The sequence below is a fragment of the Kogia breviceps genome, chromosome X (genome assembly GCF_026419965.1).
Source record: "Kogia breviceps isolate mKogBre1 chromosome X, mKogBre1 haplotype 1, whole genome shotgun sequence".
Lineage (NCBI taxonomy): Eukaryota > Metazoa > Chordata > Mammalia > Artiodactyla > Physeteridae > Kogia > Kogia breviceps.
The window spans coordinates 131,863,477-132,007,655 of NC_081330.1; positions in this window are offsets into that span (position 1 = coordinate 131,863,477).

The following is a 144,179-nucleotide window of genomic DNA, read 5'->3' on the forward strand; positions in this document are numbered from 1 at the left end:
TGGTCCATGGGTCATAGAAAAAAGTACAAGAAGTATTAAAAACCCAACCTCTTTAAAATGTGGGATGCACTCCTGGGCATATATCAAGACAAAACTCGAATTCAAAAAGATACATGCACCGCAGTATTCATAGCAGCACTACTCATAATAGCTAAGACATGGAAACAACCCAAGTGTCCATCGACAGAGGACTGGATAAAGAAGATGTGGTACATATATATACAATGGAATACTACTCAGCCATGAAAAAGCATGAAATCATGCCATGTGCAGCAACATGGATGGACCTAGAGATTATCATAGTAAGTGTAGTAAGTCAGACAGAGAAAGATAAATACCATATGATATCACTTATATGTGGAATCTAAAATGTGACACAAATGAACCTTATCTATGAAACGGAAACAGACTTGTGGTTGCCAAGGGGGGGAGGGGGTTGGGGGAGGGGTGGATTGGGAGTTTGGGATTAGTAAATGCAAACTATTATATATAGGATGGATAAACAACAAAGTCCTCCTGTAGAGCACAGGGAATTATATTCAGTATCCTATGATAAACCATAGCGGAAAAGAATATGAAAAAGTGTCTATGTATGTATAACTGAATCACTTTGCTGTACAGCAGAAACTAACACTACACTGTAAGTAAACTGTACTTCAGTGAAATAAATTTTAAATAAAGAACCTACGTAGAGGTACTACCATCTATGTAGTGTGTTCTGAAAGTGAAGCTTTTTAAGAATCTCATTTAGCACTGTGTAATCCTGGAAATATAGGTATTTCAAAAAGTCCCGTCTTTAGAGATGTCCCTCAATGTTCCTTTAAGAAATACGCATCTTCAACGTTAACAATAAGCGCTTGTGTTAAATGAGCTAATGGTTCTTCTCATTTTACTTCCTCTTAAAGACAAAACGTACCACAGGTAATGGTCTGGTCTGTTATCTGCTTTCTTGTGTATAATTGCTGAACCACTTATGATTCCAAGGGACTGGATAACCTGAGGTTGGCCCTCCTAGAGTAATCGCTAATACCTGTGCTCCAGAATTCCCATGGATTCTCACAGTTCTTTCTTGATTTCCTCAAGATCCTGGAGAAGTGCTGTGAGATGTGGCAATCTTTTTTTTTTTCCAGCAGTGCTGACCTGTACTTTGATTTACTGTGATAGCAAACCATGCAGGGGCAATCCAGTGGGTGTAGCTGTGTGTGGCAACTGTAAAAAGTGCCCACAGATCCTTTGCCATCCACCGTATCGAATACGAGGGTTCCAGGTCCCCTCCCCTTGACTCGGGGATGGCTGTGTCTTCCTGGATCCATCATGTAGGGCAGAAGTCACGCCGTGTAGCCGTAGAAGACCCTGCAGCTTCCACCTGGCTGTGAGGACCACACGTTGGTGGGATGCTGCGTCTTTGGTAGCCAGCCTCCGCTCCGTGAGAAGCCCGAGGCACATGGCAAAGCACGTCTTGGTGTTCTGGTCAACCCTCTTGACCCAGTGCTGGCTGACTTAACCCAGTCCAGGTGCCAGGCATCTGAGTACATAGACTCACATCTTGTACGTAGACGCTCCAACCTCTGCTGTTCTATCCTTGACCTGCTTATGTAGCCGTCGCAGAGACAAGCCACCTGACTGCATCTTTTCCAAATTTCTCCCCCAGCAGAATCCATGATCACAGTTAAGTGAGGCTTGTGTCAGCCCAGGTGTGGGAACTCCTGATTAGGGTAAAATGACCAGCAGCCCAAAGGTCACACGTCACAAAGCTAGGAGCTGTCACAGCCGGTGATGACAGAGGGGCGGTCACAGCCGAAGCCCAGAGGGTGAACCTGAGCGGCTTCAGGGCCGTGCGGGAGGCCCCCGGCCACGGACGCGACCCGGGGCATCTGCCATGGCAGCCACGCTCAGGGGTCTGTAACAGCCCGGTTCATGAACAGGAAATGAGGTGTGGATTACATCGTGAGACGTGAGCCTTCAGACACAGAAAGAACAAGATGTTTACATTTGTAAATGAAACCGATGTCTTCATGTATGACTCTGTGTGTGTGTGTGTGTGTGTGGATAGAGCACGAACACTTGCTTTCCTGTGACCAGTAAAACAAAGCACCTAATGCATTTATGTGATAAAATTGCTAGCATCTATGAAAAGACCTTTTATTTACTTTTCTCAGTTGCTTTTGCCTAAAGACGATTTTTATATCCTTTCGCTTTCATAAACTCTACTTGACTACGACACAGTAATGCCAAATAGAATAGAATTGAAATGAAACAACGATTTTCTTTTTATGACCATGATTTCAGTTAGAAAAAAATCACATTCCTTTAAGTATAATGAGGTCCTAAACCATGTGTCAGGAGCATAGATGAAATTAAATAGTTAATGTGTGTGACCATTAAGTATTAGTATTTCTTAGGCAAATATTTGCTGTTTCAGAACAGAGCGCTTTTATACATATTTGTTGTGCTGAATAAATGACTCTGTCAATATCATGTGATGAGACGTGTTTATAGAAAACTTGAGGAAAATGGTTATCTATTATCTTTAATCTCTTATAATATTGTAGGGGAGGGGGAGATTTCCCCTTCTACCCCTTTGAGTCCTTGTGGCTGGACTAATAATAAAATTAACACAAGACAGATGAACAGGAGAAGAAGAAACGCATTTTAATTGGTGTGCACAGAGGTCTCCTAGAAATAGGACCTAAGAAGTGGCCAAAGCAGGCGGCTTTTATATTTTTTAGACAAAGAAACAATACATTTGTGAGGAATTAACAGGACAAAGGAACACTGGCGTTTAGTTAGTGAAGAGTCTAAACAGAGTTCGGGCTTGAGGTAGTTAGTGAAAGAAATAACAGGCTTCTCAGCCCGCATTTCCTGTCTCTGGCCGTAAGGATGTCCTTCTGTGTACAGATGCAGGGAGGGAACCTTTCCCAGGGGGGATGTATTTCCTGCTTCAGGGGGACAGAGAGGAGGGTCAGAGTGTCCCTCCTGCATCGGCTGTTTCTTAAGTAACTTTAATTCAAAATAACCAGTATGCCAGGGAGGCACATTTTGGGGTGGCCTGCCTGCACCCCAGCAATATCTGTTCCTGTTGTGGTTACTCTGCAGGACAGTACAATCCATGTATAACAATAGCATTCTTGGGCTTCCCTGGTGGCGCAGTGGTTAAGAATCCACCTGCCAGTGCATGGGGCGTGGGTTCAAACCCTGGTCCGGGAAGACCCCACAAGCCGCGGAGCAACTAAGCCCATGTGCCACAACTACTGAGACTGTGCTCTAGAGCCCGCGAGCAACAACTACTGAACCCATGCGCCACAACTACTGAGCCTGCAGTCTAGAACCCACGAGCCACAACTACTGAGCCTGTGCTCTAGAACCTGCGAGCCACAACTACTGAGCCTGCGCTCTAGAACCCAAGAGCCAAAAATACAGAGCCTGTGCTCTAGAGCCCGTGAGCCACAACTAGTGAGCCCATGCGCCACAACTACTGAGCCTGCGCTCTAGAACCCATGAGCCACTATGACTGAGCCTGTGCTCTAGAACCCACCAGCCACAACTACTGAAGCCCATGTGCTTAGAGCCTGTGCTCTGCAACAAGAGAAGCCATCGCAATGAGAAGCCTACGCACCACAACAAAGAGTAGCCCCTGCTCGCCGCAACTAGAGAAAGCCTGCATGCAGCAACGAAGACCCAAGGCAACCAAAAAAAAAAATAAAAAGAATAGCATTTTTCACTACTCAAGCATGAAAAAGAATGAAATAATGCCATTTTCAGAATCATGGATGGACCTAGAGGTTATCATACTAAGTGAAGTCAGAGAAAGACAAATATCATATGATATCATTTATATGTGGAATATGAAATACGACACAAATGAACTTATCTACAAAACAGAAAGAGACTCACAGACATAGAGAACAGACTTGTGTTTGCCGTCGGGGAGGGGGGTGGGGGAGGGATGGATTGGGAGTTTGAGATTAAACTATACACACTAATATATGTAAAATAGATAATCAACAAGGACCTACTGTATAGCCCAAGGGATTATATTTAATATCCTGTGATAAACCATATGGAAGAGAATACAGAAAAACTATGTATATATGTGTATAACTGAATCACTTTGCTGTAGAGCATAAATTAACATTGTAAATCAACTATACTTCAATTAAAAAAAGAACAGCATCCTTCAAATAAAGGATATTATTACATATTTGTACACACACACACACACACACCTTTCTTCCATGTAATATTATAATTAGATTAATAAAGGCATCCGCAGACGTTCTACGTCTGGGTCTCGTTCATACGTGCATGATTCTAATGAAGCCTAACTCACTGCGTGTAGAACAGTGTCTCTTTACAGCCACTTTTTAAAGCATCTGAACATGGAAATGAACATATTTCCATGTTCACATGAACCTGGAAAGCCTGGAATAAGGAGAGCTTCTATTTTTAATTATAAAGAATTCTCTGTAAAGGAGGGTCATTACTGACCTTTTTTTTTTGCGGTACGCGGGCCTCTCACCGCTGTGGCCTCTCCCGTTGCGGAGCACAGGCTCCGGACGCGCAGGCTCAGCGGCCGTGGCTCACGGGCCCAGCCGCTCCGCGGCACGTGGGATCCTCCTGAACCAGGGTACGAACCCGTGTCCCCTGCATCGGCAGGTGGACCCTCAACCACTGTGCTACCAGGGAAGCCCTACTGACCTATTTTTAATACCGAGCAGCCAGAAGAGGCAGGTTACTAATTTGAAAGAATCACCACACTTTATCTAAAGGGAAAAGCATTACCATCTAGTGGGAAACCAACAGAAAGCTTGGACTGTGTAGCAAATATTTAAAGTAATACCTGGCATTATATTATTTTATTCTATTTGCACTATCTGCTATCCATGTTTCTCCTAAATCTTCAGAAGCACTTTAACAATGTCTTTCTTATTACTGTTCTTATTTAAAATGTAACCACTGAATATAATATGAACTTTCATGGAACACAGATACCCTGATTTAGTTGTGGCTCTGGGATCTGGGTTTCCAGAGCATTACTGGCACCAAGATAAATGTTTTGGTTTGCTTTAAAGCACATATAATGTGGAAATTCACTGTAGTTTTTTTTTTTTTAAGTGCCAATGCAATAAAATATTTGGTGTCAGGGTGACAGTTTGCGTTTCTTATTTTCCACCCATATTTATATCTTGAAATATGGTGTGTTCTCTTTAGGAAGCTAGTGATTAAGTAAAGTAAAAACAGAAACAGAAGGCAATGTAGAATGTATCATTTCTGTTTATCTGCAGGAAATTATGTAATAGGCAAAATAATAGAAGTAAGCATAATATCAAATAGCTTTAATTCTGTATCAAGGAATTTTTCTTTTTCCCTCAACATCATTTATTTCATTCTTCACCACTACCTGTTGTAAAACTGTGTGGTGTGTCATTTAAATAATATATATTTTATTGAAGTATAGTTAGTTTTCAATGTCATGTTAATTTCAGGCACACAGCACAGTGATTCAGTGATATATATATATATATATATATATATATATATATATATATATATATATATATATATATATATATATACATACCTTTTTTGGATTCTTTTCCCCTGTAGGTTATCACAGTATATTGAGTGGAGTTCCCTGTGCACTACGGTAGGTCCTTGTTAGTGGTCTATTTTACATATAGTCGCTGTGTCTGTGTCAATCCCAACCTCCTAATACATGTTTATACTTTGAATAGAACTGCTCATTTGTTTAGATTTTACTTTTCTGCCCAGTTCTAAGACTGAAAGCACAGCTGGGACACAGCCTCAGCGTTGTCAAATCTGGGCTAGAAATGGACCTGGGAATGGCTGTCAGTGACACCTGTGTTGCTGGACATGCCTTGGGAATTAGAAAGAAAGGATTGGGATGAGGGGACCCGGGGGGGACACTGGGGACCCCAGCTCAGCATTGCCGACCGCACTTTCTAGTTCCTCTTTCGTAACCTCCCGTCTCTCGTCAGCTGTACCGTCATCTCACACCTATGCCTCTTGCACGCGAACGGGCTCCTGCATCTCGGAATCGCGTCTTCCGACTCCACGAGGCTGCTGTCAGGAGCTCCGATACATTCCCTTCTTCTCAAAGGTGTGGTCAGGGCCCCTAGGAGTAAATTCTCCTTGACAGCGGCACGACCAGAAAAAATCATAAGATAAAAATCCCCCCAAATAGCATGAAGCACCGCAGACCCAGAGAATTATCTCTCCTCCCGAATCATTTCATTAACCAATTAAATGAATGTCCTACCTTACATGTGAGAATTGTCTCCATTAAAAAAATGTGTATCAATACTCATAGAAATAGTCAAGGTACTTTATACTTCTTTTGTTGTTGTTCTCTGATGCCAAACGTATTTATTTTTTGTTCAATTGCATGTTTACAGTAAAACGCAAGTAATTATAGATATTGACTTTGGTTTAGTAGGCAGGGGCCCTTGGGGGAAGGAATCAGGGGAAAGAGAGAGAGAGAGAGAGATACACCTTGGAGATTCGTTGCTGAGAGAAAAGAAACCAAAACAAAGAAAAAAGCAAGTAGTGAAAATCATAAGTCCTGCAAAATCAAGACTGTCTCGGAACTGGCGCCCTCCCTGTAAAGCAAAACAAGCAGAAACCAAACCAAATCTATACAAGTTATTTTTTTAGGATTCGTGATTAAGGATCCTCTGAAACCTCCATGCGATGCCGGGCAATAGCTCTAAATGGCCCCAAGGCAAAGGTAGAATCCGGTCGAATTGTTGCTTTTGTAAGTTGACTGTGAGTCTAACTAGTCGAGTATGCCTTTGTTCCTGGTCTTTTTAGATCTTCCCTTTTGCTATTTTATCTCAGTTTCATGAGTCTATCTACTGCTTTTTGGGGTTTCCTTTCCATTTTCGTGGGTTCATGTTTTTCTCCAGTTCTGGAAAATCCTTAGCCATTAAATCTTTGAGTATTGCCTATTTCCTAATTTGCGTATTCTCTTCTATTGTGACTGATTAGATGTGTGTCAGATCTTGACATTCTCTACGTCCTATTTATTTTTCTCATATTATATCCCTGAACTGCATTTTTCAGTACTTTTTGAGTTTCATATTCGTTCCCTTAAGCTATAGATACATTGATTGTTATCCATCTTTTGGATGTTTAAATTCAAAGCTTTTCTAAAATGTCAGCCTTGTTCTTTTTCACATTACACCGATTGCTTTCAAAAGTGATACTCACACCCTCAGATTTTTCTTTATCCTCTGAATGCTTTTAAACATTCCAGACCTGATTTTTATATTCTTTGTGTGATAATCCCAATTATAGTATGGCTTTGCGTTCCCGAATCCTCTGCTTTTGTCACTCAAAGAGTCTTCTCCTCTTGGATTTTGGTTATTTATTTTGTGATCTCATCTTTGATTCAGCATAATTGCAGCATCTGTGCCCTCAGTGGGAATTGCTTTCTTCCAGAGATATTTGCTTTGGCTTCTGCCGGAAGCCAAGATAAATATTGACCTAGAACCAGTTTAGCCTCTGCCAAGATTGCTGCCTGCTAGAGGGCTCCCGGGTTCTGCTCTTGTTTGATGGGCCCCGGCCTGACTCGCCAGGTTCCTTCCACAGGGTTCGTATTTAATCCCAAACACACACACACACACTAAACAAACAAACAAAAAACCTGACCTTGCCCACAGCCTACGTTTTGGTTTCAACTCATCGGATTTTCTTTTTCATTGCTTGTTGTTTTGGCTTTGCATCGTTTGGGGTTCTTGGGATTTGCTTTCTTTTTTAAAAACTCTTATTGGGGCAAGAACACTTCACGTGAGGTCTGTCCTCTTAACAAAAATTTAAGTGGACAGTATTGTTGACTCGAGGTACGCTGTTGGAAAGCAGAGCTAGCACTCACCTTGCTTACCTGAAACTCTGTGCCCTTTGATTCCAAACTCCCCATTTCCACCTCCTCCCAGCCCCAGGCAGCTCAGTCCAGTCTGAGCCCGTGGATTTGACTGTCTTAGATTCCACACATAAGTGGGATCGTGCAGTGTTTGTGTTTCTCTGACTCCTTTTGTTTCTCTTGGCATGGTGTCCTCAAGGTTCACGCACGTCCCATATTGCAGAATCGCCTTGCTTTTAAAGGCTGAATGGTACTCCATTGTATGGATCTAGCAGATTCTCCTTTTCTCTTCATCTCTCGGTGGACACTTAGGTTGTTTCCACAGCTTGGCTCTTGTGAATAAGGCTGCACTGAACATGGTTATCCAATTGCTTTTGTCATCCAAGCTTATACCTTGGGATTTTCTTTCACTTGTTAGGAGATCTACCAATTCCTATAGATCTACCAATTCTTACAGGCTTATAGAAATGTATGCAGGGTCCAGGCTGTACCATATTACAAGTCTCTTCAGGAAATCCACTGCTGCACACTCCAGAGTTTCCCAGCACCTTAGTGAAAAGGTTTTGAGGGTCATCTCAGGAAAAACAGACCTTAATCTTAAGACGCGTATTATTCCCTGATTCTACTCCGCTTATAGAATACAAGTCAAACTCCTTGCCGTTACATCCGAGGGGCTCTGTGATTTTTCCCTTTCGTGTATTTCGTAGTCTTGTCATCCTCTGTGTCTACACGTGTGTTAGGCCCCAGTCATGTTTGGCTACTTAGAAAGCTTGTGATGCAGATTTCACATCAGTCTCTCTCCAGCTTTGGTGGAGAAGCACCACACCCATTCTTTCTACCTTCTAGACACACGGAGAAATCACATCTGTCATCCTGTCTTACAGTTCGGGATGGCACGTGATTGGGTTCTATCCAATGACCCATGCTCACAAAACTAACCAATAATAGCACTGACATCATCCCACATTGTCTTTCTCTTTCCTGACCTGTGAGTTGAAACCATGATCATTAAGTTCTGGATTCTGGAGGCTGGATCATAGGCATCAGGAAAAAAAAAATGCTTTGTGTTTGAGACTGGATTTCCCTAAGATCCATCCTCTGTACTGTGTTCTGGGTCCAATAATTCTGGTGGGTTTTATCTGCTAGTCAGTGAAGCCATCATAATTCAAAAGTATCCCTCTGAGCTCCATGTGGAGAGGATGAAGAGAGGACATTTGGAGAGAACAAACTCCTAAGTATTGAGATTTGATACTTAGCAAGTAGTGAGGAAGGATATCTTCTATATGAGAAACAGTAGATGTGAATTACGTTCAGTTCAGTCGAAAACCAGTGTGTCCCTTCAGGTAACAAGAAGTCAGTGTAAAAGTCTGTGGACATCCCTGGAGAAGCTATAGTTTGTGTTTTCCATTAAATGTCAATCATTAAAAGATATCAGGGTACTTTCTCTGGAGAGTTTCTTTATGTAAGGGCTGTGTACTATATCCACCATAATGACTGACAGATTTCTGGGCTTCACAGAATTGCAGATTCATAATCTGTAGAAGGAAAGCCCATGATTTGCTTCTTTAAAAGCTTGGGCAATTCTTGCATGTTCTCAAGTTGGAAAACTACGGACCTTACGAAATACCTGACAGCTATATAGTCATAAACACCCTCAACACCACCTTCATAATCATTATATCTCCTCATCACCATATCATCATATACTACACATCATCAGCCAAAAGAGAACTGAGTGAAAGAGTTCACTTATAAAAGAGGGGCAAATCTTACTTAACTTCACAGTTCTGCTATGCAACTTGACGTGATTTTTTAAAATTTATTTAATTGAAGTATAGTTGATTTACAGTGTGGTGTTAATTTTTGCTGTCCAGCAAAGTGATTCAGATACACACACACACAGACACACACACAGACACACACACTCTTTTTCATATTCTTTTCCATGATGGTTTATCACAGGATATTGAATATAGCTCCCTGTGCTCTACAGTAGGACCTTGTTGTTTATCCATTCTCTGTATACCAGTTTGCATCTGCTAATCCCAAACTCCCAATATACCCCTCCCCCAGCCCTTTCCGCTTGCACAGCCACAGGTCTGTTCTCTGTGTCTGTGAGGCTGTTTCTGTTTCATAGATATGTTCATTTCTGTTGTATTGTACTTATGAGTGATATCATATGATATTTGTCTGACTTATTTTACTTAGTATGATAATCTCTAGTTGCATGCATGGTGCTGCAAATGACATGATTTCATTCTTTTTTATGGCTGAGTAATATTCCATTGCATATATGTACCACATCTTTATCCATTCATCTGTCAATGGACATTTAATTTGTTTCCATTGGCATGATATTTTGAAATGTCCCTTCAGTTCTAGTTTTTTCACCTGTGAGACAGGTACCTCTGTCTATTGTGATGGGCCAGGAGGGAACTTAAAGTCATAAAACTGCAGAACAGTAAGCAACCTTAAAATTAGTCCAGTTTTATCCCATTCAACACTTACGGAAAACTAAATGAGTAGAGAAGTTGAAATGATTCACCCTATATCATCCAGATGTAAAGGGGAGAATGTAGTGCTTAATTCCATGTCTTTGGATGCCTTTCCATTGCTTTGCCTACCAAATCATATTCAGTGAGTTACATTTAAATTACAGTCACATACCATAGACTAATCATCCAATGTAGATTGTATAAAAACTTATCTTTCAAATACACCGCTCAGAGAATTCTCCGGAAAATTGGGTTCGTCAGCTTGGGAAACCTCTCTGACTTGCTTCCCTTCGTGCGGAGCTGCTCCCGAGCTCCCAGTCCCGACATTAGTGATCGCTCCTCTCTCTGCAGTGCAAGCTGATTAAAAAAATGAGCTCTTTTGTCACCGACTTCTGTCTCAGAACAGTCGAATGTTCCATCAGCAGTGATCAAACGCCGGGAGTTAGTATGACTCGCAGACACAGTTTTTTATGTGCAAACTTCCGTCTTATTAGAGCTTAACACAAAAGTGCTTTTTGATGTTAGAATCTATTAAAATCAGCAGAGTGGACCTCTTCTCCAAGTCAGATGGCACGTGCTTTTACTAAGGCAACTGTTTCTTCTGTGCAGGTGACCCTGTCAAACACGGGGTCAACATTCTGGGCTGTGACATTCTGGGGTCACAGACCGTTTCCCAAGAGCTGTTTTCTTGCGAATGTTCACTTAAATTATTTCCAGATTAAAGTGATGTCATATGGGATAATGGTACAAAAATGGTACAAAACAAGGGGCCAGCTTTGAAAACAGTGTCACCATTCCCAGAAATAAAGTTCTGTTTTCTTTACATAGAAAGAGTATTTGATGAACACGGTTTGATATTTGGGGCGTACTGTATGAGTTTGCTCTGGCCACCATAACAAAACACCACAGACTGGGCGCCTAAAAAAACAAATTTATTTCTCCCAGTCCCGGAGGCTGGAAGTCTGAGATCAAGTGTGGGCAGGGCTGGTCCCTCCCGAGGCCTCTCTCCTGGGCCTGTAGACAGCCGTGGCCTCCCTGTGTCCTCCCGGGGTCGTCTGTCTGGGTGTGTCTGTGTCCTGATCTCCTCTTCTGATGAGGACACCAGTCCTACAGGATTGGGACCCACCCTCATGACCTCATTGTACCTTCATTCCCTCTTGAAAGACCCCACCTGCAAGCACAGTCACATTCTGAGGTCCTGGAGGTTAAGATTTCAACATACGAGTTTGGGGGCAGATACCCTTCAGCCCCAAGCAAGCACCTACCTGTATTGGTTGGTGTGTGCTAAGTCAGTTTAGAGGCTGGTGATAAGGAAGTGAAGGCAAACCCAAGACTAGACGCCACCTTATGACTTTTACATTCCGGGGCGGGGGATGGAAAACTAACGAACCATGAGCGGAGCAGAGGAAGGACAGACGGAGCAGAGGAAGGACAGACGGCGCTGCGAAGGGGTAAAGCAGGCGTGTCTGATAAGTGTGATTGGGGAGGTGGTTCACAGAATGCCTCAGGTGGCCAGCGAGGTTCCAAGGTCGGGCAATGAGATGTCTGTGCTGAGCCCAAAGGAAGAGTTGGGCCAGCCGTGCAAAGTCCTAGTATGGAGTGTAACAGGCAAAGAAAACAGATTTGAAAAATGGGGTTGCTGGGGGAGGGGGGGCTTCGAGGTAGGGTCCACGGTAACTTCAAGCAATGAAAATCCAGGAGAGCAGACCACATGCGATAAGGGAGAGGATCCTAGAAGTACACCGTCACCCCCATTTCAGAGTTAATAAGGCCAGATGAGGGGCTGGAGTTGTAAAGTGTAATGAGAAGACATTCTGAGTTTGAAATAGGGGGATATCTGCTAAGATTTATATTTTAAAACGTGCTTTCTGGCAACTGTGGAAATTAGAATGATTGGCACATCCCAGATGTGGTGGTATATGAGTAATGTAGGGACAGATTCGGTTACTTGTTATCCATCAACTGGATGATAGTTTTCACTAAAGCAGGAAAACCTAGTGACAAGGACACTTTGTGGAAAGGTGAGGAAAAGAATCAAGACGTCTGCTTTGAAAGATGATTTTCAGTTGATGAGATCACATATAAAGTTTAGTGTGCAGCAGTGAATTAGATATAATTTCGTAATGTATCGAGATGCTCAGAGTTCAGCTTTGTTGCATTATCTGCTATGCAGGGATCACACGATTGGACTACGTCAGTTATTCTCAGAAACAGGACTTCAGTCAATGTTTCATTTCTAACCAAGGTGAACTGCATTAAAAGCCAAAAGAATATAATTGTTCCCAACACTGGAAGAAATGGTAATTATGTAACATGATAGCGGTATTAGCTATCACTACAATGGAGATCATCTTGCAATATAAGTGTATCAGATCAATATGTTACACAGCTTAGACTTACACAGTGTATGTCAAATTTATGTCATTTGTATGTATATTTGTACATTTGTATGTCAAATATATCTCAAAAAAAACCCTGCAACTATTTCCTAAGGGAGGAGAGAGGAATATATATATACACATACATATAATATTTTTATTTATGTTATGTATTTATATGTTATAAATTAGTATTATATTTTTATTTTATTATATATGTATATAAATCTCTGGAGATATATATGAAAATAATAAAATTCAAATTTAAGACAATTATAAAGAAACTACAAATGGAAGCCAAAATTGGAATTGAACTGCCACTTGTTTAGCCACTGGGTTACTTTAACACTTACTATGTTCTTACCCTGCCTTGCGTGGAATTACACATTTTCCTGTAATACTTTTTTCTAGTTCCTGGTGTTGAAAAAGACATGAGCAGTTCATGTAATTAATGATAACAGATGTTCTCGGGATGTTTAATTCTTACAATGTTTTCAACATGTGGCTCGGCAAAAATGTCCTTTACCCGATTTCCTTAGAAGGATGAGATGCACAGTTGGGAATTGAACACATCCACCAGGAGTTCATTCATTCATTGATCCATTCAGGTATTTAGCAGATATTTATTGAGAACCAACTATATTTGTAGGTGACTATCATTATAATTAACAACAATAATATCGTCTTAGTCATTGCAAGAACTCTAAAAATCCCCAGGCATGGGATTTTTTTTTTTTTCTATTTTCTTAACCTCTGCACAATCTTGTTTTAATCAATAAGATTGTAGGATTGTAAGGTTAAAACATGCATTTGCCTCGCCTATTACACTATCCAGTGCATTGCAGATACTAAGCAGTGTGTTAGGAATTGAGTGATTCTTGTAATGCTCAGTCATTTGGGAATTTACTTAATTATTCCCTTCTCTTGGACTTGCTTAAGCTACTTCGTCATAACATAAACTCTACCCAGTAGATTTCATTTTTTAAAAAAATGTTCTTTTTTTAAAAGTTGTCCACTTAAATAATCTTTATTATGCATTGGGTTCCAATCATCGTTTCACTGAATGAATGTTAACAAAACAACCATCTGCCAATTCTTTTCAACACACGTATCATTTTTAAAAAAATGTTTATAGCACATAAATGTAAGAAATAGGTTTTTTTCCCCTAAATAGGCCAGCAAGAATGGAACCTTGAAAGTAAACATTCTTTTATTGTTTTCCAACTGATTCTGAGAAGGATAAATAAGTTGTCCTCGATTTTTACACTCATGCTCAAAAAGGGGAAAAAAGTCTTAAAGTCTTTTATTTAAAGAAGCCTCATGTCTAAAGTAGTATACAGAATATTTGGACTCCGGGGAGGCTGACTTAATGACCTTGGGCAAGTCCTTTTTCTTTTAAATGCCTCATTTTCCTAGAAAATAAAATGATCTCAGTGGCTGCTTTCAGTACAATGCAGCTACAGTGCTTCATCCGGAAGGTGAACAAACCTAATGGATCCCGTGAGAGTATTTATTTCAGGAGCTAAAAGCAGCTGAGCGTGAAAGTAATGTCCCAGACTTAACATTTTATTATCTGCACACACCAGGTTGCTTCCGGTGCCTGTCAGTTACAGAAATCGGGAAGTGAATGAAACAATCCCTGGGCAGAGCTCGTAGTCCTTTAGCTGAACTACGACATTAACACATTCATGTGAGAAATAGTTCACCCACGTTGTTTACTAGATCATCCTTGCAACGCAGGTGGTTGTTTTTATTTTATTTTTATTTTCTGTTTTCATCTTTAGCAACTCACTTGATAGCGTGTCATTGTATTGGCAAAGGAGCCTCCACTGGTTGAATGCCTAGGTATCGGGTTGGCCGAAAAGGTCGTTCGGGTTTTTCCATAAGATGTTACGGAAAAACCAGAGTGACATTTCCGGCCAAGCCAATAATAAGGAGTGTTACCATAAAGTAGATGTCAGGCTTCTTTTTTGGCAGAACTTGGCCAAGGGTCAAATCACCCATGGACTTTTGAATAAAAATCTTTATAAAAATAAATCTTAAATTCTTATCTCAAATAGGAAAGTCTCTATTTAGAACATACGCATGGATTTCTTAAGGTCCCTTAATTTATCTGTGTGTCAGATGGTCACGTTCTCCCCAGCTGAGTGGCTGTTTACCTAATGAGTGCTGGTGGTCACATAAGCCATTGTGGAAGCTCAGCCTCGTGGCTTTTAAGGGTACATCCGTATAGCCACCCATTCATATACTAAAGTACATGGGAAGAAAATGCATGGCATTACTCCAAGGACATGTCACAGTCCTCAAAACGTTACAGTTTATTGACGAAGAATTAAATATGCACACCGATAAATACGTTTAGCTAGATTACCCCTCCACATATTTTTAGTAAGCTTGGAGTCATGTTTCCTACATGAGAAATTTTCAGTAAAGGTCTCCTGGTTACAACTGTTTTAATATTTGAATTCAGCTCTCCTTTCTACATCCAAACGTTACAGTTATTCAATAGGGACATTAATTTTTTTCCTGTTTTGAATTTTTCCAGATAGTGCTGCTTCCTCTATTTTCCAAACTTGCTACCCTCTCAGACACACTAGTGAGTAAATTCAAAGATGTCCTGCCATCTTCCTGCACAAATTAATGCTCCATGGGTGCATGGGGGCTTATGAGTACGCCTGGTGTTCACGGGTTTTAACCTTGAGTGTTCTTTCTGAATGGGTAAGCGGTTCTGTTTCATCTCCCACTGTTTCCATCGTATGATTTTTATCAAACAGTTGAAGTTGTTTAGTTACGTTTATACCTACAGTGAGGCAGGAAGCCAGGCAATATCCCTGCAGCTTCCTCTCTCTTAGCTTTCAACTTTCACTAGGAAGAGTACGCAGGCGGGCACTTTCGTACCGTCTCCATAGTGACGTCCTATGCTATATGCACTGTCTATATTTTATTAAAGTAGAGGGTGAGCAGTTTGAACTGACTTATCCAATACAGCTTAAGTGAAAATGTATAGTGTTTGTAGGGTGGTCTGGCTAAACCAGCAGACTTTAACTCCAAATTGTCAATCTTCTTAAGATGCTTTCCCTCCCTCACCTGGTTAATATCTAACCAATGTGTTTTATCTCAAATTTGATGGACCTTTCTGGGGAGAGCCTTACCAAGTCTGTTTAAGATTTTCCTTCTCTTATCTACAGTATATTTTTTTGGATATTAGTAAAATATTTATTGAGCATCTGCCACATGCCAGGCATTATGGGTTTTTTTTAAACTTTTTTAAAATTGAAGTATCATTGATTTATAATGTTGTGTTAGTTTCAGGGGTACAGCAAAGTAACTCCTTTATACATACATATGTATCTATTTTTTTTCATATTCTTTCCCCATATAGGTTATGACAAAATATTGAGTAGAGTTCCCTGTGCTACACAGGGTCCTTGTTGGTTATCTATTTTATATATAGTAGTGTGTATATGTTACTCCCAAATTCCTAATTTATACACGCCGCCTTCCCCTTTGGTAACCATAAGTTTGTTTTCTATGTCTGTGAGTCTGTTTCTGTTTCATAGATAAGTTCATTTGTGTCGTATTTTAGATCCCACATATAAGTGATGTCATATGGTGTTTGTCTTTCTCTGTCTGACTGACTTCACTTAGTATGATCATCTCTAGGTGCGTCCATGCTGCTGCAAATGGCATTATTTCGTTCCTTATTATGGCTAATATTCCATTATATACACGTACCACATCTTCTTTACCCATTCATCTGTTGATGGACACTTAGGTTGCTTCCATGTCTTCTTGGCTACTGTAAATAGTGCTGCTGTGAACTTTGGGGTGCATGTAGCTTTTCGAATTATGGTTTTCTGCAGATAATGGGTTGGCCAAAAGGTTCATTCGGGTTTTTCTATGAGATGTTACAGAAAAACCTGAAGGAGCCTCTTTGCCAACCCAATATATGCCCAGGAGTGGGATTTCTGGATTATATGGTAGCTCTATTTTTAGTTTTTTGAGGAACCTCCATATTGTTCTCCATAGTGGCTGCACCAGTTTACATTCCCACCAGCAGTTCAGGAGGGCTCCCTTTTCTCCACGCCCTCTCCAGCATTTATTTGTTTGTCGACTTTTTGAGGATGGCCATTCTTGCTTTGTATATACCCTCTCGTTTTGTATATAACCCACTAGAACAGTGGTTGTCAGGCTTTAGTGTAGATACGAATGCTATGGAAAGCTTGTTAACACACAGATGCTTGCAAAAGCTTCTGCTTCAAAAGGTCCAGGGTGGGGTCCGTACAGTTCAACTTCTAAACTTCCCCGGGTCCATTCATCTGCTGAACCGCAGAGCCCTCTTGGATTAACACAGAGCTGCTACAGGGAGAGGACTGGGGCATCATTCCCTACTGAAGATGTTATCCCTAGATATTATTATGGCGAAGGAAACACATATTAACTTACTCAGCCACGTGAATACATCAACTAGTTCCATATATGGACACAGAGGAAACGTTCTCCTAGTCGGCCAACTAGTTGGTGTCCTCCACTCACACCGTTATTTCCACGTTTCGCTCATGATAGAAGGGAAGCACTTACAATAAATTTGGGAAGATGAAGAGAGAAAAGGAAAAAAAAAAAAGACGAAATGAGTAAATAGGACCAAAAAAATACAATATGTTTGTATTCCATCACATCCTTTTTCACTACAGCTTTCAAGTTATCACTAAAAAAACAAGGTGGGAAGCTTATGAGTTTGCTACTACAGTGGTGATGCTATAGGGCAAAGGAAGTCAATCTGCATATCCTTAGACATTCTGTATGAAAAATCATTTTCTCAACCTTTTCCTGAAGCTAAGAATTGTGACATGACGTGTATTTAGACGTGGAGCGTGACATTAAAAAAAAAAAAAAAAAAGTCAGGTTATTCTCCCATTTGGAAGCGTTCAAAGGCTGTTTTTTTATAACCTAGAGTTTCTGATAATCTTTTATTAATATTAACTCTTCTCCACTAAGAATAGAAACAGTTTTTGAAATCTGGAGTTTCAGGATTTGAATCATGGAAAAGAAATTAACGTTCTGATGATCTGAGTTGAGAGTGTTAAATTTGGGTTGGCCAAAATGTTCCACAGGGAGAGGGCTGGGTCATGCATTCCCTACTGAAAATGTTATCCCTAGTTATTATGATGGCATAAGATGTTATGGAAAAACCCAAACGAACGTCTTGGCCAACCCAGTAAACAACAGTGGTCTCGTCTCTCTGACTCAGTACTTGGCCAGGTTCACAAGTTCTGTGTGGTTTGGCCTGTAGGAGGAGAACTGATGTACAGCCATGGAAATCTCCTAGGTGTGCCCCGAAGAAGTAAAAATTGTCCATGTGACTTTCGCACACATAACACAAACACACACCCGTCCCTGAGCTACCGTCGTCTCATGGTTTATCTGTTGATCAGTGCTTGTGCTAAGTTAATTAAATCCAAAGAAAGAAAGTGTGGGTCACCTGAATGCTTGAAATAAATCCACAGAGCTAAGCAGACGTGGGAGGGTGGGCGAAGCGTGTTCCTCAGAGCTTTTGTGAATGTGGCTCTGTTGTCTTTGTGTGTTTTCCTTCCGTACATTTCACTAAACTGATGTCGTAGGCAGCCATCAGTGGTAGACCAATGTCTGTCAAAGCTTGGTAATAAAATAATAATGGAAGTTAGAAACCGGCTGCATGAGTTTGCCCAGATGCCGAAACAAAGTGCCCCAGACTTGGGGGCACTTAAACAACAAACATCTGTCTCCCCCAGTCCCGGAGGCTGGAGTCTGAGATCCAGGTGTGGGCAGGGCTGGTTCTTCCTGAGGCCTCTCTCCTGGGTGTGTAGACGGCCGTCTCCTCCCTGTGTCCTCCGAGGGTCATCTCTGTGTGTGTGTGTGTGTGTGTGTGTCCTTACCTCCTCTTCTTACAAGGACACCTACCCATCCTATGGGATCAAGACGCAGCCTAATGACCTCATTTTACCTTCATCCCCTCTTTTAAAAAGACCCCATGTCCAAATCCAGCCACATGTGAGGTCCTGGGGCTTAGGACTTAAATGCCTGACTTTTGGGGGGATATAGTTCAAGCCCATTCCCTGGTTTTTGTATGTGGAGGTGATCTAATGCAGACCCGTTGAAACAAGGTAGACATTTCTGTCAAACCATTTGCAGTAGATACGCCGCTGGCTAAGATGTACGCTCTGCGTTGTGGTCTCATAATGTTCTCCATTTTAATCACTAAATACGGTTTAACAGCCATTTTTGTTGATTTTTATGATTTTGGCAATAATTCCTCCTCCGTCTCATGTGTTTCCACGATTTCCCGCACATCATACCCACTTTCGGCGTGTATTACCTGAAGAACGGAATTTGAACATAAACCTTCCCAACAAGTATGAAAAGCCCAGTCCGTCCTGCAGCCTTTCAGTCCTCTCCGATTATCCTCCAAGAGCCCCAGTTCTGAACTTCAATTGCTGAGTGTCAAACGCTTTCATAAAGGTGGCATGGGTTATGCTCATATATACATCTTTCCACCATTTCCTTTTTACCTTCAATTCTACAGCACACCCCTTGAAAACTATGTTATTAAAGAGAAAACATTTGGCAGTATTTCAGTTTCCAGGTATAGCTCAAGTTCAGCAAGGTCAAGCCAGATCGTAGAGATGGGAATTATTTTTGGCGGGGGAGGGGTGGGTAAGGGGTGGGAACTACCTTCTAATTCTAAGTAATGGGTTATAAAGGGAGACCTTGGAGGAAAAATATGTTTGTTCCTTTAAATATCACAATGGAAAAATTAAACTCAGTATCACGTGATGTTTGACATCATTTTCCATGAACTACAATGAGAAGTAAGGAATACATATATTAATACTATTTACCATATTGATAAACATGCACATACTCTTTGTTTATTTAGTTGCTACAGAAAAGCCGATGATGTGGATTCTGACTGCATACCTCATGGCCTCCTGAAACTGTGCTGTTTCTAAAATTCACCATCACTCTCATCTTTCACTTGGAAACTTGAGAGAATAAAAGACATCGCCATGGACCCTTTGGTCTTCACCGTTAAGTATCTTTATTCAAATTTTCTCTTTCCCTGGAATATAGAAGCAAACATGGGGAAGTCTCCAAACTCTTAGTGAGGTTCGAGGGAGTGCGTCCGTCTGCTGTTTGCACACCTCAGCATGAGAGGGCATAGAAGCAGCATCACTGCATCTTTAGTCATTTAACCAGAGTTGATATCATAAATTTTCCCACAGGTTCCTAAATAGCTAGTCTAGCAATTCCTTTCAGATCTGTAAAACCCAAAATGTGCAGGCGATCTATTTGTAGGTGATAGTTTGAGTATGTGTAAGAAAATATCCACCAAAAAAGACATCTGTACTGATTTAGACAGATACTTTTATAACTTGCTTACAGCACAGGTGGGAACTGACTGCTTTAGGAAAAAAACTCGGAGTCAGTAAGGTGAGCTGAGCAGGGTAGTGTTGAGGAGAAAGAGGAAGAAATATGGAAACAGAAAGTTCCTTTGGAAATAAACGAGGACATCAGGCATGCTTTAGAAAGAATCGCATGGGCAGGTGCAATCTGCAGTCTCAATTCCATCGCCCCACGAAATTTTCAGCACGTGTTTCCTTTTTTACCAAAGTGTCTGGTATCTGGCTCTGTTGTAAGGAAGCCGAAAAGTTCTGAGTCTCGGAGGGTTGAGAGCAGGAGAGAGGGGTGTCCGCGTGCAAGTTGCTCTGTGGACACTGTGTGCATTTGTCCATCTTCTGGGGGAGGGGTCCCTGGTTGCAGGGATGTGCAGGATATTCAGCAGCTCTGCCAGCCTCAGAACCGGAGGGCCACAGAGGGCAGACGCCCGCAGCTTTGGTCACTGAATCGCAGACCGTTTCTGTAGCTGCACATCCTTCTGGAGGTGGTGGGCTTTGCCATTTCTCATTGCTTTTCAAAATCCATATACCTAAAAGTAAGCACAGGAAAAATGAACCATTTTATACTTCCATTTGGAAAAATAATCTTTTGGTACCTTAATGACCTGGGACCCATGCTGATAAGATTTCAGTGCCTTTCACGTATTCTGTACTTTCCTCTTATCCATAGTTCCCATACGTTATAAAATCTGTAGTATTGCTTAATTGTTTTAGAACCTGCTGCTGTGGTGTCAGACCCACTTGAGTGGAACAGCAGTCTTCTTGGGTCCTATGACGGCCAAACACTGACACGCCAAGTGTCTGGTGAGTTAAAGGGCCAGCAGCAGACACCGTGCAGAGACTCAGCACAGCATATGTGGGAGCACAGCTCCCAGCGTCGCCTCATTCCACATCTGGGACACGTGTCTTCATAAAGGACCATGCTGAGCAGGGAAAGGCAGCCTCGATTCGGGGCAGGAACCACCCGTTATATGTCAACATGGACATGGAGTCTTCTCAGGTGCTGAGCGATCGCCTGCAGTTGTAGGCTCAGCCCATGCAGACAGCCACCCAGCACTTGATCTCGTCAAGAGGTCCGTGCCCCGTGGTCCTCAGCTGGATGCTTATTTATCCTGGATTCATCCTACATAAACACCCAACGATTCCTGTCTTTAAGGATGCAAAGAATGTTGCCAGAGGGTCACATCTCCAGGCTTCCATGAAGTGACCGGAAAAGGTACAGAATCACGTGCTAATAAACACTGTCCTCCTCCACACGGAGGAGGACAAGAGGACAGAGGAGGTAGGGGAGGGTGAAGAGGGGAGAAGAAGCTTCTCCATGCTTCTTGAAGGATGATGAAGAATGACAGTGATGCTACCTTCACTTGGTCTTTCAAGAAGACACTGATTTGAAGGCGTAGGTATGTCACACTAGCATATGGATTTTAGACGTAATTATCAAACCAGCCAGGCACTGTGCAAAGCCTTGGAAACATAACGATGTGTAAGAGAAACTCTCTAACTTCAGAAAGCCGTCACCACTCCCTCAAATGGGAATCTGGCTCTTTCTGTCTTACACACACACACTTCCCTGGTAAGCGGGCTGAGAATATTCCAGAATTGTGTCTTGGAGAAGCTTTACCTTCCATGTGGGAGAATCAACGCAGGAGCTCTAGGATGAATACTTCCAAATATCGTTGTATTAAAGCGTTGTCAAGACTAAGGTAATTCCATAGAGGATATCACAGAACAAAATGCAAGTGAGGCTGTCTGTAGTAAATTAGAAAGCTTAATATCCTTTTTCAATAACAAAATCAACTTGATATGTCCCCTGATATATAAAGCATTAACTGGCTTGTGTATAAAATTATGTCTCATGAAATAAAACTGGATGAAAGTGTGTAAACAAAACAGAAAGTTAATTAAAATGTATCCGAGTTGTGAAGTAACCAGCAAGCTGTCACAATGCATTTCCTAGTAAAAGACAAAGAGGATTGTGGATATTAAAAAAGTCACAGGATAAAAATTCCATTAAAAAATAAAAAATAATTTAAAAGTAGCAAGAAATTGTGCAACATATAACTTGAAAGAATCCTATGTACAATAATAAAGTAACATAAACACATTAAATTACAAAGTAATTTTCACATTTTAACGATAGAAATTGGCGGTTTCCTATAATTCTATAAACATACATACCCTAAGACCAATCAGCCCTACTCCTAAATATTTGCATAAGAAAAGATGAAAATATATCCACCAAATATTTGTCCCAGAATGCTCATAGCGGGTTCATTCACAATAGCCCAACATTCCAGGTGTTCACAGATAGGGAGATGAGTGGAAAAGAAGAAAAAGGTGGTATATTTATATGATGGACTACTACTTAGTAATAAAACGATATGGACTGCCAATACACAAAATAACGTGGGTGAATCTTAAAAAAAAAAAAAAAAAAAGATACCGAAAGGAAGAAGCAACACACCAAAAACCAAACTCTATTTTACCATTTATATGAACTTTGAGAAAAAGCAAAATAACCCTGTGGTTTAAAAAAATCAGAATGCTGTTGTCCATCTGGGTGGGGATGTGAATTGATTCCGTGAAGGAACTGAGGGAGGGTGAATTCTGCATCTTGACGGAAGTTTAATTATACAGGCGTACACCTTTGTGCCTGACCCATAGACAGGTGCACTCAGAATTGTGTACCCATAAACAAATGTTGATAATATAATAACTGATTTTTAAAATCATTGATATATTTCTAAATACATATTTAGAAATATATATAAAGAACAGAAAGGCGTGAATTCATTGATAGCGATGTCATAAATGTACTAAAGAAAAATGTCCATCTCTGCAGATGTTAAATGTGCCTTCTCTGTACTGTTCTTCCAACTTTCCTGTGTGTTTGAGAATTTTAATATTCCACACTGGAAAAAAAATAATGCAATAACAGAACCATATCTTAGAAAAAGCTAAAGCGTTGTACTTCAGTAGAGGCAAGAAAATAGCAAAGACTGCCTAAGTTCCCTAGAACACCAGTGTTGTAAAGGAACTTGGAGGTGGTAATTGTTCTTTTTAAGGCATCTCCAAGTGAGGCATGTTGATGAGTTTGCTTTACGTGACTTTCGCCACAGTTATTTTACTGGAGGAAATATTTTTGACTTCTTCATAACCACAAACAAGATGTAATCTGCATTTAATTGAGCGTGATGGTACAAGGAAGATTCGTGTTTCTTTGTTAAACACAAATATATAGATATTACATGAATTTATAAACTGGAACCCTACTGTGAGTTGGATCATAAACTCATTCTTACAGCTGTTTGTACATGCATATAAAAATATTACTACCGTGAGTTCCCACGACCGTTCGTTTCCCTCTCAGACATTCTTTAGAGGTTGTTGTACTAGAGATATATTACGGAAGCAATCTCCACAATTAAATTAATTCAAATCATATTACGTGCTGTGTAATAAATGCACAGCATCAAATCTAAAAAGCACTTGAATCATGTCTTCTTAATATATTAATAATAAATGACTGATATGGTAATTAGTAGTTTAGCTAATCTTTTTGCAAGAAATGACCACAGAAAAGAACCAATGACCACAGAAAAGAACCAACGACTCGAGAACCTGTTATTTGAATGTACTTTTAAATTTAGATTTTTTTTTTTTTTTCTGTTGAGTATGGGAACCCTTTTCAGGAAATGTAAGCAACTTTAAATCTTTGTGCCAAGATCCTTTCTTTGGAGGTGATGAAGGGTATGGATCTTAGATTGATTCCTAATATTATAATTTCTGTTTCAACATGAAGGTATATTTACTAGATTCTTAAATCAACCATACCCTGATCAGCTGTTGTATTTATTAGTATCATTCAAGGCAGGTAAAAATTCCGAGTTTGGCATGGAAGTCCTCAGAAATGTGAACTCTTTTCTTTCTGACTTTCTGTGATATTCGTCCAAGGCACAGTGCTTTTGGGCTGTACAATCCTTTTACGTCGACCATTTTTCCCCCCCTGCTAGCTTTGATAATCTTGTCTCTGTCCTCAAAATGAATCATGATATATTGCTATGAGTTTATTTACTGTGCTGAGAATTTAAAACTTTTTTTTTTTTTCCGGACAGACTTTCGTTTCTGGAAAAGGCATGATTTCTTAACTCACACCATGCTTGGAAATTTTTTGTCGTATTTGATCTGATGTTATAGACAATATCCTTTGCCCATGTGGTTTAATGCCTTTACTGATTCCTTCACTGTAATTTTAGCTTTTTTGGACTTTTGGTTGTGAATATAATCTGCCATATTTAACCAGAAATTCTCCTCTTCTATTTTGTTGGTCTGATTCAGTTACTATTCGTTCCATAACCCCCCCACCCACTTTGCCAATTTGTAAGTTCTCCCATTATGCTCTATCCCATGATAATAAGACTGTTCCCCTCTGCAAGTACATTTTCAAATACAGTTTACAAAAATCATCCATTTATTTATTACATGTAGTTGGAATTTCTGTAACATTATCAGCCCCTACTCTCTTTTCCATCAATCAAATTACTTTTATAATTATTAACTTCCTTTCTAAATGTTCTGCTAATTCCTAAATGTTCACTGAGTCAGTTTGGGGCACTCAGGTCTGTCCATTATTATAATTTCTCTTGAGGTATATAGTTCTTGCTTTCTAGAATTCTCTTTTGGCAGTTGGAAAACTGATTCAAAGATTGTAGCCTTATGCATTGAGTGAGATGTATCATTCTCCACTTTTTCATTCTCTCTTTATTTATTGAGATACGTTCGTGTTTGATGGTCCAGTCCAATAAATCAGGTGTCATCAATGGAATTCCTTTCAATTAATTCAGTGATGTTTAAAATCAGAATATTTTAAATTATAGTAGTTTAAATTAGCTCAGAAAATAACTTTAGGGCTGAAACGCCTTAAATGCTGTTGTTGTTAATTATATATATTTTTTCTTGCGGTATAGGATAATCCTTGCATTCAGTCCCCCAGAAGTTTTTAGTTTGCTGTGATGTCCATTTTGCTATTCACTTACCTCTAGGGATACTTTTTATTTACAGTATTGTGTTTAAAAATAACATTCGCTAAACACAACCCCCTACACGTTTTGAATCATGTCTTTAAAGCATCAATCTGTGTGTTCTTTTTACTCTATCTCAGTGGAAAGCAGTTGGTCTCTTCTTCCAACCAGAACTTTCTGGTACACAGCTTCATCTTCCTTTGCTTCTTCATTAAGCCATGGGGTGCAGACTCGATTCAGTACATCCTTTGTTTAAATTCTTGGTTTCGTTGTGGCTCTGTAGATTCTGCCTCAGAATCCATGGGCAGCCTCAGGAGTGAATTAGGAGAAAGACAGGGGTTTTGGTTCTATCTTTATTTTTAGCAAATGCATATTTTATATGTAAAATTCATTCAACATTGATCATTCGTTGGTTAGGCTGTGAAAAAACTGTGCAGGAAACATGCTGAGCACTGAGTTTCAGTGTAACTCACATATCCTTTGGGGAAGCCGTTGAATATAAATTCAGAGACTCACAGATTCATGTTCTTAAAGATAGAATGAAATAGTTGAGGTTTGTAATTTTCCTTCCTAAAATCATACAGAGAACTTTATATCTTGAAACATGCAAAATAGAAAACGAGCATAGTCTTCTCCTAAATCAATCTGGAAAGAAACCAAATTTATTCTAATCGATTATGTCACTGTCCGTAGAGCTAATAGGAAAACCATCACTTCTCAGCAGAGATATTAATTCACATTCAGATTACATTTTTAATAGGTGGAATCCACAGGTTTTTTGGTGATTGTTATTTGTATTGAAATACTGCAATTTCTGACCTAAGACTACCGTTTTGGTGTAATTTTTAAGATGCACTAAAAAGGGTTCCCCTTGTGTGTGAAATACCAAAGAATGTGTTGAATCCACCAAACTCAGAATACCAGATTTATAGCTGACAGTGAATATGCTAGAGCTTGTACATAATCACTGCTTGAGGAATAAATGAATAAAGCTAAAAAAAATTACTTTTCAACAGTGCAGAGGCTGCTGGTATTTATCTACAGATCAAAGAAATAATGCATAGTTCCAGAGTAAGGAATCAGACCAGACAGTGGACAGAAATACTTCAAGTGCTTTGCTTTCCTCATGACTCTTACATAGAGACATCTTCCTCTGAGAGGGTTGACGGATAAGTTTATGTGGGTTTTTTGTTGTTGTTGTTTTTATCAAAGAGGGCCAGATCACCTTGCAACATTCAATGTGCCAATGCCTTTGGCAATTGGATTATTTCCAAGACTATCATAATATTCAAATCTTCCAGCCTGAATTTTTGCAAAATGTGTGAATATTTTTAATGCACTCTTCAGCGTCTTTGATGGAAAAAGAGAAAATTCTCTGTTTCTATTGGAGAAACAACCTAGGAGACCATTTACAGGATAGGGAAGAATGCGTCCTCTGGCAATTGCTGGGAAGAACACCATGCAATCTTCAGTGTGACCGTGAAGATGACAGTTAATATTGACAAAGTCTGAAACGGGAATGCATCATGGCTCCTGGTAGGGTTTTTATCCGAAGAGAGGAATCCAAATGCAGCAAACCAACAGCAGCAGAAACAAGAAGGAGCACGACACAAATAGGTGGGAATTTGGAAATGATTGAGGAACTTAGGCTGTTCGAGATGTTACGGCTGAAACTTGGTTTGAAGACGGCATCGTCGAAAGAGAACGCTCTACCGTGGAATTGTTTAAACCTGTATTGAAAACCAGCCTTAAAACCTTCTAGGTGTGTATAATGGGATAAGTTCTGGGATCTTTTGGTCTTTTAGTCTTCCTGTCAGCATATCAGAGATCGTAGCACTTGCTCCAAAAATGGCTTTGGAAATCAATTTAGATCAATTGTGTAGAAATATTCAATGAAGAGCCTGACATACAATATGCATTTAATAAAGGGAGATTCCAAGTGGAATGTTGACATTCAGTTTTCACAGTCAGCAATGTTATGAATTAACTTGAATATCAGAATTACTTTATATCCCAGGAGGCAGTTGCGGAGAATTTGAGTAATAAAGGTACATGTCCGTAATCCTTCATATGGCTCTCATTTTACTGGATGTCTCTATGGAATTAATAATAGAGTGAACCTGTGTGTCCTGAAAAAGGGAAAATATCCAGTCTGGTGCTGTTACCAACCCACAGCCCTCATCCTTGACTGAAGAATGCTCCTTGTGGCTGGAACCTCAGACGTTGACTGGGGACACTTTTTAGAAATCATCTTCTGAAACCCTAGTTATAGCCTTGTCTTCTATCGGCATTACAGATGTGAACTTAAAGATGTTTTCAGGCAGCCTTAAAATTTATCATTCATCAAAAATTCGAAGGTGTTAAAGAAAACTGTTAAGTCCTGTTTTCCACCTGTAATTTTTATATTGACGTTTCAAGGTCTGTTGACGGATGCCATTCCTAGCAAGTAGTATACAAAGAAAAGAAAGAAGAAACAGGATTTGGTTCATTAAATTCATTACTAATCGATTCCAGTGTGTTTTGAAGAGTCTAGACTATTAAGAATGCCTCAATTTCTGTTATGTTTATTTTCCCTGTGTAAAGATTGAGTTGTTCAACACTACCACCTTGAGTCATTTCATTCTTTCCTTAGAGAGGGCAGTTCGGGGGGGGGATTGTCTTCAGCCATCAAGGACACTTTATGAGCTCTAACGAGCTTACTTGACTTCTGGGTTTTGGATGCGGCATTCGGCAAAACTGGCTGAAATTCTGGCTCCGCCGCTCGTTGGTGATTGTCACAAAGCGAGTCGATTAATTCATCTGGATCAAACTCACTCTTGGTTAAATGGATATAACCAACTGCAGAATTGTGCTGTGAAATTTTAAAGTGGACAAAGAAATCTCAAACATCACCTTAGTTTTAGGAACTGCTCAAAAACCTGTACTTGAAAAATGTGAGAGATTAGCATCACATCAAATGATTGCCTACAATTGTGAAATTCAGTCAATACTGAGATGCCTCTTCATGTACCTACCGTTAATTTTGGGGTCACCAGCTCCTATAATCCTCAAAGATATGTCTTAACCTAGCACCAAATAAGAGCAAACACATATTTGTTTCATTTTATTTTTCACTGTTCTTCCTGACTGCATTTCTCCTGATTCTATATCCACGACTCAAACATGGAATGTTGGCATTTGATAAAGAGCATAGTGTGGGTTTATTGTATCACAGATTCAATAAATATGTCTCTCTGTTTTGTAAATTCTTATAACATACACCATGGTGATTATTTAAAGAGTATAAAGTACAATAAGTCACTGCGGAAATGTGTCTAATTATATAACTCACACCTTCAGCACACACACTCACCCAACACACATTTGTGCATATGTATGTTTACTTATTTCTATCTCTATTACAGAATAAGTTTGTCGTACAATAGTATCCTTAAGACTGAAGGCATTTAAAAGATTTTAAATGACGTGAGACGTCATATTCCACTCCTGGGCACATATCGAGAGGAAACTCGACTTTGAGAAGATCCATGCCCCCTAATGCTCATGGGCCACACTATTTACAATAGCCAAGACATGGAAGCAACCTAAGTGTCCATCGACAGATGAATGGGTGAGGAAGATGTGGTCCATATATGCAGTGGAACATTAGCCATAAAAAAGAACAAAATAATGCCATTTGCAGCACATGGATGGACCTAGAGATGATCGTACTAAGTGAAGTAAGTCAGAAAGAGAAAGACAAATACCATGATATAGCTTATATATGGAATCTAAAAGAATGATACAAACGAACTTATTTACAAAACAGAAATAGACCCACAGTCATAGAAAACAAACTTAATGGTTACCAAAGGGGAAAGGGGAGGGGAGGGGTAAATTAGGAGTTTGAGATTAAGAGATATACACTATTACATATAAAATAGATGAACAACAAGGACCTACTGTATAGCACAGGGAACTCTACTCAATATTTTGTAATAACCTACAAGGGAAAAGAATCTGAAAAAGAATATATATATATTACATATTTGCATATATACTATATATATATATATATATATATATATATATGATCACTGAATCACTTTGCTGTAGACCTGGAACTAACACAACCTTGTTAATCAACTATACTTCAATTTTTTAAAAAGTGGGATGATGAAATCTGTACATCAATTAACATTCTCTATGAGAGTGTAATTATTTTAATGAAGAATGAATTATCTCAGTCACTAGTAATCTAAAAGCACAAATTAATATTTGTTAATAGCCAACTTAATATCAAATGATTGCTCTTTACTAGAACAATGGGACTGTTGTAACTGCCGTATAAGCCACTCAGTTCTTCACGTTTTTCTCTAATAGACGGAGCTAGGCTATTCATAAAGAAAGTGATTTCATTGAACATTTTGTTCTCTAACTATTGCTTTGGCAATCTTCATAAGCCATAAAAGGGTAGTGTAACTGCCTTAAAACTGCCTCGATATCATATTTCATAGGCATGCCCTTCAAAATGATCCCATTACGATGATCTGTATCCTTTGTATTTTATGTGTGTGATGATTAAACCCCTGTGATGTGAAGATCTCTGCATCCAGCAGGAATGCAAAAAGGGAGCACACTCTATTTCCGAAGTTTTCTTTGTGTGCTTTCTTTTTAATTTTTTTCTAAAGCTTAATTTCTTCTTTTTGTATTATGCTTAAAAAAAAACCCAATAAATACACCATCCTAGCCATTTTTAAGTGTACAGTTCATTGGGTTAAGTACAGTCATATTGTTGTTCAGCAGATCTCTGGGACTTTCTCGTCTTGCAACACTGAACCTCTGTAGCCATTCAGTCCCAACTTCCCGTGCTCCATCCTCCCAGCCCTTGGTGTACACCTTTCTACTTTCTGTGTCTATGAGTTTAACTATTTAGATACTTCATGTGAGTGGAGGAGTCCTACAGTGTGTGTCCTTTTGTGCCTGGCTTATTTTGTTTAGCATGGTGTCCTCGAAGTTCATTCTCGTTTTAGCAGCTGACAGGGTTTCCTTCCTTTTTAAGGCCGCATAATTTCTTGGATAGGACACCAAAAGCAAAGGCAACAAAAGGAAAAATAGACAGGTGGGACTTCAACAAAACATTAGCACATCACAAGAAACAGTCAAGAATGAAAAGGCCGCCTGTGAAATGGGAGAATCATTGCAAATCATATATCTGATAAGGGGTGATTATTAAGAATATATTTTTTAAAGATATTTTAAAATTTAAAAAAAATAAAATTTTTAAAAAATTAAAAAATAATGTATAAGGAACTTCTACAGCTGAACAACAATAAAACAAATAAATTGATTAAAAACAGGCAAAAGGGCTTAAATAGACATTTCACCCCAAAAGATAGTTACCAATAAGCATGAGAAAAGATGCTTACTGTCACTAATGATTAGAGAAATGTGAATCTCTAATGAGATATCACACAATGAGATATCACCTGACACGGGTCAGGGTGCCTACTATAAACACGACATAAACAAAAACAAAAGAAGCAGAAGATAGCAAATGTTGTCAGGGATGCAAAATTGGAATACTTGTGCACTGTTGGTGCGAATGTAAAATGGTGCAGTTGCTATGGAAAACTGTATGGAATTTCCTCGAAAAATTAAAAATTGTGTTACCGTATGACCCAGCAATCCCACTTATGGGTGTATATGCAAAAGAATTCAAGCAAGATCTTGAAGATGTATTTGCACACCTGTGTTCCCTGCACCATTATTTACAATCTCCAAGAGCTGGAAGCAACCCCAAAGGTCCATTGAGAGGTGAATGGATAAAGAAAAGGTGTTATGTCAAAGCTTAATTTCTTCTTAGGTTTCTTTTCAAGGTTTAGGCCCAGCTGTTTAAGTAAAGTGAATATTTTAAAAGCTGGGTGCAAAGTTTTGAACCATGACCAGACCTCTGAGGCTGACATAATTTTTGTAGAGTAAAAGGCACGAACAAAAAACTGGCTCAGGCGGTGCAGAGAAAGTTCAAGTGAAACCTCTAGTCTGAAAGTAAGATAAGGAAATTGGCAAGGTAAAAAGAAAACTTATCATATACAACAAGATTTCAACAGTGACTTTCCTCTTAACTTCCTCTGTGCCCAAATTAATTCATGCAGAGGAACCTTTGTCGTAGACTTTTTTATTGAAGTACAATTGATTTACAATGTTGTGGTAATTTCTGCTGTACATAAAGTGACTCAGTTTTATTTATATATATAGACATACACACATATTCTTTTTTACTATTATTTTCCATTATGTTTTACCACTATTATTTTCCATTATGTTTTACCACACACACACATATTCTTTTTTACTATTATTTTCCATTATGTTTTACCACACATATACATATTCTTTTTTACTATTATTTTCCATTATGTTTTACCACACACACACACACACACACATATTCTTTTTTACTATTATTTTCCACTATGTTTTACCACTATTATTTTCCATTATGTTTTACCACACACACACATATTCTTTTTTACTATTATTTTCCATTATGTTTTACCAGACACACACATATTCTTTTTTACTATTATTTTCCATTATGTTTTACCACTATTATTTTCCATTATGTTTTACCACACACACACACATTCTTTTTTACTATTATTTTCCATTGTGTTTCACCACGTTATGTTTTAGCACTTTATTGAATATAGTTCTCGGTGCTCTACAGTAGGCTCTTGTTTATGCATTCTGTATATAAAAGCAAAAGTTTTCCTTGAGAGGTAAGTATATAACCTTTATACCTACACCTTTCTTTTCTGTGAATCATGCACATCTTCTACTACATCTATCTATATCTATATTTCCTAAAGTGAAAATTAAATATTACTTGTGAAAAGAGAGTTTATCTCAATTTAATAGTTATGTATGCATATTTATATCTTCAGTGAGTTAGTCTGTTTTTTTAAATAGGTCGTATTGGTAATCTGTACTGTGTGCATGTGTTTGTGTGTGGGAATCCAATTACATGGTCTGTGTGAAAATATCTGAAACCTGTAAATCCACAAACCAGCTTGCATCCTCTCGGGTGAAGAATGTGAGGCTCACATATATACAGGAAGTGTCTCACGAGAGTCGTGAATAAGACCCAGGTCGTCTTTCAAGGTGTAATTTCTGTCTGTTTCGAAGTAATTACGAAGCAGTTGTTCTCAGCACGTCCTTTTGGTGTTGTATTTCTATCCTGCTAGTGCACCTGGCGGGTACAACATACGGTACTTCATCTCATAGCAGTGGTTACTGATGCAAAAATGATTCAACCAGTGGTGACTGGTTAATGACCAACAGTCATGGTCCACGCTGTAGATAACAGACGCGCGCATTTCCGTGTATGAACGGAAGCAGCTCACCAGGTGTCCAGCTGCTTGTGTTCTGCTTGGGAATACAAAACCACCCATTTCAACGACTTTCATAAGTTCTTACCATCACTTCATAACCGTTATTAAAATGGTCATGAGTACCGAATTTAATAACAGTTTGATAAAGTAAACTATTAGCCTAGAAGAAGCATTTGCTTTCCATAATGCAAATAAGCTCTATACTACTCTAAATATCCATCGTTAATTATTTTTAATTGTCTAATCAATATGAAACTTTGAATCACTCATTTGCAATTAGAGGTAACACAAATTTACCACAATAACAGAACTAATTTCAAACTATAGCATCTAATCCAATAATGGTTACATGCAGTATCAAATTTAATATAAGTTGACAGTCAGAGAAAAGGGTTAAGATACCATTTTATTAGCATTGCACTGTGTACATCTGATGTCCCCCAGTTCTGGAGGACTACCTAATTTATAGTTAATCCCATTTAACATATTCCACTGAGTAAATTAGGCTCTAAGGGAGCTGTGTAAATCAGGTTTGCAAGGATAAACAGAATGGGACAGTTCCGGCAGAGAACGGCTGTACTGCGTCTGTCCACGTGTCATAACTGTGCTCACGTACACAATCCGTATGGACTCAATTCCTAGAAACAGTGGAAATCGTAATACTTCACTCCAGCAGTTTAATATGCTTGCATGATTTATTATGCTTTACTGACCAAAAGGAGATTATGCTATTGTAGGCGAAGGTGTTATTATTTTAGACTTGAGAAAACTGAGGTGTCCAGGCATGAGAAGCATATTTATGGGTGGAGGAAAAGGTGCTTGTTCTGAGAAGGAACAGGAAGGAGGAATTTGGGGGAAGCAGCATCACTCGCTCGCTAAGAAGTTCATCCCGTGGTAGGTGAGGGACAGGAACAGCGTCGCAGAGGAGGAGCAAAGAGCCCGAGACCTTCGTCCTTGATCTCCTGCTGCCCCCGTGACCACGAGCAAGCAGTTCACATCTTCAGTCTTTACTTTGCTTGGCTCCTGTTGAGGTTGGGATGTGTCCCAACAGTCCCCTTTTGGCTCTAAAATCATACACCGCTACGATCACTTCCAAGTAAAGTTATACGTGGACATAAACCCTTATGTCCTGTTATGTAGGTAGAATATCCCAGCATTGACGGAAATGCTGACTGTTCTAGGCCTCCACGACAAAAATTCCTATCCTGCTTATGTTCTGATGCTACCTGTGTCTACCTTTTCATTTTTGGTGCATTCATTGGATAGAGACAAACCATGACATAGTTCTGTTTTTCAGTAGCTCCTGACAGATCAAACAAGGTCCAAAGGGCTGTACAATAATTAGGGCATAACAACACCTTCAGCTGCTCCCTAAATTCTGAACACATAGATCATTTCATCCTATGACGGCCCTGAATCTTAACTAGAGGAACATTGGGCTGCCAGTGTTACTGAACCATACTTGGGTCCACGTGGGTCCAGAGGTGCGGTAAAGCCAACCTACTGACCCCGGGAAGTGGCGAAAGAAAGTACAGCGTTTATTGCAGGTGCCAAGCAAGGCGAATGGGCAGCTCACGCTCAAAGGACCTGAGCGCCCCGCTGGCTTTCAGGGAAGGGTTTTTGAAGACAGTGCTGGGGAGAGGGTCCTAGGATGCGTGATCAGCTGCTGGACCTTCTTCTGATTGGTTGATGGTGAGGTAACAGGGTGGTGTTTTGGGGAATCTCAGTCACCAGCCTCCTGGTTCCAACCAGCCTGGGGTCTAGTGCTTGTGGTCAGCACGTGGTCCCCGTCCTCCACGGGGCGGGGGTCTTGGTTTCTGCAGAACAACTCAGAGATATGGGTCAGATCGTTATCTCCATCCTTTCAGGAGGGACTAGGAGAGCTGTGACGCTATAATTCTAAGCGTTAACTGCTCGAGTCTGCTCCTTGGAACGTGGGGAAGGCCTAGGACACGAAAGCCTTTTTCTACAAACGTGAGATGGGACACATAGGAGATACTGTACCCGGGGGGGCCCCCAAGGAGTCCTGCTCATTTTCAGTGCCTCCTTTTCTCTGATATTCCTCACACCTTAGGGGAAATGGACAGGACAAGGCAGGCAATAAAGTTTTGGATGGAGAGGTTAATCTTAAACTCGGCAGGGGCACTCACTACCGGGCGACTTGGTTTCGCCAGGAGTCATCACCTCGTAGTTCCTGATTGACATTGGCAAGGGGAAATGGAAAGGTTGAGAATGGGAAGTTTAGGACAGGAATGGAAGAAAGAGCTTACGTAAAAGCAGTAACCAGTAACCCAGAGCAGTGGTGACCAGGGATAACAGACATTCTGTTATCGAGTCCATTGCCCCTGAGATCAGGAAGCCATCACTCTAAATCAGTGGAATCTGTCTAAGGGAAACTTGCAGGAAGCGTACACGTTGAATGCTCATTTTCCAGAAACTGCGTACCTACATCCCCAGTCACGGAGCCCTCATCTTTATTTCTCTTGCCCTTCACTCTTGATCTACCGGCAAATCCCGTGGGCTCCGTGGGTGTCAGATGTCTCAAGTCTGAGTCTCGCTGTCTCCATTTCAACTGCGCTCACTCACTGATGCCCCGAGATGGGTCTCCCTGTTTCCAGTTGTGTGTTACAGACTCCACTGTGTCCCCCTCAAGTGCATACGTTGAAGCCCTAACCCCCAACGAGACTGTATTTGGAGATGGGGCTTTTAGGGAAGTAGTGATGGTTAAATGAGATCATGAGGGCAGAGCCTTGATCCCATAGAACTCCTGTCCTTATAAGAGGAGGGGAACACACCAGAGCTCGCTCGCTCGCGCTCGCGCTCTCTCTCTCTCTCTCTCTCTCTCTCTCTCTCTCTCTCTCTCTCTCCCTCCCTCCCTCCCTCCCTCCCTCCCTCCCTCCCTCCCTCCCTCCCTCCCCTCCCCTCCCCTCCCCTCCCCTCCCCTCCCCTCCCCTCCACGGGAGGACACAGCAAGAAGGCAGCCACCTATGGGACCGTGAGAAAATACATTTCTGTGTTGAAGCCGCCCATTCTGTGGTCCTCTATTATGACAGCCCTAGCAAACTAACGCAGTGTCTCTCTTTGTCCACCGCTCTCATAAAAGCCAGAGTATGTTATAAAAATACAAATGAAAATAGGTCATTCGTACGTGTTCTGCTGTATAGGTAGAATATCCCCAGATATAATATTGCAGGTCGAATATAATCTAAGTCTTCAGCACAGCCTCCAAGGTTTTACATGACCCGCTTCCCAATCTCCTCTCCAACTTCACCTTCTGCGTGTCTTCTGTGTTCACATAAGCATCCTCCTGTCACCGGAATTCTTCCACATTTGTCCCAGAGCCCCACGGCACTCTCAGTCACTTGATCACAGACACAGTGGTGACAAAACAGGTCTAATGGACTTTTCCTGAGCATATCAGCAAAACAGTCTTATCTGTCTTCTTCTGTGTTTATATCACCCAACCGTTTGCAGTACATAGGGCTGTACTGGGTCTTTCCTCATCCTTGTTTTAGTTCAAGATTTCAAGCAAGAAGAGCCCAAGACAAGGATCAAAGTGCTGACACATTAGGGGCAAAGCCCTAGGGCGAATGGTCAGCAAGAAGCACACAGGACCTGGGAAGAAGGGCGCCCAGGAAATGCAAAGCTGCACGTTGCCTCTTTGCTCGTTGCTTCGCCAAGAGCCTTGAGGCGACATAGCACATGGCTCCGCAGATGAGCTGACCCTGTAAAACTGAGGAGAAAACCTGCATCCGTGCCCTCTTTCAGCTGTAACCAGTGACCGCGTGGACAGCGCACACCCAGAGGGCCAGGAAGCCCCAGAGAAGAGCTCTAAGCATCAGGATGCAGGTACCCATCGTCCCCCTTGCTGGGGAGTCTGCCTACCTCTCATCTCTTCCTCACTGAGAGGAAAGCCTTCTTACCGTTTCTGACACGTGTCTCCCACTCCCCACTAAAATGCCTGTAGAGGGTTTCCCCGGTGGCGCAGTGGTTGAGCATCCGCCTGCCGATGCGGGGGACGCGGGTTCGTGTCCCGGTCCGGGAGGATCCCACGTGCCGCGGAGCGGCTGGGCCCGTGAGCCGTGGCCGCTGAGCCTGCGCGTCCGGAGCCTGTGCTCCGCAACGGGAGAGGCCACAACAGTGAGAGGCCCGCGTACCAAAAAAAAAAAAAATAAATAAAATAAAATAAAATAAAATGCCTATAGAGATGAAGGCAAATCACCCTCCATCCAAAACAACAACGAGCACAGAATCAGCGTGACTTCTCAAACCAAGACTGACGGTCACTGCAGCAGCTGTACCTGGAGGCTGTCTGATGACTCCCGGGTTACACAACGTGGTAGGGACGCATGGTCAGGGGCTGCCCACCCTCCCGGATGAGACTGCGGGTTCCAGGAGAGCAGACACTCGTCTGGAGGCCTCAGTTGACAAACTGACTCATGCGGCTTCCTTCATTCAGCACCTGTAGATGGGCCCCGTGTCAGTCTCCCATGGCTGCTGTTACAGATCACCCCACACGTAGTTGCTTAAGACAATGCAGACTTAGTACCTTACGGCTCTGGAGGTCAGACTCCACGATGTATGTCACCAGGCCAGAATGAAGGTGTCAGAAGGGCCGCGTCCCTCCTTAAGATCCTAGAGGAGCATGTGTCTCAGTTTGATGTTCCTTCTTGGGCAGGCTGCCCAGATTCCTTGGCTTGGTGCCCTCTTCCAGGCAGCAGATGCATCCCTCCAGTCTCTGCACCCCCCTTTCCCTTATAAATCCCTTGGGGTTCCATTGGACCCCCCCTCTAGAATCTGAGATAATCTCCCCACCTCAGAATCCTTAATCCATCTGTCATGTATGGTAACGCATGCATGTGGTTCCAGGGATTAGGACATGGCCATCTCTGGAAGAAGACAGGTATTTCCAGCCACCCCCAAATCCCTATCCCGTCAAGTCTCCAGGAAGGAGAAAGGAGGGCATACCCACCTGCCCAGGTGGGTCCTGTCCCCGTCTGCCATTGCCCAAGTTTCCCCTCTGCACTTCAGATCTGGCGCCTCTTGCTCCTTGGGAAGCCGGAAGCTTGCATGGTGACTGGACCTCCTCCATGTTCAGAGCTGGAAGGCACTTTTCCAGGAATAGGGTCTCCTGACATACACTAGCCCCACCGGAGCCCTAGGTTGCAGCTTAGATTCTGGAGAGCTTGAAAGCATCAGAAGAGGAGATGTGCCTTTGGGTAGGTGTTCCTGTTGGAAAGAGGGAATCAGAAGAAAGAAGAAGAAAAAGGCAGCAGTTTTCAACCCACTGGCGTCTTGTCTCAGTTACTGTATTTTGGTTGGTAGTGATTTTGGTAATTTTCCCCCTGTGTGCTTTTGGTTCCGGTGTAAACATTTTCAAATCTCCAGATCCCTAGTAAAAGGCATGTGATTTTCTGGGTCTCAGACTCAGATGCAGCGAGAACAGTGAACATGCTTAAAATAATAACACTTTGGATGGAACCCGTTCACAAACGGATGCTTGGAAATCAGGGCGAATGCATGATGGTAACATCAGGTCTGCAATATATCTTTGAGCTCCAGTTTCATTTGGAATTACTTTCATAAAGATTTCATGAAAAACAGGATAATTTATGCAAAAGTTTTTCCATTAACATCGTTTTCTGAAATATTGTAAACATAAGGATCATTTGGAATTTTCATGAAACACTGGAAGTGTCTGTGAATCTGTATGTAAAAATGAATGTTTCGTATGACATTTCATGCATACAAATAAAAACATGAAGTATATGTAAGTGTGCACTGTAAAAACAAATTAAACATATGACATTAAGGGGGTCTGTGGAGAATCAGTGCTTTAACAAAAACCACAGTGTGATTTCAATGAAAAGGTAATTCTGGTCAACAGGTGGGATGATTTACTTCAAAATTTATTGGTGTACTTTTGATATTTAAATATTCTGGCAGCTAATTTATTAATGTAAATATCTGCCATATACAATTTCACTTATTAGATATATATTGAAGTAACATATACATTACTTTTTAAAACATATGCAGCTTATCCTGTGTCTTTTCTCACCTCATATAAAAATGGCCAGAATAATGTTTGGGATGATAACATGTAAAATACACCAATGTCTTGTGTAAGAAATTCACTCACAAATCCTCAGCTACACCCTTTTGAGACACCTGGTTCTCTGTGCAAATAAAGTAGAAGGTTTGTAAAATATGCCTGAATTCCAAAGCAGCAGAACCAGCTCTCTGGACGGCCAAGGAGGTGTATTCGGATGTGAGAAGTGGGTGAGGGACCACAGAGAGATGCAGCCCTGCTCAGCGATTACGGGAAACACACGACAGCAATCCCTGAAGTGGGTATTCTTGTTTATACTAACCTGTAAAGACAGGGCACACCCAGTGGTGTTTGCCTTTTGAGTGAAAGACCATCACCGCATATGCATAGAATACAAGTAAAAGAGGGATAAAGAGCAGAGCTCTGTTTTGTTCCAACCCCCAACTTGCTGTGCATAGAGACTGGAACCCGTTGATGCGTTCAGGGTCTGGAATGTCACTGTGCTTTCACCCTGATATAGAAAGGTGAGCCATTCCGCATGGTGGGGGACGTTGGGACAAATTCCTCAGAGTTCAGAGTTGCTGAGGATCTTACCGTCTTAGTCTGTCAGAGCTGCCATAACAAGGTCCCACATACTGGGCACCTTAAACAATGGACATTTATCTCTTACAGTCCTGGAGGCTAGACATCCAAGGTCAAGGAACCAGCAGACTGCGCGTCTGTTGAGGGCTCGCTTCCTGGTTCTTGCTGTATCCTTACATATGGAAGGGGTGAGGGAGCTCTTTGGGATCTCTATTCTAAGGGCACTAACTCCATTCATGGGGGCTCCACCCTTGTGACCTCATCACCTCCCCCAAACCCCATCTCCCAGTACCATCTCCTTGGGGTTGGGTTTCAATACATGAATTTTCGGGGGGGGGGAACATTCAGACCATAGTGACATCAATATCTGGAATCCAGATATTGACAAAAGAACAACACAATCAACTAAGGGTATTGAGAGTAAAAATACCCCATTCCACTAGGTGCAGGCACGGGAATTTAATATCTGTTACCAGCATGTGTCAGATTTCCTTGAACCCTACCTGCCTTCCAGTAGCAGCCCTGCTAAAGGCTGCCAGCTGGACAGAGCCCACTAGTAACAGCAGATACTCCACTTGGCCATGCAGATTTAAGGAAGAGGTACCTTTCACGTGGGAAGCCCTGCAGCACCACGGTTATGGGTTATGCATGGGTGCTTCTGAGAGAAGAACAGCAAAGCAGCCGCTTCTCAAAACTGAACAGCATTGCCATTCTGAAATAATTACCTCCATTCCCACATTGTCCTTTGTATTGCTGTTGAGTAGATTCCGGAACATTCCTGATGCTTGTATCACCTGGGATATAAATCTATCCAAAAGGTAAAAAGCCCGTGATATGCACTGCTGGTTGCTCGTGGGTACAGCTGCAGGGTGATCTTCTCTGCTGTGTCAGGATCGTGATGATTATTACCTGTGTTTACATGTCTAACGAGACAAACTTCAAATCAGTGCAACTTAACCTGCAGCAGCAAAGCCCTAGGATAACGTCAGAGATACAGTGTATGATCTAAAGCCTTCCTAGTCTTTCTGAATTTCATTGAAGTGGGTGGCCCTGTTCTGTGTTCGACTCAGTTAACAACGCCAGTTGGTCTAAGGCGGTGCCCAACGATTTGCATTGCAAACGAGTGTCCAGGGGATATCCTGACATTGTTGGCCCAGAGACCGTATTTTGAGAACCGCTGGTTGAGGAAAGGGAAATCGAAATTTCGAATAATTTTTAAAGTAAAAAGGATGACATAGGCTCCCATGAATGTATTAATGTATCCCAAGGATTATTAGATAAAAACTTGCTGCCTAAGCTCGTTAATTTCTTTTTAAATTTATTTTATTTTACTTACTTATTTCTTAAGCTGGGTAACTTCTTAATGACCGCTAAATGAAAACAGCATCCTCATGCATGGAAATCGCTTTGCCTCAGGAAACATGGTTACTAAACACCGCAATACATTAAATAATATCAGTGGAGTAACAAGCACTCTGAAATGTAATTGAAATATTAATTTGTGTTGTGTCTTATTTAAAGGAGACTGCTCAAAAATGCACTTCGTGACTGTATGTATCTATTCTTATACTGTCAAGCAGCAGTAAGCTACTAATGAAAAATTGTGACAAAAAGCATTATTTAGCATCATTATAAAGGGAAGTTTTTGGAAACCAAACAAATCCAAGCAATCAAAGCATCTTAGCTAAGTAAATAAATGGCCATACGTTTGTGGCAGAACAATTAAACTAGTATTTAACACTAATTAGAAAAGAGACATGCACCCCTATGTTCATAGCAGCACTGTTTACCATAGCCAGGACATGGAAGCAACCTAAGTGCCTATCAACAGGTGATTGCTTTAAGAGGATCTGGTATATACACAGTGGAATGCTACTTGGCCGTAAAAAAAGAACAAAATTTTGCCATTTACAGCAACATGGATGGACCTGGAGGGCATTATGCTAAATAATGCTAAATAAAATAAGAAAAAGATATATACTGTATATCACTCATATGTGGAATCTAAAATATACGGCAAAACTAGTGAATGTAACAAAAAAGAAGCCAAGTCGCAGATACAGAAAACAAACTAGTGGTTACCAGTGGGAACGTGGGAGGGGCAAGTCAGGGGTAGGGGATGAGAGGTACAAGCTATTATGTATAAAATAAGCTATAAGGATATATTGTACAACGTGGGGAATATAGCCAATATTTTATAACAACTATAAATGCAGTATAACTTGTAAAAAACACTGAATCAGTGTATTGTATACCTGTAACTTATATAATGTTCTGTAGCAACTATACTTCGATTAAAAAGAAATGGCTTGGGCTTCCCTGGTGGCGCAGTGGTTGAGAGTCCGCCTGCCGATGCAGGGGACGCGGGTTCGTGCCCCGGTCCGGGAGGATCCCACGTGCCGCGGAGCGGCCGGGCCCGTGAGCCGTGGCCGCTGAGCCTGCGCGTCCGGAGCCTGTGCTCCGCAACGGGAGAGGCCACGGCACTGAGAGGCCCGCGTACCACCGCAAAAAAAAAAAAAAAAAGAAATGGCTTTAGGTGTAAGAACAAAACAAAACAAAAAAAACTAGTAGTATAAATGCACAGCGAAACTGGTGTGAATGACACAGAACTTCTACATCAGTGTGGGTGCTCCCATAAGATGTATTTTGGAACATTTTAGTGTTATTCTAAGTGTCGTGGGGAAGCTTGCTTTCCTAAATACATTCCCAGAAGTTTATTTCATGATAAAATTAATTCCTCTATCACATCTGACTTTAAAATTTACCTCATTTTTGCATTATGTTTTTTTAAATGCAGAGAAGTTAAAATAGTTTTCTGAAATGCAGCATATGTACACACCTTACCAGTTCGAAAAAAATCACCTTCTGTTTAATATTCAAATTTTGCTTTACATCAAAAGCTGATCTCTGATTTTCATCTTCCTCTTTAAAGCCAAGTGCCTGTACTTTTGCTCTGTAGTCTAGGGAAACCTGGGTCGTTCTGAAGAGGCTGACGTGTCATCTGTAAATAACATTTCTCAAATATTTGTGGCTAAACTATTCTATTTTGATGTTTTAATGACAATATCATATGTATGCATTTATCAATGTAAAAAAATCTATCTATCTATCTATATCAGGACTTGACAAATGCAAACAACCAGGCCACACATGTTATTTTTTTCCCAGAACTCTGTCCTCTTAATACAAAACTAAAAATGTGTTAAGGAAAATTCTGTAAGAAGTTGTTTGTAGCCCTGAGAAAACACTGCCATCCTCCCATGATTGGGTAACTTATTTCCTCATGAATATTTTTGTGCTGACATTGCAAGTATCTACTTGTTCATGTATTTCTGTTTTAAAAGTAGGATTATTTTACTGAATGTGTCTCCCCAAAGGTAGAAACCAGTATTTCCCATTTTAGCAACTAAAATGTTGATGAATCATAAAGAATGTAAAACAGTATTTTTGCTGCTTATGTGAATGAGTCATATAGTTTTATATATTCCATAAAATCCTAAATATTGTGGGATATATCATTATTCCTACAAAGCATGCTTAAATGAAAGCGAGGTATTAGTTTTTGCTAATACAAATATAAAAAAGCAACCGTCTTTTGAAAAGGTCTTATTTTGCTTGTCCCAGAAAACTATCCTGAGTCCAGGCATCAGTTTTACAAGTACTTTGGTAGATCACCCCAGAAAACACCATTTGGAGGACCAGTGAAGCCAATAATGGCCAGTTTTTCACGTCCTTTACCACTTGGGGGAAATGGAGAACTCCTCTCTCTGTGGAAATCTTGTATCCAGTGTAGGTTAAGCTCAGAATGACCCCAGCCTGCGAACCAGGAGGTGAGGTGTGTGTTACCAACTTCCAGTCTGTCAGTGATGGACAGCTGTTTCCAGACACTGACTGGCTTGTCTACTAATAACTTGCCCACCTTGTGGGTAACCCATACCCCCTTGGCCAGGGGAAAACAAACAAACAGACAAGAACAATAAATCAGAACAAAAACACCAGGGCTTCCCTGGTGGCGCAGTGGTTGAGAGTCCACCAGCCGATGCGGGGGACGCGGGTTCGTGCCCCGGTCCGGGAAGATCCCACGTGCCGCGGAGCGGCTGGGCCTGTGAGCCGTGGCCGCTGTGCCTGCGCGTCCGGACCCTGTGCTCCGCAAGGGGAGGGGCCACAACAGTGAGAGGCCCGCGTACCGCAAAAAATTAAAAAAAAAAAAATAAGGAAGGCTAAGAAAGCAGTGCTACCATTTTGGAGCTGTTGGGCCATGTTTACTGATGCTCAACAAACATATGCAGACTCAGAAATTCCACGAGGTATACATTCAACACAATGAATGTAGGGTCCACCGGAAGATATGCCCACAGTACACCCTGGGCAGATACGGTTGTTAATTGCTCTTCTGTTCTGTCCAGTGCATGGTTCTTTCACTCTTCATCCTAATTGGTTTGGTTTCCTCTGAAAATGTGGAATCTACTCCGGATTCTTACAGTCCTGCCTGCCCAGGCGGGAGGCTCTGCATCTCTTCTCGGAGTCTGAATCTTAGGGGTCTTCTTCTCTTCACGTTCACATTTTCCCTTGGCAAGTAGGGAATGTGCAACCTGAAATATGTCAGAGTTCCGGCTCTTCCTTTAACCTCCTCCGCTTTCTCTCTTCACCACCAAAATATCCCCTGTGACCCTTTTCATTGTGCTGCAGCCATAGTTAAATTTGGGCATCTATTAAATCACTTCTGTCTTAGGGTAGGCTTTTTGAAAATGCTGCTTTCTGTACCATGCCCTAACAAAAGCTCCCTCATTTTCCGGGTGGTTAATTCCTTACTGGAATTTCTGTTTTGTAAATTGCATTGTAATTTTAACAATTTAGTCATTCACCTTAGAACTGTTTACGGAGCATGAGTGTGTCACCCCCTCTCTTAGCCACGGGGGTCACAGAGATAAATAGTACGAGTTCCCTTCATTCTTGGAGATGGTATTTCAGTGGGAGAGGTCAGAAAATAAGCCAACAAGTACATTAAGTAAAAATTTTCCATTTTAAAAGATGTGTTATCTTGCATCTTAAATGTTTTCTAACCTACTGCAGTCTGGTTCACATCCCTTTAACTTGACTCATAGCTTTCAGTAAACTAATGTGTGATAGTTCCCTGTTGTTGAATGTGATGGCTTTATCTTAATTGAAATTCCGACATTATTTTAGGCTGTCGACTGCACATATTTCTAATGACAGGTTCTGTATCTTAAAAACAATCATTAAATGGAAACAGAAAAAAAAAAGAGAACTTTATAGCTGAAACTGTGTTGAAAAGCCTATGTTAATTTCCCATCAGAATTAAATGGATCGAATTTAACATATCATGAAATGTTAGTGATACTGTTATTTTCCAGGTCCAGTAAATAATGCTGTTTACTTTTTGGAGTCAGAAATCAAATACTGCTTTGGCTAGGATTGTTTCAGTGTATACTGTGAAGGTATTTAAATTGATGAAAATAATGCATTTCCCATTTAAGTTGGGGGTGATAAATGGAAATGTCTATTTAAATTGAGTTCTTTTTAGATAATTAGAAGGACAAATTGTTTGAATTTTGTGATCTGACGTACCTTCTGAATAATAAAAAAGAATAAATAGGAATCACATTAACTTAATAATACACAATGCAGAAAAACAGAGCGACAATGAAAGTGCCAGTTACAGGGCTATCAATATTCCAGTAAAGAAGCACAAAGTTTAAAGTAGTATTTTTTAGATAAAAACCAAGGACACATAGATAATTGTATTGTGAATTTGTATAATATCTAACTTCTTGTCCCACAGTGTAGGGCAGGGGAACAGGGTCTAATTGCTGTCACAATATATACTGCTGATAACACTTGATAGTGTAAGAGCCAGTTATGCATTCTGATGTCTGCTGATTATTAGTAGAAATATTCAAACTCATGATTGTCAGCCTAAATCCTTTGATATTTAGATTATTCTCTTTTTACTTTCTTATCTGGATTAAAGATATAAAAACGTTCAGTTCTTAAAGCTTTAGCCAGAGGCTGACATGGTGACATGTGTCTCTTTTTCTGTCGAAATAATTTTTTCTACTTCATACTGAAAAGAAAAAAGAAAAAAGTTCTCTAATTTAGAATAATTAACTCAAGTGTATTTTCTGAATTCATTTATTGCTTTGAGAATTGAGCCTTTTGTCTGTATAACAATAAAGTATCCTTTTTTGTTTAAGAGGGGAAAAGTAAAGAAGGAACAAATTTTTTTTTTTTTTTTTTAATCAGTGAAGAATTCCTAAAGAGACAACTGATTCCTAGAAGATATTTCTGGGAAAGTTAGACAACGATAGCTTATCCCAGGGAGGAAGAAATCGGCATTAATTTGGGGTGTTGTCAGTGTGAAGGTATCTAATGTAATTTTAGATAATTTGTGGGCTATGCATTTTTATTTCAGTGGTGGTAGACATACACAGAAAGTGCATTAATAGTAAATAGGCACATAAAAATTCGTAGGAGTGATTGAAAATTCAGAAGTAGCCATTCTTCCATGGTCACTTTTTACGAATGTAAGTGAAATTAGCTCAGTGAAATCATATCTTAGGCTCACTGATGGATTAATCGTTAGAATTTTACACCATCCTGCTGAGCACTGGTCCATGACATCTATTTAAATAAATGACCAGCACTGTCTTTACTTCCTAATTATGTGTGTATAGCTCTATTTTATTATTATAGTGTATATATGTTTATTACTTTCTTCATTGAACCTAGTTAACTTATTACTCTGTTCACTGAACTCTGTGGTTCTTTAGATTCCATTAGTTACAGTTTCCTGTCACCCGTGCATTGCATTTGCTTCTGTGTTTCAACATCAGTCATCTCCTGGCTTTATGTCTGAGAAGAGGCTGTATAAATTATGTAGAATTGAATCCAGAGGAAATAGTGTATCTCACATAGGTTTAAATCCAGGCTCTTTCTATGAAATCTTTTGGCTCAAGCCTTTGTTTACTTTACCTGTAAAATATGACATGTGAGAACTGCCATCGTAATATCTTATTAGAAGAAAATGACGGAATAAAGCAAGCAACTCAATGCATGCTTTGCTATCATAAATAATAAATTATTATCATAAAGTCGAGAAATGGAAACGGCACATATCATTATTAGTGCGTTGTAGGTTATAATTGAGATGAGCCAGGACATCACAAATGAAATGATCCAAAACCAGAGATGTACTCATTAGGAAATGACAAGGACTAAATTTTAAACCAAGACTGCTCTCCGGTTTTTTGTTTTTTGTTTTGTTTTGTTTTTTTCTCAGATTACGCGTTGACAGGGTGGAGTAGAATTTCTTCTGTAGCAAAATAGCTTGTAGTGAGGTTTTTCTCACTTGAACTGCTGGAAAGATAGTCCTCTCATCGAATGGCACAGATTGTCACACTTGAAATGTTTAAGTTATCGGGGTCTCCTTCCAAGAATCACTGTCAGTCACTGTGCCTTGGTTTCCAGACTGTATCTGCTAACTGATGGTACTAAACTCAGAATATCATCTCCAGCTAGTCTCTGCCCGTGAACGTTGCACCCCCAGTTCTGACGATTTTGCGTGATGTGGTTAGATTACTGCATCACCTCTTTTCTTCTGTCAGGATATAGGGAAACCAATTGCTGTCCTCAGAGGTGTGTAATGAGAGATCCATAACAATATAGATAAATTACTTAGGCATGGCAAACCTAACAAGTGTTTGATAAATATTATAGTAATGAGTAGCACTTTACAACTTTGTACTGTAGATGTGTACTAGGTTATGTACAGAGAGATCTCCATTTTTCATTAAAATGGATATTCAGAAAGCTAAAAGATATAGAAGGCTAAGAAACATCGTGTACGATGTAATGAAAGTCTTGGCAGTAGAGAAGTAGTTGCTCCCATAGCCCAGCTGGATGAACGAGAACATGAGAAGATTCCACGTTGTGGCTAAGATGATAAAAACCCATGCACGGCAGAGATCCAGACATCAAAATACTCAAGAGTGCTACCTGCAGCCAGTAAATCTCACCAGCCATTGTGGATGAGAAAATGGACGTGTGGAATTTCCTTTCCACGTGAGGAGATGGATGCTTTAATTAGCTCGACCGTGGTGGTCATTTCCTGTGCACACGTCTATGAAAACATCCACTTGTGCCCCGTAAAATATACGCAGTTTTTCTTCGTCCTTCATACATACCTCAGTAAAGCTGGGGAAAAGAAGGAAATGCATCTTTGTATCTTGTCTTTCCGTCTCAAATGTTTCCATCTCATTATTGACCAGAGACGTATTAATGTGTCCTTTGTTTCCCGAACGTTACGTATCGATACGTTTTCAGAGAGGCATACAATGAACATCACCGTGCGAAGTTGCTAGAGCTTGCCGTTGATCAAGCGTTCATTCTACAATGTATGAGGGTGATGCAAGAGGGAAGAGATATGGGAACATATGTATATGTATAACTGATTCAGTTTGTTGTAAAGGAAAAACTAACACTATTGTAAAACAATTATACTCCAATAAAGATGTTAAAAAAAATAAAAATAAAAAAAAAATGTATGATTTTCGTTGTCATTCGCCTTCTGCTCCGTTAGGTTTTTGTTCCAACCTTGTGTCTCTCATAAACGTACAATTTTCAGAACCGACGCCTCGCGAAATTCTGAGTGAAGAAGAATCCTTCGGTGACTTTTAGGTAGATACTTTGTCTGATGGCCCGAGTGCCATATATACTAGTGTCTCAGAAGATGATCGCGCTTCAGAATATAGTTCTGATTCAGACGATGTGAATATTAGACCAAAAAAACCCCAAAAAACAAAAAACAACCACAGAAGACCTCAGTGATTGATTCTGATAGGGAAAGTGAAAATGCAGCTCGCGGGTCTGGAGAATGCTCCTTTGCTTCTGCAGAAGGGGGGACTAGAGACAATGTTTCACGAAAATGAGAAGACTTCACAGGTGTGTCAGGTGTGACTGTTGAATGTAATAACACGCGATGTGTTAGTGAGATAACAGTAGGACTTTTTGGCCGTCCAAAATAAAAACCATTAGGTTCTGCCCAAGTCCCCCTGGCGGTCAGTAATGAGAAAGGAAGTTACCAGGCATCTCTCCTCCGCTCTGTATGTGTGCTGCCTTGCGTGCAGTTTCTTAGCCCAAAGCTTGGGACTTGTTAATCAAGGCACTTAGAGAACAGAACTGCCCCTTCTGTCTGTAAGTGGTCATTAACCCCTCGTTCTCTCCAGGGCTTGTTCCAGTTGTTTTAAATGGCCTTACTTGGGTTTCTTAGCCCACTACCCCCAGGAAACAATTTCAGCCTCCATGAGATCTCTTTCTTAGGAATGCTGCGCCTAAGCCACATTGACTGCGGATTATCGGCTTAGGCTTTGAACTCTTTGAGCTTAATGCCTGTCTGTCGACCTGGCAAACCGGAACGTGGTCAAGGTCACCATTTACACTTCATCATTTTAGACATAAAATAAGCTGTGTTCGCTTTGATAGCTTTACGTTTGAACGTTAATAAACTTTTCAGTATTCTACTGCGGCATGAATGCCTCACTTTATCTAAAAACATCCTAAGATCCCTGTCACTTAGTTTGTTGCAGGGATGTCCTAAAGTTATTACCAGGTACTGTCAGGGTAGAAGAAATTTCCCTCTACCCTTCCAGGCTCCTCTGGCTGGTCTCAGAATGAAATGGCCACGAGACAGATGAACAGGAGAAAAATCACACGACGTTGAATCACACGTACACACGGGAGAGACCCGGGAAAACTGAGTCACTCACCAAAATGACTGAACCCCTCCCCTTAAATACCATCTTCAGTTAAGACAAAAGACCCTGTTGGGATAGTGATTTGGGAACCTCAGGGGAGAGGGAGGCCGTTCCCCTGGAGACGGAGAAGCAAGTGTTTGTAAGCAAGTGTTTGTTGGGCCTGCAGAGACAGGGGGACACGGAGAGGGATTGTAACAGGCAGACTTTGCTGGCTTCCTCCCCACCTACACACCCAGTTCCCGGGGGCCTTGATTATTTTCAGTTCACAATAATCCACATGCCAGGGAGACATTTGGGGGTGGTAATTTTTGCTCCCCTAGAGTACAGTAAAAAATACATATTAAAAACATTCTGAGTACACCTGAATCTAACACAGCATTCATTGTAAATCAACTATACTCCAATAAAAATTAAAAAAAAATTTTAAACTCTTAATAATGAATCACAATGTACTTGATACTCAATTTATATTTTATATTAAATATATTTAAATTTATATATGTATACAATTTGTGTAAGTACTGTATATAGTATATAATTTATATGTACGTATAAATTACATATGTCTTTATACCATTTTACAACTGAACGTATATATATACATTTGTATATGTACTTGTACAAATTGTGTAAATATATATAAATTATATATATGTTTTATATAGATTTATAAAATGATATATATTGGAAAATATGTGAAAAGAATGCAAAGTAGGATTTCCTGATTTGATTTTTTTTTTTTTGGAGTGTTAGGTTTCAGGTTTATTACAAAGTCAAAGCAAATATGTAATTTAGCTGTGGTATAGTAATTAATATATTATTTTTCAACCATATTATTTTTAGGACTCAACACTTATAGCACTCTTTATTTTGAATTTTTGAATATTATTTTATTTATTTTTTTTATACAGCAGGTTCTTATTAGTTATTCATGTTTCTTCAGTTGTTCTTCTAGGCATTTCAGATTCATAGAATTAAATCCCAGGTGTTAAGGAAAGGTGACACAATTTACACAAGAAAATATTCATTTGCCAGCTGCGCTAAGAGAAAATTCTTTCTTCTATAAATAGCAAAATAACGTATACATCCATTCAAATCCAAGCTGCCCTGGTAAGAGTATTCTTTACTCTTGCAGGTTGCTTCAGTTAAGGCCATCAGAAATATGACCTGTTCCAGAAAAAAATATATCTTTTAATGTATATTTTTGGTTGATTGGAAGTAGTAAAAGGAAGTTATACATTTAGAAAAAAAGAAGCTTCTTAAAAAAATGTGATCTCATGAACAATACACTAAGATGGATAATTCTTTAAAAAGGCCCCACTGGAGATTCTGCCTTGAAAACATAGTATTAACTTGGCACCAATGAAATGCCATACTTAATATGGTAAATCTTTAAATAGAGTTAGTTGGTTAGTGATATTTGGAAATGCTTGACTAGAAAACCAATGAGCATTATCACTTGGATGTTTCCCACGTAGGAAATCAATGTAGCTGGCATAGACAGTCGCCACTTTTTACCAAAGAATTATAATCCACTTGTCATTAGAAACAACTTACAACTCAAGGCTGTATGAGGCTGAATTTCATTGTTAGAAAGAGGAAAGATGGTTGGAAGAAAAGTTCCTTTAAAAATATTTTATCGATTTGTCAGCCCCAAATAATAAATGCTCAGTGTAGAAAACTTGAGAAACGTAGGAACGTATAACATAAGCAAAAAGGTCACAAATAACACAGGACAGAGTTTAGCCATCGCTAATGTTGCATTGGATTTTCTTTCATACTTTCCTGTGAATGTGTACATGGACAAATGACACTGCAGATGGAGTGTCCTGTATTTTATCTGCTTATCACTTGTCTATGTCATCAATCTATCATCTCATCTATTTATGTATCTAGCTAGCTATTATCTATCTATCTATTATCGATCTATCTATCTATCATCTATCTAATTCTCAGTGGACTAGCTCAAGTACAGCTTTCTCTCTGAAGCTTCTGTTAATTGTAACAGTGGAGTGTAAGGAAAAAAAAAAGTGACGGTCCTAATGTTCAGTGCACACCAGTGTTTTTCACTCTATTCTCTGCAAATACACATCTTGCTATTCATCTTTTCTTTGAGCACTTCTTTTTTTCCATTTACATTGTAGGTAAGGCTAACGTAAAATTCTGAAATCACCTCACAATTTTGCTCATAGGGCTTCCCCGGTGGCGTAGTGGTTGAGAGTCCGCCTGCCGATGCAGGGCACGCGGGTTCGTGCCCCGGTCCGGGAGGATCCCACGTGCCGCGGAGCGGCTGGGCCCTCGAGCCGTGGCCGCTGAGCCTGCGCGTCCGGAGCCTGTGCTCCGCAACGGGAGAGGCCACAACGGTGAGAGGCCCGTGTACCGCAAAAAAAAAAAAAAAAAATTTGCTCATAAATGAAGTCATCATCTAAAATAAGCTACTCTCCTTGTTTATTTTCATGTTCCTACTAATTCATGAATAAAATTAGAAAAATTTAAGCTTGTTAATATTTTTCTACAATCTGCTAATCAGAATTTTTTATCATGTCTTTCAAATCTGTCTTTTTGTTCTTATATTTACTCAAATCTAGACAGTAAGATCTTATCTGTTCTATCACAGCAAACCTCTTTCTCGCCTCTTATATTTCCACACGCTATTATTGTTACTTTTATATCCCTAAATTTTCTTTTATCACATCATAGTCTCTTGGTCAAAATCATTCAGTGTTTTTCTGTTATTCCAAAACAAAATTTATTCTTAGTTGGATCCTGATTATTTTTCCTATCTTGTGATTAGCTAATTAAGTGTACACAATTATTCGGTGTAGGATTTCTAATAGCTGTCCTGTTCATGGAACACAGCTTCCGAAACACTGTTTGTTGCATATTAGGGATCGTTTATCCTCTTTGTTATTGGTTATTTATCGTTTTCACCTGTGTAACGACACGTCAGGGTATGGAGTAGCCATTGCCTCCAGCTCATAAGCTTCTGGATATCAACAAGCTCATACATTTGGAGAAATAGCATTCTTGGCTATAATGTGCCAAGATGAGGGGGAGGGGCAATTTTGAGAAGCACTGACTTAGGAACAGGTTTTGCTGATGGAATAATCACCAGGAGCACAATAAGTTGAGTAAGATAAGAGGACTTTTATTCATTAACAAGGTTTCCCCACTGATGCAGGAGATCCATGGTGCTGGAACCCAGGCTCCTTCTGTATTGTGGCTCTGCCTGCCCCTGAGCTTTGATTGGACCTTCATGCTCCCTACCTTCCTTTATTCCTGCCAGAAAGGAGTTGGCCCATACATGGCACACTCATCCATTCAGTGGCATCCCTGGAGCTTCTGGCATCCCTCCCCCATCCCTCTTACCATCCAGACACTACCCACACAGCGGCAAGGGAAGCTGGAAGAGACTCTTTTCCTCGTGCTCACATCCAGCTTGAGACACAGGAGGATTTTCCTTTTGTTTCGTTTTCTTTTATTTCCCTAAAATAAAAAATAAAGAAGACCATTATTAGCTCTACCCTAACTACCAACGCCCCATAAAGGAAGCTGTTAGACTGCAGATTTCTTAACGGAATAGACCAAGGATTTAAGGTGTTGGAATGAGAAAAATCTTGGTTTGAGTTTACAATAATAAAAATAAGACTATAAGTGTTTTAATATTTTTATGAGACAGTAGAACTACCTGTTGTTTTTTTTTTTAATAAGAAAATTGACATCTGTAGAAACAGTGAAGCATTAAAAAGCAAAGTTACAGGTTCTGTGTCTCCATATATAATCTCTGGCAGATACTGTGAAGCCAGCAATAGGTATTAGCACGGAAGGTAGATTTCTAGAATTCTTCTGAGTCTATTTCTGTCAAACTAATTTGGCTTGGATAATGGCACATATGCATGCACAGGTAGCGTGGCATATCACAGGGAATGGTAATAGGGTGGTTTGGCGTATGTTCAATGCAGACTTCCAACACTGCAGTAGAATACAGATATAAAATTTAAGAACAGATTGAAGGTCCAGGAAATATTCCATGCCACAAAGAGAGGCCAGTGGAGCTGTACAGCAGGGTTAATATTTCCCTGTGACTTTTTTATAACATAGAAATAGAGTGAAATATAACCATGTTTCACGGTGGGAGATTCTAATGCTAACATTCTCTTATAGAAGATTGATCATAATGACTTGTTTTGATTTAATGAGTCAAAGGTTATAGAGTACCTGAAAAATATTAGGGCCTTGCTCTTAGTAAGTCTTTAAAGTCATTTTTTGTTTGTTTGTTTCTTTTCCTTTTCAGAAATTTTTATTGAAATATAGTTGATTTACAATGTTGTGTTAGTTTCAGGTGTACAGCAAATTGACTCAGTTATACATATATGTATATTCTTTTTTTACATTTTCTTCTATTATAGGTTATTACAAGATATTAAGTAGAGTTCCCTGTGCTATACAATAGGTCCTTATTAGTTATCTATTTTATATACAGTAGTGTGTATCTGTTAATTCCAAACTCCTAATTTATTCTTCTCCCCTTCCCCTTTGCTAACCATAAGTTTGTTTTCTATGTCTGTGAGTCTGTTTGTGTTTTGTAAATAAGCTCATTTGCATCGTTTTGGTACATTCCACGTATAAGCGGTATCATATAATATTCGTCTTTTACTGTCTGACTTACTTCACTTAGTATGATAATTTCTAAGTCATCCGTGTTGCTGCAAATGGCATTATTTCATTCTTTTTTATGGCTGAGTAATATTCCACTGTATATATGTACCACATCTTCTTTATCCATTCATCTGTCAATGGACATTTAGGTTGCTTCCATGTCTTGGCTACTGTAAATAGTGCTGCTGTGAACATTGGAGTGCATGTATCTTTTCAAAGTCCTATTAGGTTTTGATGTTTTACTGGTAAAACTGTTTTAAAATTAAGCCAATTCAGTATTCCCTGCTGCTGGATCCCCTTCCATAAAGCAGAATTTGTAATTTGTGATAGACAACTAAATATTCATATTTATGGTGGAGGGTAAAAAAATCTCCAGATTTTCTCTCTACAGAAAAATACTCTTGAACATAAGGACCTTTTCCATATACTTTAAAGGGACTAACTGACAAATCCACACAAAGACATCTACCATAAAAGCAGACAGAATTGGGTGTAAATTCTATGGTAACATTTTCTAAGCTCCAACAAGCTCATATGCAATAGGGGACCACCATTACCCCTCCTAGTATCATAAAGGAGACTAAATAAAATTACAAAATAAAATTACCTACAATTATTTAAACATTATTTTTAAAATTCTTCTTTACCTCATTCATGTTTTCGTTGCAAGAACGTAATCCGTTATTCACATTCAATGACCTTGTCTCTCTCTCTCTCTCAAACTATACCGCAATTTCATTAAACTCTAGTGTTTGGTTATGAAGGATGAATATTTATTTTAGCTCTGTTACATAAATTCCCTGCTATCTCCAACTCCAGGTATCCAGGTGATGAGACATTAAGTAATGTTGAATCAGGTGAGGATAGATAAATTATCAAACTACTTCCAGCAGGTAAATTTTGTCACATTTTTTTTTTTTCATGTAAAAAATAATTGTAATGGGAGAAAGTCAACCTGAAAAGGCTAGATACGCTATGAATCCAATTCTGTGACATCCTGGAAAAGGGAAGACTGTGGAAACAGTAAAATGACCAGTGGTTAGCGGGGAGGGAGGGATGGAGGAGGGGGAATTTTCGGGCAGTTAAACTCCCCTCTATGACACCATAATGATGGATACATTGTCCGAACCCATGGAAAGTACAACACCAAGAGTGAACCCTAATGTCGACTGTGGACTTTGGGTGGTGACAATGTGTCCATGGAGGTTTATTTGCTCATAAAGAAAGTACCATCTGGAGGGGGATGTGGATAATAGGGGAGGCTGTGCGTGTGTGCTGCCCAGGGGAGATACATGGGAGCTCTCTACCTTTTCCTCAAATTTGCTGTGACCCTAAAACTACTCTAAAAATATCCAGTCTTTAAAAATAAAATGGTGGTAGCATAGAGACCTAGCATGTCAGGACATCTGAGCAGGTGTCCATGTGTTCCGCTTATGAAAGAGTTAACTGTCAGTGGGGTCAGCCCATCTTAAGTACTGACAGGGGGAGAGCGAGAATTCAGGATGTACTATGTCTTATCGTATTACCATGTGTATCTTGTATGTTGTGAGGTCTCTCCCAGAACTCTTCACGGTCCATCTCTTCAAAAGCCGTTTATGTGTTTTGTTTCATTGGTGTCTGTGAGTGTGTGTTTCATCGAAATCGTTTCGTGTCTCCGATGCGTAGGCCTAGCCTCTTACAGTCCCTGTGGAGCCATTACGCAGGGGGTCTGTCCCCTCTTAGAAGGGAAGCCTAGTTACCAAAGTGAACATACTGATCCTGTGTTAAGTGTTTCCTATACGCCTGCGTACCTCTGAGCACTTCATGTGTCTTCTCTCAGTGGATTGTACATTTGCAGCTTTCGAGATTGGTTTTAATATTCACTACGCATGTGTTTTGAAGCTGTGTCAGTGGGTGCAAATACGGGATGACTTTTATTTCCCATTACATACCAGCTTGCGGCTATGGATTTAATGGTCTATCTTTCTACCCTCTTGTTTTCAAACTTCCTCTGTCCTCTTGTTTTAGTCAATATCATACATGATGTATAACTTGTAATCAGTATAATATATTTGTTGTTACTGTTGTGACTGTTTGTTGTTCTTTTTAATCCAAGTTGACAAGCTTGTTGTGTTATCTGGAGTTGTTACTTTCATTTACATTTTATGTAAATGCTAATAAGTTTTTTTCCTCTACAATAATACAAATATATATATATATTTTTTCTCCCCTATTTGTCCCATCTATTGCATGTTGTTTTATTTCCCCTTTCTTAACATATTTGAGAACGATTGACACTTTTTTTATTATTTTATTTATTCCTTCTTTTAACATTTTATAGATTTTAATGGTCTATAATGACTGCAAAGAAGGTAACACACAACTGAGACTTATAACACTCTAATATAAAATGTTACAGTATTACTAATTCCCCAATGCGGCTAAAACGTTAGAAGCTACAAACGTATTTACCCACATACCCTCTTTCTTTGGGTTACTACTTCCCTCCATTTTTTGGTTTAAATAAAATTTGAAGTCCAGGGACAACCAGGGTTATTGTTTTGTGATTGATATTTATTGACGTATATGAACATAATAGCCCTGTGCTGGTTCTTTATATCCTGCTGCTTTCCCGTGTCCATTATAATTATTAAGAAGAATCCTTCTTACTATTCTGCTTGTGAGAAATTCCATCAGCCTTTATAGGAGAGCTGCTTTGTGTCACGTTCATTTTTTGAAACATATGTTTACTGGTTCCAGAAAATATAACTTTCTTCACCTCGAAAATGTCATTCCATTGCATTCTTCTGTTCATGATGAATCCAGATGTCATATTTAGGACCCAGCTATACACATGCATGAGAAACTTCTGGTCATGTGTACCAGGAGAGTAACACAAAAATGTTTTTAGCAGCCTTGCAAAGTGGTACAAAACCCAGAAAGGCGCACTGGAAAAAATATAGATATAAAGAGTATATTATACTCACATCATGGAATATTATAGAGCCTTGAACATAAATCATCTTAACTACTTGCCTGCTTGCAAACGTGAATGCCCATGAATAAGCACGTATATCGATTAAAAAATTTTCCTAAGAGAAAACAGAGTATGATGCTCTTATAACAAATTCATAAATCTGTAAACAGCAGGATACACCCACATTTACATATGTGTAGGTGTCCAGACACATATACACACATGCATACACACATGTATACACATACATATACATATGTATCTATGCATACATATGTGTATATACGCTTGTACATACACAGTTCTAAAAGTTTAAACGTTTTATCCTGTCAGAGATGAACATTTGTGTTCAGTGAGTTCTGACTCTAGACATGCATTGCTTTTAAAGATCTGAACTTGAAGAACTGCGGGTACCAAAAGATTTAAGAAGTAGATGCTAGAGAATGAACACAGATGAGTTCAGAGATTGAAATGAGGCAACTAGAGATTAATTGCCTACCAGGAAAGGGAAAATGTGAACTCTACCCTGAAACATCCAATAACTGAAATACAAACAAAGAGTATGTTTTTTAGGAAAGCTTTTCTAGTTTCTTTCTTTCTTCCTTTTTTTTTTTTTTTTCTATTTAGGAAGCCTCTTTGAACAAAATGACTTTCATTGAAGTGATGTCTAAATGACATTGTCGATATCACTATAAAATTATACCATTAAATTTGCTTTCGGAGGAGTTCCTGCAATTTACCTACCACATAATCTGCTTCCTAAATTATATGCCTCTCCTCTCTTTCCTGAGATTCATCACAAAATGACCACACATAAAGTACAATTTTAAGCCAGTCAACATAGCTCATCATTTTTTGAGTTACGTTACATATAGTATATTCTGCTTCTTCCCAAATGAAGAGATCAGTAAAATGGAATAGGGTTGTTTTTAGAGCAGCTGCCAAGGTAAATTAGGAAAAATTGGTCATAGGTGTTATTTTCTGTGAAAAACACAAATATTATATGTTCATCACATAGCCTAAAGTATGGGGAATAAATTTCCTACCATTTATCAACTAACAGGTAGAAATTTGTATCCTGATTTTACAGATGAAGAAACATGGACCTGATGTGATTAAATATTTGTTGAAGGAATACATAGGTGAGAAATGGGGAGACCAGATTTTGAAGCCAGATCTGCTCACTCTAACCATTGCACATACTGCCTTGAAAGTAGAACTTTCCAACAGTTGAACCTGCTTAGTAGTATAAGATTCTGCCTCAGGATGTAGTAATTCCTGTATTCCAGATTCACTAGAAACAGAAAACAAAACAAAACAAAATAGAATAAACAAACAAACAGAAAAATGTTCCTATCATTCCTTCATTTTATAGCTGCAGAATTAAATGGCTTATTAAGGGTGAAGCAGCTAGCTAATGTCAGGGCCAGACATGAAACTGGAATTGTTGGCCCTCAGATGCTAATTTTCCATGAACTAGGTATTTAGATTTTAAATGTTATGTATGTGAATTAGTGTTTGCTATGGAAGAGTGTATTTATAAATTCAGAAATCCCATCAATCTAACTTCTGCAATTTGTTTTTTGAATTTTGACAATTACAGACAATCTTAACATTTGCAATCCACATCAATATTATAATTCATATTACATTGACTCTACTTTTATGTAATTATACTAAAACAACCTTCATAATATATTCGTGGAATACACGATGGACGGGGTAAGCTAGGGATCCTTTAATCATTAGAAAATGATGATATAATGTAGAGAATAATATTAGAATGCAGGTACTTAATTAAAAACCCCCTAAACTAGGATAAGCCTTAGGAAATCAACATAGCAAACTCGTTTTCAAGGTACAAATGGTCAAACAGTTGTACCATATAATAAAAGTATATATTTACTTGTCCACACACTTGTATTTCAAGATACAGGGTGAAGTGCCCCCGGGAGCCAATGATGTCTTATTAGCAACAATTGCATACAATTAACTATAAAATAAGCCAGGGTCTTCTGGAAACTACAGAGGATGTGTTACCCTTAAATTCAAAATAAGCAGCAATCCCTAGAATGCAGATCTGAGAAGATGTTCAGGCAACTGAGCTGAACCATGGGAAAGAGAAGCATGTTTGTGATAGGTCATAAGAAAATGTATTGCTTGTAACAGGTTCGCTATCAGATGTAGGGTACAAAAAATGAGTAATTTGAGTAAAACTCTGTACACCAGTAAAGATAGACCATCTTAACATAGCTGTTAATATTTTGAGAAATTACAAAGATACCTTATTTTATGTATATAATATATATATACACACACACATAGTGAATATCTATAATATGTATATAATATGTATAATGTGTATATACATATATGCACAGTGTATATACATATGTGTATATATATACTAAATATATAATATGTATAATCAGTGTACTTACTGTATATACATATATATAATCTGTTTACATATAAAATCTGTATAATCTATATAAAATCTTTATAGTATATACAGTGTATTTATAAGCATGTGTGTATATATATATACCTATATATAATGTATAATCAGGTTGTGTTTATAGAGAAGCATAATAAATCTCTTTCAGAAACATAATAATCCAAAATGTTGGGCCACAGAAAGAATGAGTGGAGTTTTTGTGTCCAAAGCCAGACATAGAATCACTTGGACATCCCTCCCAGATGCAAGTTATAGGACGATCTCACCTGGGCTTTTTAGGTTGTCACATAATTATGAGCCATAAAAGCTATCCAAAGAAAGTCTTTGGGATTCACAGTGACATTAAATTAATGGATGAGTAATTGATTTTGTTCTTATAACGAGATTCTTTTCTCTTTGATTGGTTTAAAAGAAATTCCATTAAGAGGATTTCTGTATCCAATAATTATACTGTCAATTTTATTTTTAAAAGATTAAGGCAAATGGACTATTTTATGATTTCCGCCAAATGTGCTAATGTGGCCATTTTAGAAGTGTTCATTGCAGCTAAACTTTGTTGCCATTTTTGACAGGAACTGCAGATGTAAAATTATGTTCTTGGAAACACACTTTTATTTACATATTGAGGCGTATGGGAGATTGGCTCTGATCGGACACCTGAAAGGTCATGTTCATCTGTAGAATGAGTAGGGAAGGTAGAAAAATGGCGTTATGTATTTTTCATCTTTTGTTTGTTAACCTCATATTTTTTGTAAGTCGATGGTCATTCTCCAACTTATATCTCCACAGTCTGCCTAGGGTTTGTACCTAAGTGGATTGAGGCCATAATAGACTAAGTACCGACTGCTGACATGGAAACACCTGTTCTTATCTAATATTCTAAAGTATTTCTACCTGGTCTTCAGGATCAGAGTGGAAAACGCCATTTCTTTAAACTCATTCTTGCAGCATAAACAAAGATCGTTTGCCAAGTACATGTGATTCCCCCTTAAGGATGGTGAGTGTTCAGAAGAAGGCCAGCTCTTGGAAATAGTAGTCATACGGACTAGTTATTTCTGAATTAGCCTTGAACTGGGGGTCTCGGCACATTCACAGCTCAGGAAAGTTAATTTGATTGTTGGAGTTGGATCCATGTTTGTTAATGCTGTCCTCAAAGAGGAGACCACATTCTTTTATCCCTAGGTACTCAAATTTATGGTCTTAGGTAAAAGAATAATAATAATTTCTTTCGTGCCGTGCCCCTAAAGGACTTGAGAAGGCATTGTGTCTTCATGGATGTTTTCTTTGCTCTTTCCACATCGTGGTTGCTAAATGACAGTCACTTCCAGTCTCCATGCATCACCTTGAGGTGATGGGATAGGTACAGCACTCCTCTCCAGGATGGTTCCAGACCCCCACAGACCACCAGCTTTGGAGATCCCAGCCAGCCACTGAGTGTGGTGGGAGTGGACACACGACATCTGTTTTCATTTGGGGGCGGGATGGCTTATCTCCTGTGTCAAGTTGACTGGGCCATGGGGTTGCCCAAGTGTTGGTTTACACATTCTTTTGGGGTATATTGGTGAGAGTGTTTCTGGAAGAGATTCACATTTGAGTCAAACACATGATTACCCTGCTTAATGGGGCTGGGCATGACCCAGTTCACAGAGGGCCTGAACGGAACACAAAGAGCAAAAGGGTGGATTCGTCCTCTCTGCCTGACCGCCTTTGACCTGGTTGCCAGTCCTTTCCTCCCTTTGCACTTGAACGTGGACTGCAAATACACCATCAGGTCTCCTGGGTCTGTAGCTGGCTAACGACAGATTTTGGGGCTTGTCAGCCTCCAAAATCATGAGTCAACTCCATAGAATATGTAGAGACAGAGACAGATGTAGATAGATAGATACATAGATAGATACATGTGTACACAAATGAATAGATAAATGGATAGATACATAGATATATAGACAGATACATACATACATACATAGATAAATGGATAGGTACATACATATATACATATATACATACATACATAAATGAATAGATAAATGGATAGATAGATACACAGATACATAGATAGATACATATATACATAAATGAATAGATACATAAATGGATAGATACATAGATAGATACATAGATATATAGACAGATACATACATACATAGATAAATGGATAGATAGATACATACATAAATGAATAGATAGATAAATGGATAGATAGATACATAGATATATAGACAGATACATATTTACGTACATACGTAGATAAATGGATAGATACATATATACATAGATACATATATAAATGAATAGATAAATGGATAGATACATAGATATATAGACATACATACATAGATACATATATACATACATACATACATACATAAATGAATAGATAAATGGATAAATACATAGATACATAGATATATAGACAGATACATATATACGTACATACGTAGATAAATGGATAGATACATATATACATAGGTACATACAAAAATGAATAGATAATGGATAGATACATAGATACATATATAGACAGATACATACATACATACATACATGAATAGATAAATGGATAAATACATAGATATATAGACAGATACATACATACATACATACATAGATAAATGGATAGATAGATACATAGATCCGTAGACAGACATAGATACACAGTTTTCTCCTCCTGATTCTCTTTCTCTGTGGAACCCTGACTCATCTGACTAACACAAGGGGGGACTTTAGGGTCAAGATTTCTTAAACTAAACAATGAGATATCACGTATAATCATTTAACAGTTGGAAACCTTCAGGGTCCGTTGTGGTTGGCCCAGGGATTGTGACGTCTGCTCTGATATTTTAGTGGTCAGGGCCTAGGCATGCTAGCCGTTTTGAGGATACAGGAGAGTTCTGTTCAAAGAACTGTCCCTTTTCCCTCATGACTTTCAGATATCCTCCCAGACATACATGTAAGTGGGGGAAAAAAAAAGAAGAGATTTTGTATATGTACAGATTACATAGAGAGAGTGTATATACTGATTATACATATATATATATATATATACACTGTTTATACATACATATTATACCTATACACACACTGTGTATACACACATATATATATACACAATGTGTGTATATATGTATATATACATTCTATGTATAGTGTGTGTGTACAGATATATATACATTGTGTATATATATACACACACACACATATATATATACACAATGTGTGTATATATGTATATATACATTCTATGTATAGTGTGTGTGTACAGATATATATACATTGTGTATATACACACACACACACATATATCTATATACACACATGCAGTGTGTATATATTGCTCTCTCTGAGTCCAGAAACTAATTAAACCCCATTTTACATATGAATACAAATAATGTTTCAAATTGTTCTTATACACATTGAATTTCCAAGGAAGACATTTAACTGTGTAAATTCAGGGAAAATGATGTTTTGTTTTCTTTTAAAGGCTTTTCCTTGGAAAACCTTTCTTTCAAGACAAAGCACGAGCAAATTCTACCCAGGTTGCAAATATAAATTCTATTGGAAGTAACAGTTCTTTCTCTACCACTAAGATGCTAAGGGAGGGCTTCCCTGGTGGCGCGGTGGTTGAGAGTCCGCCTGCCGATGCAGGGGACGCAGATTTGTGCCCCGGTCCGGGAGGATCCCACGTGCCGCGGAGCGGCTGGGCCCGTGAGCCGTGGCCGCTGAGCCCGCGCGTCCGGAGCCTGTGCTCCGCGACGGGAGAGGCCACAGCGGTGAGAGGCCCGCGTACCGCAAAAAAAAAAACAAACAACAACAACAAAAAAACAAGATGCTAAGGGAACGAATGCTGAGTTTCCTGATAACCATTCAGAGCTAATTTGAATCCTGGTACCTGTTCCACATTTTAAATGCAATCCTGCTTGGTAGATAAAGGTGAACGTTTGACTGGGATTATGTGTCACCCATTTTATTTTCCCTTAGCATATGGAGAAAAACAAGCAAGGAGATTGTTTGTTCCTTCACTGAAAATAATTTAGGAAAAGAGAGAAGCTTATTGATAACAAGATGATTTTTCCCTTCATTTTTGTTTTACTTCTGCTCTGCTACCTGGAAACACGAAATGTTTCCATTCTCTGTTGTTTCTATTAAGTTTTTCTATTTTGGAAATTCAAATACTCTATATAATTGTTGACAATTATACACCGTTCCCTCCCAGAGAAAAGGATGATAGTGCAACTCAGGATACTTAAACTTCCACAGTCCGTCCCTTGCCTAAAACTTCCCTGGCTTGAGTCAGGACTGGAATCAGACAAGTTTTGCAGACATGGCAGGGACTTGACCCCATAGATGAATATCCTATATTCCCTCATGCAACTTCAGGAAGGCTGCTGTCTGGAGGAGTGGCCTTAAAGCAACCCGTGAATCATGAATTGCTGCAAATGCATCTTTCAAAAAACAAACAAACAAAAAAAGATGGAACGTCCTTTTAAAACCGTTGTCCCGGCCAGTCTCGGTGAGGGTCAAAACAGTTCCAGGCCCTTAGTCTCCGGATGTACCCGTCTTGAATAAATTGCTGGAAAATGGCGCTGAAAGCAGAATTGCCGTAAAATAGTCAGAGTCTTCCTGTGAAAGGTGAACAGGTGAAAAGCAAATGACAGAGATACGGGAGAATGAGTGTATACCTGGAAAGATGGAGGGAAATGAGACCAGTTGAGCAGCACACAGAATAGCTTCCGGTCCTGTATATTTCCAAGGCCCATCATCTTATTAATGCAATCACAGGATGCAGAGGTGATTTCCACAGAACGTGCCCAAAGAACTACAATTCTAGGCTCTAGAATGCCTCAAGAACCTTTCTGCATGGGTCCTATTTCTAATAATCGGGCGAACACCCACCTCTGAACTGCCTGGGAGATCTCTCCCATTTAACAGGATACGACCCGCGTTGTCACAGATCCCAGGCTGTCGAGCTGATCTGCTTTCCTTTGGACCTTGGGGAAGTTTCTGTGGGTGCCAGAGGGCTTCAGAGAAACCAAGAAAGAGCTCATCTGGTTAAAGGAAAGTCAGAACAGTGCTGTGGCCTGAACCGCCCAGTACGGTTGGGGAGGAAAACGTCGGATGGCAGAGCAGGACGTCGGCAGTGTGTGCTCCTGCGGACAGAAAATCTCCTCCACCCTATGGTATTATTTATTATTACCTATTAACGTCATGTCTGCGTTACTTCCGTTTTTAAAATTCTGATAAAAAACAATGCCGGTGTAAGAGGAAAATACATTTAAAGTACTTGGAAATCAGAAGATGATTTGTCAGGCACATGAATTTTAACAACAGAAAGAGAGTAAATTAAATCCTCTGTTTCTTGTACTTTGGATTAACAAGTTTTCCAGGTTGGGAATCATCAATAAAACTTCGCCAGCAATATTGCCAAGCCGACAGACATACTGCTGTTTTCTTCCTTATTTAGTGATTGAGGGAAGAGTAATATTCATAAAATGTGGGCGATTTAGAACTAAACCCACCCACTCATCCAATACCAATTAGGTATTGACTTCCTACTCGGTGCTGGGCAACGTTCGAAACCTTGTGGATTTCGTGGGAAAAAAAACCAGCGTGGAGCGAACGTTAGCTTTACTGATTCGGAGCCAGCTGCGAGGCGTAGACGTCAAAGGAAAAGTCAGGAGTTTGGTCTTTTTTTTTTTTTTTTTTTGTGGTACGCGGGCCTCTCACTGTTGTGGCCTCTCCCGTTGTGGAGCGCAGGCTCCGGACGCGCAGGCTCAGCGGCCACGGCTCACGGGCCCAGCCGCTCCGCGGCACGTGGGATCCTCCCGGACCGGGGCACGAACCCGTGTCTCCTGCATCGGCAGGCGGACTCTCATCCACTGCGCCACCAGGGAAGCCCAGGAGTTTGGTCTTAAACATACCATTTCACTGATTTGCGAAAAGTTGAATCTACCCCTGCTGTGCAAGTTCTGCATTGAGGACAAGAGCATAATTTTGGACAGTGAGAATATTGACAGCATGAAAAAAGCCTGCCCCTCTTTCATGTTGGAATCCCATTGGGAACGCCTTCTGCATTTTAAAAATTAAATATCATCCAGTGTTCAGTCGCCATATCCACTTGGAGACCTTTTCATTTTCGCATATGGATCTATCTAGCTATCTACCTACCTATCTGTCTACCTACCCATCCATCCATCATATCTGTCTGTCTATCCATCCATCATATCTATCTATCTACACAAATATATATGTATATATACACACAAATATATACGTTTTAATTGTGACATCATACACATAGTATCAATTTTACCATGTTAACCATTTGAAAGAGTACAAGGCCGTGGCATTTAGTGCATTCACCATATTGTGCAGACATCACCTCCGTCTAGTCCTAGAACTTCTTCATTACCCCAAAGTGAGACCCTGTGCCTATTAGCGCTAGACCCCCTACCCTCCTTCCCCACCCCTGGAGCCACTACTCAGCTTTCAGCCTCTAAGAATTTACCTGTTGTGGACATCTTCTGTAAGTGGAATCATACACTCTGTGACCTTTTTTGCATCTAGCATCACGTTTTCAAGGTCCATCTATGTTTTAGCATGTAGCAGAACTCTGTTCTTTTATGTGGCAATATAATTTTGACACAAACATATAGATAAGGCCGAAGGAGTAACACTTGGGGTATCCAACCATTCTCAAAGGAATCCGAGTCCTGGGAAACCCAAAGCTGGGTGTCTGCATCCTCTTGTCAAACCTTCCGAAGAAATTCCAGCCAACCTCCCCTGACTCATCTCCGTGTCCCGTTTGCTTTCTGCATGGGGATCTTGTTTCAGACTTATTAAAGGGAGAAGATTAAGTCTCAGTTAATGGAACTCTTCTCTTTGGTTCACCCCAGCTTCCTAGAGAATTTCCTCTACCGTCAAGTGTAGCTGGCTCACCAGATATTACTTTAAGCAGAAAATACAGAGCTGCCATCTCTGGTGGAATCAGCATTCTAATTAGCAAGCCCTCCACGGAGAACCGACAATGCATTTTCCTCACTTAGGGAGACAGTGGATGAATAACCCTCCTAGAAACATCCCCAAGCCAGATGGGCATACTCAGAGTGTTTAGGAAATATCTTAAGGCTCCTCTTTTTTTTTTGCGGTACGCGGGCCTCTCACCGCTGTGGCCTCTCCCGTTGCGGAGCACAGGCTCCGGACGCGCAGGCTCAGCGGCCACGGCTCACGGGCCCAGCCGCTCCGCGGCACGTGGGATCTTCCCGGACCGGGGCACGAACCCGTGTCCCCTGCATCGGCAGGCAGACTCTCAAGCACTGTGCCACCAGGGAAGCCCTTGAGGCTCCTTTTTAATTAGCTTCTGAAACCCCACAAACAAGGTCACAGTAGTTGCATTTCACTTACTTTGTAAGGAGGACGGGTCTGTTTAAAATGCAAAAACAGTGCGTGTTTCAGGACAGGACAGCAGCTTAACAGAAGCTCCTCAATGTGTATCTTCAAACAGATAACATCACTCGTCTTGTTTTCTCCTATCAGACGCAGCCCCTCTCTGTGGTCCAGCTGCATAATATTTTTACTCTTTCTCTGAATGCTGGACTGATTATTCCAATCAGTACAGTACAAGTCATTGCTACAGTGAGAACTGGCAGGGCAGGGTGGTGGGGCAAGATTCAATTTTCAAACTTGATGCTTGGACACAATGTCCCTGATTTGTGGCGATTGCTTGAAAATATAAATACGCTTATAAATAAATATCCAGGGAATATTGGCATCTTGTTTTTTTCTCTTTAAACACAATGGCAGCCGCATATATTTAATTGAAAGCATAACAGTTTAAAGGTGTAAAATCATGTCTTAGAGATTATTTTATTTAACTATGCTTTAAAGATGAGAAAACTGATCCCCACCGATATCTAGAAATGTGTCCAAGGTCTTATGACAAGAAGTTTTTCATTGCCATGTGGAACTCAAAACACGGACTTTCAATTCAGAACTTTTATCACTCCTATTTGGAAAAACAGAAAAAAAGAGAGGGGGGAGGTGGGGTAATTAGGTATGAATCTTTCTGCAGGAGGGTAAGGGATGCAAGAAAATGATTGGGAAGTTCTCGTTGCCAATCTGTGCTTTACAGTCCAGAATTAATGTTCACATCCATCCCCAGTGCTTCTATGATCTTTGTGTTTCTGAGTCTCAATCTGGAGGTGAACATAATGTGGAAACATTTACACTCTGGGTTACAGAAAGAAGTGAAACCGAGTCCCCGGAACACTCGGTAAGTCCCCTTACCGAGTTTATGATTAACCTCTCTATCCAATACTCTGTCCCCTTTCTTGACCTCCCCTTGTTCCACTCGGGATTGAGAACTGTCGAAGAACAGGGGGGGTTGAAACCAAGCAGGACCCTGCGGGGAACCTCCCTTGTACAGAAACCCCCTCCGTGTTCTCTGTTTTCTTGTTTATAGAAAAAACAAAAAGGCTTTCGTGTCCTAGGCCTTCCTTGAGTCCCAAAAAGCAGACTCAAGCAGTTAATGACTAGAATGACAGTCACAGCTCTCCGAGTTCCCCCTCAAGGGTTAGAGATAATAATCTGATGCATATCTCTGAGTAGTTCTGCAGAAGCTAAGACCCCTACCCCGTGGAGGAAGGTGACCACGTGCTGACCTGACCGCGAGCATGTAGACCCCAGGCTGGTTGGAACCAGAAAGTTGATAATCGATTAAGATTCCGAAAACATCACCCTGTTACCTCACCACCAGCCAGTCGAAAGAAAGTCATGCCCCCTGAAACCCTCACCCCAAATGTTGCCTTTCAAAACCCTTCCCTGAAAGCCTCAAGGAGTTACGGGTCTTTTGAGCGTTATTTGACAGCCTGCAAATAAACCCTTACTTTGCTGTAAACCCCTGCTGTCAGAGTTTGGTGTTCTGCACTGTGGGCACACAAGTCCTGGCTTGGTAACACAATCGATTGTTATTTTCTCTTTTAAGTGAATTTTTACTGTGAAATATAACATAGGCTCCAAAAGTGCATAAAACACAAATGTGGACCTCAGCGGTATCTTACAGAGAGGACACCTAAGTAAAGGAATAAGACCTTAACGGCACCCCTGGCATCCAGCTGGACTGCTTCAAACATCAACTCTTCCATTCCCTCCAAAAATAACAGTATCCTGAGTGTTATGGCCAATGCTAGCCACGGCGCTGGACCAGGTTGCGGATATGAAAAATAAGAAACGTGCAATGGCTATAGTGTAGAAATCATTCCCGCGTTTCAACTGGGTCTACACCCACGGATGGAGTCTCTGGTACATAGATATGTGAGATAATGCACGATTGTATTTTGAAGTTGGGTACCAGTTGACTTTTCACCATCAGTCTCTGGAAGTTTCTTTTTCCCCCATGTCGTCGACAGCACTCGGTATTGTCAAACTTTCTCCTTTAGCCGGCGGGTATTTTGATGTACCTCGTGGGCGTTACAACACGTATTTCCTTGGGCACAGTGAACTGGCTACCATTTTGTATGTGTGTTGGTTATTCGAATACGGTGCTCTTGTTTGTGAGGCTCTTGATGAGGTCTTTGACATTTTTCCTATTCCTGTGTCTTTTCCTTCTTGGTTCCGAGGTGGTATTTACAAGCTCTTGGTGGTTGCATATGTTGCAGCGTCCTTACCTGATGGCTGTTTTTCCTGCCCTTTGTGGCTACACTGGGTGCGGGGCAGTTTGGAAACATAAAGTCCTTGATTTGCCAACACTTTTCTCATATTTAGGCCTTGTGTATCTTGCTTTAAAATCTCACTTTACGGTGAGCTCCTAAAAATGTTCCGTGATATTATTTTGTAGGTCAGCGCTGCCCACTTCCACTTCCTGAGGTGATGGAAACGTTCCGATCGTTGCCGGCTGGTGCTGGCTGTGAGCACACAGATGGGGCGAGTCTCACTGAGAAACGGAGTTTAAACTTTTATTTGGTTAGTTACATTTGAATTGGCACCCGTGGCTACTGGGTGTCTTACTGAATAGTGAAGTTCTAGATGCGTTATGGTGTTACGTTTCTCATTCGTAGCGTTTCCGTTGTCGAGCAACCATTTATTTGTATAAAGCGCGTCTGTCTCTGACCTCCCCATTCCCTTCCCTTGCTTGATTTTCTGATTTTTGCATACTGTTTTAATGACAGTTTAATATCTCTTTGTGTCCAATAAGACAGCTAACACTCTTGCAGGGAGCTCCTAAAACCCTTGGAATTTCCTGAGGGATAAGAGCTTCCTTGTAATTCATGGCACGCCCCTTCCCAGGACACCTGTGTTTATGCTAATGAGTTATGCTAATGAGTGATGGCTAGAGGGGCCCAGGATGAGGGCTGGTTGCCATAAAGGCCACCGGGGAGATGTGAGGGTTGGAACTTTGAGCTTCGCCTTCTGACTTCCACAGAGGAGAGGCCTGAGATTGACTTCGATGACCAACGACTATGTGATCAGTTATACCTAGGTAATGCAACCTCCATAAAGTCCCCTAAATGATAGGATTTGGAGAGCTTGGAGTGGGTGAACCCAAGGAAATGCTGGGAGGGTGGTGTGCCTGAGTAGGGGTTGTGGACACCCTCAAATTTATACCTAGTTGATCCAAAGTACAGGTGGCCCCAGAGACTTACACCTGGTGTCTGAAACGGGGGCATTGCTGTGAGACTGAGCCCGTCGCCTGCGGGGTGTGTGTTACAGCTGGGGGTTACCTTTGGATTCAGAGAATTTGTTCTTGGTGTAGAAAACACCACCGTACTCCCGGAGTTCTCCTCTTCAAGACAAAGTCTTGCTAGTCTTTGTTAATTGCAGTTAAATATAGATTGTAGGTTTAGTTGACTAGATTTCCTAATAACCTGTTGGATGTTGGGCCATGGGGATAGATCGGTTGGTGGGAAATTCAAACCTGTACCATATTGATTCTTTTTTTTTTTTTTTTTTTTTGCGGTACGCGGGCCTCTCACTGCTGTGGCCTCTCCCGTCGCGGAGCACAGGCCCCGGACGCACAGGCTCAGCGGCCATGGCTCACGGGCCCAGCCGCTCCGCGGCATGTGGGATCTTCCCGGACCAGGGCACGAACCCGTGTCCCCTGCATCGGCAGGCGGATTCTCAACCACTGCGCCGCCAGGGAAGCCCTGATTCTTTTAACCAATAAAAAGTTTAGGAAGCTTCATTCATGTAGGCCTTTCTTATTTTCTCTTATGATTGTTTTAATTTGCTTTTGTGAGGACTTCTTCCAGTGTATTCTGTTTACATTTGTTATAGGTAATTATTACAGTCATGCTGTGGTAAATGGTATTTTCTTTCAATTTTTTTCCCTTTTGTTTCTCTTACGTAAAAATTCAGTAAATTGTGTGTGTGTTGACTTTGAGCCTAACACTGCTGCTAAACTCACGTATTAATTATATTCCTATATCCCTAGCTGCTTTTGGAGTTCTAGTTTATGTCACATATTTTTTCCTTGCTTAAATCACCCAGGAAATAATCTCTAGAACAATGCTGAATAGAATATATTTTTTGCATATGCCTATCTTGTTCCTTATTCAAAGAGAAAGTTTCCAATATTTCCCGAATAATTAGGAGCTATGTTATAGGTATTTTAAAAATATGTTCTACTTATCAATTCATAAAAAGCAGACTAGAAATATAATAGCATTATTTCTCAGGGATTGATACAGAATTTTAAATTATTATTTTTTTACCTCTATTAAACTAAAGTGGTGAATTATTTTGATTGATAATGAATGATAACCTAAATTAGAATTCCATATTATGGTATATTTTCTAGAAAATGTTTTGCATAGAATTTTATCAATTATGGTATTGGAAAATTATGGCCTGTAATTTTCCTTTTTAATGCTGTCCTTTGATGGGTTTGGTATCAAAATTAAGCTGGATAATGAAAAAGTGTTAGGAATTCTATTCTTTTGCTGTTACCTGACAGCATGTGCTCAAACAGGTTATTCTACCCTGATATTTCATTATGAAAATTTTAAAACATGCAGCAAATTGAAATATTTCTACAGTAAATACCTATACACTCCACCTGGTTTAAACCACTAACATTTTTACTTTGTTTTTCCAAGTCACGTCTGTCTGTCTTTTTATCTATCTGTCATTTGTCTATCTATATACTAACATCTATCTGTGTATCTATCTGTGAATCTTTGTATCTGTCATCTGTGTATCCATCCAGGTACCTGTCTTCTATCTAGCTATATCTGTATCTATTTATCTGTATATCATCTATCTACCAATGTATCCATGTATATATCTATCATCTGTCAGTATATCTATTTCATATCTAACTATATTCTAATCTCTCTAAGCAATCTTGAGCTGTACATACAATATATAATGTATTTAATGCATATATAATTTATACCATATAATATTTAGAGTCTAATTCATAGCATATGGCATACAGCATAGTATGTAAATTTATCCCAGGCTCTCTGGGGACCACCTACTCATTTTCTTTATGATGACTTTTGATGATCAGATTTCTTTTTTTAAGTTTGATGAAGTCTAAATTGTTCACCTTTTTCTTATATGGTTATTTGTTTTCTGTGACCTATGACATATGCTTTTGCCCAATGCATGTAGGTAATCTCCTTTGCTTTATCTTTTATGTTCAGGTCTATAATACACCTCAAATTAATTTTTAAAAACTTTTGTTTGCAGTGTGAGGCAGGGGTTAAGGTTCATTAATTCCATAAAGATAACTAGTTATTCCAGTATCATTCGTGGAACAAAACCCACCCTGCCTTCAGTGGATTACTTTGGTACCTTAGACAAAAGCCAAATGGGTATAGAGCTCGATTTCTGAGTTCTGTAATCTGTTCTATTGATCTAGTGACTGGTTGGTCTTTAATGCTGATACCACATTGCTTGATAACTGCTGGTCTGTAGTAGTTCTGGAGGTCATTGGGTGTAAGTTCTGCATTTGTTTTTTTTTCTTTCAAGCGTCTTTTGATATTCTAGGTCCTTTGACTTTACAAATAAAATTTAAAATCAGCTTGCCGGCTTCTGCCCATAAACTGCTGATTTTTTGTTGGGGTTACATTGAATCTTTAGGTTATTAAGAGAAACTATCACACTGATCCTCTGCATGCTCTGGTTGGCCAAGACAAGACATGTGACCATGTCAGGCATTCATGGGATGAGAGAGTATACACCTCAGCAGCAAGTCTTTTTAACATTGATATTTTAAAATTATTTATTTTTTTATTATTTTATAAAATTTTTAAAATTTAAGTATAGTTGATTTACAAGGTTGTGTTAATTTCTGCTGTACAGCAAAGTGATTCCATAACACATATATATGTACATTCGTTTTCCATGATGGTTTATCCTCGGATGTTGGATACAGCTCCCTGGGCTCTACAGTAGGACCTTGTTGTTTATCCATTCTCTATAGAGTAGTTTGCATCTGCCAACCCCAAACTCCCAATCCATCCCCGTCCTCCCTGACTCCTTGGCAACCACAAGTCTAATCTCTATGTCCAGCAGCAGGTTTTATTTTGAGCTTCCATGAAGGTTAATTATATGTGTCCACTTGCAGGGTGTCTTGGGTTGAGATTGACATCTATATTGATGGACTTTAAGAAAAGCAGATTGCCCTACATAATGTGGGTGGGCCCTGTGTAATCAGCCCAAGGCCTGCATAGAACAAAAAGATGGGCCTCCCCAAGCAGGAGGGGATTGTCCAGCAGATGGCCTTTGGACGTCATCTGCACCATTGGCCTTTGGGTGTCAAGCCCACTGGACCCACCCTACAGATTTTGCCATCCTACACCATCAGATGAGCCAATGGCTCATAATAAATCTATCTATCTATCTACCTATCCACCTATCTATATATCCACATACACACATATTATTGGTTCTGTTTCTCTGGAAAACTGACTAGTACAGGTGGGAAGGCATGACTGTTTGCTTATCAGTAATTTAAGTGGCCACAATTACTATATGTACCACTATCATATCAATCACTTTGATACATGGTCACTATGATAAACCCTTAACAATCTTCCTTTTTAAAAAAATATGGAAAAGAATGTTTATAATGGGACGTCTAAATTCAACTTTATGTCTTCTCAATCTTTTTATTTAATTCTCTTTCGTTCGCCTCCATGAACTTTCGCAATTTGATCACACATTTATGGTCTTTGAGCAATTTCCTATTGCCATTCACAGGACCCATGTTATGCCTGAATTCTGCCACTGTTTTATTAGTTAGCAAACGTGACCTACACAAAGGTCTGGCACTGCTGTTATGACATGTGTCAACATCCTGTGTGCCACCGGGATGTGAATTAATGATCCTGAAACTCATACCCTCATGGATTATTTCCTATCGCCACTAAAAGGAATCTTCTGAGTGTATGTGGCATCCCAGAGGGGAAATTTTTTTTTTTTTTTTTTTTTTTGCTTTAGTACGGGCATGAATGATTAAACATGCCAACAGCAGGATATATTTAAAATTCTTTCTACTGGTTTTGAAAAATTTCATCAATTAAGGAATAAGCTATATTGAGCAGGTAAAGTATTTAAAATAAATTATTGCTTCAGTTGAATAATATTGATCCAGTGTCAAGATCTTAAGCATTGCATTGCTATGGAGCCATTAAGTTTAACATAATATTCAGTATAAGTCAAGGCTATTTTTCATGTAGGTATGAAAAACTAAACTCAAACTAGTGAAGAAAAAAATTTTTTAAATGGGAGAAAGTTAGAAAATTCAAGAACAATGCTGGTTATACATTTAAATGGACAAGAATCTTTCAAGTTGCCACTCTCTGCTTTCATTTGTATCATCTTTATGAATCATCGAATACTTTCCTTGGGAGTGGAGACAAATTGTGCAGAAGGAGCTCACAGAGAAGCACATCCAGTGGGTGTAGATTTTCTTTCTCCATTTTCTCAGTAAAATGCTTAGGATTCGCTCTTGGATTAATTTGGACCACCTTCACCTCTAAACTTGTTAGTGATGGGATGGAATGTAGTGGTGCTTCCATGGGATGTGGACAGCCCCCAAGATCTCTTAAGTAGGATCAGCTCTACAAAAAAGGTCAGATACTGAGACTGAACCCCCATGTTCACAGCAGCACTGTGCACAATAGCCAAGACAGGGAAGCAACCTAAATGTCCATCGACAGATGAATGGTTAGGAAGATGTGGTACACATAATACAGTGGAATACTACGCAGCCATGAAAGAGAATGAAACAATGCCACTTGCAGCAACATGGATGGACCATACTAAGTAAAGTAAGTCAGACAGAGAAAGACAAATACCATATGACGTCTCTTATTTGTGGAATCTAAAAAACAGTACAAATGAATCTATGTACAAAACAAATAGACTCACAGACATAGAAAACAATCTGATGGTTACCAGAGGGGAAGGAGGGGGAGGGATAAATTAGGAGTTTGGGATTAACAGATACACACGACTATATATAAAATAGATAACGAACAAGGACGTACTGTATAGCACAGGGAACTGTACTCAACATCTTATAATAACCTATAATGGAAAAGAATCTGAAAAAAATACTTATATATATACCTATATATACATGGAAGATGTGTAATCATTTCGCTGTACACCAGAAACTAACACAACATTGTAAAGCAACCGTACTTCCATTACAAAAAAAAAAGATGGAGCATGTATCAAAAGGAAACTCAAGTAGTTTTGCTGGAAGTCGAGATGCTGAATAAGTGAAGGCAGTAGCCATCTAATTGTAAGTGACAAAATCCATGTGATGACCACCAAACATTTTTGAAGTATTCATACATGTAAAATTATATATGACATATATAACGTGCATAAAAACTAGTAAAAATTAACCATGTTATATCTAAAATCAAAACGGAGCCTCAGACTCTGATCAGTATTTGTAGGGCACCTCCCTCCAGAAACATATCTCTTTGTTGCCTATTAAGGGGGTGGATTTTTGCTGATTGTCTCTTTGCTCTCGGGTATATGTATATATCCTTAAACACTATATTCTTAGGTTTGCTGTGGGTTTGTATTTTGTATACATTCACCTTAACTGTGTAGAAACTTATGCTAACTGCGTTTCTTACTCAATGTTATGCTTACGAATGCAGTTTCACGTAATAGCGATTAAGTGAACTTCACCAACATATAACGTTCCAAAATAGGAACAGAACAAGCTTTTTCTGTTCTCTTGTGTTTGAACATCGTCCTAGTTTTATTTCCCTAAAAAAATATTTTTTAAATGAGTGCTGATTTGAGGATTCTTTTCCAGACCTCCTACTGAATTTTTAAAGAATCTGGTCCTGGGTATTATGCTTCGGAGTGGAAGTGCGGGGTCCCAGTAAATACACTTTATAACCGGTATATCCTGAAGGTGTTTTGTCCTCACAAACACCTGTTTTCATGGGGCAGTTTGATTTCTTTCCAGTCTGTTGGTGGAAACATATGTCTTATTGTAGTTTTTATTTTCTATTCCTCATGTTAAAGATAGCAAATTTTTCATATATTGTTTGGCCATTTTTTTTTCTACAAAATGTCTGAACTGATTCTAAAACACCCCCAACTTTCTAGAATTTCCATGAACATTTCTAGATACTTCAGCAGTAAGTTTTAAACCTTACAGATGTTGCTAACAATGGTATTTTGGGGTACAGAAATATGTCATTATTATTATTATTATTTTTTGACCCACACCACTGCCATGGTAACAAGCCCAGGCTCGCCTGCTACAGAGCAATGTAAGCTCCCATCTTGGCCAGTCCTAGACCACCTGGCCCCCAGCTGTCCCACCAGCTGGCCATAGACCCATGAGGGAGCCTACCCAAGACTAGCCAAGCCTATTCCAGGTCAGCAGAACCTCCCTGTCAATCTATAAATTCATAAGCAATAACAAATGATTATTGGTTTAAGCTATGAAAATTTGGGGGTTTTTGTTATACAGCAATAGCTAACTGATGGATGTGGGGAAATGCCAGAAGGGACTTGACTGTATAGTGGAAGTAAAGCATCTAAAAATACACAATTCAATCACGGTACCCTCAAATCTCTGCGTTTCATGTACTCAGTCATTACTGCTGATGGTGGAATGTTTTCAACCTATGTGGCCCATAATATTCATTCAAAAGACTGATGTGTGACTTGGAGTCCTTTCTACAATGATTAGAGCAATAAAGAGATAGATAAATCAAATAGCTAAAAAAAAAAAAAAGAAGCACCTTGCCTTGCTGTGCTGTTCTAGACACAGCTGCCCTAATAGAGAAATGTGCAGTTTTTACTTTCCTTGCAGTTTTTCAGTTCAGAATTACTTTAAAATAAATCCCAATGAAAGCAGTAATCCATTATGTCAAGAAGAAAACAAAGTTTGATCTGAAAATACTAACGGAATCTAACATTTTAGAAATAAATTACTGTGTCATGTCCTATGGCAACACTGCATCAAATTGCTTAAAGATAAATTGTACAGTCAATTCCTGGGTATCTGCATGTGGATTATCCTTTTGGTAGACTACAAAGGGAAAACATTTAATTCTAGATTTTTATCCCTCTTCTCTTCAGTGTATTTCTCTACCACCTTTCTAACTACTTAGTCATGGTATGCTAAGGGGACAGAAACTGAGTGTAATACAGTAATAATTCACTTATATTGCATCATATAAAGATAAGGCATTCAATATTAAGTAAATTTCCAAGATGACATAAAAGCACACTTGCTTCAAAAAAAAAAAAAAACAACCTGACCATTCTGATATACATTTTTCTAAAATGTATTTTACATTTTCCCTCCTTAGGAAACAGAATGTGCTTTACTCCTTAAAGAAAACTTTATTGTACAAGGTACTTTAGCAGTTGTTAAAAGGATTCAAAGATGAATCAAAACAGGATTCTAGACTCCAGTGGCTTACAACTGAGGGAGGTAGATGGGTAATAGGACATGTACATAGATTATTCTAGCAGTAAGTTCATTAGAATATAAAGAAAATTTTGAATCCATTTAGTGACATGAGAGAAGGCTGTGTGGAGTTGGATCTCAAGGACAAGAGAGTGAAGCAAGAGAGGCACTTGCCCCAGGTGCAGAATTTAAGGGGGTATCAAAAAACTCAGTAATCAGTAGGGAAGGGATGGATTGGAAACTTGAGGTTAGCAGACACAAGCTATTATATATAGGATGGATAAACAACAAGGTCCTACTGTATAGCACAGGGTGTATATTCAGTATCCCGTGATAAACCATAATGGAAAAGAATATAAGAAAGAACGTATGTATATGAATAACTAAATCACTTTGCGGTACAACAGAAATGAACACAACATTGTACATCAAGTATATTTCAATGAAAGAAAAAGAATAAAATATTGTTTTAACCAAAAGAAAACCTCAGTAATCAAGATATGTAATATTTTAATGTATAATTTTTAAAGATCAAAAATTAATGCAAAAATATGATGAACAAAATATCAACATTTTAAATAAAGACTGGACCAGTAACAGTACCATGTAGAGCCCTATTGGAGTCTGAGGCAAAAGGAAAAACCCATAAAAGGCCATTTGAGTTGGGGACTAAAGAACCCACTGACTAGGAAGTTACACCATTTTCTTAAAATTATAGTCTGTTGTAAAAAAAAATAGTGGTCTACTGCAAGGAATGATCATGTTTGTGATCACTTACAGCTTTCTACAATTTGGGGTGCCACACACTGAGTGGAATATTGAGGTGGAGATTGCACGTGTGTTGACGACATGCCAACAGTGATGCCGAAAGCTTGGCCTCTCTGCACCAGCGTGAATCGAATCTCAGTGACAGAGTTTTGGGTGAAGTAGAAAAGAATAGCTGTATTGCTTTGCCAGGCAAAGGGGGGGGACACAGCAGGCTCCTGCCTCTAAAGAAAACTATGTGTCCCCCATTATTATTTTTTATTAAAAGTTTTACCGATTAGCGTATCTACCCTGCCACCTCCTCCAAAATACACACACCGTCACTCTTTCCACCACCACCAGTAACAAATATTAAAAGCACGTTATGTACACAAGTATTGGCCAAATTTTCCCCAAGACACAATGCATTCTCAGATTATCAGATCCCTTGTTGCATTAAAACAAAGTAGAATATGACACAAAGTACAGTTAAATCGCATTTGCTTGTATTGTAAACATTTAAAACGAACATGCCGGGAGACATTTGCTTTTGCAGGAAACAACTAAGCCATTGTCCGGGCATAATGAAGAGACGCGTGAGGGAGTTTATCGATACGGGATTGGACAGATCCATTTGAGGCGATAGATGGCTTTTCATTATATTGTTGTATCCCGTTTAGCAGAACAAGGAGAGATTGCACGGCAGCGTGTCCATCTTGTGAAATTCCCCTCCCACAGCAGGGAAAAGGGTGGTTTATCCTGTATCAGGTCCTTTCTCTGTGTGATACAATTTATTCCGTAAGATTGAATTTGTCTGGTCTGAACACGACAAGGCAGAATGCTTATCTTTTCTGTGTCCAGATTCTCACCATTAGGACACGATCTCACAAGGCGATTTTAAGGAATAGAGGAAATTGTATCAAGTATCTTGTTTTCTCTTTTTAGAATTGCATTTTTCAGTCCACGTATAACGTGTTCTCTATCCATTTCCTTCAAGCTTCTTATTTTATTTTGTGGCGGCCCTGCACGGCTTGCGGGATCTCCGTTCCCCAACCAGGGGTTGAACCCAAGCCGCGGCAGTGAAAGCGCCAAGTCCTGATCACTGGACCGCCAGGGAGCTCCCTTCCAGCTTCTGAAATGATCGGTTTTTCTTCTCCTCTCGAACTCTCCTTTTAAATGTTTCTCACAAAACGAGTCCACGTGGTAACCCATGGGTCTCAAGCACGGTTTCCCCATCTCAGCACTGTTCACGTTTTGGACTATATAACCCTGATGTGGGGCTGTCCTGGGCATTGTAGGGTGTGGAGCGTCACCGCTGGTCTTCTCCCATGACAGCACTCCCAGCCGAGTTGTGAGGACCCGGAGTCTCTCTCTACTCTTGACAAATCTCCCTACGGGCAAAATCACCCCCCAACTGGCTTCCATTTGTCAAGACTGCACCAAAGAGTTGGAAGTAGATATAATCACTTCCTGCTAGTTTCACCTTCAGACTCTATCCCTCCAGCTCCAAGACCACCACCATTACCTAGGTGATGGATCGGCAAAGTACAACTCAGAATATCCATATCCAGACAGCTGCGTGTATTTGTAAATCGTTCTCTAGGCACAGAGCCATGACCATCCGGGTCTGTATTGTCCACGCGTCTCCGGTAGCTTTCACACGGCAGCTCTAGAGTTGAGAATTGTTGATGGAAACCATATGGCCCGCAAAACCTAAAACAGTTACTTTTTATTTGGTTTTCTGGAAGAGAAAATACTGCAGATTTCTGGTCTGTGCCATCTCCAGGGGTCTGCTACTTTCTCGCGGGATGTGTGTTGTGTGTCTGGTGTTTTCACAGTTCCTCCTGATTTTTCTTTTACAAAATGGAGATATTATTAACATATTATATTAGTGTATGCGCAACACAGTGATGGGATATTTGTGCATATTGTGACATGATCAGCACGGTAAGTCTAGTTATACATTTCTTTATTCTGGGGATGAGAAAGTTTAAGATCTACTCTCAGGAGCTTTGAAATATAAAAAACACAGTGTTAGGGACGTCCCTGGCGGCCCAGTGGTTAAGACTCCACACTCCCTCTGCAGGGGGCCTGGGTTCGATCCCTGGTCAGGGAACCTAGATCCCGCATGCCCGCTGCAAGTAAGACCCAGCGTAGCCAAATAAAATAAATAAATAAATAAGTATTTAAAAACACATTGTTATTAACTATAGCCACTATGCTATGCATTCCATTCCCGGGACTTATTTGTTTCATAACTGGAAGTTTGTGTCTTTCTATTCACCTATTTTGCCCACCGCCCCACCTTGCCTCAAGATGAATGGATGAAGAAAGTGTGATTATATATATAAAGTGCATGCATATATATGTGATATACAGATGTATATATGTGGGATATATATATACACACACACACACACACACACACACGTAACGCACAGACACGCATATACGTGCACACACTGGAATATTAGTCAGGCATAAAAACAAGAAGGCTCTCTTGCCATTTGTGACAACATGGGTGGACTTTGAGGGCACTGTGCTGAGTGAGACAAGTCAGACAGAGGAGGACAAATACTGTATGACCTCACTTCTATGTGGAACCTAAACAAACAAAACCCAGACTCACAGATACAGAGAATGGACTGGTGGTTGTCTCATCTGTGTTTTACAGAACAACTTGAGCAGTATATTTCTTCTAAAAGTGTCTATGTGATTATTTTGCTCTACTCTGTAGAACTGTGTGAACTCAGGACTAAATCCGATCACCTCCGCTTATCTCTTCCTTCCCCAGCTACTCAGGTCTCCCCATCCTCCAAGTCCTTACCCGCCGTGTCCTGTTTGCTTCCTCACGTATGGGTGGCTTCAGGCTTTGCCTGAACCCCTCTTGTTCATCCTTCAAGTCTTAAACTAAACATTATTTCTTTAAAGTTATTTTTTTTTTAATGACAACCCCCCCCCACATCAGTTATGTGCTCTTCCCCCACGAATCATTGCTCAGTTGCAGACAGTCATATCCACGTCAGCTCACGTCAGCAGCATGGACCAGCCCGGAGTGTTCGTTTGATTGTAGAAGCACAGCCCACACTGCAGGATTCTCTGATAAGGCAGTGGCTGCCCACAGGGGCGCCCCTGTCACACCAGGAAGCGGTCGGTTCTGTCACCAGCCTCAACACCTGGCAGTTCTGCTGCCATCCCTGGGATGGCGGTAGCTTCTGCTGCGTAGTTGGAGTTTATTTTCAGTAATGAGTCATACTGTCGGTCTGCCTGCCCACAGAGTGACAGAAACTTGACCTTGTTTCTGTGGATTTCACCACAGGAAGGAATAATTCACATTGTAGGGCAAGAAGCAATAAGGAAAAAAATCAGTAAGTAAGGAATGATGTATGATACGAAGAAGGAGATTTCTTGCAGGGTAACAGAAAGGCAGGGGAGAATGAGTGTCATTTTCTACAGTTGACTCTTCTCTCCGGAAGAAGGATGGGAAGACACAGAATTGCTCTCACCCCTCTGTCAATGGACACCTTTTGCCTTCTGCATCAACAACAGTGGTGTTTCTCAACCTTACACTTGTAGGATCGTTAATACTCATACTTTCCTACCTTTTGCCAGAAGTACTCCTCACTGTATGATTGTTCTCTTTCGCCAACGGAAGAATAAATGCCGGGACTATTTAAATACATCCTATATATTTACACCTTATGTAGCATAAGGATTTGCTGTAAAATGAGGAAACGAATGGTATCTCTTTGTATAGGGCAACCATTATGCCTCTTGTATTAAGTACCAGCCAGTGCCCTGCTGTAGTAGCAGATTCGGAGTTCTGTCAAAATATCATGAAAAGAGCACTTCAGAGTCCTTGGGATTCTTTTACAAAGTCAGAGACAAGTCAGTGGCGAGATGAGTTCCAGTGGTTTCAAGCACGGCAACTGAAAGTGAGAAAAATTGGACACAGACTCAAAAAACACTATTAAACTTTGGGTGTTATTAGGATTATTTTAATTTTAGTTAATCATCAGAGACAGGGTGAAACAAGTTCAGGGATAAAATGAAGACAAAAGAGGTGTTTGATGCTGAATTTAAAAGAAAAGATGTGTTATAAAGATGGAAAAACATCCATTTCATAATGTCATGCTCCTTTTGATCTCAGAGAGTTTTGAGGCCAATCGGCATTTTTCCAAGGTCGCAAAAAAATGTTTCAAGCAGACCAATAAAACGTGCATAACCTCAGAGGCATCTGAATTATCTACCTGACCCTGTCGCTTTTCTTCCTAAAATACATCGGTAGCTATTTGCCGTCTCTAACGAGAAGCTGAATGCCTACACAGGTGCGAGACTCTTCAAGATCAAAGCCCCTACTTACCTCTGCTAATAGCCTCCTGGTCCCTGAGCCCACAGCGCCAGCCTATTGCCTTTCCACTTCCCACAAGGGTTCATACGGCTGTACTTAAAGTGTATACTTACGCTCTGTGGCTTTGCTGAGGCGAATCCCACTCCATATGAAAGCACACCCTGTTCGCCCTCTTCGCCTAGAAGAACCTCATAAATAAGTTAAGACACAGCTCACCTGTTCCTCTTCTGACCATCTCCTAATCCTGCCGGGCAAACTAGGCTTGCATATTTCCTCAGAGCATAGCTTGATCACTCTGTATAATTCTTACTCTGTCTTGAGTATCTTGTTACATGTTTGTCTCCCATCCAGGGTGAGGGATCAGGTCCATATTTACTTAACATCTAAGCATCCAGGGCCCAGCTCAGTGGCTGCTTAGAAGAAAAATAATTACTTCTGGAATGATTAAATCAAGGAATGCATGGATACCGCCTTGTGTTATTACCTGGGCTATCTTTTTTATTCTTATTCTAGAATTTATTTTATTCTAGAATTCAAATGCCTTTGGTGCAGAAGAGTGAATGCTCAATGACTTTTAAGAAGTGAGTGAATGATCTCATCCTATGTATAAATTGTTTTCACCAAGAATCTCTGAGGCTCCAGATGATCTATTAATTAGAGGTGCTAAGTTCGACATAAGAGGCTGTTGGATACTTACCAAATTCAGAAAAATGTATAACCTCAATATATGTCTGATAAGTGTTGGTATATCAACACCTGATAGACAGCCAGTCATGAAGCAAGCTTGTTGTAAGCTAGAACTCCATGCCTCTAGTTGATGCAATTCAAACGGATGATAAGGTTTATATGTCTTCATAATGATTTACATGATTCCTTCATCACCACCACCAACAAAGTATTAATCAGTCTATCCAGCTGTGTGTACTTTGGCCTGACATCTGTTTTAGACCAGATACATTGTTGGAGATATAGGCATAGGGAGATAAAAAAGACAGACTTGGTTTCCACCCTGATGAAGAAGACACCGTAATTGGTGAAAAATAAGCAGTATATCTAGAGATTGTTGTAAGAACACACTGTGAAGTTGATGATGGTGGTGATGGTGATTTTAACGATGTTGATGGTGGGGTGGTGGAGATGATGATGGTGATGATGATGGTGGTGGTGACGATGATGATGGTGCTGCTGCTGCTGAAGGTGGTGATGGTGATGATTGTGATGATGGTGATGCCGTGGTGCTGCTGCTGTTGATGGTGGTGGTGATGATGATGGTGATGGTGGTGATGATGGTGATGATGGAGATGATGGTGATGGTGATAATGATGATGATGGTGATGGTGGTGATGATGGTGGTGATGATGATGGTGGTGGTGATGATGGTGATGGTGATGATGGTGGTGGTGATGATGATGATGGTGATGATGGTGATGGTGATGATGGTGGTGATGATAGTGGTGATGATGGTGATGATGGTGATGGTGATGATGGTGGTGATGATAGTGGTGATGATGGTGATGATGGTGATAATGATGATGATGGTGATGATGGTGATAATGATGATGATGGTGATGGTGGTGATGATGGTGATAGTGATGATGGTGGTGATGATAGTGGTGATGATGGTGATAATGATGATGATGGTGATGATGGTGATAATGATGATGGTGATGGTGGTGATGATGGTGATGGTGATGATGGTGGTGATGATAGTGGTGATGATGGTGATAATGATGATGATGGTGATGATGGTGATAATGATGATGATGGTGATGGTGGTGATGATGGTGATGATGGTGATAATGATGGTGATGGTGATGATGGTGATGATGGTGATGATGATGGTGATGATGGTGATGGTGATGATGGTGGTGATGATAGTGGTGATGATGGTGATGATGGTGATGGTGATGATGGTGATAATGATGGTGATGGTGATGATGGTGGTGGTGATGATGATGATGGTGATGATGGTGATGGTGATGATGGTGGTGATGATAGTGGTGATGATGGTGATGATGGTGATGGTGATGATGGTGATAATGATGATGATGGTGATGGTGGTGATGATGGTGATGGTGATGGTGATGATGGTGGTGATGATAGTGGTGATGATGGTGATAATGGTGATGATGGTGATGGTGGTGATGATGATGGTGATGGTGTTACTGATGGTGATGATGACGATGGTGATGATGATGATGGTGATGGTGATGATGACGATGGTGATGATGCTGGTGCTGATGTTGATGATGGTGACGACGAGGGTGATGGAGATGATGATTCCATGATGATGATTATGTTGAGGGTGATGGTGATGATAATGATAGACAGTTTTTAATGGTCATTTAATTTTTGCCTAGGCAGAAATCACTGCCTGATTCAGCTTAGTTCATAGATAGACATCCTGAACAGCCAGACTCACTCCCAAAGTAAAGCGTAATTTTTCAATAAATGTGTGATAGTACAGTCCACTTTTGCTTTCTTTCGTGTTCTGAGAGATGAAAAACAGGAATGGGCCCTCAGCCTCTCCTTCCCTCAGATATCATATTAGCTACTTAACCATAAAACTGTTTTAGCAGAAGTTCCTTTTCGTAGTTGGTAACACGCCAGCAAGCTGTTCTATCCTTTTTCACACAAGTGCACAAGAATGTTACTCAAAATTAGTTTATCAGCACATATTAATTGAACTACCAGATGGTTCCCCAATCTATAAAATAATTTTAAAAACTAAAAATTCCCCATGTAACGTATATGCTGATTATTACTGGCAGATGGCGCTCAGTGGATAGAAAGTTTCAGTTATAAATTCTAGCGATCTGTTCTACAGCACCGTTACCTATAGATGACATGGTATATGGACTTAAAAAATTGTTAACAGGGTAGATCTCACATTGTGTTCTTACTAACATGTTCACACACAGACACACACACACATACACACACACACACACACACACAGAGGAACACAAAGAAACTTTAGGAGGTGCTGGATATGTTTACTTCCTTGATGGTAGTGACGGTATCACAGTGTATGCATACGTCCACACTCACAAAATTTTATGTATTAAGCTCCTGCAGGTTTTATTGTATTTCAGTTGTGTCTCAATAAAGCTGCTAAAACTAAAGAAAGAAACATTAGAGTTATTTTTTTTGACTGTTAAAAAGAGATAACGATATTCAGGTTAAGTAGAACCTCTTGAATTTTATGTCAAATTAGAAGAACCTGGAAAACTCCAATTCAGGCTGCACACTGCCAACTCTTTTTCTTGAAATACTGGAATATTAAAAACGTACATGCAGATCAATTAAATTGGTACCTATTTAGAGTAGTATAGTTCTCAAAATTTGTCCAAATTCCTTTCTGCTGGGATTCTTAAAAAGGCAAAAAGAAAACTTGTTCATGAAAACATGATTATATAGTGACTACACATTCTGAAACAGATGTAAATATATTCTGCACAAAGCACTCTAATTTATTCTTGCTTGTTTTAATTCCCCTGTCAAATTTTCACTCCTCAAACGATGTATCTAAAATATCCTTGGGAATTCCCTGGCGGTCCAGTGGTTAGGACTCCATGTTTCCACCGCGGGGGGCACGGGTTCGATCCCTGGTGAGGGAACTAAGATCCCGCAAGCTGCATGGTGTGGCCAAAACAAATAAAAATAAAAATAAATCCTTAAGTAAACTTCCTTGTGGCTTTCCATTAAGAAAGCTCCTCATTTATATTACCTATAAGACTTTCTCTCTCTCTGGATCATAATATTGTATATGACACTTTGAAAATATCAGTGTACACATATGACTTTCCTTCTAGACTTGAGGTCTTTCAAGATGGCAAATACCTCTGATTCATCTGGGTGTATTCAGATGTGAACCCACTGCCAAGATTCACAGTGGACCCTGCCAATGTTTAATGTATTAATGAAATGTGAGAATTCACGGATAGGAGATGTTCACAGTGAGATAATTTCTCAACGCCCCCTCTTTTTTGAGTCAGGCGCTGCATTTATGTGTCGTCAGAGAGCATTTAACAGCTAATCAGTTCTCTTCTGACAAATACACTCAGCGACTGTGTAAAAATAAGATGAAATTGCTAAGCAAAGTAAATATTTAATTAAGAAACAGCTAATCAGATTCCCCTTTGCTTTTTTCTGTTTATAGTTAAGCGACTCCATTTAATAGAAGACCATTTCCATTAATATTTTAAAATCCCTTCAGCATTTTTTCATGTCAATTTTCTGCTGCATTATATTTTACTGACTTCATCCCCAAATTGATTTTGACTGTATTACTTCAGGGGAGATATATGTATATAAGTCTTTTCAATTCACTTAGAATTTGAAATCATATCATCATTAACTTAGAATTGATCACCTTATTTAAAACAAACCTCCATGCACAGGCAGAATTAGAATGAAACTGCCCTCAGACGATAGTTATTGTGGTTTCTCACAAACTTTCATTAAAACTTCAGATACCCATAGTCAGGCTCTTAAAAGACTAAATGCAATGCATTCCTGCTAATTGAAGAGGAACAATTATTCTTAAAATAAGAAAAAAAAAATCTCAATTTCTCTGTTTTCAAAATTATAAAATGTAGCCAAACTTTAATTTCATGCCTAAGCCATTTTCCAAAATTATAAAATGTAACCAAACTTTAATTTCATGCCTAAGATTGCCACATTTTTTTTCAAATAGGATTGCCTTGATTTATGAAAAAGGACAGCCCATTTTACCTTTGTCGTCTGTACCTTTAAAGATTTAAAGAAAATCAGTCACACATTCTGGATAGTAGCTTAAAGCCAGTTTTCAAATGCAATACCATAGTATGATGTTAAAAGGCCACCAGATAACATAACTGAAGGTAGTCTTTATTTTTTAGAGATCTCCAAATTTTGTTTTGAAATAAATAAATCCAGCTTATCCTGGATAGAATTAAGCATGAGAGAGATGTACCTAAAATTCAGAATGGAGATTATCTCTGGAGAGTAATAGAAAGGAAATGGGGGGGAGTGGCTGAGGATGGCTCTGTTTCTGATCAATATCCATTGATCATATATATGTAGATTTATATATAAATATATAACCATCTGAATCATAATGTCAGATTTTTGACATGTAGTATATTTAGATGGTTATGTACATTAGTGGGTCCTATATTATTTTCGGTCCTTTCCAGTGGAAGCTCTAAAGAAGACATATTTACTGTAGGAGCAAAAAAAAAAAGCCAGGAATCATGTTTTGCTTTTTGTGTGTGTGTTAAGAAATACCTTTTTAAGAAGAAAGAATAAAACAAATATCTGTACATGGTGGGTGAGACATCCCTGAAAACTGAGACACTCAAAGGATGGGAATTTCTCTCAGGAAAAAAAAAAACCATTCTCCTTATGGAAGTGACATAAAAATCATGTGAATTTTAAAGTAAAAAAAACAAGCTATTTTAACATTAAAATCAAGTTGGATCAAGAAGCTTGATCATCTGTGAATAGTATAGAACGATGACAGAGCTTGTGATGGAGTCAAAAACATATCTTAAGGGATTTTGGAACCCAAATGGATTCAGCTAGAGATGATTATGCAGATGCTCCCCAAATATTTTGAAAATTATGAAACAAACACAGAGGCAAAAGCATGTAGATGCGTCATGAAAAAATAAATTCCCATGAAGCACGTTGCAGCACAAAATCCTAATTGATTTTGTCAGGACTTGGTTGCCGTTAAGAGCTCAGTTACAGAACATGAGCTCCTGGGACTTTCCTGGTGGCACAGCAGTTAGGAATCCGCCTGCCCAGGGAGACCAGCTCGGTGCTTTGTGACCACCTAGAGGGGTGAGATAGGGATGGTGGGAGGGAGGGAGACACAAGAGGGAAGAGATATGGGAACATATGTATATGTATAACTGGTTCACTTTGTTATAAAGCAGAAACTAACACACCACTGTAAAGCAATTATACTCCAATAAAGATGTTAAAAAAGAAAAAATCCGCCTGCCAATGCAGGGGACACGGGTTCGAGCCCTGGTCCGGGAAGATCCCACGTACCGCGGAATAACTAAGCCCATCAGTCACAACTACTGAGCCCGTGCACTCCAGAGCCCACGGGCCACAACTGCTGAGCCCATGGGCCTAGAGCCCGTGCTCTGCAGCAAGAGAAGCCACCACCATGAGAAGCCCGCGCACCGCAACAAAGAGTAGCCCCCGCTCGCCGCAACTAGAGAAAGGTCATGATTGGTCATGGCTGGTTCCAAAGTCATAAACGGTTCCAAGAGGGGCAGAGTGCAATTGTCGAGGCCATATAAAGTATCCACCCAGAGCGCTCACAGCTGCCCAGAGCCACAACTAGAGAAAGCCCGCGTTCAGCAGCAAAGACCCAACGCACCCAAAAATAAAATTAAAAAAAAAAAAAAAAAAAAAAAAAAAGAACATGAGCTCCTAGTAACACATATCTGTCTTTCAGGCTGACCTAGTGAGATTAGAGGTTGCTTTTTCCAGCTTCCTCTTAGGAATTCTTAGCCTTCTACCTGATACTGCTTAGTTTTCCTGTCTGGTTATTCTTGAGTGTGGCAAATCCCAGCGTTGGTGTCTGCAGGTAGACTGGTTAAAACTCCACTTACAGGTGTTGATGGTGGCCATGCCCGAGGCTTCCATTTTTAAACTCATATGTAAAAAAGTCTTATTTTTACATAAGAGTTTAAAAATGGAAGTTGAGTGGGGGGGAGGAAGAAAGGACAGAGGGAAGGGAAGAACAGAAACGTTTGGAAAAGAGAGGAGAGGGGAAAAAAATGACAAAAAGAGAAGGGATTTTATAAAGGCGGAGAGGAACCAGAAAGAGACCTTTAACAAAAAAATGAGCAGATTTCTACAAAACAGTTTTCCAGTATTGAAAAGGATGATTCTTCGATCACTGCCGTCCAAGTTAAAGGGAATCGAGGCGGTGCCCCTTACCTCTCACTGCATTGCAGACTGTCCTCAAGCTGCAGTGTCCTAGTACCCTGATGTTTTCCCGTATCTCATGAGAATGCATGTTCCTTGCTGGCTTCTCTACTGATCTCGGCTGGTCTCACTCACAAGCTCACATTCAGAGAGATGTTCAGCCCTGGCTGGCCTCCCGTGAGGGGCTGGCGTAGCAGAACCTGCCTCTTCGGGGCTGTTTCACCCTTAAATCCTGGAGCGTGAACCTCCCCACAAGGTCACGATTGCGTTCCAAGAGGGGCAAAGTACAGATGTCAAGGCCACGTATAGCATCCCCCCCCAGAGTACTCACAGCAGCCCAAAGCCACATTCCTTGGCTCAAAGACAGCCCCAGGGGCAGCCGTGATTCAAGGTAGGAGCAACAGGGGGGTGCCCGGACCTCGCGGCTACTCGGCACTTGGAAGGGGAAGCTGTGCTTCAGCTGTCTCTGAACCCCAAGATACAAAGTCACTTGGATCGTGGCTAAGTATCTCTGGGTATAGTAGTTCCCCAGGGCTGCTCTTAACAAAATGCTGCAAGTCCTGTGATCTAAAACAACAGAAACGTGTCTCCCAGTTCTGAAACCTAGAAGTCCAAAAACCAAGGTGTCAGCAGGCCTTGCTCCTTCTAGAGACTCCAGGGGAGGGTCCTTCCCGCCTCTTCTGGCTTCTGGTGGCCCCTGGATACCCCTGGGCTTGTGGCCCCATCCCTCCAGTTCCTGCCGCTGTCTTCACATGGCTTCTGCTCTGTGACTGTATCTCCACATGTCTTTCTCCTATCTTATAAGAAGAACAAGGACACTGGATTAGGGGTCCACCCTCCTCCAGGGTGACCTCATCTTGTCTATGTAATAACATCTTCGAAGGCCGTATTTCCAAATCAGCTCAGACTGCGCAGGACGGGGAGTTGGGACTTCAGTGTATCTTCTGGGGGGACACAGTTCAACCCACTTGCTTTTGTAAGCCACCTATTCTAGTACTGTCATTCCACTTTCTATGTTTTACCCATCTTCTTTGACCTTAGTCTCTTTTTTAAAATTCAATTTTATTTTTTTAAACATCTTTCTTGGAGTATAATTGCTTTACGATGGTGGGTTAGTTTCTGCCGTATAACAAAGTGAATCAGCTATACATAGACATATGTCTCAATATACTTTTCTTCAGGGTTTCGTTCTCCCCGAAGAACCTCATTCCATAAAGATACTTTAAGAAAAACACTGTTGCTGGCAATCAAGATACAAATATTGGGGACATTACAGAATGAAAGCCTTTTGAGACTTTGGTTTCCTGCACTTGAGGTTGACCAGATCTCTGAGTTGATGTGATTGTAAACAGGTAAAATATGCATCAGAATTGTCTTAGAAACATCCAGGAACTGACAAGAAAGTTGGGAATGCTCAGAAAAAAAAAAAAAAAAAAAGACCAGGAAGGACAGAAGGGGCACAGACGCTGACTTCGGTTTTGAGATAATTTGTTGACCTGGTGAACATGACCGCCGATATTCTACTGTGTCCGTGTATTAAGGCTTTAAAGAGAAAGACCAAGGACAGGTCAAAATAATTGTTTTCATAGGAAAACACCCCTAATTCTGGTGCACCAAGATATTAGCATAGCATAAAGTGGAAGTTTCCTGGCAAGTGCCAAAATAAATAAGCACAGTAGATAAGAAAGGATGAGCTTTAGAAATGGTTAATTATCTCTTTTGGAATGAATAAACACTGAACAAGATAGGGAGACATGCCCAATGGATAGTAAAAAAAAAAAAAAAAAATTATTGTAAAGCTATACTCATTAGCACAGCATCCCATTGTTGCAAAATAGGTCCAAGATACCATAAGGTACATGAGTATATTGATGCTGGTTATATGGCAGAGATGGGGTTGCCACTAATTGTGGAAAGGAGGCATTTTCACTCTTTTGCATGCATACTCTATATCACAATAAAAACTGCAAGGAAACAAACAGTATTTATTATAAACTCTGAGTATGTTATGGCAAGGAGGGTTATAAGATGTCCAACAAGAATTCTGCCTCTTGGGACTTCCCTGCTGGTCCAGTGGTTGAGAATCCATCTTGCAATGCAGGGGGACGATGCCGGTTCGATCTCTGGTCAGGGAACTAAGATCTCACATGCCATGGGCCAACTAAGCCTGCGTGCCACAGCTAGAGAGCCCACGCGCTCTGGAGCCCGTGCGCCACAGCTAGAGAGAAGCCCGTGCACCTCAACGAAAATAAATGATAAATAAACATTAAAAAAAAAAAAGAATCGTGCCTCATGGTGGTACACACCCTGTATGATTCAATCCCCTTGAGTTAGTGGGACTGTGGATAGGATGGGATATATTTCCTATGATTAGCCTACTAACTAGTTGGCTTTGAGTTAATCCAAAGAGGAATTAGTGTGGGTGGGCCTGGCCTAATCAGGAGATGAAAGCATGTGCACTCCTGCAGGGCTCAGGGAAGACAGGAAACACCTGTGATGTACACTTAGAAGAGGTGGCTTTTAGATGCTGAGCCTCCCTCAGCCAGCAACTGACAAATGACAGGACCTCAGTCCTACAACCACAAGGAATTAAATACCCAAAACCTCTAGATGAGAATGCAGCCAGGCCAACACCTGGATTTCATACGTGTGAGCAGTGGACCCAGCTCAGCCCTGGGATTCCTATCCCACGGACACTGTGAGATAATAAATGTGAGTTTAGGCTGCTACCTGTGGAGTTCATTATGCAGCAAGAGCAAAGGAATACAGACGTCCATTAGGTTATAAAGATGATAGTTCGGGTGACATTTTAACTTCGGAATGATAAAATACCTTGTGAGTGATTCAGAGCAATCGAAAGAGGAAAATCAGCCTAGCAGGTTGGGAAGTGGAGTAAAAACTTAGAAAACCCCCTAAGTTGCACAGAATGCAGGTCTACTCATTTTATCCAAGAGCCTCTATCTCTCAATAGACAGGACCAAGTGGATAAGATGTTTTGCCGTTTGAAGGTGTGTTAGCACAGTTTTCAGAAGGACATTTTTATATCCCGCTCAGGCAAAAATAAATAATAAACAAACGTTAAAGACTCACCTTGAAGGTGCCGTGTTCAGCTATGTGGCGTGGCTTCAACGTACTCATCCAATTTCCAGGTCTCAGGTGTGAGCCTCACCTCCAGAAGATTTCCCGTGCCCTTTGTAAGAGTCTGCCTTTCTTTCTGAGCTAGATGGTGTCAGTCCTCGCCGGAAGTACAGTTCTGCAAAACAAACATTATTCGTAATACTTAAGGGCTCAGTCAACTAATGAGTTGGCATTGGTATTGGTGGGGGGGGAGGGAAGGATTGCAAATTGGAAAATGAAATCCACTTGATGTGGAGTTTTATGCTGAGTGTCTTTACTGAAAAAGTCTGCACCAGACACTGACATTTCATAGAAATGTCAAAAAAATGGACAGTTGATGTAATAATCCTTTCTTTAGAATAATCGGGCATCATTTGACAAACTTCTCTCCCTCTTGCTGCTTTCCCCTGGTGTGTCCTGCTGCTACAAGCCTGTTCTCTCTTCCGCAGGGGTCTCCTTAGACCACTGACAGTGGACAGATCTCTGCACTGCACCAAGGATGGAACTCGGCTCCCAGCCATCTGACATCCAAACCCTCCTCGCAGCCTTCACGGGTGAGTTTATTGTAGATGAAAGAGACCTCACCTACGGGAAAGCACTCTGGGACCACATTTCTATCCAAAAAAAAACATTGCAACAAGAGAATGTAGAATATTGTGGTGCTTTGTTTCTCCACAGCTTCTGTGGAAGAAAATCGTTAGCTGTAGAACCAATTCTGTGTGATTAATACATAACCGGGTGGGGAGTATTCAATTCTGAGACATCATCCTCGGAATATAAAAGCTGAGGGAAGTCTGTCTAGCAGGATCGTATATTTGGTCGCTGGTAAGACCCGTCTGAATTTCTTATGAAAAGCGTATCACAAGGATGGGTTTCAACAAAGCACCATCAGTGAATTTTGTTCATGGCATATACCACTGGGGTCACCACCACCGTATTTTTCACTAATTCTCGTTGTTTGCCTCGTATGTGTAAAGAGCAAAGGTGTGTGTCTAGTGAGAGGATGTCTTGGTATTAACACAAGTGGCAAGGAAATGTGGAGTTTGCTTTCTAAGGCATCAGTTAAAGCCAAGTTTATGATCATCAGTATCTGAATCATGCTGGAAAGGAATTGATGCTTCGTAGGATCTTCTTTCGTAATCATCTTTTATAATGGTCTGCTTTCAGTGCTTGTTTAATGTACGTGTTATAGATATAAATTTTAGTAATCTACCACTTTATCTGTCTTCCAAAAACTTACAACTTAAGTACATTCCAGTGAACTATATACAGGGATTCTGCCCACAAAGCTTTTTGTTTGAAGAATGGCTTATTTATTTCATATATGTTCTAATTGACATGGGTGTTTATTTTGCAGTCATACTTGTGGTTTTTTTTTTTTTTTTTTTTTTTTTAACTCCACTGCGTTGTTGAAAAAGTGTGGTCTCTCGGATACAGAGCTGAAGTGGTTTGTTAAAGGCAAATGTCTAAAATACTTACAGTTATTGAAAAAAAGAATGGGATCTTTGGGCAAATGATAGAAAGTCATAAGGAACTTACATGTAGTTGGGCAAGTGGATGTTTTTACACATTGCAGCAAGGGAAAATGCAAACCCATGGAGGCCGTGGGCTGTCTCAGTAAGAAGGTGTTACAATTAGCTGTCATATAGGACTTGTCCGCTGGTGCGTGATTTGGGGACCATCTAAAGAATCGGAGGTTTATCTGGATTGGACATTGTTGGAAGGTGGAGATATTTCTACGATAGAGTATTTCAATAATTCTTATCTCCGAGGAGGACAGAAAAGGCTTCCTCTGTCATTGGTAAAGAAGCAGCCACCGAGTCAGTCACAAGAGGGGGCAGGTTTGCACTTTGCGATCTGGATCATGTTCCTGGCGTGTCTGTGTGCTGAAGTGATCTTGGGGGGGGGGAGGGCTTTGTCTGAATCTGTCGTAATCAAAGAGCCACATCCTCACTTACTCTTTGAGATATACGTATACCTAATTCCGTCCGTCCTTTAGTTTCTCTACTTTCTCTGTTTCAAAACGTGCAAACGTAAACCCTCCTCTTTCCCCTAATCTTTTCATATTTGAATAAGAGGTGTGTTCATGAGACTGGGTCACAGCCATGAAATAATCTGGGCACCTCAAGGTTACCTGTGTCATAGAACATAACTCGACCATGGGAGTGACAATCGCATCCTAGTCAAGAGCTTTACTTTATGTGGAGGGAGTGGACTCTGTCCTCCGGTCTCGGGCTTGTCCTTTGGATCCAGCGTGCGGACGGGGAAGGCCTCAGGGATGGGTGAGACCGTCAACTTCCGGCAGCCCAGGTGAGACTGAGGCCTCTCCTCTCCTCTCCGACCTCAACGTGAGGCGAGGAAGGTGTAAACCTTTGTGCTGTCCACGCTCTGAGCTTTGCAGGTCATCCGGTTCTGTGCTAATCTTGCTCACAGGAAGCTGGAGGATGATACAGGTCCTAAAGAGTGAGAATCTGCCTGTGAGGACCTCGGGCTTCCCCCCTCCTGAGACAGACCCGTGGCAGCCGCAGAGAGAAGACGGCCAGGTGTGCTGTGTGCCAGGGATGTGGCTCTTTGCACAGCTCCGAGGCGTGATTGGTCCAGTTTTAGCACCTGGGTTTTGAGCATCAGATATCAAGGAATAATATCATTGTGATTTAGGTAATGAAAATAAAGTTTGCTTTCTTCTCTAATCATGCCTGGTGTCATCAGGGCTTTTGACAGCTGTGACGGGCTGAATTGGGCACCCCCCACCCCACATACCTGTGTGGATCGCCAAACTATGACACAGAGACGTGCAATGAGCAAATGCTGTTGGGAAAACGACCGCAGTAGACTTGCTGGATACAAGGCTGTCACACACCATCGATTTGTAAAAACTGCGGTATCCGTGAAGCACAGAAAAAACTGAGGTCTTCCTGGGTGTGTATACACAGACGTATCATATCTTCCTCCCTTCCCTTACTTTCTCTATCATCCTTTTCTTGTGTGGGATGACTTTATTTCCACGAGTTAAATTCTACTAATCACTAGATTCTCATGTAGAAGAACTGTTTATTGTATGAGAATATACCTACTTTTTCTGGGGCAGTCTGTTGAGGTTTTTCTAACTTAAGGTGACATTTGACTCTCTTTCTGCTTAGCTGTCAGAAAGGTGGGAAGAATTGTGAAAACAGAGGTGTAAGTAGTTGGCTAGGTCCAAGCCAGGCAGTCGATCAAGCTTCTCTCAAGCCAGTGTTTTATCTGGCTGAGTCGACATTCATAGAGGAGAAACTGGCAAGTGAAAATCAGTGAGCATGTCGGCCCCAAGAAAATGGGTTTTTCAGTTCCATGACCTGTAAAAGCATGATCTGTAAATAGTCAGTGCAAATAGAAAAGTCATTGGAATGAAGAGGATTGAGAGAGGAGGTTAATTAAAAGGAAGAAATTCAGTAATAACATTATGCTTGGACAAATCTGTGTAATTCAGGAAAGCACACATCACTGAGGGCCTATCAGTGGCAGCCCATTCACAGGTCCAGATAACTGAGATGGTTTTTGACAGTTAAACCGAATGATAATTTTAGGCTCATCTGTGTGTCAAAGTCCTGATAATATTTTCCAGCCATCCCTTTTATTATTCTCAAAATTACTTTTTCTTTTAAAAACCATAATATTAGACAACGTTAGCCCAGAAATTAAATTTAGAGATGATTTGCAAGCAAAGTGTCTATGTTATACATGTTTTTGGAGCAGAAGATATGAAGCCGTTAAATATGGCAGATATAGAAAAAAAAATCCAGCCGGTTTTCTTTCCAAAGCCTGTATCATTTCTACACACATTTTAGTTAAATGAATACATTTTCTTTCATTACTCTAGAAATCCTTAACCCAGTTTGTATTACTGTTACCGTTTTACCAGCAAACGTCAAGTTTAAGATGATGGCCTTCCAAAGCATTAGTTACCAGTATGTGACTTCTGTGATGGATGAGTTTTTTAATATGTATTTTTAAGTAGTCTTACAAGGTATCAGATTCAAAAGAACGAAAGACAACCAGATCCACAGCCCAGTAGCAAACAGCCTTATCTGTTGTTTGGATCTACTTGTCAAAGATCATACGTTCCATGCTTCCTATATAAGCAAATACACGGAGCGTGTATTTATGAGTAAAAATATAGACACAAATGTGTTTGCGTCGCTGTATCTGTTTTCCTGGAGCTCATCCCATTTTACTAGAGGTTGGAGCAATGTTTCTCCTGCATCTATTCGGATAAATATAATGTGTTCCGATCCGTCCAACTCCCACTAGTTGGCAGAAAACCCGAACAATGTCTGTGATATTTAAATTGAAAAGTGACGTGTCCTGGTCTCTTTCAGGACCTGGACTTACCCGTCTCTTTGTGGTGAGTCAATAATCTTTCCTGCATTTTGCCAAATATCGGCTCTGTGAGGTCAGATGGCAGGGGAACCAGTGTGGGGGAGCAAAACTGGCCACCCTAAAATATCTCTGTGCCAAGTGGATTGTTTCTAGCTGAGAACAGTCAAGCGCCCCAAAAAACCCAGGAAAAAACTTCGACCTTCCCCCAAATGCCTAAAGAATGTAGACAGAGGACCTGCTCCGGGAAGGGAGCCAGCACCCTAGATAACGATTCCGGGAACTGGGTGTGTAGGTGGGGAGGAAGCCAGCAAAGTCTGCCTGTTACAATCCCTCTCTGTGTCCCCGTCTCTGCAGGCCCAGCAAACACTTGCTTACAAACACTTGCTTCTCCGTCTCCAGGGGAACGGCCTCCCTCCCCCCTGAGGTTCCCAAATCACTATCCCAACGGGATCTTTTGTCTTAACTGAAGATGGTATTTAAGGGGAGGGGTTCAGTCATTTTGGTGAGTGACTCAGTTTTCCCGGGTCTCTCCCGTGTGTACGTGTGATTAAATGTCGTGTGATTTTCTCCTGTTCATCTGTCTCATGGCCACTTCATTCTTAGACCAGCCAGAGGAGCCTGGAAGGGTAGAGGGAAATGTCCTCCTCTCGTCTGTAGTGTCGTGAGGGAGCTGGGGAGACTTCAAATCACAGGCAGCACCTGCTGCTGAAATTCCTGGGCTTACCTGACGTGTTCTGTGTTGCCTCTGGTTCGAGGAGTGTGGCCGTATCCCTGTGCTTCATTGACCCTCTTTCTATGTTGCTTTTCTGTCATTAGCTGCTTGTAAAAAATATATTCTTCTCACGGAGGTGGCCTTTCCCTGTCAACACTCTCCAGAGCCGTCACCGTGCATGAGAGAAAAGAAGTTAGGTTATTGAAAAAGATGAGGGCTTCCCTGGTGGTGCATTGATTAAGAATCCGCCTGCCGATGCAGGGGACACGGGTTCGAGCCCTGTTCCGGGAAGATCCCACGTGCCGCGGAGCAACTAAGCCCGTGCGCCACAACTACTGAACCTGCACTCTAGCACTCTAGAGCCCTCGAGCCACAACTGCTGAGTCTGTGTGTTGTAACTACTGAAGCCTGCGTGCCTAGAGCCTATGCTCTGCAACAAGAGAAACCACTGCAATGAGAATCCCATGCACCGCAACAAAGAGTAGCCCCTGCTCGCCGCAACTAGAGAGAGCCCGCATGCAGCAACAAAGACCCAGCACAGCCAAAAATAAATGAATAAAGTAAATAAATTTATGAAAAAAAAAGAAAACGAATTGATTCATTGCAGACTATATGTATCCCCCAATTACTTAAACCATGTTAATTAGGCTGTGTTCTTCTCCTTTAGGAGAATATGTAATATATTTGGAAATGGGTGTTCTAAGATTTAAATATTTGGAACATTCTTCTTTTCCAGAAAGGTAACAAGAATCATTTTTCAGAGAAATTCAGTTGCTAATGATATGAAGATTTATCTTATGTAAAAGACACAGTGGAAGTCCAAACTCTCAATAACTTTGTTAAGTACGAGGAAAAATATGTTTGGGGAATTTCAGTAACATCAGGAGGAACTCTTTCATCCTGTACTGAACATATATTTTCTCCCCACTGATGAAACGTGACATGGAGAATCCTCCGTCACGGATAATCATTTTCAAGAACTTGCTTGATCTCTGTCAGTGTCATGTTGCTTGGAATTACCAGAGTATTTAAAAACTGTAGGGATTTTATAACATGTTAGAATTGGTTTTATTTTTCTGGTTTATGGTCTCCTTTGGGTTCAGGCTCCTGTGAACCACCACAACTGGCTTAATCATATCCGACAGATGCAAAATCTTCATTTTACACCGAGAGAGACAGCCGAATCCTCCAGGCGGCGTGTGAAGATTGAAGTACTCAGTAAAAAATGGCACCTCATAGTGAGCTAGGGTTCGCTGTGCTTTGGCATGCAATAAAACAAATCTAAATTCCTGTTAAGTGACAGTGACGTTATAGTGAAATGAGAATGAAATATTATACAGAAAGGAAGTGGATAAACTGTAGCTACACAAAACTAAGCTGGTGGGTCTTAACACCTTAATATATAGCTGTAAAAAAAATCCTCAGAAAGTTTCTCTAGCCCATGATTCCATTTTCGTTAGTTTCAACACAAAACCAAGTGACATCAGTAATTGTTTATATAGCAGTATATAACTTTCTAAGATTAAACTTAAATAAAGGGAATGTCCCATAAAAATTCAAGGTATCGGTTACTTAGGGAAATAACTTGTAGATTGATCCAAGTTCTTGGTAATATTCTCATTCTTTCTTTGGCTTGTAGGCTGATAGATAATTATTATACTGCTAAAAATTAATGAATATATGAATAGATGGATGGATGGGTGGATGGATGGATGGATGGGTGGGTGGATGGATGGATGGGTGGATGGGTGGGTGGGTGGATGGGTGGGTGGGTGGATGGATGAGGATGGATGGATGAGGATGGATGGATGGATGGATGGATGGATGGATGGGTGGATGGATGGATGGGTGGATGGATGGATGGGTGGGTGGATGGATGGATGGATAGATGGGTGAATGGATGGGTGGATGGAGGGGTGGATGGACGGATGATGGATGGATGGATGGATAAAAGAAAATAAAACACAGATCAGTGATACCAGTGAACTATGATTAGTCCACCTCTTTACACCCGAGTTACTGAAAGAAAATCGCTAGCAGGGTAGATTTTATGTGCATGAACATGTTTTCATCCCAACACGTGTATTCAGGTATCCCAAGGGAATGGTCTGGTACTAGTCAGGGCTGCCACATACATGGCCACAGTGGAGTGAGTTTTTATGTTACTACTTCATTTTGCTAAGTGCTGCTGCCTGGGGCATAATGTGGAATGCAGTGGCTGTCCTTTGCGCTGGCCATGCTGTGAAGCCCCAGTTGGGTAAAGGATTTTAAATGGCTAATCCCCACCAACACTTTATTTCACTGATTTTTTTCTGATGGCTTCTGAATGTAGTTTTTTAAATCCATCACATGGAGCAGGCAGATGTAGTGTCTAAGTACCTTGGTTTTAACAAAAGGAAACGGGTTTGTTTGACGAAAGAAAAGGACAAAGAAGGAAGTTGAGTGACACACAGGTTTCAACTCTGTCATCTCATCACCGGCTCAGAATATCCGAAGACGCTGTTCTCAGGGCTGGGGGCTCTCTGTGTGCAGGGGGGTGAAGTGCAGGGTTGAATCCTTGGTGGCGGCACACAGGCAAGCGTTCTGAATCATTGGCCGCCTTCCTCCCCAGATGCTTGTCTGACAGGACCGGTGTGATGGTGAACCCACACTCTGTGTCTCGTCTTAAGAAAGGATAAAATGCTCCATCGTGGCTGGATATTCATGTCGCACTTCCCACGCCTCTTTACGTTCTTGAGAGCATGGCCTTATTCTACCTGCTCAGTCTCCCCCAGGATCGTGGTATTTCAGCTCATGGTTTCATGCTCCTTAGATTTATGTTTTATTCATCGTTACGGTCAAGAAACCCAGGGTCCTGTGGTAGGCAGGGTTGTAATACAGTCCCCAACGACCTACATCTTTGTAGAAGGCTTTCCCCTTGGGAGTGGCAAGGTATGAGAATACGGTGATGAGCTCTCACCCCCATAATTAGATGATGGTAAAAAGCACAGTGGACTTCAACAGAGATTATCCTTGGTGGGCCTGACCCGATCAGGTTAGACTCTCAAAAGCACAGCATCCTTCTCTGCAGGAGAGAGTCAAAGCATGAAAGGAATTCCACCAGAGAGAGATTCTACATGGCTCTCTGTGAAGTCTGGACAGAACCACATGACAAGGAATGCAGGTGGCCTCTGGGGGCTGAGCACAGCCCCTTGCAGAAAGCCCGCAAGGAGATGGGGACCTGACTCCTACAACCACAAGGAACTGAGTGACTGAAGCTTGGAAAAGGACTGTGAGATCAAGAAGAGAACAGGTCAACACCTTAATTACAGTCTCGTGAGATCTGAGCAGAAGACAGTCATATGCTGTGCTGGAATTATGACTTACACAGCTGTGAGCTAGGACCTGGGGCTTGGTTCAAGCCACTACATTTGTGGTAATTGGTTCTAAATAGTTATGTATTTATTTGGCTGCGCTGGGTCTTAGTTGCAGCACATGGGATCTTTAGTTGTGGCATGTGAACTCCTAGTTGCGACATGCATGTGGGATCTAGTTCACTGACCTGGGATCGAATCTGGGCCCCCTGCGTTGGGAACATAGAGTCTTAACCCCTGGACCACCAGGGAAGTCCCTGTGGTAATTTGTGATGCAGTAATAAAAAAATGAATGCAGGGCCTAATCATGATTGTATCCGGAATGCTTAGGGAAAACCTTAGCCATAATAAGAAAAAAAGCATCCTTGTGACAATGTATTTATGATCACTACAAGATCCTTTTTATTTATTTTTTAAACAGCAGTTTCCACATTAAGATTCTCAGGTCTTCTTTTCAAAAGTGAGATTAATGTCCCCTGCTCTCTTGGGAAATTCCTCATTCTCTGTTTCTTTTTCGGATCCAAAATGCTATGTAGCCAAAAACACATTTTATGAAATAGTTATAACTGGTTTACATTTCGTTAGAAATTTGGAAACCTGATCCTGTTGACAGGATATTTTTAAAATTGAAACTCTGCCATAGATGTATAACAATGCCATTGTACTATCGAGAAATGTAAAAATTTAAACTCTCCGTTTCTGTAAGATTATTTCACCTGCAACATCACAGAGAATGAGGTTATATTATAAATGTTAATGATTCATTGTCCTTTTTTTTTTTCCAGAAGCTTAGCGTATATATCACAGGGTATTGATTTTTTAGCATGATTCTTTCAAATGAGATGATTTTATTGTCAGAATTAACACGGTAATTAATGAAGGGTAGGGTTAAAATGATTTATTCTTGAATATTCACCACGTGGATGGTAACTCAGGGGAATATACATCTTTAAATTACATATGCATGTGTTTCTGGTAGGATATGTTACAGAGAACGTACATTATACTTTAGATAGCAATTTTGCCAGTTTGAGAAAAATCATCATATTGCTGTCAATGATGACAGATCCATTTCACTCACATTTATATGCTCGAGAAATATCCAAACCAGGTAATTATTGAGAACTGGGAATTGGAGGACTTCCAATTTTGTATTTTAGCTTTCTCAAAGAATTGTAATTAGAAGACCGATATCTGTTATTTTTTAAATGCCACCGATGACAAGTTATATAAAGATCTATAGTTCTCATAGCTGTGATTTAAAGATACAATAATTTCTAAGACATGGTGATTAATAAGGTTGACCAGACGGCCGAAAAGAATGTAGGGTTTTAGTTGATTGGCTTCTCTATTTCTCATCTCTTTCTGGAATACTTCACCTTGGAGGGAGCACCGCGTGAGGGTTTTTGTTTCTCTTGCTCTCACTTTGCTGGAATTCCAGTGAACACAAAAGAAATAGTGGCCTGAACTGCTTCCAGTTTACCATATAAGAGAACGTTATCTCACGTTCAAAGGGATGGAATAATGCAGCTCAAATTAGCTGGTCATCACAGGGTAAACAAACTGTGTGGTTAGAGGGGCTGTGAAGGTTGTAGGACCACAGTAGCTACTGATATAGCCACATGGATGGGAGGAGCTGGGGTCCACAGAAGGCTGGTGGGATGACATGGCAGTAGATGTCTCCACAAATGGCGGTACCATGAGTGTAGACAACTGATGCAGGTTAACCTAGAACACCATGTGCCCAGAAAACAACAGGTTTCTTCACGTAGATCTTTTTGGAGAAGCTATGACTTGACATGTACTTCCAAGGAGAGAGGATGAAGCGTTTTCTATTCTGGAAACTAAGCAAATTGAATTGGAATTCACCAAGGTGACGTTCACTGAAAGCCTGGTGGGACACAGTATCATTTTGATGAGACAACTATGGTGATTTTGTCTTCTACCCTCCAGTCACGTTTCCTGAGGTGATGTGCCCTTCTCCAGTCAGTTTCATAAATCCATGCCCATTTGCTGAATTTAAGAAGAGGTCATTAATCCACAGAACACAAGGTGCAGGAAAGTCAATTCGTGGCTATTGAGTTTCATGTTCCTGGAATAGCCAAATGGGTTGAATGGTTACAGGTCAAAAAATGAATATTTTTTCACTTTTCAGTGGAATAAAGATTCCAAAGACTACAGGAAGACAGGTGAGTTTGAGGGGCTATCAGGAAAGCTGAAACATTGATCTTCATGGTCAGGATCCTTGCTATGGGCCCTCCAAACTAAATCGGTTCTTTCTTCTCCTGTCTCCAGATCTAGCTCATGGGAAATTCTGACTTCCTAGAGTTCCTTGTTGCCATAGCCCTTGGAAATAGGACAGTAGCTGTGGCATATCTAGGCATAGGGATCCACCGGTTCTTTGGAATGGACTCTGACCCAGCATGGCGCAACCTGGTAGCAATGGTTCCACCCATTGGGAGCACATGGAAAGAGGCAGGGGATGAGTTTAAGCCAAAGGGACTAAAATAAAAAAACCCACAGCAGAGCCCAGCACAGCCCCACCCCTGAAGACCAGATGGGAATCGGCATCTATCAAGTAGTGATGTCTGGGCAGAAGCTAACGCCAAACGCAAGTTGGACCTTCTTTTTCTACCCTCCCCCTCCTCCATAACCATCAGTTAAAACTCTAAACAACCTGATTAGTGCAAGAGCGTGAATCAACAAAATTACATTTCCAGCCTTGGTGAAGCGGAGACTAAAAACCGAAATTCAGTTGTTATAGGAAAAAAAGCATATCTTTTTTGCGCGGGAGTTTCAGTTCTGCGGCTGGTACCCAATGATATCAACAGTCTCTTCAAACTCTTCCTTATCTGAGTAGTTTTGTGGTTTTTTGCTTTTGTTTTGTTTTGGTTTTGGCATGCTACAACAGAAGCTTTATCCAGTTCCTTCAAAAACATTAGCAAAGTAAATTTCATTTACAAATTCATAGATACACACTTCAAAGTATAAAGTTGTATATAACAAAAAAATACAGCTAATATTTATAACAATAACTTACAGATACCAACGAATGATAAACTACAGTTTCACAAAGGATGAAGTAGTGTTTTGATTATTTTAAAGTCAAATGTCACTAACCGCGCCCCCGCCCCCCCCCCCGCCACCGCCGTTTGTTTCCATACATGAGCTTGCTCCTGGGGACTGGTGCTGTTATTAGATTCTTTTACAAAATGGTCATTTTCAAGTTGCTGACCTGTAGGAAAACTAGTCATAGATTGACAGGGGGAGAAGTCTTTATAAATAGTAACATGCAAATGACTGACAAAATTAATGACCAAGACGATGTTGAATCTACCCTTGGCATTTGGTTAGAAAGCAGTGCTTGGAGCTCCCCCTCTGCTGACTCTCTTATACTCTCCTGGGAATTAGATATTGATTCCAAATGCCAATGTCCAGGCTACTGCGTGTCCTTCGGCACAAAATGAGAAACGTATGCAGTCAGAATTCATCCCGAAGCCAAATCCAAAGGAAAACGTCATATTTACATAAGGTCTCTGAAGGAGGAAAATTAGTCTAATTAGGAATGAAAAGACAAAAGTAACTTTTGAAAGTAAATCACGTTGGTAAGGCATCTAATGTAATTTGTCTCACACACTTGGTTGTTGTTGTTGTTGTTGTTTTTTGATAATGTATGTCCTGTTTCTGAAGGAAAATAAAGGCCAGCATTATAGGGGGGCATTGGGCAGCCTTCTTCCTACCACCTGTAACGGGAGGGTGCTCACGCCTGTAGAACAGAGCACGGCATGGGCAGTGGAAGAGAGAAATACAGAAAACAGGGAGTGCGTTTCATAACCACTCCCTCACCACAGGGGAGATGACAACCTTTATTGTAGTCTTGCATTTTATTCCTTTGGTCACGAATATCTATTAACGTTCTGTGATGTGTAAGGGTTCTCCTGGATGCTAAGAGCATAGCATTGAAACACGTGATCGCTGCCCTCATTGGGTAAACACCTAAGGGATGCAGACCACCCATACTCCATCCATGCTCGAAGACAGCTGTGCACGGTGTGCAGTGAAATGTGGGGGTCCATGCTGGTGGAGCCCTTCTTGGAGAAATCAGGGAGCTTAAAAGAAAAGAAGGCATTTGCCCTGAAAGCTCTTTCTGTTTTTGCGTTGTTTTGTTTTTTGTCCACACCCTGTGAGCTCATGCGAGGAAGGGGCAGGCAGACATGAATAAATGCATTAACACCTGGCAGCATGTTCATTCTTCCCCTTGTGTCTTCCACACTCACTGCCCTGCTGATGAGTTTTTGCTGCCAGAACCATCTTCCCCGGGGTTTAACACAAATCACGGTTGTGACGCTTTACTAGAGCTCGGGCGGCTGTCACCAAATAGCACAGACTGAGTGGCTTCGAGGACAGAAATGTATTTTGTCACAGTTCTGGCAGCTGGAAGTCTGAGATCAGGGGGCCAGCAGAGTTGGGCTCTGGTGAGATTTTTCTTCCTAACTTGCAGGCAGCTGCCTTTTTGCTGTGTCCTCACATGGCAGAGAGACAAAGAGAGAGCAGGCTCTCTGGTATTTTTTCTTATAAGGACACTAATCTTATTGTCAGGTCCCCACCCTCATGACCTTACCTAACCCTGATCGCCTCCCAAATGCCCTTTCTCCAAATACCATTCCCTTGGGGGTTAAAGGTTCAACCTGTGATCCATAGCCATGCTGAGGACACTTCAACTTGAATCTGTGAAACTTTTTACAAAGTAAAAACAAGCCAACCTTTGATCATGATAGTGTTTTTTTGGAGAAAAGGATAACTTTTGGCCAACTAACTTTATGCTGATAAAAGGAACATCAAGAGGGAAGAGATATGGGAACATATGTATATGTATAACTGATTCACTCTGTGATAAAGCAGAAACTAACACACCATTGTAAAGCGATTATATTCCAATAAAGATGTTAAAAAAAAAGGAACATCAATTAAAAGGTTCAGTAGAATGGATAAACAACAAGGTCCTACTGTATAGCACGGAGAACTTACCTTCAATTTCCTGTAATAAACCACAGTGGAAGAGACTCTGGAAAAGAGCATATATGTATGTATAACTAGCTCACGTTGCCGTACGGCAGAAATTAACACAACATTGTAAACCAGCTATACTTCGATAAAATAAATTTAAGAATTAAAAAAGGATGACAGCAAAGTTTCAGACATGTAAAAGATACTCAGACTACATATTTACAGGCAAGATTCGTGTAAAAGTACCTACAAAAATTAATTTGGAAGAAGCAAATGTTAGCTTATTTCTCCTCCAGCCGAAGGGTATGTCTGTCTAAAGCTCTCTCATGCCAAGTGGTACCATCTATAGACAGGAACAATGCAGAGATTGAGATTCTGATGCCCAATCCCACTATCTCAGGAGAAAATATCTTTTATTCTATCTATAGATAGATAGATAGATAGATAGATAGATATCTATTCTATCTATGACACCGATAGGAATCAAATTTCTGTGACTAACATACCCCCCAAAATTCCAGATGATGGTTTAATTTCATTTTCTAGTGATGCTTCCTAGAGAAACGCATCTACGTGAAGAAAGAGAAGAGAAGTGAGCCTTCTTTCCTGCCCATTCAGTGTATTTGAAAGATGCCCATTGTATGTCAATTAGAAATGATGTGTTTGAAATCTGCCAATGACCTTGCAGCTCTGAGAGCCTGAAATGCCAGTTACTATGTCGCAGCATTTAGACCCACTTCAGTATTTTCACAAGACACAACCTCACCTGTGTTTTTGGCGTGGAGTTGGTGGCTTGCTGGGGCCAGCTCATCCTGGCTTGAGAGAGCTGATTACATTTTCAAGAATTTTGTGAGCTGCTTGATGTCACGTAGGTAGCTTAAAATTGTCAACGAAGGGGATATGTGCATCAAATAACTTGGGAGCAGCTGCACATCAGACTTCTTCCCCCGGAGGCAGTTGCTAAATATTTACCAGCGCTGTAAAAACTCATATATTTGATTTATTACCTGGATGTTAAGAAAACCCAATCACTTCACATTTGGTTATAGATTACTGGTTTTCTTCTATCTGTAAGGACTAGAATTTCCTTTTAGCACTGGTGCTGCAGATAGGATTGAAATGTTTAATTTGGGACTTCCCTGGGTAAGACTCCACGCTCCCAGTTCTGGGGGACCAGGTTCGATCCCTGGTCGGGGAACTAGATCCCACATGCATGCTGCAGCCGAGAATCCCACGTGCCACAACTAAAACCCAGGGTAGCCAAAACTAAATAATAACTAAATACATAGAACAGAAATAGATTTTTAAAAAAAGATGTTTAGGGCCTTCCCTGGTGGCACAGTGGTTGGGAGTCCGCCTGCCGATGCGGGGGACGCGGGTTCGTGCCCCGGTCCGGGAGGATCCCACGTGCCGCGGAGTGGCTGGGCCCGTGAGCCGTGGCCGCTGCGCCTGCGCGTCCGGAGCCTGCGCGTCCAGAGCCTGCGCTCCGCAGCGGGAGAGGCCACAACGGTGAGAGGCCCGCGTACTACAAAAAAAAAAAAAAAAAAGATGTTTAATTTGATCCAGTAGAGTGCACTTTGGAGTAATATAAACACTATCTACTTCCTGTATAGAGAAGATGATTTTGATTCCTCTTTCCCTGATCCTCTCCCTCAAGGGCAACTATAAGTCCTAGAAATGGTGCAAGAAACAACCAAAGGAGAAGTCTGAAAAGGCAAAAAGCAGAAGGCAGAGTGGTTTAGGATCTCAAAACCGGGGGAAGGACGTAGCAGCAGGTGTCTTTGGATGCCCCGCTCGACAGAAGAAGAATACGCAGACCTGGAACCTCCATCCTCGCGACAGAGGACGATGCCTCAGGCAACCGTGCTTTTCTGCCTGAGTCCATCACCACCAGAAAAGGGGATTGATGCGGAGTCCTGCCAACATTACATAGCTGGGGGGTAGCACCCTCCTACCCCGCTAGCCCTGACACCCAAAGACACCAGAGTCACATTCTCCCCCAGCTGATTGGTAGGTTTTAGTACAATTCCTATCAAAATCCCACCGGGGTTTTTTTTTTGTAGTCATAGACAAGCTTATTATAAAATCTATATGGAAAGACCAAGGCCCTAGAGTAGTTGAAAGCATTTGATGAAAAAGAAGCATAAAGTAAGACGTGTCATGCTATCTTATAAGAAGTCTTGCCATATTTCCATGGTAATGAAGACCGTGTGGCATATTGGTGGGGGGGCCCACAGAGCTCCACGGAACTCAACAGTGAACTCGGAAAAAGGCTCACACAACCCGCAAGTCAGCTGATTCTTGATAGGGTTGCAAGAGCAATTTAACGGAGGAAAAGGTAGCTTTTCAACAGGTGTTGTTGGTGCGGTTGGACATCCATCCGCAGGTAACAAACAAACACAAACGTCAACCACAAACGTTGAACAAAAATTACTGCAAAGTTGATCGTAGACTCAGATGTATGAGTGTCATTTTTTAAGAAGAATACAGAAAAGCAGTTTTGTAATCAAGGGCTAGGCTGAGAGTTGTGAGAGCTGATCCCCCAAAGCATAAAAACATGATGCACTGAGAGAAAAACTGATGAGGGAACCTCATGAAAATTAGAGACGTTTGCTACTTGAAAGCTCGTGTGAAGACAATGAAGAGACGATGTACCTACTGGGAGAGAACATTTGTCAACATCAAGAATGCACAAGGGCTTCCCTGGTGGCGCAGTGGTTGAGAGCCCGCCTGCCGATGCAGGGGACACGGGTTCGTGCCCTGGTCTGGGAAGATCCCACGTGCCGCGGAGCGGCTGGGCCCGTGAGCCGTGGCCGCTGAGCCTGCGCGTCCGGAGCCTGTGCTCCGCAACGGGAGAGGCCACAACAGTGAGAGGCCCGTGTACCGCAAAAAAAAAAAAAGAATGCACAAGACTCAACAATTAAAAAAAAACCAACAAATCCACGGTGAATAGGCAGAGCATTTTGGGGTCAGGGAAACTGTTCTGCGTGATGCCATCGTGGGGGATACAGGTCGTTATACATTTGCGCAGAAGGCACGGAATGAGCGCGACGGAGAGAGAACCTGAATGTCAACGATGGAGTCTGGGCGCCCGTGATGTGTCTGTGAAGTGTGTGGGTGCAGAATGTCACCTGCCACGTTGGTAAACAAGGGATGCTGCAGCCACCAAGCCCTCAGTCACTGCAGCCGTCCCCAGCGGTGCCGCCCGAGGGGGTTCAGGATGGAGAGAAACAGGATACTGGCCCCAGGTAGCTGAGGTGCAGATCCAAGGAATGGCTTTTCAGTGAAGCCCAGACCCCTGCATCTTCCCATACATAGAAAAGTACTAAATTCATTAACTTAAGATGCCTGGTTTTCTTCAGTTAACAGTCATCTTTTGATGTTCTACCTGGTTTTTGTTGCAAACACCCCTATGCCTCCGCTACCTCTTGGCAACAGAGCGGAGAGGCTGCCTCCTGGGCTTAAGTCCTCAGGAAACCTGCCCAGTAAAACGTAATTCTCCACTTTTAGGTTGTGCGTTTTTCCAGCGGACAGTAGGTTCATCAGTTGTAACAGATTCACCACACTAGTGCAAGAGACTAATTATCATGGGGGAACCACAGGTATCCGGAAAGAGGATGTGGGAAATCGCTGTACTTTCTGCACACCTTGTCGGTAACCGTAATGCTGCTCTGAAGAATAAAGTCTATTCATTTTTTTTTTTTTTTTGAGAGTAAGATAAGAAATCCACTGTGACAGCTAGATGTCCCTCATGTCACCGTGAACGTCGGGAGTATTCCTCCAGATGTGCCATTTGGAAAAGGCCGCCTTCAACCAAAGGCAGCTGCTGGGGAGGTACTTCCATTCTGCTGACCGACACGTCTGGGAGGGCTCGCCCGCCAGAGGCCTCAGATCAGACCACGTGATGCTGCAGATCGGACCCTGACCCCGAGGAGGCCGGAATCACTGTAGCGCAGGCGGGGCTCTGGGTCAGCCACAGCTGGGCCCTTGACTCTCTGCTCACCTCCTGTGAATCCCTTTTCTCCTTATCCCATCTCCCTGACAACCGCGGCGGCAGAGGACCACGGAGATGTTTCACGAGGCTCATCTTCGGAGGGGAGACCGTTCGGGCCTCTCTACACCTAGCAAGCAACCTGATGGCATCTGCTTTCCCTGCCTGGCTTACTGTTTGGCAGATTCTATTGTGTGTGAATTTAGTTGCTCCTGGAATGCTAAGTATACAGCTCAACTTTGCATCTGAGAAGACAGATGGAAATCCTTGACGCTGGACATTCTGGCCCCCAAGCCCTTAAGAGTTTCATGAAAAACCAAGGGATCGGTGTCACTCATTTGCACAGTGGCTCTTGTGATTTGAATCTTCACTTACCTCAAACTTTCCTTCTTGAAGGAAATGGATTGCAATATGCATTAAATTACTCCAAATAAACTGCTGGTGGCAAGAGACACGCTGAGTTTAAAATAAGGCTTGCAGTATACAGGGCCGCTTGAAAGACATGCGGCATACAAAGGAATGTGAAAAAATGCATATACATTTGGTTGAAGACTGGATTTGGGGGGGAGAAACCCAGTACAGTTAGCAAGCATTCTCATTGTTTTCATGGGGAGAAAATCATCTCTTCCAAAAATTATTTTGGTATGTAGAAGAGTCTGTTCCACTGAAATCGAGCATAGGCTCTTCTAAATGCAACTATAATATTGATTTTAATATCAGGGCCTAGTAAGGTAAAAGTTAGAATACAGTGCTCATGTCCAGTTGTATGTTTTATACTTACACCAGATTCAGAAATGATTATTGTGATATACTCCTAAAGATAATTAATAAATCATTATCTTTACCTTTAATAATTTCAATCTGTAATAAATCTATTTCTAGTTAATACCTCAAGCGTTTTATCCACAGGAAGTTGTTTTTTTTTTTTCTTTCACATTTTTCAGGTCCAACTAGATATTTTCTTCTTTAAAGATGAAGTTCCCTCATTCATATTCTGAGTCCTTCTTTACCCATAAACAGCCATTTGAGTGAGAAGCATTAAGTGGAACAGAGTCCAAAGGCAGTAAAAATATAAATGTTGAACACACAAACAGAACATCTCCACCTGATCAGAATGTAATCTCTCCCTTTGAGTTTCTGCAGAAACAGGCAAAAGGCCAATGTTACGACTTCTTCCATTCACCATAACCCACCAAATATAGTTATATAAGAAATGAGGTCCAGGAATATCCAGTTCCTTTACCCACATCATACAAATTTATAGCAGCCTGAAAATAAGGAGAAGAACAGATATGGAGAATAATAATGCCCATTTATGTTGAAATGTAACATTAACTTCAGAACCCTTCCATGTTTTTGGTGCCATAAATATAGCCTTGATAAAACTAACACCTTGAAAATTGTCTAGGACGTCGTGGGTTGTTGATTCTTACTGCATCAGAAATCCACTCATTTTAAGCAGTAAAGTGATATGTTTAATATAAGTTTTAAAAAGATCAGCAGCTTATTCTGGCTATTTGTAGACAATGGATTCTAGGACTGAAATGATAGCAAACTCAGGGAGACATACTAGGAGGTATTTCAGTAGTCCAGACAAGGGACAATAGAGATTTGGACTGGGGTATTAATAGTGCAGATGGAGAGAAGAGGAAGAATTCAAGGTATGTGTCAGATTTAGAGGAAAATTGCAGGTTGGAAGTAAGGGAAAAACAAACAAACAACAACAAACAAAAACCTAACACCTTTGCTCCAACTTCATCTTTGTCCTGCTTGCCTTTGGAAAAGACTATGGGCATTGTTTCTTCAAACTCTAACACAGCTTCTGCCCCAAATGTAACTGAAATTAAAAAAAAAAAAAAAAGATTATTCATGAAGGGTATTGGAGGTTCTTAGGGGCTGGATTGCATCCCCTCAAAATTCATCCATTGAAACCCTAACCCCAGGACCTCAAGATGGGGCTGTATTTGGAGATGGGGTCTTTAAAGAGGGGATGAAGGTAAAATGAGGTCATTAGGGTGGGTCCTGATGGAATAGGAATAGTACTGGTGTCCTTATAGGAAGAGGAGATTAGGACACAGACACACAGAGGGGCGACCCCTTGAGGACACAGTAGGGGGATGGCTGTCTGCACACCCAGGAGAGAGGCCAGCCCTGCAGGCACCTTGATCTTGGACTTGCAGCCTCTAGGACTGGGAAACAATTACTGTACCTTGTGCAAGCCCCAAAGTCTGGAGTACTTTGTTACGGACGGACGCCCTCGCTGACCTATGCTGGGCTTGTCCACAGTCTGCAGTCCTCAGTCTTCCATCCAGCAGTATTCAGAGGAAGAAGGCATAGTCTAGGGTAGACACGATCTCAGAGGCACAAATAAAACCACTAGTCATTTCCGCTATGCACACTTTTCCTCATGTGGAGAATCCTTTTTTCTTTTTTTCTATCCTTTAACTTTCAAAGCGTGTTCATTCACATTTGACTGACTGATAGTACATCATTTTCTTTTACAATAGGCCAGGACATCTGTGTTATCCTGATTATACAAAAACAGATACAAAATGGTGTTGAGGCTTAACTTGCCTGAAATTACAAGACTGAGTGTGTATGCATATATTTTTTTAAAATGTCTTTCTTTCCATTCCATCCCTTTGGCTGAACTTTATAATATCTGCCCTTCTTGTATTCCCCTCTCTTGTGGAAGGCATCACTATCCGGTAACCCAAGCCAAATCTCCTTTGTCATCTCCCCACCAGCAGTCCTCAAATGCTAACAAGACATCTTCCTAAATCTCTCTGGAATTGATCTCTGCCCCATTAGAGTTCCTTTTTGCAAGTCCGTTGCTTCATCATAAGTCTGTTATGTGAGCTCTTAATTGCTCTGCTGCAGTTTTCTTCAGGCAGCGGTAACAGCTCCAGGTCTGTTTGCTTTTGTAGTTCTTGTATCAAGGGTCATAGTCTTATTGAAAGTAGCACAAATGCGGCTCTTAATCTCTTTCTGCTCAACAGCAGTTGGTTTAAAGCATGCATGCAAAGTTTGATATCAAGACTTCATTGCTGACAATTCCTTTAAGAGTGTAACTGGATTTTTCTTGCCTGCCGAATCAGGATAATTAGTCTTGATTTCCTATTCCAGCCTGTGCTGAATGTAATCCAGATCAGAGCCCGCTTTCTGGTAGGCTGCTGCTTCTCGTTGCCACAACTAGAGGTGTACGTGAGACCGTCGGAGGGTCTGGGGCCTCTCGTCCATCTTCACGGCACAGATCCCGGGCTGGAATCTGCTCGTCCGTGGGTGAAACACCCCTCTGTCTCTCCTGAGTGTCCACCTCTCAAATCAGATGCTTTCAAGTGGTGTCCCTTCCTTCGCTGATAGCCAGTGGATGTTTGGTGCTTGCTTTTTTAGTTTTTATGTGTTTGCCTGATTTTTAGTGAACACTCCATCTTCAGATAACTTGTAGATTCGCATGCAGTTGTAGAAATAACATAGAGGGAAAGCACGCCTGCTTCGGATACTTTCAGCGTGGTACCATCTTGGTAAATTGTAACATAAGATCACCACGACGATTGTAGACCATTTCCATCACCACGAAGATCCCTCACGTGTCCTTGTATGGCCACTTCCACCTTTCTTACCCTTCTCAACAACCCCTTCACCCCTGGAAACCACCTATCTCTTCTCTCTCTTTCTTCTCACTGTGTGTCTGTGTGTGTGTGTGTATATATATATATAATTTTTTTTTAATTTCAAGCATGTAACATGGCGTTCTGTGGATGTACACGATTATGTCACCATTCCCATGCTGAAGCATTTAGTGGCTCTTCCAGTTTGAGCCTATATGAATAAAGGTGGTAAGAATATTATGAACAAGAGTTTATGCACAAGTGAAGCCATAAACTTCCATTTTTCTAGGATATATGTCCAAAAGGGTTCTGGGTTGTATAGTAAGTAGCTCCTTGTTTTTTTTTTTTTTGAGGAATTACCAAACTGCTTTGCTAAGGGTCAATGCCATTTACATTTCCATGGAAATGTATGAGTGACACAGTTTCTGCACATCCTTGCCAGCATTTGGTGTTGTCACTATTTTTTTCTTCTTTTTGGTCATTCTCATAGGTGTGTGGCTATATGTCTTTGTGATTTTAACTTGCATTTCCCTAATTCCTGTTAACACTATATCCCTTTTCATCTGCATCTTTGCCATCTGTCCAACCTCTATGTGAAATGCCTGTGTTTTGTCCATTTTCTAATGGGATTGTCTGATTTATTTTATTGTTGAGTTTGGATACATTTTTTAGATATTCTGCCTATTACTCTGTCAGATGTGTGGGTTGCAAATATTTTCTCAATCAGTGTATTTTTAATATGATACCTTCTTATTTCTTTAATCATGTTAGTAAGTTTCAAACAAGAGGCATTTTGAGATCTGACCTTTCTGTAATTTTATCTCTTTAAGACTCATCATTTTGTAAGGAGAACTACTTTATATGGGTTCTTGTTCTTTATACATCTTATTTGTCAGGATAAATGTTTCTTTGCCAAGTAATTTAATAATGCAATTTTACTCAATGGCTTGGTCAAGGATGACCAGAAAATGATGATTGCATGTGACTGAAGCCATGGGCAAGTGGGTGGAATGGCAGGATTATAATATACAAACTCCGTCATAGAGGAGGGACCTTTTGAATAATGCAGAAAATTCCTCCAGGAACCTGTAAGAGAGAATTCCTCTTTCAGGTTTACATATTTGAACCTTTGTAAAATCCAAAAGCCGTAATAGGTTTCTTCCCTGTAGCCAGACAATGTTCACTGAATTTTGAAAAAAAAGATACATGTTTCCTGAAGCTGGCCAATGATGCAGACTCTTGTGGTACCCGTACAGACAAGGAAAGATATAGAAGCAGAGGCAATGGCCTACGTACATGTGACATAAGATGGTGATGCTTGATGAGCTGACCTTAAGATCACCTCAGACGTCCAAGCTGAGAACGCACTTTGGTTGATAAATCAAGACAGAGGCAGGGGAAGTAACCACCTGGTCAAAAGTATGGACTAGCCTCTGCCACAGAGAAGAGAAAATGCTAAGGAAGAAGAATGTAAATGCTGATGAAAACACACCCACCATCCTAACCACGTAACTTGTGTATTAGCAAAGGAGTTATATCCATACCAGAAACAGGCAAAAGTTAATCACTCTGTACAATGCATATGTCAATCTCAATATCTTTTTTTGTTGTTATTGTTGTTTTGCAGTGCGCGGGCCTCTCACTGCTGTGGCCTCTCCCGTTGCGGAGCACGGGCTCCGGACGCGCAGGCTCAGCGGCCACGGCTCACGGGCCCAGCCGCTCTGCGGCACGTGGGATCTTCCCAGACCGGGGCACGAAACCGCGTCCCCTGCATCGGCAGGCGGACTCCCAACCGCTGCGCCACCAGGGGAGCCCCTAAATATCTTCAATTGACCAAACTAATAATTACTTCTTTCTTTCCTATACCCTTAGCCTTTCATATATCTTCAGCTGTCTATATCAGGGTTAGAGCAAGGAGTCACGAAAGCTTTCAGCATTTTTTAAGACGTAATCCGTGCAACGCACATTTACCACTGTCCAGAAGATACTGTGACATATGTGAACTGGTGCAGCAGGGACCCTTCTTTCAGAGATGGTCCATTAGTGAAGCCGAGTCCAGCCTCTGTACCCTGGCGCCGAACTAAATCTCAGAGACAGAGTTTGGGGTGAAGTAGAAGAGAATATCTTTATTGGTTTGCCAGGCAACGGGGGACACAGTGGGCTAATGCCCTCAAAACCGTGTGCCCCAACCTGGAGAGGGTAATGAAAACGTTTATAGTTACAGTTCCGAGAGTGTGATCCGTTCATGGACTTTCTTCTGATTGGTTGGCGGTGAGGTCATCGGAAGTTAGCGTCATCGACCTTCTGGTTCCAGCTGGTCTGGGGTCTGTGTCCTGGTGCCCAGCACGCAGTTAACTTCTTCCACCTGGTGGGGCTTTCAGTATCTGCAAAACAGCTGAAAGATACTGTGACATGTATCCCTTGAGGGGAAACCAGGACCCTGCCCCCAGGCTGCACCATTGTTTCTCTTGACTGTTCCTCCCTTGTCTCTGCACCGCCCCCTTCCCTGATTAGCATCTGTTTGAACCTGCCCCGTTGGAACTCAGGGAAGGTCGTGGAGGCTGAATGAAGCCTATTTCCTGTAACCAAGCAAATGGGGTGGGGGGAGACACAGAAGGGCTTTTGTGCCCAGGAGCCCTGTGGGGTCCCGCTCCTTATCATTACTACCCGGGGACCACATGGTCATGAGATGAGAGTCATCAGTAAAGGAAGAAAGGGTGGTTTCTTTTTTTTTTTTTTTTTTGCGGTATGCGGGCCTCTCACTGTTGTGGCCTCTCCCGCTGCGGAGCACAGGCTCCGGACGCGCAGGCCCAGCGGCCATGGCTCACGGGCTTAGTTGCTCCACAGCATGTGGGATCTTCCCGGACCAGGGCACGAACCCGCGTCTCCCGCATCGGCAGGCGGATTCTCAACCACTGCGCCACCAGGGAAGCCCTTTTTTTTTTTTTTTTTTTGGTGGTTTCTTTTAAATCAACAGGAATCACAGGTTAAGAGGAAAGCAAGCCCCCAGGGCAACCTGTTAGAATGCAGATTCTAATTCTGCAGGTGTGGGGCGTGACCTCTGGTTCCTTCTGTCTAATTAGCTCTCAAGTGATGTCCTCAACTTGATGGTTCTCAAGCTTTCCATTTATAAAAAGGTCAGAGCCAATGCAAAGCTCATCAATCTTGTTAGCTGTCTGGAAAGTGTTTACCCTTTGGGAACTTTGGCTACTGCAGAGACGTGAGAGCCGGTTTCTGACTCTCTGATCACTTTCTGTGTCTTTATCTGGCCCTTGTGCATCTATTTGCATTTTGTAAAAAGTCCGTAGCATTTTATACTTGTTAGTTGAAAATTTCTTAGTATGGTTTACTTGGATAAACTGTATTATTTGATAAAATGTGTTCTTTCATCAAAAAAGAAAAAGAACAGGATTTTCCCCCCTAGTTATCTAGAAGAAATTTGATTCATTTCAAAGCAAATGTTCTCAGTACTGAGCAGATGTCCTCTTGTATATTGGGTGCAAATGTTCAATAATGTTGGCAAAATTGTGACCACTCAGGCTTGGGCAAACATCTCATTTCTTTTCTTTTTCTTTTTTAAAGATTTTTTTGATGTAGACCATTTTTTAAAGTCTTTATTAAATTTATTACAGTATTTCTTCTGTTTTATGTTTTGGCTTTTTGGCCACAAAGCATGTGGGATCTTAGCTTGCCGACCAGGGATCTAACCTGCACCCCTTTCATGGAAAGGCAAAGTCTTAACCACTGGACCACCAGGGAAGTCCCCAAACATCGCATTTCGTGAATGAAATTCTGTTCAAAGACTACTAGCCAGCGTTGAAACCAAAAACTTAGTGATTGTGGAGGACAAAATGAAATGAAGAGGTGCATCTCTATTATTTCAGAAAAACATTCATTTTAGCTGTTCATACAAAGAGTCTAGTTTTGATATAAACGGCCAGACTTTTTAAAACATGGCTATCAAACCAGAATAATTGGGGACCCAGTTGGTAGAATTGGCCTTCCTGTAAAATATCATGAAATTCTTCTTCATTGCAGCCATTGACCATCTCTTGTAAATCTTATTTTCTAATTACATAAGGAAACGTTCACTCAGTGACATCCTTGGGAATGAATGTTAAAGAACCACCACACATGATGAAAAGAGTAACTGCTTGGTATGTTGCTTGCATAGATTAATTTAAAAAAATAATTTATCAGATTTCAGTCTCATAGTTACATGAAGGTACCTGGAGAAGTATAAGCTATGGAAAGAAATCCTTGCTGATTTCCCACAGTCTCTATTAATGAAACATCACACGCAGAAATATTTCCTGGCAATGGTACTTAGATATATCTAAATTGTAAACATTACCTTTTAATAATTCTTCCCATCTTTTTAATTAAATTCTTAAATCTAAAATTATGAACATCCAAGAAAAATCATCAAGCTTGGGTGGCTCCATAAAAATACGTTATCATTTAAAATTTTAGTAGGTGATACTTGCACATGCTTCAAAATTTGAAAACAAATGTATAAATGGATATACATTGATAAGCTTAACTTCTATATATGCCCCATACAGCCAGCCTTGCTGACCCCATTAGATAATCTTGTACATTTTTGTAATTGTTCCATTGTTTCTTTATACTTAAAATAAAAAATAAATATGCATGCAGATAGAATGAGCACACAAGCAAACACATATAGATGTAAATGTGGGAATGTTTTCTCCTGTTCATTCAAAATTTAGAAGATCGGTGCTTTTTTATTCCCTAAGTAATTTTTTTTATCTGGAGAGTCTTTTCAAATCCCTTCATAGGGCGATTTTTCTTTCTCTTTTTCTTTTTTGTTTTGTTTTCATGCCTCCATAGAGTTGCATTGTTTAGCTTCAGCCTCATTAAGCTGTTTCCAGTCTCTTGACACGGCGGAAAACATGTCCGTAAAGAAACGCGTACATACGTCCCTTCTGTGGGAGAGGAAAAATGTCCTTTTCCTTTTACCCTTCTGGGTTCTCAGCTGTGTCTCGGTAACAGAAGACAAATTTGCAAAAGAAAAGCATACACCTTTATTTAATATAAGTTTTATGTCACAGGGGAGACTTCATAAGGAAATGAAGACCCAAAGGAAGAGTTAAGCCTGAGCATTTTTTAAAATTGAAGTAGGGGTCATTTACAATACTGTGTTAGTTTCAGGTGTATCGCAAAGTGATTCAGTTTTATATATATATATATTTTAATTTTCTTTTTCAGATTCTTTTTCCTTATAGGTTTTTACAAGGTATTGAATATAGGTCCTTGTGCTATGCATACAGTAGGTCCTTGTTGGTTATCTGTTTTATATAAAGTAGGGTGTATCTGTTAATCCCGAACTCCTAATTTATCCCTCCCCCTCCCCCCGCTCTGCTAACCGGAAGTTTGCTTTCTGTGTCTGTGAGTCTGTTGCTGTTTTGTAGGTAAGTTCATCTGCGCCGTATTTTAGATTCCACATGTAAGTGACATCATATGGTATTTACCTTTCTCTGTGTGACTTCCTGCACTCCGTATGATCACCCCTGGGTCTCCCCGTCGGCCCGAGTGTGTTTATGCTGGGCTAGAGGAAGAGTGGAGAGCTGTGCATAAACGTGGCAGGACTGCAGTCTGTGGGCACAGGGAGTAAACTGGGAGGGACAGCAGGTCTGCTCTTTATGATTCGAGTCCTCTCGGAGAGGAGGATATGCTCCTTTTCTCTGGGTATATGGACGGCCCCTGCCCCCGAGGGTTTGCCGATCTGCTTCAGGGGAAGGTCCTTCCTGCATCTGCCATTTCTAACATTCCTTCACCTTAAACCCCTCACTATGCCCTGGTGCTGTGTGTCCTGAAAGCAGCAGCTCACACAGGTACAGGTGGGTCTGGAGGGTACAGGGACCACAGGAAAAGGGCTGGTCCAGTGGTCGAGTGCCCCTGTCGATTGGACAGTTCTTCCCAATTGTGTCCCATATGGCTGGCGCCAGCCTGTCCCCTGTCGCCAAGAAGGCACGAGGGGGTTCCTCTCCGACGGCCGTGCCAGCGGCACGGACTGTTTGACTTTGGATCCTGGCAACCTGATGTGAAATCCCTGCAGGTTTGACACGAGCATTGGCCTGGCTCTGCTTCCCCCTAACAACTGAGATGCTGCTTTAGTTTAAAATCTAAACGCTGTCCCAGCAACCCCGAAACCAAGCCATCGCTGGGCGTGTTCCCTCCCTTACGCGTTGTGTGAGCATGTGCGGACAGGCGCCTACGCTTGGGATTATCCAGGTGAATGAGACGCGGTCTTTCAGCACAGAACTTAGCGATGGTTGTGAAAAAGAGTTGACGGCTCTGAATCACTTGCCATGAGCCAGACGCCCTTCGTAAAATCCGTGGGTTAAGCGATATAGTCCCTACGTATTAACTGATACATTCTCTGCAGCGCCCTGAGGCAGGTGTTATTATGAACTCCTTATTTTAGATTCACACATCCGCATGCACCAACACACACACACCCCATCACCCACTCACATATACACTCACACAGAGGCACACACGTACACTAAGATACACAGTCCCCCCCGACGCACATGCAAAGCCAGTGAGCTCACCCAAGGCCATCAAGCTGGGGCCAGAGACATAACCAGTGGGTTTTCCATCCCAGGTCCCATCTTGACTTCTACAAAGAACCACAAAGCCATGTCCATCCATAATCAGCTCAGTCAGTGAGCCTGACTCACACCAGCATCTCCTTGGTCCTCAGCCAAGGAGATTTTCTCTTGGTCCTTTCATTTCTCTGTGCCTTTAAGGCTTTTAAAGAAGTCTCCCCGCTTCTCTTTGACTCTTCCTTCGCAGACCTTTCCGATTTCACCCCCCCCTCCTGTCATCGGGTGGGCTCATCCACTGCCTTTCTAACCCATCATCAAAGCGAGGAAAACCTTGCCTGTCCCATGGCTTCCACACTTTCCATCTTTACGTCAAGCACTCTCGCTGCCAAACTCATGCGTGTGACTTTTGAAAACCACCCGTGGTTAGACTTCGCTTTTCTATCCAAACGTCCTGTGCCCCCGTAGGAAAGCCCCACAAGTCCCCTGAATACCCATGCTGCTTTCATTCCTTCATGTAATTTATTCTTTCCTCCCACAGACCTGTTTTGAGGGCTCTGGGCGCTTCGGGTACCCATGTAGATATTTCACAGATCAGGTCCTGCTCGTGAGTTGGGATCCAATAACTTTGATTTCCTCATGGCTATAAGTACGAGGGAATATCTGCCCCAGCTCCGTGAATGCTACAGGAGCTGTCTTGGTGCCAAGCTGTTCTTGGGCTTTTTCAGAATCAGAAATTCTGTGTGATTGCCAAGAACTTGCATTGCGATGCACAAAAGCAGTTCACTGTGAAACTGATGAGAAACCTCCGAAGCCAGACATTCTTGCATCTAAAAGGAAGACACATTCCTCTCTCTCTTAGTCTATACCTCTCATGGTACCAAGACAACAAACAAACAAAAAACCCCTACAATCCCTTCTAAATATTACGTAAATAAAAACATAGATATATAATTACCACCTATATACCGTCAGCATCCTGTACAGCATATATACAGGTGTATACATATAACACATGTATATATACATAGTATACTTTATATAAAGTATACAATATAATAGCACACTATATTGAAACAGTACATATTATACACACTGTTATACATGCTATGTATTGATATATATTATATATTTCATACTATGTATTAATTATAGTATACTATATATTATAGTATGTACATATAGTATGCGTATATATGTGCATACATGAAATGATATATAGAAATGATTTTATTTTATATATAAAATATGCACACGCACAATTACTGTCTTCTTAATTATGTTTTACACCAAAAATAAAATAAACACTTTGACTGCATTCTTACGGAGCAACGTTTCGTAATAAATTATTTTTTCAGAATTCCTGAACCAATACAGCCAACGTAAGTCAGAGGAGGGTAATTTTACTAGCAACATCTTAAAAATCCTGAAGGCGTCCTTTAAGATGATGAAAGGTTCATTTGCATGAGTCAAGCCCATCTCGCGTGTGGTTTTTATCAGGCGTTTCTGGTTTCATAGCCGCCGATGTGGTTCCTGATTTCCCCGGTGGCTCCCAAGAGGCTGCAAGGTTCCAAGTCAAGGGAGGGCTGCTCCCGCAGAATGCGAATGAGATTTACTTCCTGCCAGGCGTTCAGGAGTGCTTGAGAGAACAGAGTGTGCTCTCTCAAGAGTCTTCAAGAAAATGCCTCTCACAAACATGCAGAGAGGCTATGAGAGCATTCTTTATCCCCCAGTGTTGAAAGAGATGCTTAAAAGTTTTCCAGTCTGTAATCACGAACATACTGAACTGGTGTTTAGAACACTACGGATAACTGTATCCTTTAAAGCAGATGCCCTAAGTATCCTGATTTATAATCTAGGTATAAGCAACACTCTCCACAGCACGCCCTGCCAGGAGCAAGGACTCCAGTGATATACGTGGGAGAGCGTGAGCTCAGTCTGGACTCGGGTTTCTGCACCCCACGATCACCGTAGCACTGTATCCCCCACCCTGCATCCCCAGCACCAACCCGCTCCCGGCATTTCCACCGTGCGCGCTCAGTTTCCAAGGTTCTGCGCTGTTCTCTCTCTGTGTGGCCTGGGGTCCTTAGTCTTGGCTGGCAGGTGGCAGGTCAGGGGTCTTCCATCCAGGTCTTTGCATTTCTCAATTTTTCACTCTCCCTGTGCTGAAACCTTGCAGGCTCCAAGGCAGAACACATGAGGCGGTGGCCACCCAGTACCGTTAACAGAGGGTCCCGGTAGGGTCTGAGATTTCCTAGTGTTTCAGGGGCTCCAAGCCTGTAGACTCTGATTCTCCACGGGTCTTGATTTATGGAACATGGGAATGGGTTCAGGAGCCCGGCACTGCAGGGGGCATTCCATCTTGAGGGCTTGAGGACCCGACTGCAGTGAATCCGGAGTAGGGCTTGGAGAGTGATTTCCATCTGGAGCCGGTATCACCCCACAGGATACACTGAGCAATGCCAGGAGGTCTTTTTGGTCGTCACAGCTGGGAGCGGATGCTGCTTGCATCTAGAGGGTAAATGCTAAACATCCTGCCATACACAGATTTCTTATTCTCTGCCCAGAAACTGTGGACTGCAAGTATTGGACACGAGATGTCGGAAGAACTTGATGCTTCTGTGAATGAGGTTGTCCGACTGCATTTATGGGCGAGGATGGGGTCCCTCTCAAGGACGTGGGCCCAAGTTAGGATTCTGCAGGAGCTGAGGGTGTAGTGGTCTGTGGTCTAGGTCTTTGGATTTGCCATCGCACAGCTCCGATGTGTAACGATTAGGATTCCTAGTCCTACCTCTGATGGTCTGGCGTCTCTATTAGCCGGGACTCTCCAGATCCTGGGTTCTGGGTTCTTTCTCCGATGGCTGGAGCTGCTCCCTGCCCCACCTCCTCTGGTATACACACTGAGCTTGTTGGAAAAGCCCTGCAGGTGGCAAGCAGCCAGCTTGCCTGGGTCTGGTCTCTATACGGACAGATTCCTTCCTGCATCTGGAACCCATGTTCAGACTCGGCCCTTCCAGGAAAACGTGGGACTTAAATAGACACGAAGGGAGATACTGATGCGTGGTCTGTCTTTGAAAATGAGAGAGCCTTCACCAAGGGGTCTCCATAAGAATCAAGGAACACCCACCCATCATTCTGTTTATGCGTTTCTCTAGTAACTGGTAAGTGTTTAAGGCATTCCTGGGCACTGTTCATTAGCCTTATTGTATAACTGAGCAGATAAAGAGTTGGGTAACCATAGTGCACTAGCATCCCCTTTGGGGGTATCCTTTGGGGAGACTGTAGATTAAATCTTATCTTGCAGAGATTGCCTCAAAAGGCCGTATATAACGTTTGTGTTTTCTGGGGGATTTTTGTTTGTTTTTCAGTTTTATTCATCTAATACAGTGGTAGATGCTCTCCCTGCAAAGGTCTGGGTTGGATCATAGTTGCATATGAATACGACACCATGTCTAGTGGCCGCAGTGAGACATTTGTGTGCAGCTGGAGCAGAGAATAGACTCCAAATATTCTGCATCCAGAAATAACCATGTCTCAGATTGTTTAGGAATTCCTCTCTGAGGCCGAGGAAGATCTGGCAGCATCCCCTTACATCAGGAATACGTCCTTCAAGCCAAATGAATTTTCTAAGCCACAAAGCATATACTTTGATATGCTTTCAGACACAACTGGAGAGTTGACAGCAAATGTGCCATTTCAACATTATTGAAATTGTTAAAATTTCAAAACGGCACAGCATGAAAGTATACATTTTTAAAAATTTTCCATTTGCAAACATCATTTAACTATTATTGCTCTTTCCCTGTTCCATCATGCAAACGTGCATGCGTAGCCAGTGAGTAGTATTAATTAAGAGTCAAGTGCCTCTTTGGAGCTTCCACTGTAAAACCATATTTCTAATATAATCCAAATACTACTATATTCCCAATACCTTTCGTTCTTAAGTAGAACAGTTATTTCCCAGCTGGAGGGTCAGGGGTGACATTGTTCTGGGGGAAAAAAAAAAAAGAAAAAAGATTACCTTTATCTGAAACTTGATCCTTCATTTATTCACATGTGCTTTAAACTCTTTGCAATTCACGGGGATCTTTGACCTGGGGCCACTATTTAAATCATTCCATAGCAAAGAAAGGAAAAAATACAAAATGGGTGCAAACCTACATCACCACCCAATGTCTTGTGGAAATCTCTTGCTTGGTTATTGCATTTCTGTATATAGAAGGATTACAATTACATGAAGAGTGGGAATGGAAAATCCACCGCAGTTTTCTCACCCAGGAGAGCAGACCTGACTTATTAAAAAAAAAAAAAAAATAGGTTTTGAATCTTTAAAGTTCTATTTTAGATAAATGGTCTGGGTATAAAATATTTGATGTTTGTTAAAGTGTGTTTTGGTATATTTTGGTTTCAAGGGGATCCTGCATTCTCTCAGTCTCTCCGTTCCATTCTCTCTGTCTCTCTCTCTCTCTCTCTCTCTCTCACACACACACACACACACACACACACACACACACACACACGGTGTGCACACACAGGACATTTGGGGTACATAGCATCGTGAACATTGGTTTTCTCGTACCCCTTTTTGTGCAGCAAAATTTTCCATCTGCACTTATAACCACATGACCTAAGTCAGATGCTTATTTTGGGACAGACACTCAACTCTTGACAGAGATGTTTTCTAACCTAAATTTCCCCTGGCACATACAGGTCTTTTATAATAATAATATGTATATGCCCAAATACATATATGGAGAGACTCCAGATATTTTTATACCTCAAAACGTGCTTTTCTCTCCTTAAATTCACTACACCCCCCACCCCATGCTTTCTCCTGAGGGATACTTCTCTGTCATTGTTAGGTAAGTTTCCTGGGAATTCTTCAATCCTTAACCAAGAGCAATGTAAAACAGCGATGGTCTGTCTCCATTGGATAGACCTGTTCGGTCCTGTCTGGTATCTCTTGTGTCATCTAAGTTCAGAAGCATATGACTTGAAAGACATTACCATAAAATATCACTGTGAGGGAGGGGGTCTCTGAAAAATTATGTGAAGTAGAAGTTATCTGACTCATTGCAAGTCCATGCCTCTAGAATTTTACTGTTTCTGCCATCTAATTACCATGTATATCATCTGCTTGAAATCAGTGTATACTCAAGCCAGCCTATTCATCCAAAAATTGGCCTGTTTAATAGGAAGTGGGTGGAAAAACAAGAGTTAAATTGTTTGCTTTATGTCACGTAGACAGCCTTTATGTCACGTCACAGCCTCGTTTCACTACCGAGCCTCTGCTGTTTAATCTCAGTCCTCGTTTTGGATACGAAAACTGGGGTGTAGATCCAGGGAACAGTTGGCCAGTTTAATGCAGATTCAGTCGTGGAAACCGGGATGAGCCCTTCACTCTTCATTTTAAGATGACTTTTTAAAGTTCTGTACTGAATCTTCTCTGATGACAACAAGGGATCCATTTTAGGTTGACAGTAATCAACACTTTAGAAGAGTAGCTGCCTTGAGTAAGCTTGATAAAATCAATGAACATTAATACTAATCCAAAGAGCAGAGTCTGATAGAATTATCTGACACTCCTATGTTTTAAGCGCAGGGATAGTGTTTTTAGTCTTTTTCTGTTGTTGTTAGATAATGAGGCTTTGAAAGTCCTCAGAAAGAACGTCAATACAAGGGAGATTGGAAAGGTCAGCCAGACCTGGTGGAGACACGGACGGAACAGAACAGGAAAGGCCCACGACGTGCTTTGCCGGAGGAGTGAGGCAAACCCGGTTCTCTGTAGGTTCTGACCGCGTGACGTAGAGGCTGCCCTGGCGCATGCCATCACCCCCAGTCTCCTCGGCCGCAGCGCGGCGTTTGTACCAGGAGGAGGAAACAGATGACCTTACCAGGGGGCAGAGAAAGGCAAAGCCACCCAAGGTCCAGAGACCTCGCCAGAAGGGCACAGGTGGCTGCTCGCTGGGCACAGGAGGGCACCGTGAAGAGAAGCACTTGGTTGCTGCACGAGAGGATTCACTGAGCCGCCGGCTGCTCCTGGAGCCCCCAGAAGACCCCCTTGGACACTGGCCGCCATCAGTGTCAACCACACATCGAATCTTTGGAAAGCTTTGATTTCTTTTTTTGTTTTGTTTTTAATTTTTGTTTCATGGGAATACAGTCGATTTACAGTGTCGTGTTGGTTTCAGGTGTACAGCACAGTGGTTCAGTGATACATAGACATGAATCTATTCTTTTTCAAGTTCTTTTCCTGTTCAGGTTGTTACAGAATATTGAACAGAGTTCCCTGTGCTCTACAGGAGGTCCTTGTTGGTTATCTGTCTTGTATATAGAAGTGTGTGTGTGTTCATCTCAAACTCCTGATTTATCCCTTCCCCCCAGGTTTCCCCTTGGGTAACCAAGGGCAAGGTCAGACAGAGAAAGACAAACAGGGTATGATATTACTCATATGTGGAATCTAATTTTTTTTTTTTTTTAATGAACTGATTCACAAAACAGAAACACACTTACAGATATCGAAAACAGACTTACGGTTACCAAAGGGGAATCTTTGATTTCTCAGGCCCACCTGATCCCAGTGTACAAGGAACGGAACGCCCCGGGAAGATGGCAGGTGAAGAATAAACCAACCAAAAATCTTTTGCCGCTTCTCAAAACGATTTGCAGTAAAAAGCAGTTCGACATTGTAAGTCCATTCATAATTGTAACTCAGCACAAGTTCGGTGTCTTTATAAACGTTCTCATTGATTGAAATCACAGGATTGTTCTCAGTGCAGATAGGCATTGATGGAATAGAGATCAGTCTGTTCTTGAGACTTATTTGGGATCTTTTCCATATAAAAATAATCTGCTGAAGGTTCCCCCTTGAACAGAGGGTCTCACAGTTATTGTACAGTCCTTCTGGGTTAAAAGAATCTAGAAAAGAGTTTCCCTTGAAAGTGTAGATATTTTTTTCTCTAAAGTAAAATTATGATTGTGTTAGCTATTTAATTTCATTGTTCTTGGACTTTACAAATATTTGTCTTTACAGATTAACCTTTAAGAGCTCATTTTGTTTCTTTGTTTTTTGCTTAATTTACTTGGGCATTGTAATTTATTAATGGCTAGTATCACCACCTGTTGGTTCCTAAATAAGCCAGACAAATGTATTTCTATTATTTGTAACCCCGACACCGTCCTTTCATGTGAGGTACGTTAATTGTTACTTTTGATTGGTAGAAATAAAAGTAGGAAGTAAGAAGCTATCTGAGAGAAAACTTCCGAGTTGTTCTACAAAACTGCTTGGCAAAGCTTTTCATCACCATGTTTTAAAATATGTGGACACTTTTAAAAATTAAATGAAGGATAGTCATGTGTATATTTATTTTTGAAGTGTAGTTGATTTACAATATTGTGTTAATTTCTCCTGTACAGCAAAGTGATTCAGTTATACATGTGTATATATATATATATATATGTATATACATTATTTTTCATGTTATCTTCCATTGTGGTTTATCACAGGATATTGAATAGAGTTCCCTGCGCTCTACAGTAGGACCTTGTTGTTTATCCCTTCTATATATACTAGTTTGAATCTGCTAATCCCAGCCTCCCCCCACCTCCCTCCCCTTTGGCAACCACCAGTCTGCTCTCTGTGTCTGTGAGTCTGTTTCTATTTTGTTGATAAGTTCATTTGTGTCACATTTTAGATTCCACATGTAAGTGATATCATACAGTATTTGTCTTTCTCTGTCTGACCTACTTCACTCAGTAAGATAATCCCTAGGTCCATCCATGTGGCTGCAAATGATGTTATTTCATTCTTTTTTTATGACTGAGTAGTATTCCATTGTATGTATGTACCACATCTTCTTTATCCAGTCCTCTGTCGATGGACACTTAGGTTGTTTCCATGTCTTGGCTGTTGTGAATAGTGCTGCAATGAACACTGGGGTGCATGGATCTTTTAGAATTAGAGTTTTGTCTGGGTATATGCCCAGGAGTGGGGTTGAGGGGTCATACAGTGACTCTGTTTACTTTTTTGAGGAACCTCCATACTGTTCTCCACAGTGGCTGTACCAATTTACATTCCATCATGTGGATATTTAAAAACAGCTGTGTTATGGACTGAATGTTTGTGTCTCCCCAAAATACATGTTAAAATCCTAGCCCCCAAAGTGATGGTACCAGGAGGTGGGCCAGTTGGGAGGTGATCAGGTCATGAGTGTGGAGCTCTTATTAACAGGATTAGTGCCCTTATAACAGAGGCCCCCGAGAGCTCCCTCCCCTTCTCTGCAGATGAGGACACGGTGAGAAGGCACCCTCTATGAACCAGGAAGGGCACCCCCTCACCGGACATTGAATCTGCCAGCACTTTGACCTTGTACTTTCAGCCTCCAGAACTGTGAAAAATAAATATCTGTTGTTTATAAGCCACCCAGTCTGTGGTTTTCTGTTACAGCAGCAGGAACAGGCTGAATCAAGCTTATTAAAGCAAGAATTATTTGCCAACATAGAATGATTGATATATAAAATAGCAGAATATGAGATTATATATCTTATATCTACAAGAAAATTTCTCTAAAAGAGTGAAAGAAATTTTTAGATAGATGCAGGTAAAACAAACTTCTTTTGAAATGTCATTATGAGTTTAGGAAAAGAGATGGTTAAACACTAATATGAATTGCAAGCAGAAAGAAACCCAATGTGCAGTTTACCAGGAAAACATGACAATGCTTATGTATAATTCAGTGTCTTAATGGAGTCCCAGGTAACCATTAAAAATAGTTAACCTTGTTATATTGCTATTACAAGGTAGATGATGGTAAAATATATATTTATATGAATATATGCATAATATATATTATGTATGCATATAAATGCTATAGGGAAATAAGTTATGCAAATGTATGCTTAGGTAAATAAAAGCGATTCAGAAGATTTTTTTCACTCTGATTCTCGAAGGGTTTGCCATCAAAGTAGCTACTGCAACAAGGTGTAATTATTAGCAGAATTATGATTGGGTTCCTTAAAGAATGTTTTAAAATAGCTGTTTTAAGCTACAGATATGAAAGATCTATTTTCAGAAATTTAGACGTTCAGAGGTCATTCAAGGAAACTGTTTTCTTGGAATCTGTGTAGTGTGGAAATGTGATTTGACTAAAATCCTTCAATTTGGCGTTATTCAGGCTGTATGTCCATGAAGTAGAACAGGGCATGATGTTAGAATACAACAGTCTCAATATTGGTCGAAACAAATATCTTGTTTATGTTATGATGTTTCATCTCTAATTACTCTTCAGAGGAGTGATGAAGAATTTAATATCAGGGGCTAATTGGTCCCATTATTAAAAAGAAACATGTGCCGCAGACTTCCAATCAGCCTTCATTATGCTTACTGGAACAAATTCACAGTCTGTAGTGACCTTCCTCCTGTCTTTTGCAATCATACGGAATTTAAAAATATAAATAGCGAAAAGGCCGCTAAGAAAATCCATCGTTAGCGTTCTGATGAAATTGCAGATACCACACCTTTACTATAAAGAATATCGACAGTTTCAAATGATTGAGGGAAAAGGTTATAACCTTGGCTTCACATTGGCTTTCAGATATGACTATCAAAAAGTATTTGTTTGCCTGTAATTTTTAATTTTCTCAGTGTTTGACTTTGGAGGGAGCAAGGATACATATTTCTGTGGAAGAGTTCCGGTAAATGCTGTGAATCTTTGCATACCAAGTATTGCCCCATCTGTGTGCTATGATGTAACAGGAGTTCTTTCTGTGCAGCTATACTGGTTATCTCCTTGAGGGTCTGTGGTTCGTTGTACTATTCTGCCACATATTGATAAATATGACTCACACGTGTTGCTGTGGAAGTTCTTCAAAAAGATGGATGTGATGTTTGCAGCATCCCAAAGTCAGCAGACGGAGGGAAGATGAGACACTGCCATTTCCCATCTTACAGCATCACACCTGGACGCAGGTATGATGTGCGTCTAGTGGACCAGATGCCCGGTGAGCTGAAAAATCAGCTCCTCTCACCCCACCATGGGAGGGGCATGTGGCTCTGACCTTGAATGTGGTCCTTTTCATCTGTAAACTGTGCCTAAAAGAGTCGGTGGTCTTTTCCACTTCACTCACTAGCATTTGTTCCAAATAGCGGGGAATCTGTTAACATTGATGAAGTAACTACTGTCATGCCATTTCATTTCATTTTACTCACATGTACAACCTCTCTTCTAAATGACACCAAAGGCAGCATGGAATCCAGTGTGCAGTTTGCAGTGATGCATCAGTGGGTTACAGTGGAGCTGGGGATACTGTGGATATTCAGAAATTATATTTGTGCTTCCTAAGAAGCATATAGAACGTCCTCGATACTCAACCCATGTGTGAGATTATGAGAATCATTTTCATCCCAAGTGTACCTTTAAAGATATAAAAACTGGGCTTCCCTGGTGGCGCAGCAGTTGAGAGTCCGCCAGCCGATGCAGGGGACGCGGGTTCGTGCCCCAGTCTGGGAGGATCCCACGTGCCGCGGAGCGGCCGGGCCCGTGAGCCGTGGCCGCTGAGCCTGCGCGTCCAGAGCCTGTGCTCCACAATGGGAGAGGCCACAGCAGTGAGAGGCCCGCATACCGCAAAAAAAAAAAAAAAGATATAAAAACTTTACTGAAAAGTGGAAAATACCAAAAAATTTTTGATTTAAGCAACAGTCAGAGACTTTGAGAACTAGTCCATAACTTGGACATACTGTTAACTATGAGAAATGGATTGCTGCTTCCCGGAATGTGTTCAGCAAGATAATAGAATATGGTGATTTTTGAGTGTGGGTTGGTCAGTGTTGGTTTTCAAAGTTCTGGAGTGAGTGAAGAATGACACTTCATGGGTGACTTCCATTAGGGTCACCTGGAGGCTTTTAAATATACACAGTTCCCTAGCTCCACTCCGCGCTTGCTGGACTGGAATATCCAGGAATGATGTGCGTGTACCTGAACACGTAACACACCCCCCAGGTGACCTGAATGCCTGACAGGTCTGGGGAGACAGAAATCTTGGTGTTCATGGATAGAGACGGGGGATGGAAACCCACAGCCTCCAAATGGGGCAGTTGGTAGAAACACAAGGTGTTGACTCTTGGGGGGCTTGCCGTACTGATAAAGGATTAGGATCTCATAGTTTCGGCCAAGTACAATGGGGATAAAGCCTTTCTCTAACCGCAGCGAGGGAACGGACAAGCTGTACGGGCTTGGAAAATCCAGCAGGCGAAAGGGAAAAGCTGCTTTGGAAGTGTCTCCTAGAAGGAGTTGGCATGTGCTCCTGCCTACCTCCCATAGTTAGAAAAGCTCTTGTCAGTACGGACTTATCCTGAGAGACAAGGGGAGTTATCTGGACCAGACTTGTAGGGTTTACGGTAATGAGGGGCAAGTTATAAAACCAATAATCAGAGGCTAAACCCCCAAAAGCACCTGTACCTACGTACTCTCATTTTGTGGAAAACACCGTTCCAGTCTGGGTGTCTGAAATCCGTGGGGAGGTAGCAACTGAGATGTGGAGTTTCTAATACTGTTCGTTTAGACCTGGAGTGCAGAGTTTCTTTTTTCCCTTTTAACCTTATTTATTTATTTACTTTTGGCTGCGTTGGGTCTTTGTTGCTGCCCGCGGGCTTTCTCTAGTGTGGCCAGCTGGGTCTACTATTCGCTGCGGTGCGCGGGCTTCCCATTGCGGTGGCTTCTCCTGTTGGGGAGCACGGACTCTAGGTGTGTGGGCTTCAGTAGTTCTGGCTCGTGAGCTCTAGAGCGTAGGCTCAGTAGTTGTGGCGCACGGGCTTAGTTGCTCCGCAACACGTGGGATCTTCCTGGACCATGGCGGATTCTTAACCATTGCACCACCAGGGAAGTCCCTAGTGCACAGTTTCTTATAGAATGGTGAAATTGTCAAATGGTGCAATGGTGCATTGTCAAAAAAAACAAAAGCAAAAACAAAATCCTCTCCAAAAATAAGCAAGGAAACCGGTATGAGGGATCCTGCTCTTGTGAGGGGGCGGAATAATGATCAGAAAAGGGTTAGACTACAAAGTTTATTTTGCAGATGACACTGGATAGCAACAGCAGCTTCACGATATTTATCAATCACTTACATCAAAGAACCAAAGCATCAGTTATATCCTTCGTTATGAAAGACTACATATAAATAAAGACTTTAATTTGAAGGAAATAACCTAGTACCCCACCAAGATAAATAACCCTAAAATTTTACCATGAAACACTACCAGCAAAAAAAAAAAAAAAAAAAAATGATGCCAATGCATTACTTTCCTTCTCTTCCAATTATAAAAGCATCCCTATTAAAATATTGCATCTTTGTCACATGAAGGACATTCTTTGAAGTGTTTTTAGCTATCATAGATCTATGTTGACTTGTTCTGTTGTAAATTGTGCTGTGGATGGTATTACTGTTGAGCAATGCAATCAATGTAATTTTATTAAAAATAGATTTTTCTCTTTATAGTTTTTTTTTTTTTTTTTTGTGATACGCAGGCCTCTCACTGTCGTGGCCTCTCCCGTTGCGGAGCAGAGGCTCCGGACGCGCAGGCTCAGCGGCCACGGCTCACGGGCCCAGCCACTCCGCGGCACGTGGGATCCTCCCGGACCGGGGCGCGAACCCGCATCCCCTGCATCGGCAGGCGGACTCTCAACCACTGCGCCACCAGGGAAGCCCTCTTTATAGTTTTTAAAGAGACCCAATTTCCTTTTCACTTGCAGAAAAGAATCTAGTACCTTGTAAGTCTTTATACTAAAATATGGAAAAATGGTCTCTGAAACAACAGCCAGTGAGAAAATACATTCAATTGATTAATCCATTTACTCATTAATAAATTCAATTGGGAAAAAAGAGAAACATATTAATAGGTCCACCTCATGTTGTCAGACTCTCATCTGTGAGCTTCAATGGTAAATCACATCAACTCTGGCTAAGCTTTTTGTTTTGTTTGTTTCAAGTAAAAATATTTAAGGAGGTAGAATCATCACCCCATAATGTGTATTTAACAGAGAAATCATATATTGCACAATGCTTGTAGTTATTTTAAAATAGGGGAGGGGCTTCCCTGGTGGCGCAGTGGTTAAGAATCCGCCTGCCAATGCAGGGGACACGGGTTTGAGCCCTGGGCCAGGAAGATCCCAAATGCCGCGGAGCAGCTAAGCCCGTGCGCCGCAACTACTGAGCCTGCGCTCTAGAGCCCATGAGCCACAACCGAAACCCATGCGCCTAGAGCCCGTGCTCCACAACAAGAGAAGCCACCGCAATGAGAAGCTTGTGCACTGCAACGAAGAGTAGCCCCCGATCGCTGCAACTAGAGAAAGCCCACACACAGCAATGAAGACCCAGTGCAGCCAAAATAAAATAAAATAAATACATTAATTAATTAAATAAAAATAAAAATAGGGGAATGTCCCAGGGATTCACAACCATGGCAGCAGAGGGTTTGGTTGAGGATAACTGTGAAGGAATCGGGTAAAACAGAAGTGAAAAAATAATCACCTGGTCAGTGGGTTGGTATTAACAATGTGAAATGATTATTGATAAATTATTTGACTCATCCAAAACCTTAATTGGAAAAGAGATAAATGTCCTTTAAAACTGAATTTAACGAAAACTCTAGCAAGTAACATGCACACATCTATTTTTACGTACACACACATTGAAAATATACGCTTGTGTATATTTATATATGCATGTGTGCATTGATGTATATTTGTACGTGTGTGTTGATTTATACTATAAGTATATGTATATGTATATATATTAGAAATCTGCCTATCTCTCTCACAGAGAAATTTTATATTATCTATAATATATATATGTGCGTGTATAATATATGCACTCAGATAGACGATGATATATATATTATATATATATATAGATATATATATATATTTAGAGAGCGTGAGAGAGAAACAGGGAGATAGAAGGAGAGAGCGAGTATATATTTCTACATCTAGAGAGAGATCCAAAGGGATTTGGTTTATACAATTAGCTATAGTTTTAAAAGAGGATAACTAAAATGATATCAGCATAAAAGGGACTACAGAATATAGAATAGTCTTTCACTGCAATAATTTGTTATGGAATATAGATGTTTTTAGTTCTGTTGCAGCCAATGCAAAAATGGAACTGTGTAGGAATACGTAATTTTTATTGTCCAATGAAGAAAACATATCATTTTCTCAGAAGAAATTCATTTTCTCTGGTACTTCATTAAATGATAAATATATTACATGCTCTAAATTTTGGAGCTCTGGTAGAAAAGTCATGTAAAAAAAAATTAAGGTGTCTGAGTTCAGCCCCCAGATAAATGTCCCATATGGATAACGTACAGAGCATGTCTCGCTGAGTTTCAGTAAGAGGGATTCTGGGACGCCTGTTTCTAAAAGAAAGCAGAGTTGGCCACAAGTTCCAGTGCTGTCGAGTAATGGAGACCAACACATATCACCTGTGCAAAGGAATGGGGGCCATGCTCCTGTGTGAAATCAGGGGCACAGGAGTTGCTCTTAGGAAGCAGGAGAGGAAAGGAACGCAGCGCAAACAAAATCCTCCGACATCTCCATGCAACCACTGCTCATCCTCAAGACCCCGGGAACTGACTTCACCTTAGAGATGCTACAGTAGGAACGAGGGGTTTCCTCTGTGAGCTGCAGCCGGTGCACGTGTGGAGGCTGCTGTGGGCAGATTTTGGCAGCGAGCAATGCTGAGGTGTGTGGTGTCAGCCAAGATGAGAGGCTGCATACACAAGAGCAATGTGCACAGCATAAATCCTACGACACCATGGCAACTGCTCATACAGCTTGTAGGTCTTGAAAGCTGACACGGAGATTAATGATTTAAAAGGCTGTTGTGCTATTTATTTACTTTTAAAAGTTTTTGTTTTTTTTTTGCAAAAGCCCAAGCCTGAAAAGAATGGCAGCTGATCCGTTGGGCAGGTGCCCAGTTGGTTTCTTTGAAAATGTTCTCTGAAATACCAAAACGATTCATTTTGTTGAATGTCCAGGTGATAAGAATAGAAATCATACTAAAAACAAAACCTTCCTGATTTCCCATTTCCATTTCAGAAATATTTAATTTTCTCTTTTATTAACAGTGAATTAATTATAAAACAGAAAGGCATAAATGCAGAAAAATTTTTATAACACGTAAAGTGGCAAAAACTGTTTGCACAGCGTGATAACAGTAGCAAATGTTGTAGTTAATCGTCTCTTACTGTTAAAAAAAGAAAGACATAATGAAGAAAAACGTTATAACTCATAAAATGGTAGACATTAGTGTTTGTGCAAAAGATGATTTGCATCAGAAAAATAACTTAGTATATACACTATGGTGGTGGGGGAATTTCATGTGAAAATTACCATCAAATTCATTGCCATCAAAATGAGGCTGAGGGCTTCCCTGGTGGCGCAGTGGTTGAGAGTCCGCCTGCCGATGCAGGGGACACGGGTTCATGCCCCGGTCTGGGAAGATCCCACATGCCGTGCAGCGGCTGGGCCCGTGAGCCGTGGCCGCTGAGCCTGCGCGTCCGGAGCCTGTGCTCCGCAATGGGAGAGGCCACAACAGTGAGAGGCCCGCATACCGCAAAAAAAAAAAAAAAAAAAAAAAAAAAAAAATGAGGCTGAATAGGACTTCCCTGGTGGCGCAGTGGTTGGGAATCCTCCTGCCAGTGCAGGGGACATAGGTTCGAGCCCTGGTCCAGGAAGATCCCACATGCCATGGAGCAACTAAGCCCACAAGCCACAACTACGGAGCCCACGTACCACAACTACTGAAGCCTGTGCACCCAGAGACCATGCTCCACGACAAGAGAAGCTACTGCAATGAGAAGCCCGCGCACCTCAGTGAAGAGTAGCCCCTGCTCGCCGCACCTAGAGGGAGCCCGTGTGCAGCAACGAAGACCCAACGCAGCCAAAAAATAAATAATTTTTAAAAAGAGGTTGAATGTATAGCCTGAAGGAATCTAGAAGTTTGAGTAATGAAAATATTTGCCGTGCCGTGAATATCCATGAAATCAAAAGGGTGGACACTATCTCTAAAATTAAAATATTTGACCATTTCTCCTAGTTCCTTTCGTCTAGAAATCAGGAGGACAATGCAGTGAAGTGGTACCAAAATAACAGTTATCCAGGAGGAAGGTTCTAGGCGTGGGTGCATATGTGTCCACATGTACGGATCCTCTCATGGACCCATGGTTCTCTTCCTGGACCTGCTGCTCTCCCAGGAAGCAGCAGGATCACACTTTGGACCATCACACTGCATTATCCACCCAGAAGGACAGCACCCATCTTTTAAGTCCTCTCTCACAGCAACGTTGATCATTTCATTCTGGTTCTGAAACTGAAAAATCGGAAGCCATCTAAAGTATGCACCTAAATGTAGAGAGGAATGGGTAAATAAAGTGCAGTTTATTCACAAAATGGAATAATATACAGCATTAACAACAAACTAGGTTTACCTTTGCCAAATAGAATAAATCTCAGAGGCATAGGTTTGAGACAAAAAGAAAAAAAAAAAAAGAAAGAAAATAATAAGTAATTAACAACAAGGTCCTACTGCAGAGCAGAGAGAATTCTATTCAATATCCTGTGATAAACCACAATGCAGAAGAATGTGAAAAATAATGTTTATATATACGTATAACTGAGTCACTTCGCTCTACAGCGGAAATTAACACAACATTGTAAATCAACTAGACTTCAGTAAAATAAATTTTTAAGACGTAAGTAGCAAAATTACATGTAAATATATGGAGAGGAGGATATATTTTGTGTCCAGTTTGAAATCAAATAAATTTCCTGTCAGATACCTAAATGTAAAATGATTAAAAATTAGATGGAAAGAATGTACATCAACATTAGGAAATTAGTAATATGTGGTGGGGACAGGGAGTGGGAAATTTGGGGGATTTATTTTAAAAATTGACATGAAGCATAAAATTACACAGTTTTTATTTGTCTGAACATTTAGTGTTGGAAATATTTTCTTAATCAGCTAAGATTATCTCCAGTACGTGCAAGATCTCTGGGGAGAAAGATCAAAATATCGTTTAAAATTTGTAGAACAAAAATAGATGAAGTATGAATACATGTAGATGAGAAAACTCCATACTGTTAAAAACGCAAGATGTTCATTAAGGTAAATTCAGTATGATCCCAAAGAAAGTACCCATCTTTCTGGTAGAAACTGACACGCTGTTCTAAAATTTGTGAGGACGAGTGAGGTGCAGTCATACCCAAGGAAAATTTGAAACTGAGGAATGAGTAGATGAAACTGAAACTTCCATAAAGATATATATATATATATTCCTTTATTTTAGCAGTTCTAATAGTATGGTGTTGTCAAGAAATAAGTAAACACATTAGTTTGCTTACTAAAAAGATCAAATGATGTGATGAAATTAAGTTCATAGAACAAAAGGTCAGCTATGCCCATGTGATTCCTACTGTCAAACAGTATGTCCATTGTCACTGAGAACATCTTAGGCCGAAAGTATGGGTTTTTAATTTGAGTAAGAAATTACCACACGCCCAGCGATGAAAAGTAACACCCATTCGTCAGCTCACAGCTCCTGTGGGTCAAGAGTCCAGACACAGAACAGCTAAGTTTTCCGCAAGGCTGCAGTGAAGGTTGCCGCCAGGACTGCATTCTCATCTGAAAGCTTGGCTGGGGATGGACCCACGCCCAAGCTCACATAGCCTGCTGTCAGAATTCATGTCCTTGTAGTTGTAAAACTGGGGCGTTCTCATCTGAAAGCTTGGCTGGGGGTGGGCCCACATCCAAGCTCACCTAGGCTAATGTTAGAATTCATGTCCTTGTAGTTGTAAGGCTGGGGCGTTCGCATCTGAAAGCTTGGCTGGGGATGGACCCACATCCAAGCTCACCTAGGCTGCTGTCAGAATTCATGTCCTTGTAAGACTGAGGCGTTCTCATCTGAAAGCTTGGCTGGGGGTGGGCCCACGTCCAAGCTCACGTAGGCTAATGTTAGAATTCATGTCCTTGTAGTTGTAAGATGGGAGGGACAACTGTATAGACTGGAAAGCCACCCCAAGTGATTTTTTTTAAATGTTAATTTTGAATATGAATATATTTGCATTATATATGAATATATATATATTCATATATATGAATTATTTGAATAACTTCATAGTTATTTTACAGATTATTTTGACCCAATGGTGAAAATATATTGATCTTTATTTAATACATTATTTATGCAATGTGTTATTTTTACAAGTGGGAAGGCATTAAAAATCCCATTGTTCCAGATGTTGTCGAAATTCTACGCACACATAATTACTGTGGATTATAGCCACACCTGTGTGTCCTAATTGTGGGAAGAGCATAATATGATGCTAATACATGCTCTCTCAGTGAAAATGTTTAGAGACATATTGTTTCTATCTTGGTTGGAGAAAAGTCAGTACTCTAAAAGAATTGCCAGAAAATATTAAAAATCATCCTTGACCATAATTTTAACTCGAAGGGTTTATGGCCACAGTGTTTATAATGTGACCGAAGAATTCATGAGTAGGGACAAAACTCTATCATATAATTAGGGAAGTGACTCCAGAAGGTCATGTGATGTTCATGAAGATAAAGTAGCTGCCTTGGAAACAGAGCTAGATCATTCTATGGAAAACGAAACCAGCCTTCCCATATCGGACAAGAATGGCGCCATGTCGCCTTAATTCTTCCCAGCCTTTGCTCGGTGATACAGTCCTAGACGGTGAAACCAGCTTTGGTTTCGAAGGCTATTGTCCCCCTTTTTTGCTACATCAGCCAGCACTGAAACGCCAAATCATCGTGCAGGCCCGTTTTCATGGCACTCTCTTCCGATGCCCGCGCCTGTGGCATTTCTGTGCACATAACAATTAAGCGTTTTAAAGGGAGCAGGAAGAGGGCAGCTTCGTTGCAGTGGCAAACCCAGCGAAGTAAGTAAAGCACGATGTTATCGTAGGGCTGCTGTGTCTACTTTTTATGAGCCCGGGCACGGGAAACCCTGTAACGCTCACGTGTGCCTTCCCTTAATGTGTTCCCTGCCGCCTTTAGCTCTTGGCAATAGAAATTAAAAGATTGCCCACGTGATCGCTTCATTTCCCTCCCTCCTTCCTCTTTCTGTCTCTTGTTTGGCTTCTTGTAGAGGCTTCCAACAGACCTCGTGTTTTGACTTTATGTGCCCTCATTGTGCAGAAACGAATGAAGCATATGAGTTACTCTGGAAACACGGCTATCATTGGAGACGCAGCCGGGGGTCGCCCAAAACTGCAGCACGGAGCTGATTGCTGTTACTCTTTCGAATGCACATGACAGTTTGAAAAACCGAAGCGTTCCTAATGGTCATTGGAGCCGTAGGTGATTTATTTGAAATGGACCTCGTTTTGCTGCTCTGCTTGTTCATTAGCTGGGTAACTAGGCAGCTTATTTAATAATGCATTATTTTTGGAACGTACAGTGCGTGCTGAGCCTTAGAAAGCTGGAGGTTCATCTGAAGGAGTGCATCCGGCGGGGATCTGGGACATCACAAAATGCATCTATTCAGCCGTTCTGTGAATGTCCAGATTTGCGTGCTCCGCTCCGCAAGCCACTAGGAGGCAGGAACAATAGACACTGAATGTGACGGTTTAGCCCAGGAAAATTGTCTTTGGAGGATCCTCTTGAAAATGAACACCAGTGAGTTCATTGATTTACGGGGCATTTGTAAGAGATTCAGTGCGTGCGTCCTTTTCTTATTCCTGATATTTTCCATGCATCTGGAGATCTTCACAATGACCCTCTGATTGCCAGGCTCTTAGGCCAAAAGAACGTTTTGTAGGTATTGTGATGTCAGGCGTATGTCTGTAAAACCACCAAGGAGAGCCTGAATTACTCATGGCAGGAGTGGACAGCTAGACCATCACAGGATTGAAAATGAATGAATCAACCTGCATAAAGATAGGAGAAATCTTCCTCAAAGACATGAGTGTACCTGGACCTGCCCTCAGCACCTCCACGACAGTCTTTACAAGCCATTTTAAAAAGTTGATTAATTTAAAACTTTTTTAAAGTTTTTAACTTTTTTAAGTTGAAGGATAGTTGATTTACGATACTGTGTTAGTTTCAGGTGCACAGCAAAGTGATTCAGTTATTCGATTATTTTTCACTATAGGTTATTACAAGATGTTGAATATAGTTTCCTATGCTACGTAGTACGTCCTTGTTTATTTTCTATATGGTCGTGTACATCTGTTTATCCCCTACTTTGAATTTATCCTTCCCCACCTTCCCCTTTGGTAACCATAAGTCTGTTCTCTATGTCTGTGAGTCTCTTTCTGTTTTGTAAATAAGTTCATTTAAAATTTTTTTATTTTATTGATTTAGTTATTTGGCTGTGTTGGCTCTTCATTGCTGCGCGCGGGCTTTCTCTAGTTGCAGCGAGCGGGGGCTACTCTTCATTGCGGTGCGCGGGCTTCTCATTACCGTGGCTTCTCTTGTTGCAGAGCACGGGTTCTGGGCTCTTCAGGCTTCAGTAGTTGCAGCACGCAGGCTCAGTAGTTGCGGCATGCAAGCCCTAGAGCACGTGGGCTTCTGTAGTTGTGGCTCTCGGGCTCAGTAGTTGTGGTTCATGGGCTCTAGAGCACAGGCTCAGTAGTTGTGGCACACGGGCTTAGTTGCTCCGCAGCATGTGGGATCTTCCCAGACCAGGGCTCGAACCCACATCCCCTGCATTGGCAGGCGGATTCTTAACCACTGCACCACCAAGAAAATCTAGTATCATTTTTTTAGATTCCACATATTAATGATACTGTACGGTATTTGTCTTTCTCTGTCTGACTTCACTTAGTACGATCATCTCTAGGTCCGTCCATGGTGCTGCAAATGGCATTATTTCGTTCCTTTTTATGGATGAGTCATAGTGCATTGTATACATATACCACGTCTTCTTTATCCATTCCTCTGTTGATGGACATCTAGTTTGTCTCCATGTCCTGGCTACTGTAAGCAGTGCTGCTACAAACATTGGGGTGCATCTCAGAAGCCTTCTTGATAACCTGTGTCCATCATCCTTTGTCATAGGTTGAATTATCCACCCCCCCTTAATTGTAACCCCTAGTTGCTCAGAATGTGACCTTATTTGGAAACAGGGTCATTGAAGGTACAATTAGTGAACTGGAGGTGAGGTCATTGTGGAGTAGGGTGGAACCTTTAAACCAGTATGACTGCTGTCCTTTATTAAAAGGGGACGTTTGGACCTGGGGACATGGACACGGGAAGAACCAATGTGATGATTGGACTAGTACTGCCATAGACTCAGGAACCACCACCAGAACCTCGGAGAGAGACCTACAACAGACCCTCCCCTGCGTGGCCTTCAGAAGGAGGGCAGCGCTGCTGGCATAGCTTCATCTCAGATCTCTGGTTCCAGAACTGGAAGAGAACACGTTTCTGTGGTGTAAGCCACTTGGTTTGTGATGCTTTGTTGTGGCAGCCGTACGAAATAAATCCAGGTCTTTTTGGTGCAATGACTAGAATTCACATTGAATGCCTTCGGCAGGAAAGGATTTTCTTCCTAAATAATAGAAAGTTCAAAGAATTGCCAGAGAGTCCGATCTTGATGGCTCATGCAGCCTGGAACAAAATCCAACCACGTGTGGGAGACTCCACAAAGTGAACGACGGGCTGCCTGCCACCCAGCCCGTTGGAAAGAACTGCCACCTATCCTGCTCCAGGACAACTGGACACCTTCCCAGGAAGGGGCGGAGTCCAATTTCCCTGCCACCGAGCCACTTACCTCCGAAACCACTCATTGTAAACTAGGTCACCTGGTCTACACCTGATGTCCAGGGGAGTCTGGCATATTGGCTGGATAGCACCTTGGGAATCATCACAAACTTGGAGAAATTAAAAAACTGAGTGGAAGGTTTAGGTTGGGAAATCAAAGGGGACAGAGGTTTATAGAAGTGGTTGAAATTTCAGCCACTGTGGACATTTTGTGACCAGTTCGTCTTTTTATCTTAACTCAGAAAACGAGAGCTGTGGTGCCATCTTTGTTCTAGCCACCAGGAATCCAAAATGAACAGGACAGATTTATTCCTGTCTCTTACGGAGCTTGTCTTCCAATAAGGGCAATCATTTGAAAGCCACACTTTTTTACAATGTTATAAACCATTTTTGAAGTAGAGTTGATGTACAATATTGTGCAAGTTATACAATATAGTAATTCACAATGTTTAAACGTTATCGTCTATTAATAGGTATTACAAAATATTGGCTATATGCCCTGTGTTGTACAATATGTCCTTGTAGCTTATTTGTCTTACACATGATAGTTTGTACCTCTTAATCCCCTACCCCTATGTTACCCCCTCCACACTTCCCTCCCTGCCACGGGTAACTGCTAGTATGTTCTCTATATATGAGTCTGTTTCTGTTTTGTGATATTCTCAAGTTTGTTGTATATTTTAGATTCCACATATAAGTGATATGAAACAGTATTTGTCTTTGTCTGGATGATTTCACTCAGCATAATGCCTTCCACATCCATCCATGTTGCTGCAAATGGCAAAATTTCATTCTTTTTTATGGTTGAGTAATATTCCTTTGCGTATATGTGCCCACATCTTCTTTATCCCTTCATCTGTCAGTAGACGTTTAGGTTGCTTCCCTGTCTTGTGCAAGCCACATTTTTCAAACATAATTAATTGTTGGTTATGATTGGTGTCTTGAAGGATTAAATACAACTAAAGACCACCAGGTAGAGTTGTGTAGGGTTTGTACCTGCAGCAAAGCACTTATCCCAGGGGTAAAGGGAGAATGAAACCAGCTTCTGCCCTGCAAGCCCTGCCCTGGGGCGTGGGCTGTGTCTTCCCAGAGCAATGCGGTCTGTTTGCTAGTGAGTGCTGTGCTCTGGGCCAGTGTGGGTCTCTGTGGGTAGGGTGTGCTGAGGGTATGCAGGCAGAGATGATGCTATTTACACTGGAGGTCAAAGGATAAAGAGTTCCCACCCTGACATTTTCTCTGCATCCTGTACTGATACCTATGGACCTTGTGTTGGTGACCACAATGTATGTTTTCATATATGGCGTCTGGCATCTCTTTGTCAATCATTCTCTCTCACCACATTTCAGCTACTTATATAGACTTGTGGTCCTAACGCATTTGATGATTATCTAATCCAATTTAGATAAAGATCCCAATGGATTAGAATTGGATGGAGTCCCACACAACTAATAATTTTCAGTTTTGGTTTGTCCGTCAGGATTTACCTTTTACCGCATAATATACTATTCACAGTTGGTAATAAAAATACTGTTTTCTCGCCGTCAGCCGTGACTGTTTTTCTATATTCACTTTAATTGCAGGACTAGAAAAAGGTTATTCTTTTTAAAGACAATTATTTGTATCCAGCTAGTTTCCCTAAATCTAATATGAACTCTAGTATTTCTTTTTTGATGGAGTGCGTCAGCATTTTCTACATAGATGGTCATATCATCAGGAAAGAAAAAAAATAACTGCATCTCCTCACTTACAATGTCCATACCACCAACCTGTTCTTGTTTTTTTTTTTACTCTTTGCTAGAATTTCTAAGGCCATGGTAAATGATAATGGTGGCAGTAGGCGTCATCTTCTACTTTGTTCTCTTCGTTAAAATTGTCACACTTTTGCCGTTGAAAACATTCGCTGTGGATGTGCGAGGGGTGACTGTCCTTGTTGCTCACAGCTGTTTTTACTTACATCATCTCTTCTTTTTCTCCCACCTAGCTGCTTTCCCTAAGATATAAGAACTGGGCTCTCTCCAGGTGAGGGCACTCAGCCCTTTGGACACACTGTAGTTGGAGTGTACGTAAAAACTTGTCAAGAGGCATCTCCTTGTGCAAAAATGGTAAATGGGGACAGAGTAGAAACAGCGTACAGGTTAAGGAGTTAAGTCCACATCGTGTATAACGTCAGCACAATTTTAAGCAGTGCCTCCTACTGCTGGCTTTTGTGGGTCTGCCGGCGTTTTGTTGGTTCAGCAGCCCTTTTCCTGAGGGGCCCCGTTTCTTGGTCTGCCGTGCAATTTAAGCGAGTCCTGGAAACGGGGTTTGTTTGTGTAACTGACACACTGTGATCAAATTAGGTCAATCTGGGTTGACACAGTTTGCGACAGGAATTGGTTTCTTTAATTGGCTGCTGTAAACCAGGATGGAATCCGCTCACATTATTCTCTCACTCTTCAGGAGGGGGTTCTGTCTCTGGGGAACATGAATAATTACAAGGACCAGAGGCTTTTCCCATCCCTCCATCCGCCGATATGCTCAACCGCAGTCAAAACAGTTCCATGAAATTTTCCTGAATACTCTTTATACATTCATTAGTCACAGATGCTCGTCTTTAGTTTCAAAACAAAGAAATGAACTACATCTTCCTTCCTTCCTTCCTTCCTTTCTTTCTCTCTCTCTCTCTCTCTCCCT